General features: G+C 40.4%; 10 protein-coding genes across 16 annotated transcripts; 4 read left to right on the forward strand and 6 right to left on the reverse strand.

Moving 5' to 3' along the window:
- Positions 1 to 27531: 27531 nt before the first annotated feature.
- LOC144705268 (uncharacterized) lies at positions 27532 to 29829 on the reverse strand. Of its 2 annotated transcripts, XM_078577859.1 has the most exons (3): positions 29002 to 29829; positions 27879 to 28040; positions 27532 to 27823 (listed from the first exon to the last, which is right to left on the reverse strand). In XM_078577859.1, the coding sequence occupies exons 1-2, from the start codon at positions 29719 to 29721 to the stop codon at positions 27912 to 27914; spliced, it is 849 nt and encodes a 282-aa protein (XP_078433985.1). In that variant the 5' UTR covers positions 29722 to 29829; the 3' UTR covers positions 27532 to 27823; positions 27879 to 27911. The 2 variants fall into 2 exon arrangements, with proteins under 2 accessions (XP_078433985.1, XP_078433984.1); XM_078577858.1 differs by having other exon boundaries at positions 27532 to 28040; positions 29002 to 29828.
- A 1792-nt stretch (positions 29830 to 31621) lies between these two features.
- Positions 31622 to 33548, forward strand: LOC144705377 (uncharacterized). Its single transcript, XM_078578006.1, has 7 exons — positions 31622 to 32121; positions 32464 to 32516; positions 32608 to 32700; positions 32786 to 33009; positions 33079 to 33145; positions 33222 to 33332; positions 33398 to 33548. The coding sequence occupies exons 1-7, from the start codon at positions 31701 to 31703 to the stop codon at positions 33419 to 33421; spliced, it is 993 nt and encodes a 330-aa protein (XP_078434132.1). The 5' UTR covers positions 31622 to 31700; the 3' UTR covers positions 33422 to 33548.
- A 13-nt stretch (positions 33549 to 33561) lies between these two features.
- PFI (tubulin folding cofactor E / Pfifferling (PFI)) lies at positions 33562 to 37596 on the reverse strand. Its single transcript, XM_078578005.1, has 14 exons — positions 37199 to 37596; positions 36909 to 37079; positions 36551 to 36597; positions 36215 to 36361; positions 35930 to 36105; positions 35717 to 35820; positions 35580 to 35641; positions 34611 to 34718; positions 34502 to 34536; positions 34366 to 34434; positions 34203 to 34294; positions 34046 to 34122; positions 33878 to 33955; positions 33562 to 33794 (listed from the first exon to the last, which is right to left on the reverse strand). Exons 1-14 carry the CDS (start codon positions 37530 to 37532, stop codon positions 33693 to 33695), a joined length of 1602 nt encoding a protein of 533 aa, XP_078434131.1. The 5' UTR covers positions 37533 to 37596; the 3' UTR covers positions 33562 to 33692.
- An 8048-nt stretch (positions 37597 to 45644) lies between these two features.
- On the reverse strand, positions 45645 to 55651 carry LOC144705480 (Beta-glucosidase, GBA2 type family protein). Of its 3 annotated transcripts, XM_078578177.1 has the most exons (19): positions 55522 to 55651; positions 54969 to 55164; positions 53342 to 53422; positions 52577 to 52681; positions 51660 to 51716; positions 51503 to 51573; positions 51082 to 51181; positions 50744 to 50814; positions 50510 to 50604; positions 50334 to 50437; positions 50191 to 50244; positions 49419 to 49474; positions 49118 to 49304; positions 48503 to 48752; positions 48343 to 48415; positions 48209 to 48270; positions 46817 to 47702; positions 46204 to 46494; positions 45645 to 46116 (listed from the first exon to the last, which is right to left on the reverse strand). In XM_078578177.1, the coding sequence occupies exons 2-19, from the start codon at positions 55068 to 55070 to the stop codon at positions 45852 to 45854; spliced, it is 2910 nt and encodes a 969-aa protein (XP_078434303.1). In that variant the 5' UTR covers positions 55071 to 55164; positions 55522 to 55651; the 3' UTR covers positions 45645 to 45851. The 3 variants fall into 3 exon arrangements, with proteins under 3 accessions (XP_078434303.1, XP_078434304.1, XP_078434306.1); XM_078578178.1 differs by lacking the exons at positions 54969 to 55164; positions 55522 to 55651 and adding an exon at positions 54654 to 54760; XM_078578180.1 differs by lacking the exons at positions 50334 to 50437; positions 50510 to 50604; positions 50744 to 50814; ... (5 more) ...; positions 54969 to 55164; positions 55522 to 55651 and having other exon boundaries at positions 49118 to 49299; positions 49396 to 49474; positions 50191 to 50234.
- Positions 55489 to 60241, reverse strand: LOC144705483 (uncharacterized). 2 transcript variants are annotated; one of them, XM_078578183.1, is made up of 9 exons: positions 60094 to 60241; positions 58527 to 58641; positions 57725 to 58324; positions 56887 to 57285; positions 56660 to 56745; positions 56304 to 56370; positions 56131 to 56211; positions 55990 to 56059; positions 55489 to 55907 (listed from the first exon to the last, which is right to left on the reverse strand). In XM_078578183.1, exons 2-8 carry the CDS (start codon positions 58596 to 58598, stop codon positions 56009 to 56011), a joined length of 1356 nt encoding a protein of 451 aa, XP_078434309.1. In that variant the 5' UTR covers positions 58599 to 58641; positions 60094 to 60241; the 3' UTR covers positions 55489 to 55907; positions 55990 to 56008. The 2 variants fall into 2 exon arrangements, with proteins under 2 accessions (XP_078434309.1, XP_078434310.1); XM_078578184.1 differs by having other exon boundaries at positions 58527 to 58638; positions 60094 to 60230.
- Positions 60242 to 60313: 72 nt separating this feature from the next.
- On the reverse strand, positions 60314 to 62512 carry LOC144705481 (Pentatricopeptide repeat (PPR-like) superfamily protein). The gene has a single exon (XM_078578181.1). It carries the CDS (start codon positions 62459 to 62461, stop codon positions 60401 to 60403), a length of 2061 nt encoding a protein of 686 aa, XP_078434307.1. The 5' UTR covers positions 62462 to 62512; the 3' UTR covers positions 60314 to 60400.
- Positions 62513 to 62829: 317 nt separating this feature from the next.
- On the forward strand, positions 62830 to 66714 carry LOC144705484 (alpha/beta-Hydrolases superfamily protein). Of its 3 annotated transcripts, none has more exons than XM_078578185.1 (13): positions 62830 to 63154; positions 63823 to 63978; positions 64098 to 64124; positions 64325 to 64415; positions 64691 to 64734; positions 64899 to 64997; positions 65131 to 65188; positions 65265 to 65317; positions 65388 to 65489; positions 65565 to 65630; positions 65708 to 65826; positions 66222 to 66393; positions 66497 to 66714. In XM_078578185.1, the coding sequence occupies exons 1-13, from the start codon at positions 63026 to 63028 to the stop codon at positions 66566 to 66568; spliced, it is 1188 nt and encodes a 395-aa protein (XP_078434311.1). In that variant the 5' UTR covers positions 62830 to 63025; the 3' UTR covers positions 66569 to 66714. The 3 variants fall into 3 exon arrangements, with proteins under 3 accessions (XP_078434311.1, XP_078434312.1, XP_078434313.1); XM_078578186.1 differs by having other exon boundaries at positions 63826 to 63978; XM_078578187.1 differs by having other exon boundaries at positions 62831 to 63154; positions 63835 to 63978.
- Positions 66715 to 68636: 1922 nt separating this feature from the next.
- LOC144705485 (Rieske (2Fe-2S) domain-containing protein) lies at positions 68637 to 70523 on the forward strand. The gene is made up of 3 exons (XM_078578189.1): positions 68637 to 69128; positions 69825 to 70082; positions 70234 to 70523. The coding sequence occupies exons 1-3, from the start codon at positions 68760 to 68762 to the stop codon at positions 70414 to 70416; spliced, it is 810 nt and encodes a 269-aa protein (XP_078434315.1). The 5' UTR covers positions 68637 to 68759; the 3' UTR covers positions 70417 to 70523.
- A 960-nt stretch (positions 70524 to 71483) lies between these two features.
- On the forward strand, positions 71484 to 73172 carry LOC144705482 (uncharacterized). The gene has a single exon (XM_078578182.1). The coding sequence runs from the start codon at positions 71484 to 71486 to the stop codon at positions 73170 to 73172; it is 1689 nt and encodes a 562-aa protein (XP_078434308.1).
- A 23559-nt stretch (positions 73173 to 96731) lies between these two features.
- HSD5 (hydroxysteroid dehydrogenase 5) lies at positions 96732 to 99352 on the reverse strand. The gene is made up of 6 exons (XM_078578438.1): positions 98697 to 99352; positions 98387 to 98579; positions 98218 to 98303; positions 98021 to 98152; positions 97777 to 97941; positions 96732 to 97057 (listed from the first exon to the last, which is right to left on the reverse strand). Exons 1-6 carry the CDS (start codon positions 98877 to 98879, stop codon positions 96791 to 96793), a joined length of 1026 nt encoding a protein of 341 aa, XP_078434564.1. The 5' UTR covers positions 98880 to 99352; the 3' UTR covers positions 96732 to 96790.
- Between the last annotated feature and the right edge of the window lie 43901 nt (positions 99353 to 143253).

Genomic DNA, 143253 nt, shown 5'->3' on the forward strand with positions numbered 1-143253 from the left:
AACATAAAGCTTCATGGGCAATTAAAAAGCTAAATCTTTCTTTAGATGAAGCAGGAAAATGCAGGTTGCTCCAGCTCCAAGAACTTGAAGAAATTAGGAATGAGGCTTATGAAAACTCCAAGATATACAAAGCCAAGATGAAGGCCTTCCACGACAAAAACATCAGAAGAAGGACCTTTGTCAAAGATCAAAAGGTATGGCTTTACAATTCAAGATTAAAACTCTTTCCTGGTAAGCTAAAAAGTAGATGGAATGGACCTTATTTGGTAGTAGAATCATATGAAAATGGGGCCATTTTAATTTCGGATCCTAGAACCCATAAACAATTCACAGTGAATGGGCAAAGGCTGAAGCCTTACTTACATGATGATGCTCCTCATCAACCCCTTAGTATGATATTGGAAAAACCTGCAGGTTAGTAACATCCATAGAGCTGCATTAAAGCTTTTATTTCTATTTTTTACCTTTATTATTTTCTTTTGTTTCTTTGTTTTTGTTTTCTTTTCTTTTCTTTTCTTTGGTTTCAGAAAATGCCTACCACCAATACATGAAATGGACGTGAAGGAACCTACATGAAAGCGCTCAACCCACTGTTTGCGTCCTCTAAACTCCTTTTTATATTTTCCAATGCATTGAGGACTATGCAACTACTATGTGGGGGGAGATTCAATCCGCCTTAAAAGTTTTATATTTTCTATGATGTCTCAATGTTTTTTTTAAAATAAGATGGGGGGTATAAAAGATTCTTGAATTCAACATCATGCCATAACCAAACTTTGGACAGCCCCTTTTATCTTTTTACCCTAGAAGAAAATGTGGGGAAGCTAGGCTCACTGAGCGCATCATGATCATATTATAGGGGCATCAATGTTGATTTCTAGGTAGTACATGATCTTATCCCCAAATGGCGAGAGTACATGGTAGGGTGAAGGACAGATCTGAAAATCAAAAGGTGTATACCCCATAGATAAGGATTTGAGTGTTGAGTGAAAGTGTGACATCCCCACTACACCCATATTTTGATTTAACCGAACCTATCTATGTGAATGACTACCTATCAGCCTAATCATATGCTGGATAGTGAGATGCACTTCTTCAAGTCTTGAGCACATTACCCCTCCATTTCATACCTCTTATAAAATCTTCATCCCACAATTCTTCATTTGCCATCTTCATCCATCTATGCTTACTGACCCTTTACCACCTTTACCTCACCGTACCTATATACGACCCCACCTCCTTGCTTATGAAATGCCTTACTCCCAAGTCGTTCTATCTCTCTTATCTTTAAAAACAATATCATATTGATATTTGTCATCTGATTTTAAATCTTTTCCATTGATATTCACTCTACATCTTCTCAATCTATTTCCTCTTTCTGATCCTCAAAGTTAAAAAAAAAAAAAATCCTCTTCGAGGGTAGAGTGATTGCATGAAATCTGTGATTGACATTCATTCAAGAAAAATTATTTGATTACGGTAGTTCATACATCCTTTCTTATTCTCTTCTTCTATTTGCCGCCCCAAAAAAAAAAAAAAAAACAGGAAATACAGAAAAATTACTATGAAGAATACATTTTACAATATTATGAAAAAAGAAAGGAAAAATTACTATGGGGCTTGTTTCTTCTTCTTCTTCTTATTTGTTTCCTATGAACTGCCTATCATTCCATAATGAATGCATTCTCTACCTAGAAGAATAACTTATGAGGATCATCTTTACCTTCTTCTACCTTCCACATTTCTTCTTGAATCTTGGGAGTAGGCTATATAAGTAATCTTACTTTGACTTTCTTAACTCAGACTTTGCCCATTCTCCTTAAACCTTTCTTCTCATCTCTCTTGAAGCTTAGAGTAGATAGGAAGCCATTTCTTAACACGCCTTGTTACCTTGTGCTCATAATAAGAGGCGAAGAGTGCATACTCTCTATTTCAGGTCTGATGAAGCTTTTAGGGACATCACCACTTAGGTAGCCCTTTCTCTTGTGAGCGAGTGAACCAAGAGGGGTGAGGCCCAGTTCAATGTGTGAAGTGAGGAAATCTTTTTTTTATGGTGTTGAGCCTAGAGAAAAGTAAGCTGCCCTATTATGACCACCAGTTCTGTTCAGACCATGAGAAAAAAGTTCATGTATTCCTACAAAGGTTTTGACCTAGATTGTTGAAGGAAAATGCTCATCTAGATATGTGATTGATAAACTTAACGCTTCATGCAGATACCTTCTTAGTGTAAAGGCGAGAAGGGAAGTCCAAAGAAAATCAAAGGGCATTGCTAAGGGACTAGCAATGATCTAAGTTGGGGGGTATTTGATAAATCCAAAATGATAGTAATATATATGTGCAATTTCAGCTAATTTATGTACTTCTTTATCTTTATCTGGATATATTATCAACATTTATGTTAAGTTGTGAAACATCATGAAACAAAATCACATTTTTCTAATTTGGAGTTAATTATTATCATTTGTGGGACTAACCCCACTTAACTCAATGAGTTGTGGAATGAATCTCACTCTCTTCTTAGTTTATGTGGAAGATGCAGGAATTAGGTGAAACTTTCATGAATAAAGGGGATAATTAAATGAAGAGGAAGCTATTTGGACTAGAGGAGCAGGCTCAGCCACAACCCTGGGCCAAGAAAGAAGGCCCAAAGCAAGACAAATGGCTCTAGTCTAAAGGCCCACTAAGGAAGCTCCACTAAGCCCACTATGAGAGGCATGTTGGGCCAAAGAAAGGAGGGCAAGGGGAAGGTCCAGTCATGATTATTTATGAATATTTCAGGGGTTTAAATGATGATTGGAGGAAAACCTTAGACGTGGATCCAAGCCAGAGAAGAAGATCCAGCCATTCAATCCACAAAACATCCAAGGGTGGAGACTTAAAGATAGCACCTTTAATGCTAATTAAGGAAAGAAGCCTTGAACGTCCAGGGGGTATTTCAAAGGTATCAATGCTGATTGGAGGACCATAATGGGCATGGATCATGACCCTGAAAAGAAGATCTGGCCATCCATTGTATTAAAAATCCAATGGCTCTCCTTTGCTCTCTCTCCCTATATAAACCCCTTCATCCTATTGCAAAATTCATCTTGTGATTCAATCCAAAGTAATGTTTGGTGACCTAAGTGCAATTGAGTCATAGATCCATTCACCTCAGTGAGTGCCAGGCTGAGCAGGAAGCATCCAGGGCTGAAGAAGCTGGTGGAAAGGAGAAGAAGAAGTCCCTTGGACCTTAGCGGGTGTGACAAAGAGGTTACCTTCTTATTTCTCCTTTTTCATTCTTTTTTGTTCGTCTTTTGTCTTTTGGTTAGTCTTGGATCAGCTAGCCAATATCCAGACGGTTCCAGTGCATCCAACCACGCTCTAAAATTCGTTCTAGAACTCATTCTAGAGTGATTTTAGTACAGTCCAATTTTTTTCTCTCTCCTCCACCAAGGCACCTTCCCCATTTGGCATCCGGACTTAGCCAAATTTTTACTAAGTCCAGAGCGCCAAACTGTTTCATTTTCTATTTTGTTTTAGCTTTCAAATACTCCTAAAAAATACAAAAAAATTATTTTCTGCCTATTAATATTATTATAATATTATAATAATATTTTATTTTTCTTTGTTATATATTTTTATTTCATTAGTTATTTATCTTCATATGTAGTAAACCTACCTCTAAAATTATTAAAAAATACATAACTAAAGCACAAATTCCTAAGAAAAAAACCCTTGCTCCTTGTGGATCGACCCTTACTCTCCCTACGCTAGTAAGGTTATTATAAATTTTTGTTGTTTTAATTCGGATAAACCAACGACACTAATTAATGAAGTTAACTCATCACTAATTACCCCAAAATCTGAATTATCAGGTCCCTCTAAGACTCTCTTGACATTTTACCCCCATTTAATGTCAAACCTGAATTCCTGATGCATTCAACCCAAACTCTTGGTATTCTCATGTTTTAAATTATAGTGAGTCGGAAAATTTGCTCTTAGTCGAGAAGGAGAAGATCCAATGTGCCGAAGAGCACATGAATACTTCTAGAGGTTGCACACATGCGCAACTCCACACGACTCGTTCGAGGATCAACGGAATCACAGATATGATTCGTGCACAGGTTCTTCATTTAATGATTTTGTCAATGTTGTTAGGATTTTGTTATGTGTTTTTCACTGCGCAGAATCATCCTCTTCATCTAGATCTAGGCCTCTAGAACCCAACCCCATTATCCATCATCATTCGTCACAATATTACAACTAGCGATTGCAACAAAATTACAGAGAAGAATAAATAAAAGTAACTAACATTTAAATAAATATACATATTAATAAATCAAGTGAATATACTTTGACTTAGTAAACTAAGTTCTATATGAATTTGATGTCACAAAGTTCTTTTAAAATAAAAAATGGAGAAATTTTAGAATATCCTTATAAATAAATAAATCATTTTTTATACATGGTAATATGTATAGATGACATTATACTGACCATAAACATAGTTAACATGTTAGTCCTTTAGTAATGTTTGTTGATAATGCACCATTTTTATAAGTTTAAATGATTTTGAAATTCTTTAAAATATGAATATTAACTCTTCCCATGTTGGTAGACAGGTGTGTGGTATTTGGTGTTTGCATTGGGGGATCCATAGGGTTGGGGATCTCCACGGTCACATGAACTAGTTAGATGGCCCCAGTGCAGCAGCCAGTGGACAGTCAATGGCAGAGAAGCAGCAAAGTAATTTTTTTTAGTGAAAAAGGAACTATTTTTATTTTAGAGAGTGTGAGTTGATACTGAACCTAAGGATTAAAGAGAGAAACAACTTATATAGAGAGAAAGTGAGAGAAATAGGTGGAGAGGTATAATTGATAAAAAATGTAGATGATTGTAGGGATGATCACACAAATCTTAACTTGGATTGAGTCCCCATTCCTCATTCTAAATTTGGATACTTTATATTTCTCTAAAAATTTTATAAACTCAATATTTAGATCCTCAAAATCATACGCAATGGGAGGAATTATGGGCACATTGTCATGTTATTACATGTTATCAGGCTTTTATTAAAATTTAACTCTCATTATGACTTTTCACTCAAATGCTCATTTTGCACTAATTTCCTGGGTAATTTGGTGTGTCATTTATGTTTTAACATCTTCAAGGCCAACCAGTTTCGCATTAGCCATTTTTCTTGAGTTTTAATATCTAATTTTTAAATTAATTGTGTGATAAAAAAGCAAGAGAAGAAGATAACAAACTTTTTCAACTTTAAAATTAACCAAGGGATTTAGAAGACATACATGCACATTATTCCCTTATTGTGTTTGAATATCAGGTTTCATGATAAAATAATATATAATCATGATCAAAATGTCTATTATTTATACAAAAAAATATATTGATTTATATCAAATTTTAAGGTATATGGAAAGTTTATGATTATTACAAGTATTATGTTAAATACCCAAAGTAGGTGTCATTCATGCAACGAGGTCTACGTGCTAATTGTCGAGGATACACTTGTATACTTGGACTCATTATTGGAGACTGAATTCGTAGCATGGTTACCGCACACATCACAGGTGGTGACAACCAACCCTGATCTTTAAAGCCAAAGCCCTCTAGGTTCTCATGCACACCTGTGTGCCAGTGTGGCAGATTAGGGTAAGCCACACACACATGCCATGAAGGCTGCGCGCAAAGGCTACCAAGGACACATCGAAGTGGGTGCTACATGTCACGCACGCAGGCCGTGCAGGTTGTTCAGGCCATAGGTGCTAGAGTGGAGATATTAGGCCAAGAGTCTAAGGCATGGCGCAAAGAGTGCTAAGACATATGTGGGGTAGCACTACGACATCTAGGTGCCAATGCTTGGGGTGTAGAGCACGGCGGCAGCAAGGCAGACCAAAGTAATGGAGGTATCTGTGTGGGTGCTGGTCTTGGGTGGAGAATCAAGGCTAGGACCAGGCACAAGGGTGCGGCAGTTGGAGATTATGGTGTATGCTATGACCAACTAACAAAGATGCTGAGGGCCATGATCTACAAGCATGCAGTGCCCAGCTCGGGGACGTGCTTGTAGCAGTAGTGCCTACAGTCACGCATGGGGGCTGCAAACCTCAAGGCGCAAGAGCATTGCTACCCAATGGTGTGTTGTACACGCGATCTCATTACTTTGGCATCATCCCTATTGTTCTCCCATGTAATTTCTACAACCTCTGATGTAATCATGTTCTTTATAATACAATGTCCCTTTGATGTTAAGGGCCTAGATCTACCCTCCCAATGTAACCTCCAAGCGATCTAAAATTGTTCAAAGAGATTTCTATTGCACAAGCAAAGGCTGCTCAACGTTACTGCCCAAGCATTGAGGCCGGCAAGCATTCGATCTGAGCATTATTCTTAGCACTGGATTTGATTGCAAGACACATCCTCCTAACTTGAAAATTTTATTTCATTAGACAATTGGTCTGCAATGGATCTTCTTGCACACACATTATCATTTCTTGAACACCTAGTAGCATAGTGCACCAAGTAGCGTACAACGTACAAATTAACATCTTATCGAATCCATAGAGTGAAAAGTGCACAGTGCATGTTATTTCAAATTGGTACTCACAATGCACATCAGCATTTTTTGAAATCCCAAGTTTGCCCAGTACATTAGGATGCACGTAGATGCACAATCTCAATGAAGGGAGGTAGGCACGTACCTATTGGATATGGGTGTGAATGAAAAAATGCATATGTTCGTGTCTCACTCCTTTCTTAAGAATGAAAAATTGGAAGAAAACAAAGAAATCATGACCAACACTTGTCAAAACAGTCTCTTTCTATTTTTGATACTTATCCTTCATGTAATTCTTTTTTTTTTATTTGAGAAAGCAATCAAATGGACATCAATAAAGCTGATGTGGGACAACCGACTAGATTCATGCAAATATTAATTAACATTTATTAAATATTAATTAACATTTATTAAATATTAATTAACATTTATAATATTAATAAAATGTTCTTTGAGGGTGATCCAAATGGATGTTATTCTGTAGAATGGGCTTGAATCCGAGAGTTAGGGACTTAGCAACAATAAATAGAGGAATGACTCTGATGCCCCTAAATTAATGGATGTATATGGTTCAATAATTCCCAATAAAATTTTACAACAGAAGGACACAGGAGATCATTCAACTACTAAGAGAAAATCAAGAAGTAATTCACAAAAAAATCTCAAAACTATGGCATCGCAAGGTAACTTGGAGAAGGGAGCCAATAGCTTTACTTTTCTGATATTTAATGGCGTAGGTTGACATTGATCTGTTGTTCCATTGACGGATATGAGGGAAAAGGGGATGGCATGGGAAAACAGATATGATAGGAGTGAAGGAATCGGGTTCCAAGCATTGACTCAGACCAACCCATTGACTTTAGATGAAATGAGGGTCAAATAACATGAAACATGAGGGTCAATGTGGTTATATAATTTTATGAAAGAGTTCAAATAACATGCCTGAAGTTACAACAAGAAATTTGCGGTGAAGTAGAGAAAAATTCGCAAAATTTTAATCAAAAAATATATTTTAATGATCTAATTGAAATTCTTTTTCATTATAAATCAAAATTAACCAATATTACATCTTTCCGACACAAAATCCCCAAAACTTGGGCCTTAAATCAAGTTCAAAGTTCATTGGTTACCTCATTTTTTTGTTTTTGGAGTACTCTGATGTGTTGATGATGATTTTCCCTCTTCTTTTGATGGCCTGATGAGGTTTTTGTACTAGGACAAGCGTCAACAAGTCACTAATGCAAGTCACTGTATCCTTCACCCAAGAAGCATGACTGCACGCTCAATCGATAAAGGATTTCACGGGTATCTTTCTTGTGATGAGACAAAAAACTTAAATAAACCCATATGAATGTGAGATATCAGCCATCCATTGTTGTGAATAAACTTGGATGTCTGAGATGATACCACATGGCATCATGGGAGAGGCCATGTCCTGCATGTCTTGGGGTACATTAGTGGGGTCCAAGTCTTGATCACTAATACATGCTTCCACATGTACCTGCATAGTGCATCAAAATAGTAATCTCATATGGAAATTTTTACATTCCTTGAAGGGTACAAAAGGTTTTTTCTTTCAAAATAGTATGATATAAATCTTCTTCAGCTATTATGGATCACATTGCCCCACATAGGCAGTTCATTGGGCGCATGTAGGTGTTCTAGCTGGGTGGAATGCCTCAGCATTGGTGCAGCCACATCAGCTCATGATGTATTCTGGCATGTTGGCGACGATTCTCCCATGCCCTTGATTATTTTTAATTTTTAGGCCTTAAAATTTATTAAATCCAAAAATAAATAATATCAATCATAAATTCAATTCTTTTAATGTATAAGGACTCTTAACTGATTTTTTTCCATTGGTTTCTTATTTTTATATTATTTAAATACATAATAAATGAAATAAATAATATGACATAAAAGGATTGATTTACAAAAATAATAGTTTGACTTGAAATTTCAAATTATGACTACTTTGATGCGTCTAATATTTGCCTTTGTCTTTTGCTTCCTTGTTCATCCGCTTGAGTCCTGAAAGAACTAAACTAAGAAATGTGTTTAATTTTAAATAGTTTGACCTTGAGAAAGGCGAAACATGTATAAAAATAGAATTAACCTTCAACTAGCGTAAAATTTTGGACTTAGTGAAATGGCATGGTAGTTGTGAAAATGTCATAAAATAGAGATAATATGAATCATAATCATGATAAATAGCCATTAAATTTGGTGAAATATGATATAAATGAATGCACAAAATGCATGTTATCAGTCACCCATTTGGAGAGTCACCATTTTTCTAAAATTATAGATTTTACCCATATAAAATACGTTCCGATCAAGTGTAAGAGACTAAAATGGACTTATAAGAGGGTAAATGGACTTACAAAAGAGGGTTGAAATATGAACTCTGGTTCTTTCATCCATTCTATAATATCCAATTAACTTAAAAGTTAAATACCTTAACTTTTACTTGCGTCATGCCCTCATTCTTATTTTTGTAGCATCTTTATAATGATCAAATATTTTTTTAAAATTAAGTTTCTAAAAAGAAGAAAAAAAAAGCAGAAATAAAAACGTAAAAACAGAAGGATGGAAGATACTTACGGGAACCATTAGGTGTTCTTCTCATTGTATTTATTAGAATATTCTCGATGGATGATAGATGTGGCCAAAGAGGCCAAAGGAAGAGACTTTGCCTCCAAATATGGCTTGAGTCTCTGACCGTCCACTTTCAATATTTATATTTTCTTTATGTTAGTAATGAGCACATCCCCACATTTGAAAAATAAAGAAATGATTAAAATTCTATTGGACTTTACTTTTTCATAAAGTACATTAAGTCTTGAACTAAAAATCTGAAGTTTTTTTCTCCTCATCAGGCCTCTGAATTTAAGACCATTTTGGTTTTGTATATCCAAGAATTTTCATAAACTTCATCTTGAATTTCATTTGATGGAACAAAAGATTTTTAGAGCATCTAATGAAAATTTTGAATTCTCTTTTGCCCAATTTAATTTATATGGGAACATGACATGATTTCAAAAAATAATTATGAAATGGGACATACCTAAGTGAGTCTTTACGCATTTTTGAAACATAAATCTTCTTGATAAACATTTTCCATCAGGTCTGACAATTTTAATGAGGGTCTTTGATTTCCCAATTACATAGCTCAACCCGCACATTGGCTTGTGGATGTTAGGGCATGGTGGCTCTATGCTGCACGGAATCTCTTTAAAAATTCTTAATATCAAGATAATAACATGAGAGCCATCATCACTAATGATAGCCTTAAAAAAAAAATTATGGTTCAAAATGGTAACTACTTTATGATCCGTAAAAATGGTAACTACTTTATGATCATTCGTTGTAGAGGGGTTATGCCTTATACCCATCTATAATCATAGACAACAGCCGTAAGGATGTATTATGTACCATCAGAATCAGGGAAAGGATCCGTGAAGTTAATTCCCCATATCAAAATTTCCAGCCTCTATGATTCATTTAAAGGGCATATTTACTTCTGTTTAACCATTTTGGAGATGGTAGGTAATTCAGATAAAAATAATTTGAAGGCTAGTGAAATCCAATTTCAAGTAACTTACGAGCTGTGACCTTTGGCAATAAACGACCTCCACTTAGACATGAAGGATGATAACCTGCAACATTAATAGGTTAATATGATGATATTTTCATATTTATTTGTATTTAAATTGGTTATGTATGAATGTTATCCAGCCTAAAATGATTAACCCCATTTGAAGAATGATGTTTAGACTTTCATGCATTTTTTACATATTTTAAGAGATATTTTTGACAATAAAATAATTTTTTGAGTCAAAATCTTAATTTTCCTGAATATTTTAACACTTTATTCATAATTTTATAATTTTACTAAGTCAAAATGTGTATTTATTTATTTGGGCTTTATATTTAATTTTATGAATATTAATACATTTTTGGGTTTCTATGTCTACCATGACACGTGTTGCCATTCGGTTCGTTGAACAAAAACCAACCTAGCGGTTATGGTTAATGATTGGTAGTTATGCCACATGATTAGAGGTTATGCCATGTGACTTTTACCCATCCATATGGTTGGATCTATAAATTGAGCTCCCAATCTTTGTACAAAAATATCTTTTAGGTCTATCAAGAGTAATCATAGTGCCTTGAGTACTTGAAGAGGATAATAAAGAGGTGGGGAGCCTGATCTTCATTAGGAAGGTGCCTTGATCCTGGTGGAACACAGGGATCTAAGATTATTCTCTTGCCTAACATTGGTCATTCTTCTACAGATTCCTTTAGGTAGATCATCCATCATCCATATCCATTATTAATATCCATCAATCATACCCATCAACATTCACCCTCCATCCCTATCTATCGGCATCTACCATTTACCTCACGTGTCACCTACGCTGTCACAATCTTGCAACGTGCCTCCCTCTCCCTTTGTCTAAGGAAACTTCAACACTATCTTCCTCCATTTCTCTCATCACTGTACTCAACTACCTTCATCGTTGTGTCTCATACCACCATCTTTATCATGTCTCACATTCATACCCTCCTATCTTTTATTACACCCTCAATTAAGAAAACTTAAATTATCCTCCTATCTTAATACCCTCCCATCTTTTATTAAAACCTAAGTTGGATACTTCTTATCATTATTTCTCACCTCATATTAGTGCAACTCTTCACATCTTCCTTCATCCTACTCTCCTATTTCCACTCGCTCATATCACGACCACCACTTGTGTAATACTCATCTCATTCTTCTTAAATAGGAGTTATAATTATATCTGATCACTACCTTCATCCTACTGTTACCTCTTACACTAAATGTGTCACTTCTCGTCATCTCAAATTCATCCTATAGAAAGAGGTATTTCCTTAAAACTCATTCCCCGTGGAGACAACCCATGCTCATCACTATCCAGTCAAATTATTCATGAGTAAAGACTATGAGTAAAGATTAGGATTCACAATGACGTAAATTTACCCTTAATGGTGAGCTATCAAAGGATCAATAACCTTATTTTGTTCTTCTTTACGAATCATTTCCTGGAATCTGGACGACTCAAAGGTTAAAAAATTGTGGTTCCTTCTCATGGATGTCTAATCTTTGGGCATTTTTCCCATTACAAAAAGTTGACATTACGAATATGCCAAGGAAAATTCTTCCTTCGGATGGTTTGTAAATGTGCATCAATACATTCTTCAGTGATAGGAATAAATTACCATGTAGCCTAAGTACAGCCTATTTCTTTTATCATATATTGTTTGCTTGCCTCTGTACTTTCACGTCCTTCGTTATCTCTTATTTATGATTCCTGAAACTGTAAACTCCACCCTAGGTATAGCCTATTTATTTTTGGCCGCAACTTGAAAACATCTTTATCAGAAAAAATGTCTCAATAACAACTAAATAATATATAAACTTATTTAAAGCAAAATACTAATAATAATTCAGTTTAAGCTGTAGAATAATTTACTAAGCATGCTTGAAGGTATTACAAGCATATTGGATGGCCATAAGCTTATTATATGCATCTTCCCCAAGACTGCCCTCCCTGCAAAAAAATTATGCATACACATTAATTTAAAAAGCAAGCTCCAAAATGTACCTTGGGTAATGGCCATATGTATATGCGAATGTTTGATAATACTGGAAGCAACTTTGGAATTTTCAATGATAAAATCTTACCCCTTAGACAAGAGATTATTTGATGGTTTAGAAATATTAGCTAAGTCTTGGATTACCTCATGTAGAAGCTTGTATGGCCATGGAACCCTCCAAGTTTTATTTATACTAGTTATAACTGATAGGTTCTTGAACACTTCTATCTTTCTTTCCTCCCTAAAACCCATGTATTCAACCTTGATGTCTCAACACTCCTATCTTGTATACCAGTAATAATGAACTACTACCAAATTTAACATAGAGGGAAAGTTTTAACTTCAACATTTTTCTAAGCATGTAAATGAAAGAGGTAAATTCACATGGATGAAATTTCTTTTTAGGATTTTTCTAGAATATATATGTGAGCAGAAAGGTAATAAAGTGATTAAAAATAGATAGTGTAATTTATCCTAAATTTATTTAATATTGCAATGGAGATTATTATTGTTTTCTATTTTTTGAATTTAATCCAAAGCTAAAAATAGATATAAATAAATTGTATATTTGTATAATTTATTCTAAGGCTAAAATGAATAGAAATGATAATATGGATTTTTTGTGTTTTTCTATTTAATTCTAAATGCAGAGAAATACTAAATTACCTTTGGGGCAGTCGGGATGGCAGTTAGTGGTGGCGAGTGTAGACCTGAAATCAAGGGTCTAGGGTCAAGGGGATTCATACAGGTTCATCACAGCAGAGAAACCTTGACCTGGTCAAAAATTGGTTGTCTGGAAAATGCAATGCGACAGCCTATAACAAAAAATGGAAAAAAAAATGTAAACTGGATTTCAATGGGATTTGAATCGAGGAGAAATGATATGTTAATCTGGAAGAGTATATAGATATTGAATAAATAATTTTATTTTTAGAAAATAGATAGAAAATGTGAGGTTTAAAGAGAGAAAATGTTTGGATTCTAGGGAGAGAAATTGGGGGTAAATGGGAACATAGAGGGATGAATGATGCAAACTAAATGAAAAGTAATGCAAGTGGAGGGGCATGATGTTCAAACTTTAGATCTAGATCCTAAAAAGTTGATGATTGTTTCATGAGCCCCCAATTCTTCTCTCTAAGTATGGATCCTTATTTTTTTGTGGATCAGGAAGTTTTCTCTATAAGAAAGGATGAGTACATCAAAATACTTAATTCAATCAGGTTCAACAACCAAGATCCTGGAGTGCCTTGTTCTAGAGCACATCCAGTATGAGTTAAAGAGATATAGGAATATAATATTTATACATATGGTATAATGAAAAATGTATTTTATTCTATTTTCTCGTATGGCCATTCGCTCTTTTCTCATTTGTTAAATTTGAATTCTCAACCTTATTCATTTTAATTTCATGCTCTTACCTAAATGGATAGTTAGAAAGACGTTTGGAGGCATCCACGACACAATCCACACCCCTCTAACAGCTTCTTTTTAGCCCAAAGCTAAAACTGTTTTAAGTTATCTCAATACCCCAAATACATAGCTCTATAGTCACACAGAATGCTCCAGCCCATTAACAATTTAATTTAATTCCTCCAAATTTTTGTACACATTGGACTTGAAACTATTTCTCAAAATTAAAATCACTTGAAGTACTAGTCGAGAAGGGTTATTGAAAAATGCGCGAAACGTTCATAAAGTGTTGTTTATATGAAATGTAGAAATTTTCAAATAATATAGTTAATATAATTATAAAATTAAAATTAAATTTATATAAATTTATGGAATTATAGGCACATTTATTATGTCATCAAAGGTTAAGGTTTCAATTGTTTGTGCAGTTAGAAAAGGCTTTTGGATGTTTTTTTATCAATTTCTTACTTAATAAGTTAGGTTTCCTCATTTTCATCATACTGTCCAACTACATTGCACACTTAAAAGCTTTTTATGATTCACACAACGATACTTCATGAGCGTGATAGTGTTTATCTTGACCTTTTCATCTCTTACATTTAATTTCAATATTCATTTTTTTTCAAATTTTTCCTGTCTTTAGTTGCATCAAGGAAAGGTTAACCAAGAACTATCATACAATTCAAAAAAAATTGGTTTCTTCTGTATATACCACAATAAATTCCAATAGAAATATATAACCTCCCCTAAATAATATCTTATAATTTTACATATAGAATAAAACTTAGTTACTTGAAGATAGAATATATGAGATTAAAATTTAGGAATTTGAAGATTTTTTGTGGATTCTACTTGTCTAATTCTACCTATCATATTTTAGGGATTTTGAGTGCACTCTTGGAAGATTATGATGCTCTTACTAAATTCCTCCCATAGAGCATGTATACTTCATCCATGTTTGGCATTTGGAAACAAACAAGAAGGACTTAATAAGGCAAGGAGAAACTCACGCGTTCAATCCAATAAATGCAATAAAGTTTGAGTTCAAAAGCTTGATGTTTCCTTCCACACCAACAGAGTTGGATAAATTTCCAAATCGTTTTTCCATTTTCCCATCGTCTCTATTGAATTTAAGGAGTGAGATAATACAGAATTACCCACTAAATTCTATGGTCGGTCCCACTGTCCAACCTTGAGATATCTCATCTCAAAATGTGACCTTCGATCGTCTTTTTCTTCTCCATGCCACTGACAGATGGTTAGGGTTTTGTTGATAAGATTTTCATAAAATCTTGCCACATGATTGGCATAAAATATCCGGTTTTATTTTTTATATTTTTTGTGTGAATACCCTTTGTACACTTGTCCCTCTAAAATCAAGCCATTATTAAATATTTTTTAGATAATAAACTCAATGTGCCTTCACCTCCAACCAAATCGTGACATATGTTCCTCTATTTAGAGCATATAGTAGCATGTTCAATTCAATTAAATAAAGCCACATCATCAAAAATCGTCATGCGTGTATTGGAAAGTATATGCACCATTGTTTTTTAGTGGACATCATCATAATTGATTTGTGTGCATTCATTGCAAAAGAAATGGCATATTGTTTCAATTGGGCCAATCTAGAAGGTTGGAAATAATATTTAAAATTATTTAAATTACATGAGTTCTCCCTACATGCCTAAATTTCCCGCATAACTAGCTCAATATATGTTCTCCTCTAATCATTATATGTCATTTTTCCTGTGTTTGCGCCATGTCCTACCACATTCAATGAAATTATCTGTCCCATTTTAATAGGACCGCATCATCACAAATGTTTTTACATGTATTGAAAAAATATGACCATTTTCATCCAGAAACTCACATCATCATTGAGACACATGCATTTAATGTAAAAGAAATGGCAAGATGTGATATTGGACCAATATAGAAAGTTGGTCATTGGAACTAGAGTGATTTTAATTGCTTCCGTTCTCCCTACATGCCTAAAGCACCATAATTAGTCCTTGATTGGTCCTTTTGACTTTGTAAGTTTTGAGGTCAAAATCATGTCTTCAAATCTCTGTAAAACATGTCATTGGCTGATTGTACATTTAATTTCAAATCTTGGTGGAGCAAGAATAAATCAAGTAATAAGCCTAATAAAAATTTCCAAAAACCACTAGAATAATTGAATAGAAATATATCTCAACATGCATCCAATGTCAAAAAATTCTATAAAAATAATATAATACTAAAAAATTACATAATCTTGCTCGTGGATAATCTAATTAATTTTCACTATCATAACATGCAAAATTAGCCCATTATATGCTCAAATTTAGGTAAATTTCATGATTTAGTTAGGATAAATTTCATCTTATTCATTCTCTATTAGCATGATGATGCTTAAAACAAACAGAACATGGTAAAATTCACACTTGAGAAACACTAGATCTAGTCCATAAATTATGTATGAACTCCGTAATTTTTACATATTTTTTCGGTTTACTATTGCTTCTCCTCATTACCTCTACTGTAATAAATGGCTTCATACCTTTCAAGTTCAGAATAATTCTTATGTTATTCTCACAAGCCTCTTTGTTAAATTATTTAAAAGTTACTGTATTTTTTCTTGTTCAAGAATATCCCTCTTCTTTGACTCCATTCTGAAGAATAACTAACACCAATTCAGTCATATTTCATATTCCAATTAAACACTTTCCATTTGTTATCATGATCTAGGGAGGATATTAGTAACTAAATATGTGTAGAACAAATCAGGATATTATAGAACGAAAAGGAGGTCTTTCTCAATCAAGACCTTTTTCCCCCACCTCAATCTTCAAGAAATAAAAATTCAGAATACAAAGTCTTTTGTGGCCTGAATTTTGGCCATTTGATTCAACCCATAATGCCATGTTTTTTCATCCAGCTTCTAGATTATAGTAATCAGATCATCATCATAACAGTCCAAAAATGTACCTCCACAAGATAGGTTAGAATATCCATGATTAGGTTATTTCCTAGTGAGTCTAAATTTCTACATGCTTCATTAACTTGTACATCTCCTTAGTGAAACCTCACACAAAATTGTTTTATCTATTTTTCTATTTCATCCCATGACTCTCTTCTGATGCAAAATTTTCTAAACAATTATTTTTCTCCATCCAATAGTGTGGGAGGAAATACCTTTATTATCATGTTCCCAATTAATACTCCCACTGCATGTTTCAAATAACATGTTTCTATTGCTCCTTCCAAGTTATAATTCATATACCATGAAAAATAGGTTAGAGCTCAAGAAAAATATTATATGTCTTAAGGTTTATCCTTTTTCTTAATGGAGCGTGGATGATAACAATAGCCTTAAAACCTACGGGATCATATTGCTCTCTCATTTTCAATATTATGTTTAAAATATTTAGAGGTAATTCTATACTATCATGATTCCCCATTGCAGAAAATTTTCTTCACACATAATGATTTTGTTTTTTTAAATCAGGATAAGGTTTCTTTCATATAGTTCTGATCATAAAAAAGTCAGAGATAATCTTGGGAATGATCATCAGATGATTCAGTGAATAATGATACCTATGAATTCTTTTATTAGTGTTAGGCGGTAAAAGTTATGTTTGAATGAATAATAACAAAATATCAACTAACCCAACGTTACGCCCTCTAGAAACACCTCTTATTGATAAAACTGCATTAAAAATGGTGTTGAAGGTTTTTATTCATGCAATTAAATTTATAAATTTCATTATGAGTACAAAATACAGTTTGAGGTCGACTTATAATCATTTCCTTAGAGTAGACACAAAAATGCATTTAAGCCTTCTCACCAACTCTCTTCTGACACCTGGACCTAAAACAGAATATAGTGAATGTATTTTAAATATCCAAATATAGCATAAAATAAAACTTTATATTATAAGTAAAATTTCAATTTAATTTAATGCCCAAATTCAGTAAGAATATCAAATTTACATTATTTATATTATGGTTCTTTCAAAAACTATTTTGAAGCCTTGATACATGTACGTGACACAAAATTTTAAAATATGTGATAATAGCATGATAAATAGCATGCTATTTGTGACTATCTTTAGCTATAAAGGCAGTTCTCTAGGATCCTAGTTGATTGCTTGGTCGATGAGAGTATTTTGAAGTTTTCATCATTTTCTCATCAAATCCTCAAAAAATGTAAACATATAGCCATACTAAAGCATTAGGGGCTCAAGATTGAATCATCAGCATTTTTGGAACCTAGATTCACATTTCATCCTCATCCCAATGTCTTCCCTCCATGTTTGCTCTTACTTTCCTCCATTCTCTCTTTCTATATCCTCTCTTTCTTTCATTTAATCTCTCCATAATCTGCCATTTTCTCTATAGAGCAATATTCTAGCTCTAGTTTCTCTCTCCAAATTTTCACTAAGAAACTATTAGTTTGCCCCTCAAAATCTTATTTCCCTATCATCTATGGTTTCCACATAGCAGTGGTGACCAAGAAAGGTTCACTAGTGCTCACATTTGTGGGCCTTCATGTGTTAGCTGAAATTCCATGTATTTTGGCTAGGTTTGGAAATGTTCAAGGGAGATCCACAAGCCTCATGATTTCCCTGATTTAAGTGCCACCAACCACGTTCCTAGGCATGCCCCCGTGATTAGTGGTGTATAAGTAGTTATTTCAAATATTAAAAATATTTTGTAAATTATTAATTGTATAAGTCCTATAAATTTATCCAAATCATGAATCTAACTCATACAAATCAAAACATTGACATATTATTTCCTTGAATTTAAATTTTTTCATAACATTATGAAAAATAATCTAGTTATATGTATTCATAATTTTTCCATTTTAGTTCCAATATAAAGCCTTTATGGTGGCGACGACGTCAACACATCGACACCAGACGCGTCACCGCCATCATCTGAAGTTAACACGACCACTGAAGACATGCCGCCATCGTCACCGGATCAAGTCAACAAGCAGCGTCAGGCACGTCTCCACCCACGTACACCCCTTCACGCGTCCTAACACGTCGCCAAAGGCAGATCCAGAACTGCCCTTTGACATGACACGAAACCACGTCGCTCGTCTTTATTTTTATTTCTTTTGACTGTATTTTCTCTTTCCTCCAAGGCCTATATGTACAGGCCATTGTTTCATGAAACAGTTAGGCAAGTCATAATTCAGGAATTGAGTTTTTGTTAACTCTTCTTGGAGGACTTGCCCTAGTCTCCCCTTCTCCTCAGATCGCCGCCGCCGTCACTGCCCTCGTCGCCACTACCGGTTATCACCCACCTTCCTTTTCCTGTCCTTTCCCTCTCTCTTTCTTTCCTTCTCCTTCACCCGCCTATGGCTGCCCACACCAAGCACCAGCGCTGGCCGCCCGCCCAAGACAGCCCGCGCCAGCGCTCAGCGCAGGCGGCTCGCCCAAAGCTGCCCACACCAAGCGCCAGCGCCAGCCACCCGCCCAAGACAGCCCCCGCTGGCGCTCAGCGCAGGCCGTCCGCCCAAAGCCGCCAGCACCAAGCGCCAGCGCAGGCCGCCCGCCCAGGGCCGCCCGTGCCAGCGCCTAGCGCAGGCCTCCCCGGCCAGGGCCGCCCACGCGCACCAGCCCCGCTGGCGCCCGTGTGTGCCAGCCCCGTCGGCACCCGCGTGCACCAATCTCGCCAGCGCTGGCACGCACTAGGCCCACCGGCGCCCGCGCATGCCGCGCGCCGCCGCTGCGCCTGAACGCCTCGGTTACTTGTCGCGCGCATACCGCGAGGGTTTCGGGCGCCTCGAACCCCTGCAAGGCGACTCCCCCCTTGACCCCCCGCCAACTAACCGCGCAGTTGGATCCGCGACATCCTGTCGAATAGCACATCAATCATCCTGCCAATGACGCCCACGCCCAAGCACTCCAGCCATTGAGCAACCAGGCTTAGTTCGGTCGTCTCTTTGCCAGGTCCGCTCAACGCCCGGAACATCCAGATCTTCTCATCTAGTGGGCCATACAATGCCCGGATCGCCCAGTCTCGTCACGACCAGAATTCCCCACAGCCTCTTCACGCACTCTGGTGCCGAGGTACGCCTGAATTCTTTGGTGTCGACGTTTCTTCGTCCAGTGTTCCGCGAGAGTTCATCCACTGCCGACAGATTTGATTTGATTTTGGAACTTCCACAAAAATTCGTTCTTTCATGAGATTTCCCCATGGACGTGAATACGAGTATTGGATTTGGTGCTTAGGCATCGTCGCGGTGGTTGAAGACAGTACTCCTGCCCTCGACGAGGAACGGGGCTGCACCACTACCATTTCATCGGTTTTAGGTTTTCAAATTCGATCGTGTGAACTTTGCGGCCTGTTTATTTCCTCTACCCGTTTAGCATCCTCCACCGTCATTGTCATACCCCTTCCCCTAGTCATCTCACCCCTCGTCGTTCTACGTCTTCCACCCCTCATCGTCATTCCCGTCTCCCTTAGTTGTCCTACATCACTTTAAAATTATATAAACATTTATAAAGTCAACTAAAATTTCTAAAATTATACTTCTCACTTTCAAACTCAATAATCTCACTTTCAAACTCAATAATCTCACTTCCAAACTAATATTTGTAAAATTATATAAACATTTATAAAATCCAGGAAATTTTCTAAAATTATACTTCTCACTTTCAAACTCAATAATATCATTTCCACACTCAATAAAGGTCCAAAATTAGATGTCTACCATTCTTATTTATCAGCTGCCTACATTCCCTATTTCATATATAATACATGTGGAAATTTTATTTGACTATTGTCACTGCATATATTATTTGACTCACACATGCACAATAGTAAATATTATTTTTACTAATAAATATTGATCATGTGTAAACGTGTGCTTGGGTTGGACGACACACACAAAACTGAAGTACAAAACTAATGAAACATTAATCAAGAACTGTTTATTTCTTATTCATGGCATTTTCTCTTAGAACAGTAAGTTTTAAACCCCATGAAAACATTATTATCTATTTCCAATGAAGACACAAAACCAAATAAAAATTCTTCAAGAAATAATGAATGATGCTTATTTGTACGAATTTAATAAGAATGTTATTGCGGCATTCCCATACATCTTGTTGCCAGAGAAACTAACATGAACCAGGAAGAAAAAATTCTAGAAGCACACAATTATAGCTATAGATGATCCATTTGGATGATCCTTCATGTTTGGTCCTTTCTTAGGTCCTCAAAACATATGGTCTCATTCACTAGGAGCATGAAAGGGTTTTACTATGGATGTAATTATCCTATACAAGTAAATATTTCAGGTTGCCAGCCTACTGTTATGTTCTAAGTAATGCATCATAATAAGGAGGTTATTCTGAGTTCAAGAGCATGCCTAACAAAAAACTAAATAAACCAATTACAAAGTAATATAATAATTTAATTAATTGGAGCCAAACATATGACATGCCTACTTCCTTCTGAGTAGGTATATCTAGGACTGCTTTGGTTCCAACTTATAAAACATCCCGGATTGGTGTGGTGTCGTGAAGGACTCTAGACCATAAGCCTTTTTGCATAGTAGATATAATTAGATATATATTATTAACTAATGTGATAATTTCTCAGTACGAGAGAAAGTATCCGGTTATTAGGCACCTACCAACAGAGCAACTAGGGCTTGATGGTCCCCATCCAGTCTCAGATTTTGATAAGGAATTAAACCTTAACAAAAGTTTGGTCCAGTTTTGGTAAAATTTTGGTCATTCTCGGTCTAGATCTGATATGGTCCCAGTTCAGCCATGTTGGTCAGTTATTTTCAATAAAAATAAGAAAACTAAAAAAATAATGGCATGGAAAAATTGGAGAAACAGAGCAAAAGAAGAAGAAAAAAGAGGCAGAGAAGAAGAGGAAGAACAAGAACAAGAGAACAAGAAGAAAAGTAAAAGGAGAATAAAAAAGAAGAAAGGAGGAAGATCAAAATAAAAAGAACAAAACAAAAAAATAAGTGTCACTCAAGAAGAAGATAGGAATATAAAAATAACAAAGGAACAAACATGAAGAATAATAAGACACTAGAAACTCATAAGTCATAGTCCTAGTATAGTTGTCCATCCATAAGATGTCTTTGGTGTCTTTGGAATCAAGGCCGCTTGCACAACTTTGTCATGAGTCAACATGGTTCATAGTTTTTATAATATTATTCAGAGATTCAAACATATCAATTTCCCGAACCCTCCATATTAGTCATATGATTGGGACTAGACATCACTATTTTTTTAAGATATTTTGAAATTTGTCATGAGTAACTTTGAATAGAAATATTTAGAATACATGTTTAAAGACTAGTGTTCATCATATTGTGATATCAGCATAATATGAGAAAGCTTCTGGACGAGGGGGGTCTAGGGATCAGATGCCTTCTGGACGTCCAAGACATGCTTCAAAGGAAGTTTGTATGGCGTATGCGTACCTTGCACTCCCCATTGGAGAGATTCATCTCATTGAAGTATGGCGAGCGGGCTCGTAGAGAGATGGATATTCGGGGTCATCTCAAATGGCAGACTTGGCAGAGACATTGGCTTGAGATAGCCACGGCCAAACGTTGCCATGTCGGCCAAGGCGAGATTAGCGTCTGGTATGATACATGTCTCACTGATGCACCCCTATCCTATCATGCTCACTTCGAGCCCCATCGCCTTAGATTGACTGTGGCGTAGCTACTCCTAGGCGACATGCGCCACCTTTGGGAGCAACATGGCCTTCCCATCAACATGTTACCCTAGGCCCTGAGTACTCCCATTGTGCCCTCTCAAGATCGTCCTATTTGGACGCTTACCCTTGATGGGGCATTCTCTTGCTGCTCTTCTTGGGAGCATTTCCTTGAGAAATCCCCAACCCACCATTAGGGTAGCTGAATCTAGCATCAGGCAGTCATTACTCGTGTCTCCTTCTTCCTCTGGAGACTCTTGCATCGTGGCCTCCCGACTGATGATTGAGTGACCCGTATCGGTCAATATCTCAGTTCACGTTGCCATTGTTGCCCCACATCTCCCCAGGTTGAGACTATGGAGCACCTTTTCTTCCATAGTGAGACAGCTCTAGATTGTTGGCATTAAATCACACACCATTGGCGTCAACTCCTGGTACCTCCTTTACTTTGACATTGTTAGAGTGTTTTGGCAAGATACTCCAAACAAAGCCCCCTCCTACACGTCACCATAGCTTACCATGGGAGATTTGGAAAGTGTAAAATTCTTCTAGTTTTGTAGGAACTCCTATGCGCACCTTGGATATCTTGGGACAAGTCAAGCAATGGATACAGCGTGATGCAGGACGGACGCGGTCAACGTCCTGCGGTGGAAGCGTGCGGTCCGTTCGTCCCTCTCGGGGACGTTCATCTTGGGCGGCACGTCCGCCTTGTCGGTGGGTGTCCCGGAAAGGTCCTGCGCGGGGCCTCAATTCGTAGAAGCCGAGGGTCACCGTTCTCCACCTGGTCAACGCCCACGGGGTCGTCGTAGAGGCATTAGTGGGCCTGAAGACCGGTGGGCGGATAGGTTCAGCCGGCTGGATAGCGAATACGGCAGCGAACGATACAACGGCTTATGGCAGCCGAGAGCTGTCTCGCGCGGCGGGCGGCTCCCCGTGCAGCGGGGCTGCCCCTTGCGGCGGGCTGCCCTTGCGAGGGCGGCTGCACCTTGCAAGGGCGGCTGCGCCTTGCGAGTGCGGCCGGTTTTGCAGGGCGGCGCCTCAGGGCGGCTGCGCCGGCGCGGCGAGCGCGCCGTGCGTGGCGCGGTGGCTCGCGAGGTGGGGCGGCCCTGGCGGGCGACAGGTCTGAGACCCAGATTCTCGGCGCGACGCTGCCGCGCAGCGGCGACCAGCCGCGCAGCTGGCGCGCGCGGCGCTGCGACAGCGGCAGCGGCAGCAGCGGCGGTAGCGGCGGCGGCGGCTGTGGCCGCCTAGGGTTTCGTCAGAAGAGGCCGACGGAACAGGGGGGGGTGGAACGGGACGGGCGGCCAGATCGGCCCCGTTCCGTTCCGCCCAACTGTCTCTCACCCTCTTTCTCTTTTCTCTCAAAACGGAACGGGACGGGACCTTTTTTTCCAAAAATTCAACTAGACTTAGAGTAGAACGGGGGCCTCTCTGTCCCTTATGTAGGGAAGGTAATGGGCCCTAAGGAGGGATCATAAGAGGGGGAACCCATTAGGAAAGGGTCCCCTCTTAAGCCCACTAGTACATAGTTTATTTTAACATGAAAATTTAGCTAAACCTAGGAATTAAACTAGATATTAGAGGAAAGAAAATACCTAGATAACTGAGGGCTACGCCATCACAGCGTACACACCACCTCTTACCACCTTGCGCCCACCGCTTGGCCCCAGACTGCGATCTCCTTCGATCTTGGAGTATTCCAGCGACCCTCGCCCCCATCCGCATGCGGCTATAGATTTTTCATTGGCACCCACCGCGAATCGTCATCCAAAAGCTAAATGTAGATGGTGCAGCCAAAGGGAATTCGGGGCCAGCAGAGGGAGGCGGTATCCTACAGAATCATACAAGGAGTATTATCTTTGATTTCTCCTCTTTTTACAGCATACAAACTATTACAGTAGCCAAGGCTATAGCAATACGTGATGGTTTACTCCTCTATGAGGAACGAAACCTTCACCACATCATCGTAGAATCAGACTCACAGGTGTTAGTTGATATACTTCGTGCATACAAATGCTCCCAGTGGCGACTACAACACGTATGGCAGGACATCATGCGGTGCCGTCAATGCACAACTATTGTTCGTCACCAGCTGCGCGAGGAAAATCAGACAGCAGATGCCCTTGCTAACCACGCAGTACACATACGAACCCCTTCCTCCTTTTTCCTTTCTTGTCAGGCACTCCCTCCGAAAGCTTGTAGATGCTATCGCATTGAATGCCTCGGCTTGCCAGCCCTTTGTACGTGTCACACAATGTCGAAGGAAGGCCCCTAGGAGTGCGGATAGCCTGGAGTGCTGGAGGCAGGAGAGCTCACCCTCTCGCTTGATAGTCCGTCAAGTCGCGCACTTCCATGATGACATCTGTGAACGGCGGGGTGGACTACACACTCCACACGTGCTACGAGGGCTCCCCCAACTCCTGCTAGCATGAGTGACCATCTCCAGGCCTTCACTAAGTAACACCTATGTACCTTTTTCTTTCCTGCAACGTGGGCATGGACGAGTAGGGTCTGTGTGGAATTGGGACATGTACCCTCGCTCCACCCCTAAAAATGATGAAAAGCACAAAAGTATATAAATAAACACCCCGCAGGAGGCATCCAGGGCACTGATGGATCGGTCTACAAGCACAACCGCAGGGTTGGACGTACCCAGCACCGTGATTTTGAAAAAAAAAATTCAAAAAATATTATGATATCAACATAAATAGCTCAGTCATTGCCTACATTTATGGACTTCGATTACAGGAATCGGATGAGCACTATAATGAATATTATTTATTAATGAGCATTGAATGATTTATGGCATGTGATATTGGCTTTCATCCCTCATATATTTCTGATGCTTAAGATCAATCGCCCACTTGAAACTCTTAGGACAACTTTCGGGTATGGTAAACTACGAATCCTCATTGGTCATCCCACTTGGTATTGATGCATTAGAAAATCATCTGAGAACACTTTTCGTGATATATCCACTAATTAGCCAAGGACTTCACTGAATCCTCTTTCTTCAGTTTTCTCATCTTATATTTTTTAGAATAAGATCCCATTTTGACCACATAATTACTTTCGTGGATTTGTTTTTTTCTTTCAATATATGATGTTTTATAATCCCCTAGGAAAGTGTGAGTATAAATTAAAAATGCAACCTTCCATCCACAAAATGTCCTTAGTGTTAAATTTAAGCGCCACCTACACAACCATAACATGAGTCAATTTAATTGATACTTAATTATAATTCCATCAAGGGGATTCATACAGATCAATTAAGTGGATTATTTCTGAAAAGAGCACCTACTAATGGCTAATGATAAGTGAATCCCTTATGCCTCTACACTTATGGTTACAGGATCGACCATACTCGATAATGGGATTGTATCTAATTATTTTTTTTCCTTCTCAAATTTTAAAATACATGTTTAATTATTGAACATATCCTTGGACTTCATTATAACCATTACAAACACATTATATGAAAAACTCTGTCTTTGACTATTGAACAAGACATGAAATGTATGATTGGATTGCATTCCACTTATAATTCTGTGACGTACTAGGTATAATCAGGAGATGACACTCATACATATTTTCACACTTCAATATTTCTCACCTTATTTACTCAACTCATCTCAGGCTTTGGTTTAAGAAATTATAAATGGAAATATTTTTGAAACTCTTATGCTGTACTACTGGTGACAGAGTGAACTACCTTGAGCACACTTACCCTCTATCAAAAATCATTTTTGAAACTCAATAGATGTTTGATTTTCCTTGTGTCTATTATAAGAATTCTTAAGCTTGAATAATCCTGACATGGAACTGTAGAAAATGCCAAGATTAGTGATATATATTCAAAGGAGAAAGGGATAAATGCTCACATATAATAGATCAGAATTTTTGGATATTATTCTGATTTTCTTGGATGCATTGATATCAAAGGGTCCACTTTGAGCTACACTAATATGTTGAAAGGATAAGTTATGTCTTGGAGGAGTTATAAACAAGCACTATAGTGCTTTGCATCATAGTATCATTTTGTAAAACATGATAAAATGAATCAGATGATGGAATTTGGTTGAAGATATGATGGAATCAAATGGCCTACACTCCGAGTTACTCTGATAGCGTAGCAGGGATCAAATGATAGAATTTTCCTGAAACGTATTGAAGAAACTATGACTTAGCTGAATGTATTTATGAAAATTAACCAATCTCTTCATTTTTTTATATCTCTCTCCTTTCCTATCCGTCTCCATCTCTCTCTGTCTCTTTCTCTCTCCCTCTTTGCATCTCTAACTTCATTCACCAATGCCATTTTTCTCCCTCTTTATATCTCCCCCTGTGCATCTTTCTCACTCCATGCATATCTCTTCGTCTCTGTATTGCCATCTAAGGTCTTCCATGAATGCACTAATTAAATAGGTTTATTACATGATGATTTTTCATTAAAGTGGGAGTTTACATATGTTATGTTTATTTAATACTAAAACACTTTTCGTGAATACTTATGCATAAAAAAATCTCTAGTTTTTTTTTCCAGTTTGAGTAAACTTTATTTAATGTCCATTCATTCTTCAGATGACTAATCGGAAAGGCAGATGGATGAATTACCTTGTATGTAGTTTCCACTCCAGACATTCATATTTGACCTAATATAATTCATTGTAATTATGTATGTGATCATTGTTGGTTTAGTTACACTTTATTTGAAGAATCCCCTTTGGCTCTGTACTAGTTTAATGATCAACAAGATAAGTAAAAATATCTTGAAAAGTGATAAAAAAAAATTTTGACCTTGCAAAATAATAATATGCAGTCTAGCTAAAATATATAGTCCCAGTGGGAGATAGTTGATTTATTTTCCAGTGAATGTATATATTAATCTTGCCTCAAAGTTATCAGTTGGAATCCCAATTGAAGGGATTCAATCAAACTGATCATGAAGTTGAGACATATAAGTGGGCATGTGTAGAGACCGAGTTTATTATATTTATATAATGATCATACTTAAAATTTTACCCAAGAGGCTTTATATTTCATCATGCCAATAAGTGGGGATAAAGCCCTTGGAACTGGCACATTGAAGTGAGTCCCAGAAGGCTTATATCTAAAGTTGCTTTCAAGGTCTGTCTTCTGGTTAAAGGAACTTGCAACGGACTTTGGTAATATTTGGTTTATCCAAAGATGTTGACCTTTGAGATATCAGCGAAACCACCCAGCTATATTTCAGAAATAAACATTCTCAAGACCACTTCACAGAAAAGAGACGACGAGTAAAGCTTTTAACAAGAGGCTAAAAATATTCCATGAAATGTAGCAATATTTGGGGGGAGGGGGTTGTATTATCCTGGCTTCTCCTTGAGATATTTCTCTTGTTAGAATAAGGGACTATAATGTGTTCTTCATCAAGGTGAAACAACCATTCCCGAGGCCACTCCTTGGAAAAGGATGAGCAAAGCTTTGAGGCAACAAGCTACACACTGTATGAAATATATAAATCTGGGGAAGGGAAATATTTTCCACACTTCAAGCTGCAAAAGATGTCTGCAGGTAGAATTAGGCATCAACCTCTGTTCCTCCTCATAGTTAAACAACATACCTGCGACCCCTTCAAAGATAAGAGATGAGGTGCTCATCTTAAGGCGACTACTGGCCATGGAGTCGCCCCCGCCGTCGGCAACGAGGCTCGGATGTCAGGCATCCGCTTCACTGCTGAAACTACTCCACTCAGCCTTGACACAGGCACCGTAAATGGAGCAACCTGTCAATGCCCACCATAAACCAGTGATTTCCAAATATGGCATCAGATCATGATTGTCATCATCATCATCATCATCATCATCTTCATCATCATCATCATCTTCGTCATCATCATCATCTTCATCATCGTCTTAGTCATCATCATCATCATCATCATCTTAGTCATCATCATCATCATCATCTTAGTCATCATCATCATCATCTTTGTCGTCATCATCATCATCATCATCTTTGTCGTCATCATCATCTTAGTAGTCGTCATCATCTTAGTCGTCATCATCATCTTAGTCGTCATTATCATCTTAGTCGTCATCATCATCTTAGTCATCATCTTCTTCTTCTTCTTCATGCTTTTGTATGTTTAAACAAGATGAAATAAAAGCGCCAATCCCATGTGACCAATCGGCGTGTTCTCTTCCAACTTTCTTTTCGGAGAGAGAGAATCAGAAGATAGACGGTACAAGTCGGCTGGCTATTATAAATCAAGTTCATGAGAAGAAAATAAAACTAGTCCAATGTTTTAAAAAATAATGACCAGATGGATAAGAGAACCATATCCAACCGATTGCACGAAGAAAACAAGGATGAACTAATCTCTTCTTTCTTTTCTTTTTTGAAGGTACCATTTCTGAGTATGTGAGATTACGGTTGCAAAGAAATGAAACGGAAGATTCTGGCTTGATTATAAACGCATTAAAACAAAAAAAGGAGAATTTTTAATGCATGATCTAAAAACATCTCTGTGGCACCCTGCACTGAATACTCGATGACTTCTTTTTACCTTTTTTAAATCTAGCTCGAGCAATTGATACAAAGGATTCTATAGCACTAATTTATATCTTCGCAGAAGAAAAATCAAAATCAATAGCAGAGAGAATTACCTCGTCGAAGAGGACAGAAACGATATGTTTAGATCAAAAACTTTGAATCCGAAGGCAAACGAGCAAGCATAGAACAATCACCTCATTATTGGCGGCGATTTTGAGAGGAATGCGCCTGATCTTGGGCTTCTTCCTATACAGTTTCTTGCCCAGCACGACAGCTCCCATCAGAGCAGCGGCAATTGTGACCGACCAAGCTGGCCTAATCCTTGAGGCGAAGAACTTCAGCAACTCCAACGGTAATTTCCACCACACAAACCATGAATTTTCACCTCTGCTAATTGGCAATCTCCTGGAAGCAGCAAAGGGTACACTCATACTACCCTCACCGGTCATGGGTTCCTCTGCAGGAACTTCAAGAACAGATTCTAATTGCGAATTCACAATTGGGGATTCGTCCAAAGCGCAGAGATCACCGCCGTGTTCTTCCTTCAAATCAAGGCCGCGACTAGGCATCAAGTCCTGGATTAAAGCTGAATGGCCCTCTTCCGGAGGACTACTCTGCAGAATTTCGCTGCCGCGGCCACATGGCCCTGTGGCAATTGGGGGTTCTTCCGGGGCGCAGAGATCACCGCCATGTTCTTCCTGCAAATGAAGACCCCGATTTGGCTTCCTTTCCTGGATCAAAGCTGAATTACCCTCATCCGAATGATTCTGTCGCAAAATTTTCGCCTCAATGGCAAAGTAATCGTGCTTGATCGATCCTTCTCCTCCATCCTGCGATTTCACAGGGCCGAGATCGTCTTCGCCATCGCCGACTGCGAGGAACTCCCACTCCTGCAATCCTGTATCTTCCTCCATCGATCGATCGGGAGATCAAAATCGAGATGGAGATCGAGATGGAGATTGAGATCGACAGAGATAGATAGATGGGTGGAGCTCAAAGAAGAACGAAGATCGAGGGAGCTGAACGTAGAGCACGTTAATTAAAGAGTGACAGCGGGACAGGGGAACCGCTCGAAAGTGGCTATTTTCAGGATAAGGCGGTGCTACACCAAAGCGTCTGTCTTTCCACGTGTCACACTTGGGTCCACGTGGCCTGACACACAAGAAGATCCGGCGAGAAGATATTTTCGTCGAAATTGTCTGAATTGTTTAATTTGTATTTATTTTTAATGATTGGTTGTAATTCTAAAATATCTTCCATATAAATTCAGTCGAAAGGATCTGCGGCGCAGATTGGTCGTGTCTTGGTGGGTCCCACACCTTGCTGAAGCTTCAGATGTGACATCGAAATAATTCTTTTAAATAATGATAGCAAATTTAATAACTTTTTTATTATTTATTGCCACAGGGCCATGTGTCTAGTATGCTCCTAAAATTATCTTTTATGAGTTATGGCAAGTCAAAATTTTATGCTTACTAACTAGATGATGTTTCAAACTCTTGAATTCATTATTTCAGACGTTGAGTTTGTCTTCGCATGCAATAATGAATATGATTATAAAAGATACATTATGCCTATACTCAATACTACAAGAACCTTAACAATATTCTTATCAATCAAAAAATATAAGCAATCGAAAAAAAACTACCCTATATGTAGACTTCGTACTGGTATGTCTGTTGATTCAAAGGAAAATATCTTTTTTCAAAGAGCAATAGATTTCTCACGAACTGATGGTTAAAAGCCATGTTACTTATCACAAAGAAACCGAGTGCTTAGAAATGCAAAGTCATAAACTAGCTCTATTTAATTACTAAGATAATCAATACGCATACATATACATTTCAAGTAGAGAACTAGTATAGAAGAAACCATAGCTTACAAATACATTTGGAGAACCATATACATAAATAATTCCTTACTGAGTAAAGTAGAAACTTGGGAATGGCCGTCCGATATCCGGTATCTGATATACGATACCCAGAAAAAATCAGGACAGTGTCTGATACGGACATCGACAAACATGTGTAAAATGGATATCGGGACGGATATCGAATAGGTATAGACGAGGCAGATATCAGACACTGGATATCAGCTTTAGATATCCGGATATTGGAACCGGTATCCGGATTTCGATATCCGATAGCAAGAGAAATAATCAATGATGAACATGACTTTAGATGTTAACATCAACGACACCCAATTTTTTGTTTTCTTCCATATGGGATAATAGGATTCACAGTTTAAACTCCTAGTCCTATTATCCCATATGGAAGAAAACAAAAATTCTGAGACGTCTATGTTAAACGAGGTAATAATTAACTTAAAAATTCTCTTATTGACTCTGAATCCTATTCTCCCATATGGAAGAAAACTGTATATATTTTTACGAGCTATATTTAAAAAATTCTCTCCAAATCATTGCACGATGACAACTTCAACAAATAAATGTATTTTTACAACCACTCCATGTTGGACATCGAAATCCTTTATCCAACTCATCCTTCTCGAGATACGGAGGCGTATGATGACATCGAAGACGGATAACGATATCGGATATCGATACTGTAGCAACCAATATCCGGATATCGAATATCGTATTACATACATCGAAACTAATATAGTAGAAAGCCATGCGTATTACATAAGTCGATTTCTTACCGAGTGAAGAGATGGTCTTCACGGATGGAAAAGATGATCTGGGCCGTCGATTGTGAGCCTTAGGAAGATGATAGAACTGATCGAGAAGACGCCACGTGGAAGAACGTGGCTCTTTCAAGTCAGAAAGACAAGTCTCCTCCTCCGCGGCTAAGTCCTCTGGAGAAGCGAGCTCCGCTATAATGGCAATTCCACCGAGTCTCATCGCCAGATTCCAAGCTCGAGCAGGGCAGAGATGCTCCAATGGCGGCCCTGCCTGGCCTGCTCCTCTTCCTCTTCCTCTTCTTCTTCTTCTTCAGCGATCCACGCCATCTCTTCGGCCTTCTTTCCTTCTTCTTCCTCGCCCTTTCGCCTCAGAGCGAGACGCTTCAATTCCTTCAAACCCTTGTCTTCTCTCCGGGAGAGGAAGAAGCAGACGCTCCAGAAGACTCCCGATGCCTCTCCTAGCCCCAAATTCGCGAGCTCGAGCAAGAGGAATGGCGATGACGGGGTGACGAAGGAGGATGACGCGGGTTTGGGCGGAGATGGCGCTGTCAAGGGCACGATCTTGGCTGGGTTGCTGCTTGTTGGAGTCGTCGGCGGTTGCGGCGCCGTTGGATTCGTGTATAAGGATCAGATCAACGCTTTCCTCACCCAGTTCTCCAGTTTCATCGAAGGTCTGTCCAAGTAAGAGATTTCAAGATCTTCGTTCAGTCTAGGAACCCTAGATTTGGAATTCGAATCCGTTGAATTGCGCGAGATACTTCTGTTTCAGAAGCAATCTGGGAGAACACAAAAAAGTGAGAAATCATAGAAATTTGCCGTTATTACCTTGATTGGAACCGGTAATCGAATCAATATTGGAATTCTATTTGTACCAATAAGATAGCAGTTAATGGAATCAGGGAAAACCCCAAATTCTTGGATAGGGCATCGACATCGATTAGAAATTTTCATTTATTGATGAAATCAGAGATTTCATCGTAATTATCTTAACATCTCTTCCTTGTCGAGTATAGGTTATGGTCCGGCAGGCTATGCTCTTTTTGTTGCCGTCTATGCGGGTCTGGAGGCAAGTAAAATCCAATTTTCGTGCCATCTTTCCACCTCCAAATTCTATCATTCTTTCTTATTTCTTTCTTGTTCTTGTGTTCTTTCTTCAGATTCTTGCTATCCCGGCAATTCCTTTGACAATGTCTGCCGGTCTCCTCTTCGGGAGCTTCGTGGGCACAATCATAGTTTCAATCAGCGGAACAGTAAGATCATCAAGATCATATTTTTTTCACATTTCTTTCAAAATACTAATTTTTTTTTCTGCAAAATGTAAAATTACTTGTATAGGTGGCAGCCGCCGGAGCGTTTCTAATAGCCAGATATTTTGCTCGTGATAGAATTCTGAAACTGGTGGAGGGCAACAAGAAATTCATGGCGATCGACAAAGCAATTGGAGAAAACGGGTTCAGAGTTGTTACCCTTCTGCGGTTAAGTCCTTTGCTTCCGTTCTCCCTTGGCAATTATCTCTACGGACTGACCTCGGTCAAATTTGTGCCTTATGTTTTGGGAAGGTGAGCAAATCCACCATTGATCTAAGTTTTTCATCTAAGTTTGTCTAATTATTTCATTTCATGATGTAGCTGGCTAGGGATGCTACCTGGGACATGGGCTTATGTTAGCGCTGGCGCATTCGGCAGGGCCATTATAGTGAGTTCATGCCTTATAATCACTTTATAATGCAAGATTTGAGATCTAATCTAATTTTAAACATCTATTTATTTAGCAAGAAGAAGTCGAGGCGGGTTTAGCCGGCGGCAGTAGCCAGCTTCTGACTCTGGGGCTCGGCCTCGTCGCCACCGCCCTCGCGGCCGCTTACGTGGCGCGTCTGGCCAAGGTACGAAAATTCAACTGGTTGACCTTTTCTGCATGTTTCTGACCCGGAATTTGACTTTCTTGCAGGATGCAGTTAAAGACATCGAGTAGGCTCTCAGTCAAAGGAGAGAGAATACATGTAAAGTGTACTGGGCAAGATGGGTTGACCGTTACCAGAAGTCAACGGTACCCCCTCCGTGACATTATAAATATAAGCGTTGACCGGCATTGTTTCAAACATTCACGACACATTCTTAATGAAGCTTCAGAGATTACCCAAAATTCATACATGTCAGTTTTTGTTTTTGCCCTTCAACAGTAAAATTGGGCAACAGGGTCAAAGCTGTGATGTCGTTGACTTTGACCTTGACCCAATGCCCAGCTAGGGCATCTCTTCATCAACGAGGATTGTAGTGCCAGTCCCAATCCCAAAGTCCACCAGAGTGGCGGAGTCGTCGTCCAGAAGAAGAGGAAATGGAGAACCCTAAGAGGAATCTCCTGAGTTCTTATAGTTTTGGCTAATAATTATTAATTGAGAATATTTGGAGGTTTCGTAGGATTTAGTACCTCTTCCTGGAGGAATAAAAGGAGCTTGATAGATTTTAGCTTGAAGAAGCTCTCACAAAGAACTTTAAGTTTCCCAACCTGAAATTATTTGGCAAGAATGTGTCATTTAATAAAGTACCGTAGTGCATTTAATACAAGAATGTGTCATTTAATACAAGGCAGCAGTACCGTAGTGGAAGGAGGCAATTTCCTAATTGAAGGGGGTTTTTCTCCCATGGAGGGTCCTACACACTTGAGGGTGAGAGCTGAAAAAATAAAGAGAAAATTGTTTCAAAGAGAAAGTTTATTTCATGTATTCGAATATAAAGTTGAGGAAATTCCCCACATATCAGCTCTGAAGCCATCTTTTTTGCGCCTGCACTTTGCGTTTGTGGTTTTTCATCATCGATTCCGTGCTGAATTTTCAATGCTGAGAGTCTAGAAGAACTTACGTTTAATATGCATTTATCTCCAGGCAATGCAATTTTATTAAAAAAAATCATAATTACCTCGGATGAGCCCTCTCCATCTCTTCTGGATCATTAAACTGTTCCTTTGTCATCACTAGACGAACGTACCTGTAAAATAAATTATTAAAAAGGAGATTATTTTTCAGGAAAAACAAAAGATTATCGTCAGACGTACCGAATTTCGGCCTCCTTTCTTTCACGGTATGTTACCTACAATAATACCGATAGTTAATCAGAAAAGAAAGATAAAATACACAAGTTTTGAGAAATTTCTCAGGAGTTACCTCACTGCCGTTTAGCATTATAATGTTTGATAAACGTGCTATTATCGTAAAGCGCGGTATGCCGCCTCTGGCCGGGTCAGCTACAGGATTCCCAGAAAGCCTCACATCCTTCACAGAAACAACTGGAAAATGAGGAGATATAATAAAAGATCATTGACACATAATGAATAATTAACCCAATCTTATGATGAACAACATTAACTCTGGCAATACTTGCATTACTCATTTTTCGGATAATTACTCTGTACTTTATGTTTCTTATGATTCTACTCATCCTCTTAAGTATCTACCTCACACATGGGAGCAGCATTGAAGAACGCTGGGAGGATCCAAGCAGCGTTCTTTCGAAACCTTTCTTAATTATTTGTGCACGTGGGGGATCTCACATAATAATCCATAAGCCATAATCACACGAAGATTAGACCAGAATGAAGGACCATCATATTTAACTCCATGAATTGAGTCCGCGTTAAATGTCATCCTTTTATTCGGATTTTATTCCATGTTTTGTCAAGTTTTTAGAGCCCTCTTAAAATGATTTCGTCTCATAAACGATTATTAAGGCACCGGATGAATGTAAAGCCTCAAGGTGTCACAGTATTCAATATAACAGTATTAAATCCAGCCTCGGTTCAAGTGAAAGATATTAATCGTGCCATATGGGGAAAATAACTTATAACCCATGAGCCTGAAGTTTTTGCTTGATTTTCTTTTCAGAAGAGACCGACCAAAGTAGATAAGAATAAAAGGTAAGATCCTCAGATTAGATGGGTCAGAAAATATCTCCACAAAAAAATTCATTAAATGATTAATTATTAATTCTAATAGAAGACGAGCCAGCAAATAAACGTTTTAGTTATGTCATACACACAATATTCAGGAATACTTTATTTATTGAAAAATCCACATCACTCAAGGAGAGCGAAGCTATCATAGTTCCGCCACCCCAAAGAAGAAAAAACACGCTACCTTTAATTTTGGGAAAAGACTCAACGCGTCAATAGAAGCCAGATCTTCTATCTCATTCCATCCTGGACAATGTTTCGCGAAAAAAGATATAAGAACAGCTTTTGGGACAAAATTGTGAAAACAGAGAGGAAACTGACCGAGTAGAAGGCACTCCAAATTCTCAAAGGGAACCGTTACTTCTTGAGAACGAGGATAAAATATGCGTTTCAATTTGTTCCTGTTTAAGTGCAGCTGTTCCAACCTGAACCAATAAACCGAATAAGTCTAGCATAAAATCACCATCAAAATTTCAGTGAAAAAACATAAGACTTGACAAGATATATCAAGATGGAATCTGATTCTTGATCTACCGTCTTAAATGAGATAGCTTCAAGATTTCATCCCATGAGCTTATGCAATTATCTTCCATGTTCAAGATTCTCAACCGATCAAATCCTGGAGTACAAGTCAGTGTGGACGCCTTTAATCTGTTTTTCATGAGGTGAAGCTCCTCAATTTTCGAAAGCGACTGTTTGAGTGATTCCACCTACTTGACACAATCAAGAAGCGCCAATAAGCAGTGAATTTACCACGATGAAATAATCAATAAATTTGGAAAACAAAGAAACTGGGTACACATTAGCGACTGTCAATACCAGTTCCCATGTAATTCCACAATTATTCAGAACCAAGGTGTGAAGGCTTTCTGATGGGGTGAAAATGATCGGATCATCTTCCATAAGGTTGCTAGAGAGATGAAGAATTTGAAGACCTGGAATGGCTTCACAAATAATAGAAATTTCCTGCGAAAGATGGCAGTAACAGAGAATAGGAAACGATTGTTAATGAAAAGGTAAATTTTGGATGAACAATATTACTTTCACTCTCTATAATATTAGCCCTTTGTGTTCAACCGGTCGTCGCTTTAAAAATAGTAAACACTTAAAAATGAATAAGAATAAAAATAAAAGATCCGAAAAAAGATGTTGTACCTTCCAGCTTGAAAGCAGGTTTCCTGTCAGATCAAGCACCTTCAAATCTGCAGCAATGAGATCCATTACGATAGTCGACGGCATTTACTAGAATCATAGATAGTCATTACACATTTTACTCAGCTGTGCTTCTTTTATTCTTCTCCGAGTTTTATCCGTCTTTTTATCTTTAAATATTATCATCTCTACGAAGGATCACGCAACAGATTCCCATAATTTTGACAAAAAAATACATGATATGCATATAAAGACCGTAAAAGAACCAATAAGAGCGTCGACTTGAATTCGAAAAATCTAAACTATTATGACATTATCGGTCGAGAGAACATAAAAAACATATAACTCAAGAGAAATCTACTTGGAACTGAAGAGGAGATTTCGATTGATTGTCCAACAAAGCTGATCCCCATGTGGCATAGCGACGCAACCTGCAACTCCTCGAGTCTGCTCAATTTTTTCCAGACCATCTCCTTCCCCGGAAATTGAACAGATACCCGATGATTACTCGACGACAAGACGTACATTTCTTCTACAAAAACGACGAAAAAGGAATCAAATAATCATCAGAACAGCAAAATTACGAGCAAATCTATCTTACTGAAACTTCGCTAGTCGATTTCAATCAAATACAGGTAAAAAAAAAATTACCTTCCTCTTCACGGGTCGATTCTCCTCGGTATCGAAGACGAAGGGCTTCCATGAACGCAATCCCAGAACTGAGATTCCTGGGCCGGATCAGAGAGGCGGTAGTCGATCCTTTGGCCGAGAAGTAACGAACGCCATTGACGGCACCGTCGTGCTTGCCTTGCCCGTCATCCCAATCGACGCCGACCCAGCAGCCATCATAACCTTCGACGGAGCCCACGTAGCGAACTGTTCCAGTTCTCTGTGGATCTCCCACAGCATGAATTCTCTGAGAAACTCTGAATCCCATCTTTGAATCTGCGATTTCCTCGGGATCTCTCTGCGTCTTTCTGTCCATTTCCGGTTGATCCTTCCAAGAATGCGGGAAAATGGAGTAGATTTGGAAGCTGTTCTAACGAATATACTACGTTTTTTCAAGGAAAGTTCATTCAAGAAGAATAATCCATATTATCCCCAGATTTTGAAATTAAAATAATAGCAAAGATTAAGACAATAGTAAGACTTCCCTCTGTTTAAAGAAAACCAAAACCATAATCTATTCCAGTTGAAAGAAAAACCCAAAACCCAGATTCTGATTTTTAGAAAATAGCGAGATAAAAACCACAGTGAGACTTTATTCTGATGAAAGAAAATCAAAAGCATAATCTATTCCAGTTGAAAGAAAACCCAAAATCCATATTCTGACATTTAGATAATAGCAAGATAAAAACCACAATGAGACTTCATTCTGATGAAAGAAAACAAAAGGCATAATCTATTCCAGATGAAAGAAAACCCAAAATCCATATTCTGATATTAAGATAATAGCAAGATAAAAACCATAGTGAGACTTCATTCTGATGAAAGAAAACCAAAAGCATAATCTATTCCAGATGAAAGAAAACCCAAAATCCATATTCTGATATTAAGATAATAGCAAGATAAAAACCACGGTGAGACTTCATTCTGTTGAAAGAAAACCAAAAGCAGATTGAATTCTGGAAGTTTTTTAAGGGATCTCACTCTGTTATCTTGTAATACTTTCAAGCCATGTGCTATACAAACATAATTCACGCACTATGGTGAAAAAATCTAACATAATTTAGGTTTTTATATATTTTTAAATAGATGTCTAAATTTTCAGAAATCCAAAAGCATTATATTGAGGTTTTTTGCACTAAACATAACAAATTTGAGCTTCGTTTAATACATTATATTTTCTGCTTACACCTGTTAAAATAATAATGTGAGAATATGTACAATAAATAATCATATAAATTAAAGGAATTAATTAAATGCACGAAAGAATGATAGCCTTCATATATATGTATATACTATGGATGCATGTTATCACTTGCTTAATGGGATCGAGTACATTAAAGTACGATAAATGCTAATTGGATGCTGATGGATTTATTAAGGATAAGTATCATTATTCTAAGATCAAGTCCCTCGACTAATTCAATAATCTCAGATTAATTTATAAAATATTGAATTTCCATCCCAGTGAATTCGAGTTCAATTGCCAGAAGGTTGGTGACAATTCAATCATATTATCACATTTCTAGATGAAAGACGCAGAAAAGTGTTAGAGATAGAAATCAGACTGAAATGGACGATCGAAATTTTTTCGGTTGCCTTCCAGTCAAAATGATAAAGGTGTAAATTTATGAAATAGATTTGCTAACTTAATATTATTATTATCAAATGTATATATAAATATTAATTACAAATTAAAATTAAAAAGTTGTCTTCATGGAAAAAAACATTGGTTCAAGCTCTGGTTCTTCCCCCAAATCTTGATTTATTCAGATGCAATTGTGTTTAGATGAGAGGAAACAAACATGTGATATATCTCAAATTTTTATAGACCACAAACACATGCATTAAGGTATCGCACAGTTTTCACACGGTCTTAAACGAACAGAGTCTATCATTGCACATCAAGGAGAGAAACATAAAGATACAATCATTTTTTGCTGTAAAAACCTTACTGTATGATTTTGATCCCATAGCTTGGATTTGTCATGTAATTAAAACTTATTGCTGATGTGTTCTGCACACTTACACATATTCTTCTTTGAATCCAGGTTAACTAAGCTATAACAAATTTCTCTCAGCTCATTCTTGATCACAATAACCTTAAGTTGCTTCAACTGTCTATTAGAATTATCTGTTTGCAGGCTAGACAGCTGCGAAACCTATTTTCACATCCTCCTCTTCTAATAATCACTAGCCCCTTCTACAATAAGCCTTTAATTCTTGAATTGAGTAAAAATGTTCCCTTCTAATTATATACTCATCGTCAAAACCATTTATTAATAAAATATGCTCTATAAGAATTTGGAAACTTCCTAAAACGCTAAAAAATAAATTTGACTCAAGAAAAATCCGGAATAACTTTGGGATTACATCACGTATATTATTTTTAAATTATTACATAAAATTGATGTACATAAAAAGAGAAATATATCAATGCGTGAATAATGTTAATGCAAGGACTTTATTTCTATCATTACCATGCATAAAATGATTATTAATGATATGCACATGTATTATATGGATGATTTTTTATCAAATATTAAAGCATTTTCAGTCCAACAACAGATACCAATTGTGTATGAAGTCAAATTAATAATTAACTTTGAATAAACGAGAAAATTAGGCATAAAATCATAAAGTTAATAACTTATTAAATTTCAATGTTGATGTTATTTAAAGTATGTTAAATATTTGATTTTATACTAATTAAAATGATTTTTCATCACTATTGGTCATAGATCATCCCATTTATAGAGTTTTTTGATGATGTAATGAAGTCACGGAAGGTTCAGTTTCAAAAGGAAGAAAACATCGATTTCTAAGAAATTTAATGTCATGATCTAATTAGTGAGGGTAATATAATGCATGCCCATGAATCATGACCATTCATAGAGATTTTTTTGTAAATTTAGAAGCACTGCTGCCTTAGATAAGTGACGTACATGATCTGCCTCTTCGTATCTGATTAGGCCTTTCAGATGATTTATCATGGTTAGGAGAGGAGAAGGAAAACCCCAGCACGTGCGAGCCACTTTGCACATGGAGATTCAAATAAATAAGAATGATAAATGCTAGAGCTATAAACAAAGATGGTGACGCCATAGATAGGGATTGGATTATGAAGATGACCTAGTGCATGAAAATGAGGAATCTATCATTAGTAGATTTGAGATTGGCTCAAAGACCTCCTTTTATAGGATCACTCAAACTGTGGCCCATTAGTATGGATGTTGGATTAATGCAAATTTTCTCTAATCCAGCTATAGTGACAACATTAATCATCCCCACTCTAGAAGGGCCTATATTTGATATTATATTGGAAAAGAGCTACCTTAGATAATCACTACGAATATATCTGAATTTATGATTACACGCGCAGAGCCTAAGCATTGAACAAAACTTCATGCAACTACCTTTGTGTCGATTTGATGCCATACTACGGGTGCATTGACATAATTCCTTAGACTGGTGGTAATAAATTTTTTATTTGCTCACTCCAAAAAAACTTGGTGAAGATCACTTCTGATAATTCCAAATTTATGGTTCTTATGTCATTTTATTACTTCCGAATTTAGACAAAATATATTGTTTTCCTCAGACAAAATATCTGTTTTCCTCCAAGACGATCTCCTAATGTCTTGTTTCAACTAGGTGCTTACCCTCAAAGCACAATCCTAATAGATCTATGATATGGAATTAATGGCAGTGTATGAGCGACCAACCACGTTTATGGATAATCATTGGTGACTGCCAATTATTAACCTAAACAGTTATGGCATCGCGATTAGTGATACCATAGTGACATTTAAAGTTAAACAGTTTTACTTTTACTTTTTCTAAAGTAGGATGACATGGCCCAATAAGAAAAGGAGGTTTTTTTCTCCAATAAAAATGTCGTGCGGGATCGAGGCTCAAAGACTTAAAATAATGACTTTAGCTGCTTTTTTAATGGTCAACAATTGAGGAGGCGTCCACGTGCCACGAGACACACGACGCGTAAGTGTACACATGGTGTGCATGTGCCAGCCTATTAACAATATTAAATGGAAAAGCATTGATGTGGCATGTGCTGACGTGACACCATGTCAGATGCAACATAGTATAAAATAGTACATTTAATAATACATCATTATTCCCTCTATTTTGTGCAGGGCAACACGAGACGCAATAAGAGCCATCCTACGAGATAATGAGGAAGAATCTAAACCAATTATCACATTAAATGCCAGGAAGAAACAAAAACCCTAACTGAACAACATGACGACACTGACGAGGATGAGGAGAGAGAAATCTTTTGATTTAATGAACGACAAGGAATCATCCAACTACCAGGCTTGATATATGACGATCAAGACCACTGATTGAGCTGAAATTTTAAGGGTAGCTTTGTCTTTATGTCCTCAATCCATCTTCATGGTTCAATATACAAATTGAGCTCCTAATATTTTTAAAAAACATCTTTAAGCTCAGTTCCTTCTAGAGAGGTAGATTAAAAGAGAATGAAGTTTTAAAGTTCTATCAAGGGTGTCTTGGTGTCTCTAGTGCTTGGAGAGGGTCAACAGAGAAGTGGGGAGGTTGATCTGCATCAGGAACACACCTTGATCATGTTGGAACATAGGGATCTAAGGTTAACCTCTTGCCTTACATTGTTTTCTCTTCAACACATTTAGGTAGTTCATCTATACTCAACGTCCACAACTTCCATCTATCATCCACATTCATTATCATCCTAAGTCATCATCTCCTATCATCTATTTCGCGTGTCACCCACACCATCACCATCCCATAACGTGTCTTCTCCCTACTTATTCAAGACAATCTAATTCACTATCCCCCAACTTCATGCTTCGTTGGGCCTCATTATCACTTCCCCTTTCAATATGTCTTACAGCATTGTCTTCTCCCTTCTCTTCTCTCCATACTCCTATATTCTATTAAATCCTAAGCTAGTTACTTCTTATCATTAACTCTAATTTCCTTTTACGTCACTATTTCATGCCTTCTTACCCTCTAGCTCCAACTCTTATGATAACGATCCGTTACTAGTACTATACTCATCCCATCTTCTTAAATTACTACTACCTCTATCATGATCGCTATCTTCGCCATTCACTACCTCGTACGATATATATATAATCCTTCTCACTCGCTTGAATTCACTTGATGGGAAGAGCTCTTTCCCTAACGTCCGTTCCCCGTGGAGATGACTCTTACTCATCACCAAATAATCAAATTACTTTACCAGTAAATATTATCAATATTACTCATTAAACTCAATTTCACAACTACATAATTTTTGCCCTAATTTTGAGTTTATCAGCAGTTCATTAGTGGAAACGCTATTTGATCTTTAAAAATTTTACCAATAATGATCTGTTTTCCTTAATGTTTCTTAATGTCGATAAAAGGATACCTCAGTAGTAATATTAATGGATATCCAAGTTAGTTATCACCAGAACTTCTGCATTAGTAGACCTCATTTTGAAGAAATTGTACGACACTTATATTGAAGGACAAGGCGGATTTTTAAATACCTTTAAAATGATATGTCAACAGTTTTACTCGCAGGGTATAACACACTCAATCAAATCACAAATAATTATTTGCCACATTTTTCAGATACATGAGGCACCTGATGGAAATATATGTGGCCGACAAGCCAATCACACATTCCACATCTCGTTCCATGTTCATTAATAGAACATAAGAATACATGATCAAACTTAGTGAATTATGATGAGATCGTAATACGGAGATCAATAGTCTTTAAGCATGTGTTCTAAACATTCCTATTCGAAGGATACATGAGAAGGACATCGAAGTATCCGGATAGAATAGCACTATCTAGTCTCACTCATATGATGAGTATGGACGTTCTTGTAGCCATTAGTGTCGAGACACTAAGGATAGATAGTGGGTGCTCGTTAGTGGAAAGAGTTCACTGAATTGATCCGTACAAATCCATGAATGGTATTATACTGAACTGTCAATCAGGTTGATTCAAATCATGGTTGTGTAAGTGGTCCTTAGACCTGAGACACCAAGGACGTCTTGTGGATGGACGGTTGTACTTTGGCCAACGAGTCTTAATCATGGGATTCTAAACGGTCTTAGTTTGGGTACATTAAGAAGTTCACGAAGACGATTTAGTGGTCAAGATTGGATCGTCCACCCTCGGTATAAGAGGTGACATCTCAAGGAAAATGATGCGATGAAGTCCTTGGCCAAGGCAGTGAAATATCGGAGAAGAGTTCTCCGATGATTTCCGAATGCATCAGTACTAACTCGGATGACCGATTAGGGTTTGACAGTTGACCATACCCTAAGTCGTCCATGGAGCGTCAAGTGGATGAGGGATTATACATGCACGATAACTGATGACGAGCATGTTCCATGAGTGAGTCGATACACACTCCTTTGTATCTTCTAGGACACGAGGTGTAGCTTGGCACCCCACGTGTCAGAGACTCGACCTATCGATTGGGTTAAATTGATCCGACGTTAATTAATCTATATGATGATATAGTTAATTAATTTGGAAGGCCAATAAATGTTATTGGGTCGTTGGAGTCATTAACTAGACTGATACATGGGACTAGAGGGTCACACACAAATGGTCTTTTGGATGTCGAAAGATATACTTAAGTTTTGGGAGTTTTTATGAAAAATACCCACTTAGTATAAATAGGGGAAGGCCCTGAACGAAATTCACCTAGGCCAGAATTATTCAGGGGCCTTCCCCTTCTCCACTCTCCCCACACCCCCTCTCCATGCCCGATGCGATCGGAACGGCGTAACGACGACGACGGAGGTAGAACGGGGTTCGTTAAGGAGAAAGAGGAGATTCGATGTGCCGAGGATCGCGTGGATACGTCTAGAGGCTGCACACATGAGCAGCTCGACTCGTCTCACTCTGGGATCCAAGAAATCACAGATGCGATTCGTGGAAAGGTACTCGTTTCAATGATTTTATTGATGCCATTCGATTTGCAAAAGTTTTCTGCTGCGAATCGTTTGATTTTGTTCATCCATGTCAAGGCCTATAGAACCCAACAACACCTACCTTAAATCCAGCATGGCTTCTTTTACACCTACTAAATCCTGAAAATTGGGAATACACATGATTTTATTGAAGTATTACCATAAAATGGTTATGATGGAAACCTAATAGCAAGTGATAAGTTGATAAATTATGCTCATTTCATGGCTACAAAACATTATTTTTCAGTACAATCTATTGCTTAACTATATTTTTTTTGAAAAATAGATATAACTTAACTATTGATCAAGGAAATCATACTTTTACATGGTATTCCATGATCAATTATCTCAGATAAAGGGATTGTATTCATCAGTTCATTCTGGAATAAATTTCATGAATTACAAGGGATTTCACTACAACTCAGTTCTTCATATCATCCCAAAATCAACCGGCCAATCAAAATTATAATCATGAATTTAAAATGTTATTTAAAATGCTTCTCATCTGAATGTCCCAAGCAGTTGACTGAGAGGCTTTCTTGGGTAGCGTATAGTTCTAAACGTTCATTTCACTTAGAAATAAAAAAGACACTGTCTAAAGAAGTATATGTAAGAAATCCTCCTCTGTTACTACATTATGGAAATCCACTTACGCCTCTGGATTTATTGGAAACCCTCTTAAAGTAGAGAGATAATATACTCACAATACTGAAATCTCATCTGGCCAAAGGGTAGCTATATATGAAGACCCAAGCTCATAAGCATAGGTGTGACGTGCAATTTAATATGGGGAATAAAGTGGATTTGAAGATTTGTCCATATCACACGATGTCCATATCAGAGAAACTCTGCACAAAATATTTTGGGCCGTACAAAATATTACAGGGAATAGGGACCTGCAGCATATAAACTTGAATTACTTGCTTCCGCCAAAATTTATCCATTTTTCCATATTTCTACATTTAAAAGGACTATTTGTGAAAACTAAGTTGCTTTAGAAATTTATAATAATCTTTCCTATGGTTTGGAATGGAAGTTGTTCCCAGACTGGATTCTCTCTTACGGGATCAACCAAGATGGATTGCAGGTCTTGTTCATGAGGAAAAATATCAAGGATTATAAGGGAACATGGAAAACATTTGATGTTATCAAAAAACAGGTTCCCAAGTAGCGTTTGGGCAGGCTATTAATTATAAGGCCCTTCCGATGACTTCTCATGACAAGAAAAGGAGAAGAAACACCCCGCCACGTCGTATGTGGAAGCTCAAACGAATAAGGGAGGAAACACTAGAGTCCAAATTTCAAATTTAGAAATTTAGGACCAAGAAAAAGAACTAAGATTAGGAACATGCGAAATCGTGCATACCATTTGTTAAAGATACTAAAAAAATATGCATTGATGCAAAATTGTACAAAATATTGTTTAAAGAGCTACTGCCACTTAGGCTTATGTGATATCACAATCAACACACATGTTAAAAAGAAAGATACATAAAATTATTATCAGATTCGACTTAAAAAGCAAAGGCAATCACAATTGGGAAATTCCAAAATGCATCTGCGAAGAATTCTCTTTCCAAAGATGATTAAAACGCCGGACATGAGCTTCATCAGCTCAACAATCAGACATATCAGGTTCCAGGGAGCTCACCCTTCACAACCAGGATCTGCGACAAGATAGTTCGAGGACAATTTGAAGAATGCTGGTCGAGGGCCGGGTCGGCAGCCGGAGAAGGTCGCAGACTCTCTGAAACGCATAGCTGTGATGAGGCTCCACCTCCCCAGCGATCTCCGGTAGCGGCGGCGGGGGCGGGGGCGAGAGCGCCCACTGCATGGCCCAGATGGACAGCGGCCTCATGTAGTTCATCGACCTGAACCCGTCCTCCGTCGTCCATGCCTCCGGAGTCTGGAAAGCGTACCTGGCCCCCCAAAAGAAGAAAAAAAATAAAAAGTCAACAGTTAGAAAAAAGTCAACGACGAAGTCCGAAGAAGTCAACGGCACAGACCCGAGCCCTTGCTCGGACCAGGCGGTCCGGTAGACGCCCTCGGCGGTCCTGAAGCCGGCCTCGAGCATGCCCTCCTGGATCATGGCGGCTGCAACGGCGAATGTCACGCCAGGCCAGACCTCTCTGGACTGCATGGCGGACCGGTCAACGCTCCCGTCGGGGCGCATCCCGTTGACCGCCCCCCGGGTCCCCTCCTTGACCTTCATGACGTTGAACTGGTAGACCTTCTCCAGCGCGCTCCTGGCCTCCTCTTCCTCGAGCAGCCCCTCCAACCCGCACGCCCGTGCATACCTTTATTTCATGATTATAAACCACCTGCCAAGTATAGTTCTGGATCGTCCCAGACGTGGACGAGGGACGCGATGAATTTCATCTCGTCCAACATCCGGATTCAGTCCGCGAAGGAAGGACATGATACATTTTTCGTCCAACGGTACGAAAATCGTCCCCTCCAGTCCGGGGGGGACGAAAATTCGGTGCCGTCCTTCGTCCCTGCACTGAATCCGGATGTCGAATGGGACGAAATTTTAGTCCCGTCCCGTCCATCGTCCAGGTACGTCCGGGACGATCCGGGACTAATAGTATTTTAGAAAGGAGGAGAGAAGAAGAATACCAGTGGCCGGCGAGCTGGTCGGCCTGGATGGAGGCGCTGCCGGAGGAGCCGCTGGCGTCGTAGTTCAAGTAGGCGCCGTTCCAGAGGCGGGCGCGGAGGGCGGAGCGGGCGCGGAGGGACTTGGCGCGGAAGAGGGCGGCGGAGGCGGGGTCGCCGGCGAGGGCGGCGAGGGCGGAGGCGGCCTGCAGGGCGGCGACCCAGAGGCCGCCGCAGTAGGCGCTGACGCCGGACGACGCCCACACGTCGTAGGTCTGGTCCGGCTCGCCGTCGTTCTCCACGACGCCGTCGCCGTCGCGGTCGAACTGGTGGGCGAAGGCCAGCGCGGCGTAGACGGCGGGCCAGACGGCGCGGGCGAAGGCGGCGTCGCCCGTGGCCACCACGTCGCGGTAGACTTGGAGGACGAACTTGGGGTTGAGGTCCTTCCAGCGGGCCGTGTCGTGCAAGGAGTAGGCGTTGAGCTCGAACCACGGGTCGTTGAGGCCCAGGTCGTGGGGCACGGCGCCCAGCACCTTGCGCGCCGCGCGGCCCCCCTCGAACAGCGTCGTCACCTTCTCCGGGTCGTGGAGGAGCACCGCCGCCGCCACGTCGCGCTGCACGCTCAGCTCTAGCGCCGGGAAGAGCATCGCCAGCGCGAACGACGCGTAGAAGTGCACGTCGTAGGTGTTGTACATGAGGTACTCCATGCCTTCCAGGTACAGAAACTGCCCCACCTTCTCCTCGTCCTCCCCCAACAGGCCCGCCCCCCATGCCCGCGGGGATGACGCCGCCGACGTCATCCTCTCCAGCGCAGACGTCATCCTCTCCAGCACGTCCCCCGAGGTTTCCCCCTCCAGCGAGAACTTGCTCTCCTCCATCGCCGCCAGGCTCTGCACCGGCTCGTCCCCGTCTGCATCCCACGCGTCGTCGTCAACGTCCTCGCTAAAACCACCTCATGGTAAGGGAACGGCACGTCCGAGTCGTGACGCCCCGGACATGACGGGACGGATGACGATAGGTGACGTGACGAACAATTAGTCGCATCACCTTCTTGTCTCACATCAGAGGATTTTGGGAAAAATACCCGTCACGCATCCCTCCATCGTCGTCCCATCACGTCACTGGTGACGCAAATAGTTACTAAATTCTAAGTTTCTAACTTCTTCGCTCGACGAGGGCTTGCATTAGAAGCCCCACTTCTGTTTTAATTGCCAGTCCCTACTGCGGAGATTCCAAATCGAGGGGAAGGTTAACTCCCCGTGCCCTGTCACGGATTTCGTCATGTCACACATCCAGGGCACCCCCGTCACCGTCACTACCCCTGAATTCCATCACTGTCACCGTCACGTCATTCATCATGTTCTCGTCAGTGACATGTGACGTGACGGATGACGGTTGACAAGATTAGCGGATTACCAGTCCAAATGCTTCCGCCGGCGTTGAGGTAGTAGAGCTGGTTGAAGAGAGTCACCGGGTACCTGAAAAGAGAATTACCCTAGAAGAATTTAATTTAATTAAATTTAATTTCATTTTTTTGTAATATTACCTACCATTCAGGCAGCCTCTTGTCCAGAAGAATGGGGGTTTGCCAGTCTTCGATCTGCGATTCCCACCGGCTGTGATCTGCATGGCAAGCCACGTAAATCAGAGACGACGATGATAAACCATGATGATGATGATGACGATGACGATGACGATGATGATGATTACCGATGATGGCATCGTGGGCAAGTTGGGCGGCGGCGTCTGGCAGGGTGCCGTAGAATTTGGTGTAGCGTCTGAGATAAGTCTTTCCGCCGGGGAAGGTGACTTGGGGAGAACACCAGGCGAGAGAGAAGGTGACGGTCCGGACTTGTTTGGGAGGAACGGTCACGGTGGCAGAGACAGCTGCACCAATGGACTCTCCTGGCTCGGTCGGGGTCGCCTCCATCGTGGGTTTTACATGGGCCAACGATTGTTTCTACCATGATAATAATGATTTTGGCCCATTAAATTACCATTTAACAAAATAATTAAATAAATTAGAACTAGACGTGGTTGTTCTGTTCTGTTCATTTTAAACGAACAAAAAATTTGCACAAAAGAACCGCACAGGGCCCTGTTCTTTGTTATGTTCTTTTTTCTTCAAAAACGAACAACATTCGCACATTCGCACAAATTGTTCGCACAAAACTACAACAAAATTCGCACAAAGCGAACAAAAGCATCGCACAGGGGTCTGTGCAATGTTCTGTTTGAAATTGTTTTTGTGCTATTTGAAAAACTGAACAGAACGAACAATTCGCATAAATTCACACAAAACGACCATGTCAAATTAGAACGGACCTTTTTAAGCTCATTCCACAGGTCGGCGGCGCTTGGCCCGTTATTTGAACTTGGGCCCATAGAGAATCGGGGGCAGTTGGAGAGGCTAACTTGGTCCGTCTCTTGTGCTGCAATGGCGAAAGTTACCGGGGGCTTCCCGTTGGCAGTCTTATGGTGGAGGAGAACTCCGCGGACGCCGTCATCTGCCCTAGTTTAACATCATCATCATCATTATTATTAAATTTAAATGAAAACAATTTTTCAAAGAAGCGTGAAAATGTCGGAATTGGGTATTTCACCACGTAATACTTCCATTTCTTACTTCATTTCCGAATTAAAGTGACCTCCTGTGAACTCAGATTTTCCTCCCACAGAGTTCTGCAAGGAGAAATTATCACATCAATGAGAAGAAGAATCCGGAGTTCTGTAATACGCTTGTTATTTTAAAACTTGCCCTTATAAAATATGCGTTTTGCTTATCCACGAGTAAACGAGGTGTTCTCAATCGGTGAAGCCTCTAAAGCCTGAGGTGATCTCAATCGGCGATGCCTCTAGGTGTTCTCAATCGGCGAAGCCTCTTAGGTGTTCTCAATCGGCAAAGCCTCCATTGCCTTTTGGCTGAGGTGTTCTCAATCAGTGAAGCCTCTTTGGACTGAGCTGAAGAGTTCTCAATCGTCGAAGCCTAAAACTCCAAGGTGTTCTCAATCGTAGATGCCTCTAAAGCCTAAATAGATCTCAATCGGCGATGCCTCTAGTAGTTATCATTCGGCTATATATCAAAGTTGTTCTCAATCGGCTAATCCTCCTAGCCTTTTAAGAGTATATCTCTATCGGCGATGCCTAGAATCCAGCTTTTCGATTTTGTACACAATAATACTACGTCGTCTTTTTATTAATGGTTTAAGGGCCTTTTCCAAACACATAGGGGTGTCCATCTCGATCAATAGCTCGATCAACCCTTCTTACAACTTTTCTTTGGCCTTATAACTCTGTACAAGTGTATTTTTCGATTAATAAGTGACAATAAATCTCGTTGAAAATTAGAGATTCAATGAAAAAATTAGTATGGAGATGATTTCGGGGCAGAGACTTACAGCCCATGTGAAAAGCAGAGTGATGTCAGCGGGGCTGTCCGAAGAATTATGTAGCTACAAATATGAAAAACAAGTACGATCAGAGAGAGAGAGAGAGATAAGTTAACGAATGAATATACTTCGAAGGCTGGGAGGCTCCGTACCGTGAATGTAAAAGCTGAAACAGGGTAGCTGCTCTCCTTGTAATTGTGAGGAATGAAGGGAGAAATTTGACGGCAAATAATTTTAAGCTCTGGATCCGGTTCTCCTGAAATGTTCATCGAATTTTAGTTATAAAAATGTCAAGATTATATAAATGGCGAATAATTTGAGTCATTACCATCAAATATGGTCCATGACCTTGGATATAATGCATGATATGAACAATTCTTGTCATTTAGATTCCAATCCCAGGATGCCGCGCCTGAAAGATTGCTGCATCGAAAAGAATAGTATCATATACTCAGTAGTCTGGGTCATTCGTCGGATCCAGGATTTTTGTTAATCTACTATTAATTTTTTCTCAAAAAAAAATTTTCTACAGCAGAGAGCCCGTTTGTCAGGAGTTGCTCACGTATTGGGATCTTCAGGCCTCGGGGATAAAACAGTTGCGTATCGTTTACCGTTTGGCCGCGAGATAAAGACCTGTGACGGGGCATCATCATATGAACACCAAGCCAAGATTAAAAATATTCATTTTATCAAAGAACGCCACAAAAAATCATAAGGTGGTTAAATAAACTACATAAAATGTCTGTATCTATTTAAAACTTTGGCAGTAAGATTATTTTTACCCCTGTTGAGGTCTATCCAGAAAAATGAATAGTCGATTTATATGGAGAAAAGGAGGAAAATCACGATTTTCTCCCCGACTTACGATGCAGGTACGACTACGAGAAAGACAACACTTACCGAGAACTGGTCTGCTAGAACTGGCTCTTCTTCGCGCACGCAGGGGAACAATTGCCATCGCTGAAAATAACCCTTGTAGCTTCTTCCAATGCTTCCACCTCTTCAATAAACAGTAAATTTCATATTAATCTACATAGGCTCAAGGGTAATCGAAGTAACGCGTTTATTATCTGACGAAACTTAAATGCCATATAGACTATGGAATTCTAAAGGTCTCGGTCACCGTGCATACTTAGTCAATATCAACTAGGAAACAGTAATTTATTCATCGATAGTTTTCAAGATAATCGTGTAAGATAATTTGATAGAAAGAAAACGTGATTTTTCTGCCAGAAGTAAATGAAATAATGATTAAAAATTTTACTTGAAAACAGAATTTACGTGAAACTATGAAAAGTATCCGAGAATTGGATGCACTTACCCAATACCACCGAGGGGAACACCATGAGAAGAAGTGTAGCGGGTAGAGGAGAAAGGATCTATAAATGCATTCTTTGAAATTGAAAACGTCCAGCCCCATGTCAGGCATATACTTTCCGGTGAAGCTGAGAGATTGGACTTGTATTGCGAAACCTTACCCGTCCCTTGGAAATTTCTTCGATCACTTGAAAGTATAATCTGATACCTAAAGGAGACTGGGGCCAAACCGAGAAAGAGCTTTAGGAGCGGTCGGACTGGATGATATTAGACTAAAGGAAATGCATAAATTGAGGAAGCAAAATAGTTGTCTCGAAATGATTTATCTCGATCAAGATGATAATATAACACAAATGATAATGTCGTTTGTTTGACCAAAGTTTGAAGGATTGATAAACACCCAGCGAACGATGTTGTCCCAAAATGTCAGACTGGTAGAAGGACAATAAAAACTCCGAGTTTTAATAAATATTAAAAGACGAAAAGAAAAAAGGAATATCTTCTTCTCCAGACTCTTTTACCAGAGAGGGTGAAAAAACAGGACTTTTGGATTAGGGGAAAGTATCCTATAGAGACGAAAAGAAACAGGAATATCTTCTTCTCCAGACTCTTTAACCACAGAGGGTGAAAAAACAGGACTTTTGGACTAGGGGCAAGTATACTAGTAAAGAAGGGGCAACATGTGTATGCTAACATGTTGGGTAGAGAACGAGGAGAAGAATAAGTTCGTCTTTAACTTTTCATCTTGAACTCGTAAATCTTGTTTGAGCAAAAGAAAGAAAAATTGAGATATCAAGAGGCATACGAAAATTTTGCAGTCTGCGATTTCAGGAGAAAAAAGGAATGATAACTTTTTGGGTAATCAGCTGAGACGCAAATAAAACGAAAGGACGCGTCTGATGCTATACAAGATTTTCTTCATTTTCCAGACACACAGGAAAACATAAAGAGATGACTCCAGCATGCAAAAATTTTTAACAAAATTCTTGATAAATATCTAACTTTTCTCACAGGACTAGTGGAGTATTCAGAATAAAATTCGAATATTTTCTCTGATTGAGTAGGGCCGGACGGGTACCAATTTAACTTTTTCAATCGTCGTCAATGCAAATGCCGGCAAAACCTTATCAGGAATATTAAACTTCCGATGCCACGTCAATGGCGGGATTCTTCCTTTTTCCTCCTGAACAGAAATAAAAAAGGAATAGCATTAAATGACATCTGCTGGCAAAACAGTTCATCCGGGAATCTATTACCATCCTGGATCATAACAGGAGAAAAAAAGAAAGACAGATGCAAGATGCACTTTCCAGTGTGTCTATTACTAATCCCTGTGCATCTCTCACACAGCTCTCCTCTTCCTTGCACTCTGGATCATAACAGGAGATAAAAAGAAAGACAGATGCAAGATACACTTTCCAGTGTGTCTATTACTAATCCCTGTGCATCTCTCACACAGCTCTCCTCTTCCTTGCACCCTTGATCTTGAAGAAGACCACAATTTTTGGCAATTCTTAAAGATCTTGACTAGATCCTCCCTCTTCGATCTCTCTCTCTCTCCCTCTCTCGGAGTGTATCAGCATCATCATGCTTTTGGAATACAAAAGAGACAATCAACGAATACAGTTAACCTCGATGACGTGATCCATAGCCTCCCACATGTAATTTGTGTGTTTTTCTTCAAAAACTTATTTTTAAAATAATTCTGAATAAACCAAAATAAGCTGCACATCTAATAAGCAAATGCTCCACCAAAAAAGGTTCATTCAACTCCCAAAATAGAGACGTATTTCAGAGATTTTAGAAGCAGAACAGACAGGGGGGCTAGAAGATCGGAGCCTACCTTTTCATGTTCAACCAATGAAGGCGAATCCTGGAGAACAGATTCCTCTGGGGAACAGTACCCGTTTCCCAACATCACGACCTTCAGAATCCCAAAAAAAGGTAAAAGGAAGAAATGTCAGGTGAAGTGAATAATTAGGATTAAAAAAAATGGCGAATTACAAAATAAGACTGATCCTCCCAATGTATTTACTCTCGCATGCAACCGGCTAGCGGAAAAGCCACATATTACAGACTGGAAAGAGATATGGTAACAAAAAAAACCAAAAAGCTACAGGGAAGACAAATCTCAGCAAGAGAACAAAATATAAGGCCAAAGAAAATCTGATATCTACGTCGCCTCATGTACGAAAATATGCCTTTTCTATGGGAGAATATGTCTTGCAAGGTTCTCAGTGGGGGTGTAATTGTACATTAATTATGAACGATAACTGGAAGCAAAACATAGTGATAAAAGGAACATGGGTCGCAAGATTTCAGAGGAACTCTTCACTTAATAATACAAATTTAGGATAGCCATATTTTACAAGTCAGAAACAAATGCGACCACTGCAGACGCAATTAGGCTTTCACTTTTTTGATAAAATAGTTTATCCACATGGCATCGCAGATGTTATCTCAGATTCTGGCACACTGAGACTTCAGTAATCTTTCCCTCCGTTTGCACTAAATTAATGCGGCAGATAACATCTAAAATACTAGCGCTCAAGCTTCCAGCAAATCTGGAGATCCGGTTAGGAAATATACTAACAACTAACTACACTAGCAACTAACTGCCATAAAAAGCAGAGATCGAGAAACATAAATGGAGTACTTCCAACAAGTCTATACATCCGGTAAGGAAAGCAAGCTAATTATACTAATAATTAACCGTCACAACAAGCAGAAATCGACAAACATCAACATACTATTAAAAAATCGAAAAACTAGCGCTCAAGGTTCCAACAAGTCTGGAGATCCGGCAGGTAAAGCAAACTAATTACACTGATAATTAACCGCCACAACAAGAAGAGATCAAGAAACATTTATGCAGTCTTAAAAACATCGAAAAACTAGCGCTCAAGGTTCCTATAAATCTGGAGATCCAGGGGGGAAAGCAAACAAATTATACAAATAATCAACAGCTGCAGTCAAGAATAACAAACCTAGGACAAAAGAACATCGAAATAAAAATGCACAATAACTCCAACAAATCATGAGATCCGGTAATCAGAGCAAACAAAATTATCCAAATAATCAACAGCGGCAACAAAGCGAACAGACAGCAATCGAGAATCCTCAACGAAGAACAGATTGAAGAAGGATGACTGAACCAGAGACGAGACGTCGAAGACGATTCAAACGGCGAGAGCGAGACGACGACCGACAGTCGTACTCGCTCCGTTTTATACCGTCCTCCAGCAACAACAACCGAACGGCCGAATCTCGACGCGGTCAACGGTTGACTGCTAACGCAAAAATAGAAGAAGACCGAAATTTGACGGGCCCATTTAAAAGACAAAAAAAAACATTTCACGTGGTCATAAAAGGTGGGACCCACGGAACGGCCCGCTGTCCACCGCGCGAGTTTTGACGGATAAGTATAATATTTGTCCTTTTATTGTAATTAATCTAGAAAGATACTTGACCTGACTGGGAGTATACGGATGACAGAAGCCGAACGAAATATCTCGTGCTGGGCCGGTCAAAAGGTGCCACGTGGCAGAGCCCAATAAAGCCACCGAGCCCATAATGGGGGCCCATCATTAATGACGATAGTCGACGTGAGAGGGACGGATGAACGGAAAATCTAGGCCGCCGAGAATCGAGATCTTGAGGCAAGCACTGCAAAAATAATAGAAAACCCGAGCATTAACTGGTCAAATTAATTATAATTTTATCGCATTTGAATTTTGTCCAATCAAAAATAAATCATAATTTAAGGTCTAGTGATTTTTCTAGCTTTCTTTTAATTTATACCGAGTATTCCGAGATAGATGAAAACTGTTCAATTTATGAAAAAAATGGGGGCTTTCTAGAGCAGAATTGAAACCGGCTAGTAAAACAGCTAAATTGAGGCTGGGAAAGAAAAGCCATGAGAAAATTTGAAATCGATTGATTCAGAGAAATCCATATAAACAGTGTGGGGGAGGGGATGGGAAAAAAAACGACGCAGAAGATAGTTAATTAAACGTCACTTACAACAACAATTTTTTCCGAAAAAAAAAGAAACTTCCACCATTTTCAGCAGAAGACAGAACACAACAACGAACCGAGAGAGCTTTACAAAGAGATTCTCCAGCCAACGCGCGCCCCCTTCTCCGCGAGACGAAGAACAAGACTGAGGAAATGAAGAAGAGAAAACCCTCAAATAAGCAGAAGACGCGTCCACGTGGCAGATTCTGATTGCTAGAGACTCGCCCACGTGGCAGAAGACGAGGGCCCAGACGGCGACCGAGTCGGCCCCCCCCCGGTTCACCGCCGCCCGAGCCGCGGTCCGCCCGTGGACCGCCGCCCGGGCCGGCCAGTAAGAAGCGAGCCGCCCGGCCCGGTGCCGGTTCAAGTACGCCAGGCGGCCCAAGCCGCGCCTACATTATAATTAGCGAGTCGTTACCGCCTAATCCACGAGTTAAAACGAGATTAAACGCGGTTAGACTTGCGAGAACCTACCTTACGCGGGGAGAGTCGGTCAACGCCATGGCTTTGATTCTCGCCTGTTACGCTGCCCTTCCACTGATATCTGCCGTAGTTAAAATAGTTTTAATTATTATCCGAGTTAAAATAGTGGTTAAATCTTGGATGAAATCAGACCTTTCGGGGCTGGAACTTTGGACCCGGCGACGTCGTCGTGAGATTAACGGGCTTCTTTTGATTTTTTTGAAGTGGTTTTGCCTGCGCGGAAAACCCCATTTAGAAGAAATAAACGAAAGAGATTTTTTTTTTTGAAAATTATTAAACGAAGGAGATGAGCTCGATCAACCAACCGTTGATCTCTCCGGATGAATCCCATCCTTGGTTTGAGACATGGCTTGAAAGACTTCGCCGCGATGGCTGCAAGAGAAGAATAAACGATCGATCTAGTTTACTGGAGAAGAATAAAATAGTTCCGGATCGTGCCGTCCGACGTCCAGAGTAAGTTCAGGGACTGAGGATGGGACGGCTTTCGTCCAACGATAAAAAACCGTCCCGTCCAATCACACCGGGACGGTTTTTCAGTCCTCCCAGGACGAATTTTCGTCCCGAAATTCGTCCCGGACGAAAAAAACCCATTTTATATTTTTAAGTTATTAAAAATATATTCAGAAGATGAACACATCTCGAATAAACAAAGATGATTTACCCTTGTCTGGGCCGGGAAATCGTCATTTTCTTCTCTAAAACGGTTGATTTTGCTCCATTCGCAGTAGCCGTGTTTGATAAACTCGTCTGAAAAATATATCCAAACCGAAAAGGCGGATTCATAAAACATGCATTAAATTTGAGTCAAATCTCAATGCAACTGATGAACTTATCCTGGTTTAAAAAACTTGCCACAAGAAGCAAGAACAGATCAGGTTAAACGCCAACCTTCAGAGAAGACGGTAATAAACGACTGTTTTGTAATCTTTTGGAGCTGTGCGAACCGCCACCTCCAACTTTACTAACTTTGTTTCCATCAATCTTCGATTTCTCAGATTGCCTTTCAGATAAAACCTTTCCCGGTTTTTTATCTGTTGGAAATCTATTGCGTGGTTCTTTTTTCAACAATAACGCATCATTCTTGTTCTTTCCCGAGGCGGTGCTTGGCCGCACGCTTTGAGATGAATGCAGTGAATTAGAAGAAAATTTGTTCTTCCTCTTTATAGCGCAAGATGGGTCTTTTCGAAGAACAGATTCCTCGTGTGATGCTGCTCCTGGCTGATTTGAATCGATACACTCTTTCCTGATCTCCGCATTCCGCGTCTGATCAATCAACGAGGCAGAATCCTGAAGAGGTGCAACGGCACAATAAATTTATGGTGGACGATTAATGTGAGATTCTGACATGAAATAAAATGAGAATAGAAAAGCACATTGTAGTAAACGAGACTTGTAAATGATTGTGATTTAATTCCTGCCAAATACTTGTCCCAAGATATCAATCACGTCAAGAACTAGCAAGTGAATCAACCATCGAATGTTTATGTTTTCGATAGCATAAAGCTTAGCACAAGTTTTGAAAAGGTGAAGGACGCTAATTTTAGATTATACTCCGAGGGTCATTATAACATAATTACAGAAGCAGTTAAAGCCAAAGAGATCTGGAGCAAATCAAACCGAGACCACAGATCGATTTTTTTCCCTCGTTGCAAATTTTTATGCATTTATCTGGTCCAAAATCTAAGCATATGGAACTAAGGAAAGGGTAAAGGTAGAATTTGAATACCATTATCTCTGATGATGACGGATTTACTGTTCTCTCCTCGGCCGAAATGATGCATTCATCAACTGAGTGAACCTTAGCAATACAAGAATTCAACTCGCCATCAGTATGCCAGTCCTGAAGTAACTCAACAGAATACCCATTCGTAATAATCTCTTCTTCTTTCTCCTCAGACGAAGACATAATATTTTGTGCCTCATCAAGATTCGAAAGATTTCTCAGATGGCCCCTACTTTCCGTTTCAATGCCTTCGATCGAAGATGATTCTGGCATCATCGCATCCTTTGCAGGAGATTCAGTATGATTGAGGGATTTATCTTCACAGGATACACCGATTGTTGCAGGATTATCGTCTAGTCCGCAGTCCAACGAAGACCCGGCCTCATCGCTGACTTGCAAAGATTTCATGGCTCGGAGTCTTTTGTAATATTCCTCGAAGAACGCCTTCTTTTTTGAGACCAGACCAGGAGCTTTCAATTTCTCCAGCTCTTCCATGCGTCTGTCATAAGTGAAAGCAGACCTTCTTTCCCAAGACAAGGATTCAAAATCATATTTTCCAAATGAGACAGAGCCATGATCGAGCATGTGAGGAAGCACAGGATCCTGTTCATGAGAACAAAAACATTCAAGGTAAAAAACATGAAAGAAAAAGGAAATGTAAATAACTCCATCTCCCATCGGGGGAGAAATAAGGTCGATAAAATCTAAAGAACGAAAAATGTTTGAGCAACGACAAACGGAAAAATGACTTGCGAATGAACTATCGGAGAACGATGAAAGATAACATCATGGATGATATGAGTACCTCTGAATCTTCTTGACCCATCATATCCTCATGCTGCCAACCGCGAAAACGCTCATCCAAATCCGTTGCCATCTCCTCGGATTTAGATTAAACTCAATAAAGCATGCTAACCCTGCTGTAGAAGTAATGTGACAGGAATCAGCAGTTCCCAGAGCAATTTATATGAAATTCAAATATAAAGAAGTTAGTGGAATGCTTAATAAAGTGAACTCTTGATGCTGGATACAACAAAGCTTTCGCAGATGGATACAAAATTTGGCAAACAAAAACTTTTTTAAAATGAATGTAAACTAGTTTTACGGCAAAAAAATAAACCAGATCATGCTGTAATCAAAACACGCCCCTTGAACGCCGATAAACTTATGAAGCGGCAGTCACCAGAAACAAATTGGATATATTCTCAGGAAGAGAACTTAGACTACCTATAACTAAAAACCATGTTTCTTTTGGCCAAAAGAGAGCGGAAGAAGCCAAATTATCCTCCTCGTTGACCCCTGGATTTCCCCCCGACATGAAATGACTCATAGAACAAACAACTGGATTCGAAAAACCTTCGCCACTACAAGAATCACGGAAATTAAAACCCCCGTCTTATTCCTCTGCGTCACTATCCGTTTTAATTTCTACCGGAGTTTTTTAAAAAACCCACTTCGATTTACTAGGCAAGGAACAAACAGAAGTTCAGGGAAGAGAGACGTGGTCGTCAGTAGACCGACCGCATTATGTGGGCCTGCTCGAAGGTTCTTCCAATAACTCCCCATGGTAAATCTAGCGACAGCAAAAAAATAAATAAGTAAATAAAATTCACCGACAGTAAAAACTACCCACGAGTTACTTCATCTTGAAATTTCTCGTGTGCTGTCTTTCTCGCCCTTAATGCAAAGACAAACGCTTACGCTCCATCTAGATCGCGGCTTCGCCTGGCTCAGATCTTCATCAATACGACAAACATGGAAGGAATCGAAGACATCGATGATGGATTCCTTTTCGTGCGTCACGGCCAAATTTGTGCAGCTCATCGGGAAAGAAGCAAACAAAATCAAACCGCTGTATTAGGTAAAGCCTATTGAAGTTCTCGTCTCCGTCGGCGCGTGGGAGTTGGCGAGAAACTGCTGTTTTAACAACTGTCGAGGGACGGTTTCACGGGGAAATCGTCGGAAGAGTAGCGTAATTACGGCTAATTACACCCGCGCACGAACCTTAGTTGAGGAGATGTTGGCCGAAGAGGAGGTTTCTTCGCTAAATAATCCCAAAAGGACTGTTAAAAATAGGTTTCTTATTGTTAATTCCTCATCCTCCGGTCTTGAATGTGAAGAAGTCCGCCACGGAAAGAACATCAAAACGCCGCCGGATATCCATCGAATTCGACCGACTAATGTTCGACCGACTCCTCTCACCGCAGACAAGAGCAAATTCATAATCCTTGCTCCTAGAACTTATCAAGAACCTCAAAAAGAACTCTCGCTGCGTTGAATTCGGCAGAAATTTGACAACATATTGTACCAGAGGCAAAAAAAAGAACGCAAAATCTACCGATGATCAAACGCCGAAATTCGAAATCCATTACCTCTCATCAACCTTGAATTCCGCCGAATTCATTAATCTTCGATTTCGCCGGGCAAACCAGTAAAAAAACGAAGATCGGAAGGACGAATTGGCTGCGATCCTTATCCCTTTGATGATTCCCCCTCAAGAACCCCGCCCGCTTCCCACACGACTAATGAAAGCGGTTTAAAGAAGAAGCCTTCGCCGATCGCATCGTGGGTCCCACGACCCTATCTATTGACTTGGTCTTCACTACCACTCTCTTGAAACAATGTCTAATTACAAAAAACAATTTTAAAAATTGGATCCGGGTTGCCTTATGACGCCCATCAACTGACCAGGAGTTGACTTTGACCGGGCCGGCCGGTTGGGACGGACCGGAGGCGGCTGAACCGCCTCGCCTCGTCGACCCGGCCGGCGCGCTTAAGAATGCCGACGAGGCGGTCAAACTGCTCGTCCGAGGCCATCAGTTTGAACCTCGAGGTCAACAGGTCAAACGCTTCCACGGCCTCGTTGACCAAGCCGGGCCCCTCGCAAACGGACAATACTTCGTCGATGGTGAAGCGGCTCGGCTTAAACCCGGCGGCCACCATCTCGCCGAACAAGGCCAGAGCCTCCCGGGCGAGCCCGTTGACCGCGTGGGCCCCGATGACCGCGGTCCAGGTCAACGACCCGCGAGAGTCAACCCGGTCAAAAACCGCCTTGGCCTGGTCAACCATCCCGCAGCGGCCATACATGGCCACGAGCTCGGCGGCGACCAGGGCGGCGCCGCAGAGCCCCAGCCGCAGCACCCGGGCATGGACCTCCTTCCCCAGCCTCGCCGCCACGAGCTCGCCGCAGAGCCGGAGGATCCGGCTGGCGGAGACGTAGTCGAGGCGGTGGAGGCCGGCGGAGACCATGGAGCGGAAGCAGGCGATGGCGGCGGCTGGGTCCCCGTTCTTGCCCAACGAGTCGATCATGGCCGTCCATGAGATGATGTTCTTCCGCTCTATCAGGGAGAAGACCCTGGCAGAGTAATTCAATTTCCCCAAGCCGGCGTACATGGTCATGAGGGAGGTGGAGATGGAGACGTTGGGGAGGAAGCCCTGCCGGAGAGAGTAGCCATGGATTTGCTTGCCGAGCTTCAGCGCGCCGAGCTCAGCGCAGACGGGGAGAACGGCGGCGACGGCGACGACGTCGGCCTTGAGCCCGTCCCGTTGCATCCAGACGATCGCTCTGAGGGCCTGGTCGGGCCGACCGTTGGACACGTACCCCGCCATCAACGCCGTCCATGACACCGCCGTCCGCTGATCGCAGCCGTTGAACACCCGCCGGGCCGAGCCCAGATCGCCGGACTTGCAGTACATGTCGATCAGAGCCGAGTGGATGAACGGCCATCTCTGAAACTCCGCCAAGTACTTGACGGCGTAGCCGTGGAGCTCCCGTCCGAGCTTCCCGTCGCCGAGCTCGCCGGCCGCCGGCAGAACGGTGGCGAGAATTACGGAGTTTGGGGCGATTCCGTCGTCGGCGGCCATGAATCTCAGGTAGTCCAACGCCTCTCTGTTGAGCCCGTGGTGGGCGAACCCGGCGATGACCGCTCCCCAGAGGACGATATCTCTGTGGGGAGTTTCGTCGAACACCTTCATGGCCATTCTGATCTTGCGGGATTTGAAGTACATGTCGATCAAGCTGGTGGCGAGGAGAGTAGAGGAAGGGAGGTGGCCGGATTTGATTAAGAGGGCGTGGGCGTTCATCCCCATGAGAGGGGAGGGAGACCCGGCGAGGCTTTTAACTAAGCAGGAGAAGCTGTACTCATTGGGGACGACCCCGGCCCGGCGCATCTCCGAGAAGGCGGAGAGGGTGGCGTGGCTCCATCTCCGCCCTCCAACGACTGTACCCCTGAGGAGGGCGTTCCAGGGGAGGAGATGGTCGGGGGAGAGCTCGGAGAAGAGGCCCCCGGCTTCGTCCGTGGCCCCGCAGGAGGCGTACATCTGCACGAGCTTGGTGAGGAGGAAGGAGTTGCGATCGTGGCCGTTGATTCGGAGATGGACGTGGATCTGGCGGCCCTCGGAGAGGGCCTTGAGGCGGGCGCAGGCGGAGAGGAGGTGGGAGAAGGTGGTGGCATTGACGGGGACGCCCCGCTGCTCGAAGTAATCCAGAAGGGTGAGCGCTTCCTTGAGTTTTCCCTGCCTCGCGAGCCGCTGGATGTCTCTGCAAATCGCGTGAGGGTTCTTGTCGTGGATCGGGAGAGAGGAGGGGAAGGAGCGGGTCGATTCGAGGGAAGATCGGATTAGGGATTTGGATCGACAATGAAGAAGAAGGGATTTGGGGAAGAAGATGGGAAGATAAGCCGGTTCTTGCGATTTGAAGGGGAGACGAGAGGAAGTCGAAGGAATCGCCGTCGTCTCCATACTTTCTTCGCTGAGCAATCCTTCTACAATCGCTCAACTCCGCTCGCGCTTTTATTTGTTGACGATGAGAGAATAAATGTAATATAAACGGATCAAGGGGGGCTTTTTAAATAAAATTCGTCATCGACATCAATCGTTGACGGGACTGCACTGGACGGATGACGGAAATGGGTAAAGGATTGGATCCCGTCCCGTTCGTTTTAGCGTTATTTAATAGGCTAATTTGAATAATTATTTTAAAAATATTTAAGTCAGAAACCGAATCCTGAAGGTGATATGGGATACGTGCTGCGATGCACGGGAGACGAACACGGCCAATCTGAGCCGCACGTTTCGCGCGAGGTGGTCAGAAAAGAAGGCCGGGAGGAACTAGTTTTGGATGTGGGTGGCAGTTGGATGAAGACCGCGAGCTTTTCTTCGTTGGATTCTCCGCTGATTGCGTTGTTAATTGGGGATGCCCGGCACGGTGAGTTCGAGGAGAGCCACAATTTCAGCGAGAGTTCGAGTTGATTTGGGAAGTTCGTCGCCGGTTTAGAGACAATTTCTTAGGAGTTGGTTCTTCGAATGGCGGGGATTTCGTACGTTACTCCGTGCGAATGCGAGCGGAAATGGATCCGTGCCGTGGAGATCGGATCTGGTCTCCGGATATCGCGGTTGGCTGATCGACAATACAGACGATTTGATTTCTCCGAAGTAAGTGAAAATTCAGTCGTCATCTTTGTCTCGAATCTTAATTTTCTTGTGATTTTTTTTCTCGACTTGTTTTGGAGTAATTCTCACTGTAAGCTTGTTTAATTTGCTTGTTTTGTCAATTGGATGCATTGTGGCACAATTGAATGCATTCTGAGTGATGTTAAATGGAAGCTTACATCAACCTGTGAACGTTTTCTTCGGTTCCAGTCAGATGCTTCGGAATTTTTGGAATGTGTTCTGGTGTGTGAGAGATTGTCGCTGGGTGTTTTTAATGTGAAGCTTCGTGGAATTGCAGTGTTTTAATGTGCGCAAGTACTTAATTCAGACATCATTCCAGTGAAATTTTCACAGAGAATACCTCAATATTATTTCATGGTTGATCTCTGGTGCCATTGAGAATCAGTAGTTCCGCCATGCTTGATCTGAAGCGCATGTCGTTTTTCTATCAGGTTTCGTGTAAAGTTTAATTCCTGCCGAATTGACGTCAAATATGGCATCATTATTTTAGTTTTTTTATTAATGAACGAATAAAATACGCCGTGTTTATTGGTCTTCTGAGGGCATTTCTGTTATTCTGAGGTATTTTCTTGTATTTATACCCGGTCGGCTCATGTGAAATAACTTCAGCTTCTATTTCTTTTTTCTCTTACCTCCCACATTTTTAAAAGAAGTTGTTTCAGGTTTCTGCTTTCTCGAGTGGCCGATTATCATTCGGTTTTAGGGACAAGCCTCTTGCATCAAAATTCAGACGTTTTGTAAATATGGCCCTGGTGGATGAAAGGCCCTCCTATGGTCTGCAAGTGCCCACAAACTCAAGAGTCCTGGTAAGGCACATTAATCATCGAAATTATTTTATTTGATGAAAACATCAAATGCTCAATTTATTTGCATGTAAGTGGTTTTTTTTATGAACATGCTCAATTTTATATATTTTATTTTGTAGGCCTATGATCTTGTTCAAGGAGCCCTTGTGAGTGCCGACTGCACCCTTTGACTGATAGGATCTCAAACGTTTCCGCTTTTGGTCTTTTGAGATTGTTTCTTCTGCTGGAAATCTACTGCCATATTTCTTAATAGTCAGATTTTCTTTTCTTCAGAGCTGGAAAATCTTTGAGTTGAAGATTTTTCGCCCTCTTCAATGAATAACAGCTTTTGAGAAACGTTTTTCAGGTTAGATGGAGTTCTTTGAAGGGAAAGTCAGCCCCAGATCCACCGACAGCTGTTCTTCTTCATGGTATCCTTGGATGCAGGAAAAACTGGGGTCGGTGATTCTTCATAAATCATAAATTACCTGCCTCTTTTGTTAAATCTTCTGCATTTATTAAAAAGTTAATTCATGTCACTCTTATGTTGACAGGTAGTATTTTTTTCTATTTCTAATCCTACTTTGCGGTCATGGCTAAAATGTAGTTGTCTATCTGAAAGAAATTTCTCATTATCCTAAGAACACTTTGCGACTAGAATCTCCATTGACATTTGCTTTGTTTTCAGTTTATTATTATTATTGTGTTAATGATATTAATGTTCGACGATCAGGATCTTTTTCTAGGAGATTAGCTCAGGAGTTCCCCATGTGGCAGGTATTTTGAATCTTATTACGTCTTTTTTTTCTGTGGACAAAATCTAGGCCCATTTAGATCTCTTTGATTGTATATGTGGAGGCAGTCTTTTTCATTGCCTTTATTTCGAAACTATGTCTTAGTTTAAACATTTTTGACTGTAACATAAAATATTTCCCGAACAGTTCCTTCTGGTTGATTTGCGTTGTCATGGTGAATCCGCATCGTTGAATAAAGATGGTCCCCATACAGTTGCATCGGCAGCTCTTGATGTTCTTAAGCTGGTAATATATTCTCCTGTTCTTATAAAAATCCATTTTAATTTCGCCATCTCTTCAGTATTTCATTGCTTATGGTCACCTTCCAGAACCGTTTATTTTATTTTTTGTGAATGATTTCTTCTGGATAATCTGTCAGGTGAGACAACTCCGAATAACACCTCGAGTTTTGATTGGTCATAGCTTTGGAGGAAAAGGTATTGCCATGTGATTTCAATTATTCTTAGGGGCCCCTCAATTTTTTTCTCTTCTCAATAATTATTTTCTGCGCAGTGGCATTGAGCATGGTGGATCAAGCCGCTAAGCCTTTTGCACGGCCAGTCAGGGTAAATAATTGAAATAAACAGATCCTTGACAAAAAAGGAGTGTTCAGATATCCTGATTATAAATCTATAGGTCTGGGTCTTGGATGCAACTCCTGGAAAAGTTCGAGCCGGCGGCCATGGCGAAGATCGTCCCTCCGAGCTCATAGAATTTCTCAGCCGAATGCCCAGACAGGTATATAAATCCTTCGTCCTCTTTCCAATTTTTTAATTGGCAGTAATTAATAACCGGTAAATTCTCAAATTGCAGATTTCATCGAAACGAGACATCATTGCATCGCTTGTTCATGAAGGTTTCTCGCCGGATGTTTCGCAGGTAACCCAGTAAAACTTATCATCTCTCTCTCTCTCACTCTGCACCTTTCATCCATTGAATCATCTGCTATTGCGCAGTGGGTAGCGACTAATCTTCAGCGAAGCAAGACCTCAGAATCATCCTCCAGCTTCTCATGGATCTTTGATCTCGATGGAATTTCAGATATGTACCGATCTTACGAAGAAACAAGCCTATGGTATTCCCCACTTCTTTTCAAAATCGTCATCATCTCTTTGTAAACTTCCCATTGGATGATAGTCAGTGACAAAGTCATTCAATTTCTTAGAAATTATGTTCTGGTGCCACAAAACTTTTAAGTAATATGTAAACCTACACATTCCCATCACATAGTATGTAACTGATCTTGTTTCTTTCTAAACATTTGCATCCATATCCCTATGAACAATGCCGAATCCCCAACTTTACAGCATCACTTTTACTGGAAGATTATTCCTATGATGACCTTGAATGCACAATGAATAATGTGTTAGCCCAGTCGATGAGATTCAAAGCTTTGACATTCAGACAGAATCAGCTCATCATCTGATTTCTTCTTCCATCTTTGATTTTAAACTCTCCTTGCTCGTGCAGGAAAGTAGTGGAGGACGTGCCCCGAGGAGTTCACGTGGACTTCCTGAAAGCGGAGAGAAGCCTTCATCGATGGGCGCTGGAAGATATCCAGAGAATCCACGCCGCGGAAGAGCTTGCGGCTGAGGAGGGCGCCGGAGTTCAGATGCATGTTCTTGAAGATGCAGGCCATTGGGTGAGCGATCCTCCATAGACTGTATCCATCCGATCGTGTTCTTCATGCGTTGATTTCCAGAGATCTGTTCTGTTGATCCTGCTCCGATTTCATCAATCTTCAGGTTCATGCCGACAATCCAGATGGACTCTTCGGAATTCTCTCCTCGACCTTCCATGGATTTCAGAAGAAGTGAAGATCCGAGCACTCGCCGGAGAACTGATTTTTGGCGGGAACTGATTTTTTTGAAAATGTAATTGGTTAGTATGCACATTGCACAAGAGCTATTTAAACCAAAATTTTCCTTAACTTGACGTCATCAACCTTCGTTGACGGTTTACATGGAGAATTTCCATCAGTAGTAGACATGGTTGTTCTGTTCTGTTCGTTTGAAACGAACAAAAAATTCGTACAAAAGAACCGCACAGAGCCTTGTTCTTTGTTATGTTCTCTTTTTTTTCCAAAAATGAACAAAAATCACACATTCGCACAAATTCACACATTCACACAAAACTAAAACAAAAAATGGCACAAAGCGAACAAAAGAACCACACATGGGTTTGTGCGATGTTCTGTTCGAATTTTTTTTTGTTCTGTTCAGAAAACCGAACAGAACGAACAATTTGCACAAATTCGCACCAAAAGAACAGAACGACCACGTCTAATATTCAGTAGGCATCTGCAGTCGTTGTCCGTCCCTCATTACTCTACCTGATGGAACGATGACAATGGCCACTACGAGACGATGACGGTCAGTGCCATGTATGACGATGATGGACAGCGTAGATGGCTCCCTCGATGATGATGAATGAGGGTCATGGCTGGGGGACAATGAGACGACGACGGTCAATGCCACGAATGATGAAGACCGATGGCGTAGACAGCTTCCTCGACAACGATCAATTAGGATGATGGGCAGACGAAGACGAGTTCTCCTGCAAGCGGCGACTGCTGACATTCTATGGTGAGTTCTCTGGCAAGTGGCTGATAGTCGAGGGTTGAGATTTCTGTTTCTAATTTTACCATGATGGGAAACTGAAAGGTCTCAAATTAAGAACTTTCCTTCTTCTACAATAACGTCAATATATGAAGGATGATGAAGTTTAGGGACTCTGCAGACGGACGACGTCAATAATTCCCATAGACGAGATGACCCAAACTGACTGAGACAGTCGTCAACCATTGTCATCACGTTGACGTCTTTTTGGCGGCAGACGATGATGTTGCGAGCAGTCAACAGATCTTCAACCAGATTTCCATGTCATCGGGACGTACCAAACCGTCCCGTCAGTTGTCCACGGCTCCAGAATCGGATGAGAAACCGTCCCATCCACATCCTGAGGAAATGAGGAGAGAGAATTAGTGGGCTCCACCCAACAACGACTACCAATAGTGCAGGGACGTGGACGGGACGTTTTTTTCGTCCCAGGACGAAAAAACCGTCCCGCCCAGGGGAATGTATGAAAATCAGGACGAAGATTCATCCGGGGCGTCTCGGACGATGGACGTACAGATTGAAAAACCTCAGAGTCACATCTGACGGATGAGATCTATGTGGCCTCGTTGTGACATTTTTCATTAATTCCCTGTATTTTTACTCTGTGCAAACTGACGCTGCTCAAAAGTAATTGTACATATGCCCCTCCGCATTCTCTCTCCTTTGTATCTCCCTAAAAAACTTAGAAAAATTCATATTAACGGGTTTTAAACATACATTTAATACATTAAAAATATAGAACAGGTATTTTTTCGTCTGGGACGCGCGATGGGACGGTTTTTACTCCGGATGGGACGGAAATTCATCCCGGGACGAATGGACGGGACAGTATTCGTATTGCCGGACTGATTTCGGATGTCCAACAGGACGATCTTCGTCCCGTCCCATCCATGGTCCACGTCCTGGGACAATCCGGACATACAATGTTGGGATGCGGACGAGATGGTTTTTTCATCACAGGACGAAAAAATTGTCCTGTTCCCGAGGTTGGACGTAATCTGGGACAAAAATTCGTCCAGGGATGAACGGACGGGACGGTTTTCGTCCACTCGGACGAAAAAATGTCCCGTCCGGAGGTTTCGGACGAGAAAACCGTCCCGTCCGGGTCCCTGCACTGATTCCGGACGTGGGACGGGACGATCTTCGTCTACTGCTCCAGCGAGTAGGACGGGAGGGTCGTGGGACGGGGCGGTCCGTCCATCGTCCATCTGGCCCAGCGACTATATATAAATACAAGCCTGTGGCGCGGCCACGTAGGTAACCGTCATCTCGATCTTGTGGCCATGGAGGGCCCTCGCAGGAAGACCTCTAATCGAGGATTTGCCAGCTTCAACTAGGTCGGAGGAGGAGGGCTTGCTCGAGGGCGATCGATCGATCCACTGCTCCAACCATGGCGTCGGCGAGCAAGATCTCCTCCCTGGCCGGCGGATCGGTGCTCTTCTCAGCTTCCCCTCGACCTCGATCTCGCGCCCTCTTCTCCCTCCCTTCGAAGCCTTCGATCTCGCGATCTGCTCGCAGGATATCTTGCGAGGCCACGGAGACCTCCAAGGTCGCTTCTTCTGGCGCCGCCGGCGATGGCAGGAGCTGGATTCCCGTTGTTCCGCTGGCCGCGCTTCCCAAAGGCGAGAGGCGGGTGATCATTCAGGGCAACGAGACTATTCTGCTTCTCTGGTACAAGGATGAAGTTCTCGCCATCGAGAACAGGTCCCCCGCCGAGGGCGCGTACAGCGAGGGCTTGATCAATGCCAAGCTCACTCAGGTGCCTGCTTTTCTCTTTGCTTGTTTTTTTTAAAATTTTGAATCGCCGTTTATATTCTTCTTTTCCTCCTTTATCTTGCTCGATTTCTGTGGCGCGTAGCCTTAGAGTTTGGATTATAATCCACGATGTGGATGGTCTTTGAACGTTTTTCCTCTAAAATCTGATGTTATATGTTTCTTAAACTTTAATTATTACCATAATGAGAAATAATTCATTTTCTTTCGAACCCTGTTGTTTCAGGGATAGTATGAGACTTTGAAGATACTTATTTCTTTGGCGTGCACCTTTCAAATATCCCCCTGGAGAGTTATAATTTTTTCATTTAACAATATCCCCAAACTCGAAGAATGAAATCATTAGACAGTGGTACCGGTCATTAAGACTCTTGGGTACAGTTCCAATTTCGTTTCCAAATAAATAAGTGCACGAATTCTTGTGCTTATCTTATAAATACCTTCAAAAAACATTTCAGATAATCAGCATACCATTTTACGTTGGTCCTTGCTTGTTCTGGAAAATCCTGAGGTCGTGGATATCAAACATGCTAGCCATTTACTTTATGGAAGACATCGCCAAGAAAGTGCTCTATTCATGAGTCTTATAATTTTTAGTTTCTATTTTGTAGCAGAGTAATATACGTTTATTCATGGTTGGGTGATGAAATATTGTTCTCTGGGATTTATTCAAAGTTTCCAGGATGGATGTATAATCTGTCCAACAACAGATAGTACCTTCGATCTCAGGACGGGGGCGATAAAAACATGGTACCCCAACAACCCGGTGCTCAGGATCCTCACGCCGGCCTTGAGAAACCTCTTCGTCTACCCCGTTAAAATTGACAATGAGAACATCTGCATTAGTGCTGTCAACACCCAGCTTGGGGAGTCTGCAGAGATCCTCTTCAGTGGCAGAGCTCAACCCGGGGTCACAGCCTCCAACGTCAACGTCGATGAGGTAGGTGCTACCTCAGTTCTCCACCCATTTCCATTTTTTCACAAGAATGTGTCTGTTTTAGATTCATTTTCCTGAGAAAAAGAATTTCTGGGAACTTTATTAACTTTTCAGAAATGAATATATTTGATGGGTTTGGCAATGTCTGATGCAGGTGAGAATGGTTGTAGACGAGAACGTGGGTGGCTTTGGTTTTACCAGACAGAATGAGATCCTGAATGGGAAAGCTGCCCTTATTGGGTTCCTTCTTCTCCTTGATTTCGAGCTATTGACTGGCAAGGGCATTCTCAAGGGAACCGGCTTCTTGGACTTCCTCTATGCTTTCAACTCTCTGTAGAGGAAGACTATTCTCGCCTTCAGGTCACTCTCTCTTGCTCTCTCTTGTTTGTATATCTTCTTTGAGATATTTTCACAACAGTAGATATTGGTCATCGGTTATGCTCTTATGCTGTGGGGAAAAGAGAAGTCTGTTCTTTAGGCTGAAAAAATGTCAACAGCTACTCTAAAATGAGCAGGCAGGTGAAGCTTGACTGACTCAATTCACTCAACTGAATAGGGCTGATACTGCCTACTATTATCCACTAATTAGATTAGGGCATTAAGAAGAGAGAAAATGATGGGAAAGAAGCCCGGGGGGAGGCTGAGAAACAGTCTTTCTGTTATGGTTTCTACTGTCCTTTTTTTTCTGAGCATCAGTATAGTTTTTACTCATGTTCAAGAGTTTCTCCCTGAAGACTGGTTAAAAATACTTACAGACCAATTATTAGTGGCATTTATTTTCTATCAAGGCCTCATTGTACTCGGGATTAGTTCTTCTCTACATTGCTGCAATTTAAGCCCTATTATAAAAAATATCATGTTCAAAGTAGTACGAGAGTGGCGAGGAGGGTAAAATGGAGGGGAAATCGGCAAATCTCTGAGCGTTCTTCGTCGGAAGGCTTTACGAATTTGATCCACAAGAGAGATAGGCGGCAATATCCCTCTCGCGAAGCTATGCAGTAATGTAAGTCATCTTGGTCGGCACCGGAGCTTGACGATCTCCGCCGTCGGGCACGATCTCCGCCGTCGGCCCCGACGGTAGCCCACTCGTCGTCGGCACTTGCCTCGTCGCCGACACCGACGGCCCCCCTTCCGCCGTCTGCTGCAAAAACTCTTGCCTCCTCCAGCCTCTCCGTCGGCTCCCGACCCAGCTTCCACATCCAGGGTGATGAAGATTTCTGCCATGGAAGGGAGCTCGAGCGAGAACCGGAAACCCTAGCGCCCGAGGAAGAAGAAAGAAAGGACTGGGGGTGAGGCTGCCGGTCGGTTCAGGGCGGCCGTTTTTTTCCTGAAGCGGGGTTCCACCCCTCTCGCCGACGTGAAGGATCTGCTGAGGGTTTCCTTTGGCGCGATTGTGCAAAATACATGGCACGGATATACGTTGGAAACCTGGACGCCAGTTTTACTAAAAGGAAGCTTGAAGACAAGTTTCGGGCCTACGGTGCTTTGAGAAGTGTATGGGTGGCCCGTAAACCTCCAGGTTATGCTTTTGTTGAATTTGTTGACAGAAGGGGTGCTCTTGATGCTATTCCTGAGCTTGATGGCAAAAATGGATGGAGGGTTGAGATGTCTCATGGGGGAGGTAGCCATACTCGGGAGCGACATGTGGGGTCGGCTATGAAGTGTTATGAGTGTGGCGAGCCGGGGCATCTTGCCAGAGTGTGCCGACTTAGCATCGGCTCCAGAGGGATGGGAAGTGGAAGACGCCCGAGTCCTAGCCCCAGGCGACGAAGAAGCCAAAGCTATGGCCGTAGGGCCTGGCGGGCCCCCCCGTGCCACGGACCGAATGACCGGGCGGGCAAACGGCGAAGTCCAGGCTGTGCGGGGTTGGAGGCCGACGCTGGCAAACGGAGTACTTTTGCAGACATACTCCGAGAAGCTCCGCGTGGGGCTGGCTCTGGTGTGCACCCTTTGACAGCCCGATTTGCCCAGCGAGAAGAGCATTCCACACAACAGAAGCGACGGCTTGAACGAATCAACGAGAACTGTTGCTTCCGTTGCCTGGGACGCGGACATGTCGCAAAAGACTGCAGAGATCCAGTAATCTGCCGCCAATGCCGACGCACAGGTCACCGCCGATCCGAGTGCCCAATGAACCTAAAGCTGGGAGGCCGTGCTGACTCGAGAAGTTTCACGGAGTTCAGAGTCACCTCTCTCATCGGGGAGGTTCAAGGAGGCGCTTCGACATTGGAGGCAGTTCAAGCAGGTTTGGCGGAACACTATGCCCCGCTTTTTCAGGCGGAACTCCAAATGGTGGACGAGAAACAATTCCTACTTAGAAGATTGCCTCGGGCAGCAAGAGAAAACATCTGTGGATGGCACCAGCAGATGCCGGCGCAAGGAACAGTCAAATGGCGGGGAGTCAAAAAGACAGACGGGGGATGCAAGATAAAGAACGGTACGATCTTGGTGGAGGCTCATGGCATTCCGTTCGGATATCGCTCAGTGGAACACGCAGCCCATATGGTGCGAAAATTTGCTCGCCTTCGCCGGATTATATCCACCGGGCTGGAGAGCGGAGACCCTCTAATCACAGTGCTTGAAGTGGAACCCCACAACGTCGGCATGCTCCCTCGATCAGTTTTATGCGAGGCGGCCCCAGGGGCCCCGGTTGTCCAGCTCTTGGTGGTCCCACCGCCTCCTCTTCCTCGATCGGCCAACTTTGTGATGGTCGGGAACCCCCCCACAGGCATCGAAGGGGACGGACGGTCCACCAGGGGAACCTCAGGGCCTCAGGCAGGCCAAACAGAGTGGAGGCAAAAGTCTGCGGCGCTTTCCACGATTGGCTCCGAGAGCGTTTCTTCGCTCATTCAAAATTTGGGGCGCAATGCTCCGAAAACGCGCGATGCAACTCCTGAGCAAGCAGCCAAGAATGACTCATCAGAGGGGAGAGACGAAGGGGCCACCTCCCCAGCTGCCCCTATCGCGGCTGAGCCCAGCTCCCAGGGGACAGCGCCAGAACGAGTTGAACATCCCAAGACGAGAATGATTGCGGAAGCAGCAGGAGCTATGATGGCTTCGACAGTAGAGGGCGCCACGGTAGCCTCCCCATGAATTGCCTCTCATGGAACGTGCGAGGCCTCCGTGACGAGCGAAGGCGAGGAGTAGTGGGAAGATATATCAATGAATGGGGGGCAAAGGTGGTGTGCATCCAAGAGACTATGTTAGAGCAGGATCTACCCCAAGTGTGGGGCGCCCTCGGCCGGGGGGTGATGGAGCACACATAATCGGTGATGCAATTGGCCGATCAGGGGGTATTGCAGTGGCTTGGAGGGCGGAGGACTTTGACAAGCTGGAGGAGTGGAAAGGGCAGCATGTGGTTGCGGCCCGTTTGTCCAACCGTGAGGACGGGCGGACATGGGTGGTGGTCTCGGCCTACGGACCACCGGCCTCGCGAAGAGGGGAACTGTGGGAAGATATTTACGCCTTTGCCCACAAATTCCAGGAGCTCCTGATTCTCATTGGTGGTGATTTCAATGTGACTGTGGCGGCCGAGGACAGGCCGAATGGCTTGGGGGGGATAGACCCAGGTTCGGCGGAGTACAGGAACCTACTGGCCAACTGTGGATTTCAAGAAATGGGGCCCTCGGACCGATGATTCACCTGGCGAAGCGCAGCAGGCCCTCTGGCGCGCTCTCGGCTCGATCGATTCCTATGCTCCATCGCGCTGCTGGAGATGTTTCCGCTCGCAGAGGTCACGTCCCGACCCCGCCCTATTTCTGATCATACTCCTATTTCCTGGCAGGCACAAACAGGAACTGCAAAGCCCCCCTATTTCAAGCTAGATCATTCCTGGTTACGAGAGGAGGGCTTCAAGAGGCGAGTTGCCGAGTGGTGGGGTACCGCTCCTGCTATCGGATCAGCGTCGGCACGGCTGGCTACTAAGCTGACAGGGCTCCGCCGACACCTCATCGACTTCCGTCGGAAGATTCGCGAGGACCGGAACCAAACCAGGGACGCTGCTCTTGCGGAGATACAACGATGGGACACAGAGGAGGATAGCCGGCCTTTATCAGCGGAGGAGTTGGCGACACGTCAAGCCCATCGGGACGTAGTGGCTGAGGAGGATTTAAAGACTGAAATGGACTGGCGATAGCGATCACGGCAGCTTTGGCTGGAGGCAGGGGATGCAAATACCCACTTCTTCCATCAAGCAGCAAGTGGGAGACGAAGAATGAACAAGATCAACCATTTACGGGTGGAGGGGACAGTGGTCAGCGGCCAGACGGAGGTTGGATGTGCCCTAGCTAACCTCTTTTGGGCTTTCTACCGTCGGGGACCGCGTAACAAATGGAAGTGGTCTGGAGCCGACGCACCCAGGATCTCGGAAGAGCAACAAACTAAGCTAATCGAGCCTTTCTCAACTGAAGAGGCTCAGCTGGCCATTCGTGGGTTGAATGCTGAAGGGGCTCCGGGACCGGACGGCATGCCAATTTTCTTCTACAAGGAGTGCTGGGATATGGTGGGTCCGGAGGTCATGGCGACTTTGGAGGAATTCCGGAATGGTACCTGCGAGATGGACCGGCTGAACAAAGCTTATATCGTGCTTATCCCAAAATGTCCGGGAGCTGAACAAGTGGGAGAGTTCAGGCCCATCGCTCTCTCCAATTCGATATACCTGATCATCGCCAAGGTACTTGCCAACAGACTCTGCGAGGTAATCGGCTATTTAGTGAGCCCTCTTCAATCTGCTTTTGTCCCGGGTAGACACATGGTGGAGAGTGTGGTTGTGGCAGAGGAAATTCTTGCGGCCTGGAGGCGAACATTCACCTCCGGATTTATGTGGAAGGTGGACTTCGCCAAGGCATATGATACGCTTGACTGGCGATATCTCTGGAATGTATTGCGCAAGCGTGGTTTCCCGGAGGTTTGGGTGCGATGGATGAAGCTCTGCGTAGCGACCAGCACTTTTGCAGTCCTAGTCAATGGCCGACCTCAAGGGGGCTGGATCCACCCCCAAAGGGGTATCCGGCAAGGATGTCCACTGGCCCCGCTTTTATTTATATTGGCGGCGGATACCTTGACGCGGTGCTCGGAACGGTTGTGTGCAAGGGGGCTGCTCAGAGGATTTCACACCCCTGGCTGGCCTAGCGGGATCCCACTCCTTCAGTATGCAGACGACACTACTTTTTTCATCGAGGGATCGGTGGAGGAGGCTGAGAACCTCTCGATCTTGCTGGACGTCTTCTCTGATTTCTCTGGACTCAAACTGAATAGGGCCAAGTCTACACTCGTCGGTATCGGGCTATCTCCAGAAGATTTGTGTCAGTGCTCCCAACTTCTATATACGCCGATTGGCTCCCTGCCCATTCGGTATTTGGGCCTGCCTCTCACTGATGGCCGAGTTGGAGCACGGGAATGGCAACCGGTGGTGGAGAGGGTTGAACAGTGGCTGGGAGGTTGGCGAGGTCGTCTCTTGTCTCGAGGAGGGCGACTGGTCTTGGTGAAGGCTGTGCTAGCCGCGATTCCTCTACACTTCATGTCAGTCTTCAAGATGCCGGTGAGCGTTCGTAGAAGGCTTGAAAGCTGCATGCGGTAATTTTTTTGGAGCGGGCCCAGTCAAGGGGAATCGAGGGGCGTGGCCCTCGTCAGCTGGGACACTGTATGTCTCCCCACGTCACAGGGAGGCCTCGGTGTCAGGCACATTCAGCACACCAACATGGCTCTGCTGATCAAATGGGTACGTCGACTGATGCAGCCTCCATCAGATCAGGTCACGGCGGTCCTGCACGACAGCTACGAAAGGGGAATGGACTGGGAGCAATGTGCTACACCCCTCCGAGGGGACTCCGCTTTCATCAGGGGGCTGAGGGGGGTCTTCGTCAAGGCTCAGCCTCTCTTTCGGCCGAAGCTAGGGGATGGAACCAGCCTTCGGTTTTGGTCGGACGATTGGACCGGTCTTGGGCCCCTGCGAGACCTATTCCCCAGATTATATGGTCTCTCGCCCGCTCCCAGTGCCCCGGTTCGGGGGATGTGGGACAATGCGTGGTGCCCAACATTACCTGCCCATCTTTCCGAGCAACGAATGGAAGACTTCCTCCAGTTACAGCGATTGATTGCCTCTTTGCAGCCGCAAGAAGGGGCGCGGGACACCTGGGAGTGGCGAGGAGCCAGTTTTTCGGCCAAAACTGCATACCGCATTCTGCGGGGACAGGGGAGTCCAGCAGACCGCTCCCTCATACCCCGAAGTCGAATACTGTGGAGGCGGCGAATCCCACTGAAGGTGAAAATCTTCGGGTGGCTTCTCTTGCGGCGTAGACTGGTGACGCGACAGTTCCGTCAACGCTGGTACCCGGGGAATACTGCCGAATGTGTCCTATGCTCCAGGGCGGTGGAAGACTGTGGCCACCTGTTCTTCCGATGCCCGACGGCCCAGGCTGTGTGGCAGGCGGCCGGGGTGGGTAGCGTTGACCCCGCTACTGAAGAGGACTTTTGGAACTCCATCAGTGGTGGGCTGTTCCGCCGGGAGCCGGAGTGGCAACGGATCTTCGCCCACCTTTGGGCGATATGGCTACACCAAAATGAAGTCATCTTCAAGGGGAGGCCTCCCTCCGTCAATGCTATTCTGCACGACGCTAGGGGATTGGCAAATTTTTGGAAGAGAGGTGGCTGTGGCCCCCTGATTTCGTCCCCCTTGTAATGCATGACTTGATTTTCTATGTCATTATATCAATGGCAACAGGGGGTCCCTATTCTGGGGGACTCTCTCTATTTTCCTCAAAAAAAAAGTAGTACGAGAGATACTTGCGTGAGTTTATTCTTTATCGACATAGAGAGAGATGGCTACCAAGTTTATTGTTGATAACAATAGTGAAAATATGGTTTTTTAAGGTGGAAATCAAGAAACCTTCTCTAGCCAAAGTCTATACGAGGATATATCTATCCACAAGCTGTGTCAGCAGAAGCCAAACAAAGATTTAAATAAGGAACTGACAGTCTTACAAATTCCTCCCAGTGTGTCTTATAATCGCAAGGGGAAGATTAAGATGAAGAAAGGGGAAGTTGATCCTTATTAATGTTTAAACGCAACTATACTAAAATTCTTCCAATATTTCCCACTATGAATAATTACAAAATATCTGAAGTGTCAACTTAAATGGAGGGACACTTCCATCATTACTTCACCTAGCTACTTGTGTGAAAGGCAGGCAACTGGAATGCAGTATCCATTATGTCGTGGAAGGAGGGCGACTGTTAAATAGAAATATAATTTAAACCTTTTGAGGCTTCTTGGCAGTTGGCACCATCCAAGGATAGACATGGCTCAAAACATATGAGTGAGATTTTATCATTTTGGCAATGATTTAGGGATACATTCGACCATCAGGACAATAAAGACATCACAGGGGTGGTCATCAGCTTTGGAATGGATAGTAGTAGTCTGTGCCAATATTGATTATCCTTGAGGAGGATGAGGGTATGGTTTATATCTATCAGGCAGAGGTTTACTTAGAGACTGTCGTTTAAGTTGAGCTCTCGTTGATAAATGGAAGATCATGCTTACCATTGACTTTCCTAAAGGATATAATGTTGATTGAATAATGGTAAGTTTCTATTGATACTCTTCCCGCATAAGCAACTTCTATAGTATCCCTTTTAATGTTCATTCAATAAGAAAAAGAGAGATTACCACCGATTATATAGGGCTATATATAATATTAAGTAGGCCCATTAAGCCCATCTCCAAAAGTGGATCATATATTTCTGCTATCCGTGGCTCAAAGAGTATCGTGGATATCCAAATTTTGAATTCTTGAATTCAGTATCACTTCTTGAAGCACCATATCATGAACACGGATAGTTACCTCGACTTACTTTATTCCTCTGTGAAATATTAATTTGTGGTCATGGAGATGGCTGCATAGTTTTCACAATAGATTGGTATCTACATAGGAGTTTCCACTCCTATAATGTTGTTAGATGTTAGAAAATGACCCAATAAGGGGAGAAGGCCTCCTATCTTCTATATACACTCATTTTATCTCAATTTTTAAGTTGTTCAATTAAGGGTGTTGCCTCATCACGGCGTTGATTAAAAACCTGTCTATACAATCTATGATGTAGTATCATTCATCTCTCAATGCTTGGGTTCTGAACTCGAATAGAGATCACCTTCTATGTCCTCAAACATCTGGGTATCTAGGTTTCCACAAAAAAAAGCTTAATAGAAAATTTCAAAATGTAATCTTCCTTAAGCCAACACAATTGATAAAGTTAAAATTAGGGTTTTAATTTGTCGTTAGTGCTTTTGAGTTCATCAATTAAAATATAGCTCTGTAATCAATTTAATCTATCTATTGACGAGTATGGATCATCTCCACAGGGAACAATGATTAAGGATCAATAACAAGATTGATCTGTTTGGATCTTGGTCCATGATGGCTTTTTTATTGATTTTGACGATCGGATCTCTCTATGAATGGAAATGGCGTGAGTTTACGAGGCCGGTCATAGTTCAGTAAAGATTTTAAGTGGGTTTTCTGTAATATTCTTTAAATAATGATTAATGAGATAATGGGAGATACTTATAAAATACGGGGTCGAGAGACGAGAGAAATGTAAGGAGAGAAGGTGAAAATTATTATAAAGATTACAATGATTATAATAAATATGAGATAGTGTAATGGATGACATTTAAAGAACATGTGAGACAGAAGGGAGTGATGATATTGAGATTAGAAAAGTCAGTAGAACAGTAGATATGTGATGGAAATAATGACTTGTATAAGAGGGAAGATGGTAACATGATGAAGACACAATGACACGAAAGGCATGACAGGTGTTTGATAGGTGTAAAGACACGATGTGACAATAAGGTGTGATGACGAGATGGATCTAAGCTAACATTGACGATGAAAAGAGCCACTATACGGTGATGATGCTTACCATAGAACCTCACATAACGCCAAAATCATGGGAATCTGTACGTGTAAGCTCCGCCTCTCCTTTGTTACCTCTTCTCAAACACCCAAGATACAAAAAATGTGCTTGATGAAACTTGGAAACCTAATCTCTTTCAATCAGCCCACAAGTGTAGGAAGTATGTGTAAGAATGCATTTTACAAAGATCCACACCTCAATTTATTAATCAAAGGGCATGCTGTAAAGAGGGAACAAATATGAGGCTACCCTCAAAATTTCAGCTCTATCGACCTTCTAGATCGTGAGATATTAAGCCCTAAAGTTGGGCAAATCTTGGACGTCTATTTTAAGTTCTGTCAGCTAGCTCCATGACTGGTCGGCTCTTGGCCTAGCCGCCAGTCAGAAGGATAGAAGAAAACAAAAAACATTCATACTTCAGTACCAGAGTTTCTCTGGTTTAATACCCAAAGGCTTACACGTAAATGGGCCAGCCCATATAAATGCACTAGCGGATTAGTGGGCCCACATTTACAGATAAATAGAAAAACAATAAACTAACATAAATGTAGGGACAATAGGGCTTACTCACACCCTCCCTCAAGTTGATGCATAAATGCTATCAATGACCAGCTTGGATGTCGTTCGCTGGAAGTTGCTGCTTGGAAGACCTTTGGTCAGAATGTCGGCTAGTTGGTCCGAAGACGGAACATACTTCATTTGGATAATTCTAGAGTCAATTTTCTCTCTAATAAAGTGTTTGTCCACCTCCACATGTTTTGTTCGATCATGTTGGACTGGATTATGTGCAACATTAATTGCAGATTTACTGTCACAATATAAGATGATTGGAGTGTCTTGAGAGAAACCTAAGTTTTCAAGAACCCCTTTGATCCACAATGCTTCGCATATTCCTTTGGCAACAGACCTGAATTATGCCTCTGCACTAGATCTTGCTACAGCATCTTGCTTTTTACTTCTCTAGGTAATCAAGTTCCTGCCAATAAAGTAGCAATACGCAGATGTTGATCTCCATTCTACAACTAACCTGCATAATTGACATCACTGTAGATCTTTATAGAATAATCACTGTTCCCTCTAAATAGTAAACCGTGTCCAGATGTCCCTTTCAGAGAGGCTAACACTCTATGGGCATGCCAATGTGTTTCCCTTGGGTCATGCATGAATTGACTCAATACTCCAACATCAAAGGCTATATCTGGTCTCATATGGCTCAAGTAGATAAGTCTACCAACTAATCTTTGATACTGTTCCTTGCTGACTCGACTGTCATCCTCACATGCCCCAAGCTTCATGTTTGAATCAACTGGGGTACATGCGGGGTTGGACTCCAGCATCCCAGTATCCTTTAGAAGATATAATATATATTTGTATTGAGAGATGAATATACCCTCTCTTGAGTAAGCCACTTCAATTCCCAAGAAGTATCTCAAGGGACCCAAGGATTTGATGTCAAATAGTTGTGACAACTGTCTACTAAACTCATGAATAGCTTTATCATAACTGCCCGTGATTATGATATCATCTACATAAACCAACAGTGCCACAACCCCCCCTAAATTGGAGTGTTTGACAAATAAAGTGTGACCCCAGTTACTCTGAATGTACCCCATAGTTCTCATGGCTAGAGAGACTTTCCCAAACCATGCATATGGTGATTGTTTCAGTCCATAGAGTGTCTTCTTCAGCCAACAGATTTTCTTACCAAGCTTAGGAGAACAATATCCCGGTGGTGGCTGCATGTATATCTCTTCTTCTAGGTCTCCATGCAAGAAGGCATTCTCGACATCATACTGGTTCAGACCCCATACTGAGTTTTCTGCAAGTGCAATTAGTATCCGGACAGTGTTGGGTTTCGCCACTGGTGCAAAGGTCTTTGTATAGTCAATGCCACATGATTGACTGTGTCCTTTGGCTACAAGCCTAGTCTTATACATTTCCAGTGAGCCGTTTGCATTGTAATTTATGGTGTAAACTCACTTACACCCTACACACTTCCTGCCATGTGGAAATAATACTAGCTCCCAGGTTTGATTTTTACAGAGAGCCTCCATCTCTTCATCCATTGCTGACTTCCACTTAGGATCCTTCACAACTTCTTCCATAGTGCATGGCACATTCACCTCGTCTAATTTGGCAAGGTTTGGTATTCTGGAGAGAGCTTCCTATAACTAACTAAGCTGCACATAGGATATCTCAAACATTGAGTGCAGGGTCTCTTCCCTTTTCTCAACGCAACATGCCAACTCAAGTCTTCCACATCCTGCATGAGTTCTTGTTGCTGTCTTAACTCAGTCTCCTCTCCCCTTGACTCCTGTATCCTCTCAAGAGATTCCTGTTGTTCGTGTTCCTCTAGTTGTGCCTCATCCTGATCTTCACAGTCTCTGGTCGGTTCATGCTCTTCCACTGCCAACTCCCTCTTGGTGGCAGTCTCTTCCCGTAATTGCCATTCAACATTCTCTCTGCATCGTGTTGAGTTATCATTAGCTAGCTCTATTGGCTCGGCATATAACCTCTACCGCTCATTAAAAGTCACATCACCAGAAATCATGATCTTCCTCTGATTAGGGATAAAACATCTATAGCATTTTTGAGTTGAGGAATAGCCAACGAACACACATTTTTTTGCCCTTGGGTTGAGTTTGCTACCTGGACTGCGTACAAGAGCAAATGCCACACATCCAAATATTCTCATTGGCAATTCATTCTTTGTTCTTCTGTCAAGGTAGAAGATTGACATCATCTTCATTGGCCTCTAATAATTGAGTTTCCTGGAGGGAAATCTATTGATTAGATACACAATTGAAAGGAGAGCCTCTGCCCATAAATATTGTGGCGCATGTACATGAATAAGTCCTTGTGGTATCAACCACAAGACTTATTTTTCTCTCTGCTACCCCATTTTGTTGTCGGGTGTTCACACATGACTCTTGGACTATGCCCTAATTGAAAAAGAATTTTGAAAGCTCTTGGTTAAAGAAATCCTTAGCATTATTTGACCAAAATTTCTTTATGACAACTCCATATTGGTTCTTCACCATGTACCAGAACCCCTGAATGATGTTCGGTACTCCTATTTTACTCTTGAACAGGTGTAACCACATACTTCTTGTGCAATCATCGATGAAAACAATAAACCATCTTTTGCCTAAAATGGATGGGGTTATACATGCCCCCCACACATCGGTGTGAATCAAAGTGAAGGGTAGTGAGATTCTCTCACTAGTATTTTTAAATGATGCATGCTTATGCTTCCCCAAATGATATGAGTCACAAACAAGTTTAGATGAATCCAGATGTTCCACAAAAGTTGGGAACCATTTTTGCCAAAATATCAAAAGAAGGGTGCCCAAATCGAGCATGCATCATCTTTAGCTGCTCTAGTCTTCTAGAAATTGGTGCTCCTACCACCATCATCATTTTTCTTGTACCATCATCCAGCTAGAGGAGCCCATTGTTCTCTTTAATCGATCCAATCTTCATATTAGTACCTTATCAAACACATTCCACATCTCGTTCCATATTCATTAATAGAACATATTCATTATAGTGCACGTGTGATGCGTATAATAAAGTCCATGAATACATGATCGGACTTAGTGAATTATGATGAGATCGTAATACGGAGATCACTAGTCTTTAAGCATGTGTTCTAAACATTGCTATTCACGTCACGGTTGGGTAAGTGGTCTTTAGACTTGAGACACCAAAGATGTCTTGTGGACAAACGGTTGTACTTTGGCGAGGGCCAACGAGTCTCTAATCATGGGATTCTAAATGGTCTTAGTTCGGGCACATGAATAAGTTCATGAAGATGATTGAGTGGTCAAGATGGGATCATCCACCCTCGGTATAAGGGGTGATAGCTCAAGGAAGATGATATGATGAAGTCCTTGGCCAAGTGATAAGCCGAAAATAGGGGTGAAAATTACGCAAATTTTTAGCCCTTGTCGTTGTGAATTTTTGGCTTATGCAATAAAATTTATAAAACTCTACTTAATATGTATAGTGATAAGTATGAGTGTCGTCCAAGGGAGGCAAGTAGGAATTTCAATTTGATTTAATTTTTAGTGTTTTAGATCCTAATTAGAGTGAATTTGATCTTCAATGAGGATCAAGTCACCCTAATTAGGTGAGAATTTAGAGAGGGGGGTAGGAGAGATGGGAAGATTAGAAGAATTAAGAGCTCTAAATTTTCTTATTTGATCCTAATTAAAGGATCCAAGAAATCATTTAGAGAGGTTGAAAGAGGGTTCTTAAAATGAGTTGGGTTGATTTTTCAGATTGACAATTCAGAACTAAAATGGGGTAAATTGAGACTTCTAAAAATTAAAACTAAATTTTTTATAATTTTCTTTTGTAATGCAATTGAATGCCCAGGTAAAATTCCTCAATTTCTCCTCTCAATCCTAATCAGGGCTTGTACATGCCGCTCAAGCCAAGCGATTTAGAAGTTCAGACTAGAATGGAGATGAAGAAACAAACAACTTAACCTATTTCATTCAAAATGCACAAAAGTTTGAATACAATGAAAGAAAAAAATACCAAAACTGTTGATCCAGGCTGGGACTCCTCTCTGTCTTGCAGCTGTGATGAAGCACCCTCCAGAATGAGCTCCCCCTCTCGAAATTTAGCTTTTATACTTAGGTTATAGGGTAAAAATCACCATTTTACCCTCGTTTAGTACTTAATATTTATCTATCAATGTAGGCTAGATCTGAATGATCTAACCATACAGATAGAAAGAGGGGATCAAGACGAACAAATCCATAAAAATCATCTCAATCGGACTTCAGGATCAAAAGTTATTAATAAATCAATTTTAAACCAATTTAATCCATTGGATTTAAAATTGATTTATTTATTAGTTTCGTTTTTAAACACGCAATGGCGTGTCGCTCTCTCATTGGCTGGCGCATTTTGAATCCTCCTTTTTGCAGTAAAGTCCTTAAAAAGCCTGGAATTGCTTTTGGGCCGCTTAAAAGTAATTGCGTATATGCCTGGCGCACTCTCTCTCCTCCGATTTCTCCTAAAACATTAAAAATATATATTAAAAATTGCAATAAAACCCTGAATGATTTTAAATAGGATCTTTACGCTTGCCGTGGCGACGAGAGTTGTTCAGGGTCTTTTGCACTAAACGCTGCAAAAAGGCCCCAAAAGTCTAGAAATTGCATAAATACATTTTTTCTCTTATAAATATGCCCTTTTTTCATAGAATAAATGCATTTCTTCTTGAAATAAATCCCAGAAAATTCCTAAAAATTCGTAAAAAATTCTAGAAAATTCTAGAAAATTCTAGAAAATTCTAGAAAATTCCCTGATTAATTCCCATGTTGATAAATGTCGAAATAAACTTTTGAATGTGCCATTTTCATCCAAAAATAATTATTTCGAGCTTCAATAAATCCTTAAAAATTCAGATAATTAACAGAAAATTAGGGAAAAATCAGAAATTACTTGGAAGCATTATTTTTGTGTAAATATATGATAAAAACCCAAATTTAAGCCTTTTAAATGCATAAATCATGCTAATAACATGAAATAAAGACCGAAATTAGGGTGTTATCACCAAGGCAATGAAATATCGAAGAGTTCTTCGATGATTTCAGAATGCATCAATACTAACTCGGATGACCGATTAAGGTTTGATAGTTGACCATACCCTAAGTCGTCCAAGGAGCGTCAAGGGGATGAGGGATTAAACATACAGGATAACAGATGACAAACAGGTTCTATGAGTGAGTCGATACACACTCCTTTGTATCTTCTAGGACATGAGGTGTAGCTTGGCACTCCACGTGTCGAAGACTCGACCTATCGATTGGGTTAAATCGATCCGACATTAATTAATCTATATGATGATATAGTTCATTAATTTGGAAAGCCAATAAAGGTTATTGGGCATCTGGAGTTATTAACTAGACTGATACATGGGCCTAGAGGGTCACATAGTAATGATCTTTTAGACGTTAGAAGATATACTTAAGTTTTGGGGATTTTTATGAAAAATACCCACTTAGTATAAACAGGGGAAGATCCTAAATGAAATTCACCCTTCCCAGAATTGTTTAGGGGCATTTCCCCTTCTTCTCCCATCTCCCCACATCCCCTCTCCATGCCCAATGCGATTGAAACGACGTAACGATGACGAAGGAAAGAGAATGGGGATCGTCAAGGAGAAGGAGAAGATTCGACATGTTGAGGATTGTGTGGATACGTCTAGAGGCTGCACACATAAGTAGCTTGACTCCTCTCACTCTAGGATCCAAGAATTCACGGATGCAATCCATGTAAAGGTACTCATTTGAATGGTTTTTTTGATGCCGTTTGATTCATTCAAGTCTTTCGTTGTGAATCGTTTCGAATTGTTCATCCATATCTAGGCCTCTAGAACCCAACATGAAAAACATGAGAAATATGATAATCGCCCTGGTCATGGAAGCAAACTCAAATAGGGACTTAAGTCTTTCAACTTCTTCCCTAAGGACATATATTTCTTCCCCCTATTCTTGGGCATAATTTTGGCTTCTTTAGAGATGACTAGTTCACAACCTTCCTGGGTGCCACCTTGTATCATTACTGGATTTGCCTGACCCCAACGAGGAGGTTGATTTTATAATTTCCATCATTGTTTGATATTGTGATTGATGGATATTATGTGGCCGTTAAGCCAATCACACTACCATTTTTATTTAAGTTCATTGAATACAATATTTGTGCTCACTATTATTCCGTGTGATGTTTATAATGAAGTCCATAAATACATGCAATGACTTAGTGAATTATGATGAGATCATAATAAAATGATCACTAGTCTTTAAACATGTATTCTAAATATTCTTATTGGAGGTTTAGTCGAGACGGACATCAAATTATCTGGATAGAATAGCACTAGCTAGTACTACTTGTACAACAAGTATATCAGATCATGTGGCTATTAGTGTGGTGACGCTAATGATAGATAGTGGGTGCTCTTTGGAGAAAGAGTTCATTGAATTGATTCATACAAATCCCTGAATGGTATTATACCTAAACATCAATCAGGTTGATTCAAGTCACAGTTGTATAAGTGATCCACTAACCTGAGATACCAAGGACATCTAGTGAGTGGACGACTACGTTTTGACTATGACTTACGAGCCTCTAATCATGGGATTCAAATAAGTTATAGATCGGATGTAGTAAGAAGCTTATGGAGATGATTGAGTGGTCAAAACGGGATTACCTGCCCTCAGTATAAGAGGAGATTGACTCAAGCAAGAGGATGCAAAAAAATCCCTTGCCAAGGTAGTGAGGATATTGGAGATGGTGTTCTCCAATGATCCTTGTTATACATAAGTACTAATCGAATGACAGATTAGGGTTTGACGATAAACCACACCCTAAGTTTTCGAGAGTCTTGTGCGGATGATGGATTATACATATATGGTAATCGATGACAATAAAGGTTCCATGAGAGAGTTCGAGACTACTCGGTATCTTCTAGAGCACGAGGTGTAGCTTGGCACCCCACGGGCTGGAAGTTTAACATATAAACTACGTTAAATCGATCCTTATTTAATTAATTTATATGTAGATATAGTTAATTAATAAGGTTGATCAATAAATGTTATTGGGTCATTAAAGTTATTAAGTAGAACGATACATGGGCCTAGAGGGTCACACACACAAGGTCATAAGGACATTGGTGGATATATTTTATTTTGTAAGGTTTTTGATAAAAACCTTAAGTGAAATATAAAGAAGGAAAGGGGTCTCATTTTAAGCACCCATGCAAACCTGATTTGAGAGCCCTTCCCTTTCTCCATTCAGATTTTTTATTTTTCAAGAAGATTCGAAGAAGAAGACGTGGAGATCCAAGCGCCAAGTGATCGCGTCGATACTTCTAGAGGTCAAACGCATGAATGACTTCAAAATGATCTTGGAGCGGCAAAGTCAAGGGTGGAACAAGTTCCCCATAAGGTACATTCACTGTTTTATCTCGGAGCGGCAAAATCGACATGCTTCCGCATCCATTGAAACATGTTTTTAATGGACGAACCAAGGCAGCAAACCCAACAGTGATTCTACTTCTTGTAGTACTTGCAAAACATGCCCTCCTGTGTTTGAGCTTTTGACTGTATCTAAGTCAGTGGCTTCCAATTCTAACTCCTCTGATCCCCTAGTGCAATCTGAGATCTCTAAGGCCTCTGTGGCGCCACCTTGACCATCAATCCGGTTCCACTTTCTCCCTGAGTAGATTTAGATATCAGATCCAGCCTTCCTTCTTCTCTCGCCAGTATGATAGCTTCCTCTAGGTCAGGTACTATCTCTCGATTCAACAGTTGGCTCCACATACTTTCATACTCAATATTAAGTCCTAGTAGAAATTTTTAGAGCCTATCCTTCTTTGTGTATTGCCATTCATCTGATTCAGGGTCCTTGATGGGCCTATAGTGATCAATCTCTTGCGAGATAGCTTGTAGCTCATTAGCGTATACATTGACCGTCTTGTCCCCTTGAACCAGATTGGCAGCCCTACCAGTTAGACTGTATAATATAAAATCCCTTCCCTTTGAACTGCCTTTGTGTACATGATCCCGGATTGCCTTAGTTGTCTTCAGGAGAAGGAAGTTCTTACATTCATTTCCAAGCATTCTCCCCAAGAACCAAGGTCAGATTAGGGCATCATCCTGCTTCCATCCTTTGTAAACACTACTAGGGTCACTAGTGATGAACAAATGCTCAAAAAGAGCTCTCCCTTCAAGGATGATCTCCACGTACTCATCCCAATGGAGTGTATTCAGCCCATCATACTTGAGGGGTCTAGGAACACGTGGAAAAGTGTGTTGCACCATTCTCTCACAATCTTGGAGTGATACAGAATCACTAGAACTTGCCTTCATCATCTTTGTGGCCATTTTCAAAGCCCAGAGAGTCTAACCTCAAATCTTGAAAAGCCTTCTCGTTTCCTTGAAATAGTAGGTTGCTTCCTTCAGGAACGAGAGGAGAGAGATCAGGTTGAGTCTTCCACCAGTGACGAGCACCCCATGTCCAGCTCTGGTACCATGTCACGTAGCTCCATGGCTGGTCGACTGTTGACCTAGACGCCAGTCAGAACGAGAGAATAAAACAAAAACATTCATACTTCATTACTAGGGTTTCTCTGGTTTAAAACCTAGAGACTTATATGTAAAAGGACTGGATGATGGAGGACCATCCCGTTGAACACGCCATGACTCATCGTCAGCCATGTCGCGGAGCCCAAGCTGATGTGAAGAACCAGAGCTTTCACTACCAGGATTGAAAACCGCATCCGTGTCATGTTGTTCTCTCGTGTTCGCGTTGTTTTTATAGTTTTTAGAGACCCTTCATGGTTTTACGGGGGTCCCCTTTGCGTTGTTTGAATAGACAAACACGGTAACCGATGATGAACAGGTTCCATGAGTGAGTCGATACACACTCCTTTGTATCTTCTAGGACACGAGGTGTAGCTTGCACCCCACGTGTCGGAGTCTCGACCTATCGATTGGGTTAAATCGATCCGACATTAATTAATCTATATGATGATATAGTTAATTCATTTGTAAGGCCAATAAAGGTTATTAGGCCGCTGGAGTCGTTAACTGGACTGATACATGGGCCTAGAGGGTCACACGCAAATGGTCGTTTGGACGTTGGAAGATATACTTAAGTTTTGGGGGTTTTTATGAAAAATACCCACTTAGTATAAATAGGGGAAGGCCCTGAACGAAATTCACCAAGGCCAGAATTGTTCAGGGGCCTTTCCCCTTCTTCTCCCTTCTCCCCACACCCCCTCTCCATCCCTGATGTGATTAGGATGACGTAACGACGCCGACGGAGAAAGAACGGGGCTCGTCAACGAGAAGGAGGAGATCCAACTTGCCAAGGACCGCGTGGATACGTCTAGAGGCTGCACACTTGAGCAGCTCGACTCGTCTCACTCCAGAATCGGAGAAATCACGGATGCGATCCATGAAAAGGTACTTCATTTTAATGTTTTTGTCGATGCCGTTCGATTCGCAAAGAGTCTTCCGCTGCGCATCATTTTTTTGATTGGTTCATCCATCTCAAGGCCTCTAGAACCCAAGAGAAACAAATTTGTAGATTCTTGGTCACAACTTGCTTGTGGATGAAGTGGAAGTCAATTTCCGCATGCTTGATATAAACACTCTCAGAAAAGGTAGAAGAAGAGGAAGAATGGAAATAGAGATAGATGAGAAGGAGAGACAAGAACAGGAGAAGAGATTAAAGATCGTTGATCCTTCTTATTACCTCTTTACAAATGGGTTGGTATTTATAGTCATTTCTATAATGAATAGTTATAGACAGTTACAGATCTCAATCTGTAACTATATATATTAAATAAAACATAACTGTTAGTATATCTAACAGTTTATTTTACCTATCTAGATTTAATATCAATCACTGGATTTAATCCTAAACACTAGATTTAATCCTATATTTAATCCTATGAAACTATTTCTCTTAGCAAGTATAAGTACATATTCATGTTTTTTTAACTAATTACTTCCTAGATCTTATCGGTCGAAGTTGATGCTGTCGTGTCCTTGCACTTGTCTTTACTTGGTCCTGGCATGAAAAATGGGATTAGCAGCGAGATAGGTGACGCTGATATTATCACACCAGAGGATGGGAACTTCGGGTGTTAGTGATGGGCGCCGTAAAGGCGTATAAATCGCGGAGAGTTTGAGTAGGCCGAGTGGATGTGGTAGAGGAGTGAGCAGCGGAGGTCGATGGTGCAAGGTCCGAAGGAGCTGGAGGTGATGTGGAAGAATTGGGAGTGGAGGGTAGAGGTTAATGAGACGGCAAAGTGGTCGGTGAAGGACTTGGATGGGATGGTATTGGTAAAGGCCGGGAAAGGGGTCGAGCGCCAAGAATCCTTTGGCCAAAGGATGGGGCAGAGGAGGATGATTCGATGGATTGTGGAGTAGTGAGGAGATAAGAGGGGAAGATTTTTTCGTCAAAGAAAACATCGCGGGAACAAAAATCTTACCTGTGCGGGTGTGAGACAACGGTAACCTTTGTTGGAAGCTAAGAGGGGGGGTGAATTAGCTTATCTACTTTTTGTTTGCCTAATTAGCTTTTAAGATTCCTTGATTTGACTCTCACCTTCTTTCTCCCAAACACTTGGATTTACTTGGTTCCTCGATCCGCTTAGTGATCGAGTCAATCCAAGGCCCCCCTTCAAGTCCAAATTAGGACTCAGGATAACCTTACTAAGGATCCTCCCTTGTAAGGTACCCTAACCCAACTTACAGAGTTGCTTCTGCAGAGGAGTCTTTCGATGGCACGTCACGTTCTTTGGTGCACGAGCTTCAACCCCGAACCGCCTTCGGGGAGATTGTCATGAACTCTTCCTCGTACGTCCACTTCCCTAGTCACCATCACGTCCTTGGTGCAACCAACGTCACCTTCTCAGATTAGTGAAACAGAAGCTATGCCGCTCCCCGTGATTGATCAAAGGTCAATCACCGCTCTCAATGATGTATGACGGATAATCAACACTAAAATTCAAGATATGATATCAAGATCAATATGTCAGCCTTTTGCTTTCCAAAATTTCTACTCAGATCACAAATTCAATCCCACTAAAAACTTCTTTCAAGGATTCAAGATCAATCCTTCACACTCTTTCAAGAAATCACACAAATTCACCACTAATAACAAGAATGTGAAGGAAACTATCACTGTATTCACTAAATGGGTGAATGATGAAAATGAAAAACTTCCCTTATCAATGGAAAAGCACAACCACGCTGATTTCAGGGGAGAAACTTCACAAGAAGGAACACTTTCTTCTTCAAGAGTAGCACAAGAGAGATGGTTTTCAAAAGGGATACCTCAACCCTTGCTCCGAAGGAATATTTATAGTGCTAGAGGGGTAGGTTGTAATTTTCTGAGAATTTTTTTAAAAATTTGAGCTTAAAAGGAGCTGTAATTAATTTGTTATGATTTTTCAAAGTTTTATAGAAAGTTTCCTTAATTAAAAAATTAATTATAGTAATTAGTGCTAATTAAAGTAGTTAGGTTTAATATAGGAATTCCAAAAGTCGGAAAAAATATGATTTTTAGAAATAACAAATGAATTTTGGAAAGTCAACCGTCGGACCTGACCTTTGGAATAAATCGAACTTCCTAATTCGATTTATTGGGTCCAAAGTAAGTTAAATATAGAAATTTTATTTCTATATTCAAGTACACACGTGGCGCACTGGTCAAGCGCCACGTTGCCAGGGCGGAGGTCGCGGGTTCGAATCCCGCCCGCCCCATTTTTTTTCTTTATTTAAACTTTCTACCGCGGACCCGACCGCGGAGTTAACTGGTTAAGTCCGCCCGTCGGGTCCGCCACTAAGGCTAATGGGCTCTGCCCATTTAGGCCTCATTGGGCCCTTTATAACCCAAAATAAATCCAAAAAAAAGGTGATTAAAAAACCATTTCTCATTCAATAAAAATTATTTTAATTTCTTTATTGTTATTTTTTTGACTTTTTAAAATATAAATCAATGTTTTAAAGACACTTTAAAACATAAACGCCCTTTATATTATTTAAAACATTTTAAAAACGTTTTCAGAATATTTAAAAAGCATTTTTAATTATACAGAAGATTTTAACAATTTTTTTAAAATTATATTAATAGCTCTTAATATTTTAAAACATTTTTTTTAAGCATTCAAAAACCTTTAAAAACCTTTAACTTCAAAGAATTTATTAATTTATAAAGTCATGATTACTATTGTAATTTAATGTACATTAAAACACAAAAACCTCAACAACCTTGATGGAGAGGACTGTAACCAATGAAAATGCATTGCTTGGAGCGAAGACTCAATTTGTTGCAGTGTGGCTCGCAGGTTAGGAAAACAAAGACATCCAAATATTTTAAGGAAGTTGTAATTGGGAGGTTGATGAAAGAGTACCTCAAATGGGGATTTGTTGGACAGAAGTGGAGTTGGCATGCAATTGATGAGATAAGTTGTGGTAGAAGCTGCTTCATCCCAGAATTGAGATGGCAAGTTGGCATGATGAAGCATGGCGAGTGATGTTTCGATGATATGACGATGCTTTCTCTCAAATGTGTCCTTTTGCTGAGGTGTGTGCGGACAGGAGACCCGGTGGGCGATGTCCCTGTCTTGAAGATGTTCGGTCATTGCTTGAAATTCTCCTCCCCAGCCAAATGTAGGGCACAAAGCTTGGTGGATAACTGGCGTTCCACTAGAGCTTGAAAGCAGATAAAGGTTGCTAAGGCATCACTTTTGGCTTTGAGAGGGTAAAGTCAAGTAAACCTGCTAAAGTCATCGTCGAAAATAACATAATAAAGGTGATTTAAGTGAGAGCAGAGAGGAGCAGGTCCCCAGAGATCCAAATGGATGAGCTGGAGAGGTTTAGTGGAGCGATGGGTGGAAGTGGAAAAGGGGAGCTGATGAGCTTTTGATAAATGACATGAAACACACGTAGAATGTTTTGATAAGTGTATTGTCTGAAGACCAAACTGTTTTATGATGCGATGCAAAATGTGAAAAGACGGATGCCCGAGACGACGATGCCATGTATCCAGTGAGCCTGTTCATCTAGATAGGCACATGGAGATCATGGCGAAGGGAGCGTGTACATTCCTGCATCAGTGCTGCCTCGGAGGAGGACCTGCCCCGTAGATAGAACCTTTACAAGGCAATGATCAGAAAAAAATTCTATAGAGACTTTATTATCATTGATAAATTGACGAACAAAAAGAAGATTTCTAGTGATTTTGGGAACATGGAGAATATTATTGAGATGGAGAGGGCAAGAAGAAGAAAGGAGAGTAGCTGAGCCAGAGGAATTGAATTGCAAACCTGTGCCATCGCCAACGTAGAACTTGTCTGGCCCGGAGTAAAGTTTGGGATCGATGACTACATTCGGGTGAGGTGTGACATGATGTGTTGCGCCGCTATATGGGTACTAGTAGGAGGTTGGTGTGCCGGAGGAAGATGCACTAAATGCCTGTGGTGGAGGTCGATGTGCAGAGTTGAATGGTGTGGAAGGCCGGAAGTAGGCTGTGTCGGAGTAGGTTGGTTGTTGAGTGTGCGGATCCTGAGGTATGTGAGTGCGATTGAATCTTTCATAGCACTCAAGAACTCGATGACCATTCCGAGAGCAGATTTGGCATCGTGGAGGGGGTCGACTGGTTTGATTGGTTTGATTCCCATATGCGTGACTATTTCCACGACCTGTTGATGTGCCAAATCCACCGCGCCCTCAATTAGTATTATCTGACTTGCCTCGTTGCTGATGGTTTCTGTTTGCTGATGAGGTTTGAGCTTGGCTAACCGTAGCCGGGAAAGCTGTCGTTGACTCCTTAAGTGCTTGATGACGCGTGAGCATAGCGTCGTGATCACGAAGGTGAGACAACACTGTCTCCAATGTCATCGGATGAGGAGAGGCATGGACCGTCGTGATGACCGGTGCATAATGAGGTCCAAAACCTCAAAGAAGGGCCCTGATGAGGGTTCGTTGGTCGACTCGTTCGCCAGAGGCTGCCAGGGTGCTGTTGATGGTACGAAAGGCAGAGACGTATTCTTCGAGGGACTGAATCCCTTTGCTTTGAGTATGGAGTTTTCCTAGAAGCTCCTGAACTCTTGCTTCAGCGGAAGATGCAAAGTCTTCAGCTAGTATATCCCAGGCTTCTTTGGCGGTGGTTGCTTTGGTTATGCATCCGATAACGGATTCTGTCATGGATGATACCAAAAAAGCTAGAACGTGTTGGTCGAAGTACGACCAGTCAGCTTTTGGATTAAAGGCTTCATCCGATGGGTCATCTGTGATATGAGAGAGTAGTCGATGATATTTCAAAGTTGGTAATACCTGGATTTTCCAGATCACGTAGTTCTCCTTTGTGAGCTTGATCGTTGGGATCAATGCAGATGAAATCCATGTCTTTGGTCTTGATGGCGACGATCTTTTGGTCGCTGCACGAAATGAATCTTGGGAGGATGAGTCGAAGATGCTTCCTTCTTCTAGCAGATCATCGTAGAGATCTTTAGGCTTTTGCTCTGATACCATGTTGAGAATGGTTGAAGAGAAACTGAGAATGAGGAAGGAGGTGAAGAGAAGAACCACCAACTCAATGCTCGATAGATAACTCAAATGCAAGAGTAGATTAAGAAGAAGAAGTGTGTCTTTGTGAGTACATCAGGGTTGAATTTATATATCTTTAGGACGTCCCTTGAACGATGGGTGTATGAGAAATCAACAGTAATAATGGTTTTAGGAGTGATGATGGCTCATGGGAAGATGGCGTGTTGGAAAGAGGCGGCGGTGTGCCGTTGGGTCTGTCACGAACTGGCGTGTCATCACTATGCGGCTTGACACCTTTTAAGTAGCAAAGGAGGTGTTTAAAATTTTCCAATCGTCATAGGTTGGTGAATGCATCTTCAGACGGGCCTTATTGACAGAAAATGCTATATCAGGGTTTGTCAAAGTTAAGTATTGAAAAGAACCAACAATTTAATGATACAAAGCATAATCTACCCGAGAAGAGTGACTCGGAGAACTAGGAGAAGGTTTGGATAAGCTACATGGAGCGAAAGAGGTTTATTGAAGGCCATGTTGGACCGGTGAAGAATCTTGGAAGTGTACTTCGATTGGGACAAAACATATCATGTATCATGTTTAAGAAATTACATACCACTAAAGTAATGAGCAGGGCTAAGATCTTTTGAAGCAAATGCAGACTGTGATTGACATACTGAGTGAGTGATTTCAGATGATTGGGGTGATTTCAATCCATAGAGATCAAGATAAAAATAGGACGGATAGATGCACATTTGAAGAAAAGAGAGGCGTCCATTTTGGACCCAAAAAGGCCAACGACATGAAGGAAAGTAGATACTTTTGTGAACCAGGTGTCAAAGATAATGATGACTCCTCGAGAACAGCCGTACGCCCGCCGAACTGCTCCACCAACGACTTGACAGTGAAGTTTCCAGAAGCATGCACGGATGCCGCCACAAGCCTCGAGCCACACCCTTCTCAGGCCCGAACACTTCGCTCTATGACTGCTCTCGCATTGTCCCAAGGCGCTACACATCTTCCACTACGGTCTGACACGACTGCCAGCTCCAGCCATCATTCCCGACAACATGGCGCTGGGCACTGTGGTTAATGCAGTTATTAAATGCATTGGCGCCCTTGCTCTCCTATAAATAGCTGAACATTTCGTTGATTAATTTCTATGGGATTTTCCTCTTCAATCTCGATCTCTTCTTCTTCTCAATCCCTCTCTTTCGTTACAACTCCTTCTATCACCAGGCATGCAGGGACTGATTAAGGCCATAAATTGACTTTTGCATCTGACACACATGAGTTGGACAGTTCGATTCTTAAAGACCGGTGGTTTTTCCATGTATATAACTTCATTGAGGTCCCTATGAAGGGATTGGACGCATCTAATTGACGGATGTTTCAATTGCAGCAAACATCAATGGACGGAAGGAGGCGAATGGTGACATGCTTTATCACAGGACTGAATATGTGGGTAAAATCAAAACCCTCTTGTTGGTAAAACCTTGGGCAACAACGCGGGCTTTGTACTTATCAATGGCACCAGTGGAAGTGTATTTGATTCTGTAGACCCATTTGCATCCAATCACATGGAGGTTGGGATTCCTGGGAACCAAAACCCAGGTTTTAATTCTCAGTAAGGCATGCATTTCGAGAGTCTTGGCATCCATTTAATGCAGGACTTTTGGAGGCAATAGAGAAAGGTATATAGGTTCCTCCGGGGTAGCTAGCTGTGACTGGCAGTGAAACAGAGTGTGCTTGAAAGGTTCTGGCAGGGGAGAGAGTGCTTGAAAGCTGTGAATGCTAAGCATTTAGCGTGTGAAGGTTCTGAAGTTTTGGAAATCATACTTAGCGGGAGAGAGGGCAAGAGTGCAAAAGGGAGGGACTGAGAGAGAGAGAGAGAGAGAGAGAGAGAGAGTTTGAGAGAGAGAGAGAGAGAGAGCGATTGAGAGAGAGAGAGAGAGAGCGATTGAGAGAGAGAGAGAGAGAGAGAGAGAGAGAGAGAGAGAGAGAGAGAGAGAGAGAGAGAGAGAGAGAGAGAGAGAGAGAGAGAGAGAGAGAGAGAGAGAGAGAGAGAGAGAGAGAGAGAGAGAGAGAGAGAGAGAGAGAGAGAGAGAGAGAGAGAGAGGGAGTGGGAGCGGGAGAGAGTGGAAGAGGGCGACCACGACTGCGAGATGGAGAGGGGGGGAGAGTGCGAGGAATGGACTGCGAGAGGGAGAGAGGGAGGACGTAAGAGAGGGAGAGGGAGAGAGCTCAGCAGAGTGAGAGCAAGAAAGAGGGCGAGAGAGGGAGAAAGAAAGGGTAAGCCTTGGTAAGGCTTACCGAGTTGGGCAGCGAGGATGAAGCCCGTGAATGGTGGCAGCAAACGGTGGTGGCGGCCCTTAAAAGGTTAACCGACGATCCAGTTCGGTCTACATAACTTCGGTCCTTCCCTATACAAGAGTATTGACAGTATGGGAGCTTACGACTTGTCTATATAACCACCGTTATAGTTAATTCTCAATACATATAGTTAGCACGAGATTTTTATACATATAACTCGGTATTATGCCCATTTCATTTTGAGATTAATCCGTTTGATTATTCTCCATCGTAGATGTTTCGCGATATTCAACACATCCGATAGAAGAGTGCTTTATTAGAGCTCTCGCTAACAGTGACCGGTTCTTCGTATTTTATTCTGATAGAAATGAAAGGAAACATTGAAGGGGAAAATATGGTGACTTATTCGATCTTTAGTGGCGGCGGAGAAGAGTGAGTAATGGTGGTAGGCTCTTCGCGCTTTGTGCCTACGCCGATGGCGGAGGTTTTTCTGGTCGGTTGGGCGGCGAAGAGGAGGCGGAAAGTCCAGGAAAGAACGTCGGGGGCGAACACTCTGTAGAGCTGGAAGATATCGTACCAGCTGGGAAATCTCACGTTCGCGTCTCCTCTGCACGCTCCTGCAACTATCGACCTCGCGAATTCCTCCACTTGGCCTCCCGCGAACGACGCCTGAAAGTTATTTTTCTTCGTCGTTGTGAGGAGGTTGCTTACAATGATTTTCAGGATGATGATTTTCATGATGATGATGATAATGATGAGGGAAAAAAAAGGAGGAAGAAGATTAAGAAATGATTTCAACTGGAAGTTGTGTAAGAAGAAAAAAAGACGACGATGATGACGATATTAAAGAAAATAGTATAATGATAATGATATCTGTTGAGAAAAGAAGTCGATGGAGCAGATGAAGAGAAGTTGTGCAGCAATAATTTCTGGCAGAACAAGACCAAGACGAGGAGGAGTTTGAGGAAAGAAACTCCGTCAGATGTTGCGGCAAATGATATAGATTGTGATTATGGCGATTATACTAATGAAAATTATTGTTCTTCAGACGTAACAATGGATCTTCATTTCTTACTCCAGTTCTAGAGGAAGTCTAGAAACAATGGATCTTCATTTCTTACTCCAGTTCTAGAGGAAGTCTAGAAGCAATGGATCTTCATTGCCTCTTTTGAATGAAGCCGACGGTTGTCTCCTTAATAAAAATAATGAATAGGACGATGATATGGCTGTGATGATGATAATGATCATTATGGCGATAATGACGATGGAAAGAAGTTCCTAAAGAACTAGGAAAGAAGATTATGTGGAAGAGAGAATTTGGAGAAGATATGTTACGAGGATGATATGATGATCATGACGATGTGGAAAAGGAGGAGGAGGAGATGGACCTCTCTCTCTTCTTTCCACTGCATCTCGGCGCCCTCCTCCAGCAAGAACCGGCCACCGATCATGTCGCTTCCAACCCAGCCGTGGGTGGCCACGGTTATCCCTATCTCGTCCTTCACCTCGTATCTCAGGGTTTCGTAGAAGTTAACCAGCGCCGCCTTCGCCGCCTGCGAAGGAGCCAAAACCCTAATCACGAGTTCATCTTCACCGATAAACCAAACCAGAAAACGCAGACGATAATCTCACCGCGTATAGGCTCATCCTCGGCAGCGGTAACCAGCTATCCACCGATGCGTTCACTACGATCCGCCCGTGGCTTCTCCGTAGGTGCGGAAGCGCCACGAAGCTCGGGTAGACGTTCCCCCAGAAGTTAATATCCTGTCAAGTTTTCAATTCTCACCTTCCCGACGTCCTCGTTTTAAGAATTTCAGGTGAACTCTTACCATAAGGTGGGGAAAGACGGAGGCGTCGGTGGCTTCCTCGAAGAAGAAGGTGTGGCCGAGGCTCGCGGCGTTCACCAGATGATCGACTGCACCAAACACCATCTCCATCCGTCAATCTGTCTAAAGACGATGAATTGGAGGGTAGAGATGACGAGAGAAGGGATCTCACGGTGGCCGAAGAAGCTGACGGCGTCGCCAACGAACTTCCTGCAGTCGTCGAGTTTGACGACGTCGGCGGCCATGATCAGGACTTGGCGCGCGCCGAGGAGTCTGGCGTTGTCTCTGATTCCCCACAGCCGATTCTCCCTCCTCGCCACTAGAACGAGATTCGCGCGACGCCGCGCGTACTCGTACACGATTTGCTGCGGGACGACGTGCAAAGGCTTAAGAGTTCTCGCTCCGTTTGTCAAGGAAAATCGCCATCCAAAATGTTGAAATTTTGTTCATTTTAGCGAGGTTGAGAAAGGGGGAAGACTTGCCTCTCCGATGGCGGAGGAGGCGCCGGTGATGAGCACGACCTTGCCGTCCATGTCTTCTCTGTATAGAGTGCGGAAGAGCCATTCGCACGCGTGCAGGAAGAAGAGAGTCGGCCATGAGAAGGCCAGCATGATCAGCCCTGCTGGAGGGACGATCAAGTTTAGCAGAGAGTTGAGCCAGTCCATCTTCTCTCTGCGCAGCGAGAGAGAGAGAGAGAGAGAGAGAGAGAGAGAGAGAGAGAGAGAGAGAGAGAGAGAGGATAAGAAGTTAAGGAGAGGCAAGCGCGAAAGACGGGGGGGAGGAAGGATGGAGGATCGGAAGATGTCAGCTAGTGGGACCAAATGTGGTTATGCATGCCCGCCATGGCACACGTTGAGCATGCGTCTCTTCTGGTCGACAGGTGGTGAAACGCTTTCTAGCTCTATGTCTATCTCTCACGCTCTTCCTCTCTCCACCTCTGTCTCTCTCTCTCCCTCCCTCTCTCTCTCTCTCTCTCTCTCTCTCTCTCTCTCCCGCTCTCGCGCACTCTCTCTCTCTACCTTTCTTTCTCCCTGGCTCTTTCTCTTTCTCTCTCTCTCTCTTTGCCTCCTTTTCTATCTCTTTCTCTCTCTCCCTCTCTCTCTCTTTCTCTCTCTCTCCCTTCCTCTTCCTCATTCTCTCCCTCTTCCTCATTCTCTCTCTCTCTCTTTGCCTCCTTTTCTATCTCTTTCTCTCTCCCTCTCTCTCTCTCTCTCTTTTTCTCTCTCTCTCTCCCCCTTCCTCTTCCTCATTCTCTCTCTCTTTGTGTCGCTTTTCTATCTCTTTCTCTCTCCCTCTCTCTCTCTCTCTTTTTCTCTCTCTCTCCCCCTTCCTCTTCCTCATTCTCTCTCTCTTTGTGTCGCTTTTCTCTCTCATTCTTTCGTCCTCTCTCTCTCTCGCTTTTCCCTCTCGCTCCTCCTCTTTCTATCTCTCTCTCCTCCTCTTTCTCTCTCTCGCCTCCTCTTTCTCTCTCTCTCTCTCTTTATTTTTCTCTTTCTCTTCCTTTCTCTCCTTCTTTCTCTTTGTCTATCTCTCTCTCTGCTTTCTCACTCTCACTCTTTTTCTTCCTCTCTCTCTCTCTCTCTCTCTCTCTCTCCCTCTACCTCTTTGTCTATGTATCTCTCTTTTTGCCCGTCTCTGGTTGCAGTATGCCACCAAATGGGAAAACCTTTAACATATAAAAAATGACGAGAAGCCGGAGAATTTAATCTGACCACTTCCTACAAAACTTATTCCAATTCGCTTTGTAAACTATTGTAATATTTACGAATAGTTATCTACAGAAGATGTATAGCCAGCTAGACCTCGATTTCCTCACCAGGAAGGTCACTACATGCAACGAGCAATGAGAACGTGGCAGGATAGGAGGGTGAGGTTGAGGGGGGAGAGAGAGGGTGGGGGGGGGGGCAGAAGGGACAGAGAGAGAAAGAGAAAGAGAAGGAAAAATATGAGCTTACGCTGACATTTTTGCACACCCTACATACAATGACACTTTTGGATCTAATTGGTATAGGACATTGGTAATGTATATCGTACATAAAGAGGAGAGAGAGAGAGAGAGAGAGAGAGAGAGAGAGAGAGAGAGAGAGAGAGAGAGAGAGAGAGAGAGAGAGAGAGAGAGAGAGAGAGGAGAATTGTTTAACCACAAAAGTATAAAAAGTTAAGATATAGTCCTGCCAGATATTTTTTGAGCTCAATGGTATATCAGTTGAGAGAGAACATTGGCAAAAAATGAGACCCAAGGGATTTTGTGGGATATGAAATTATTAGAGGAAGAAATGTATTGGAGGGTTAAGAGAGTTTTGAAGAACAATATAATAATAGCAATGATATAGATATTAATTCACAAAACTCTGGCAGAGGTTCTCATGAGAGGTCACTTCAGATATGAGCTTGCAGACTTGGCCATTAATGCTCAACCCATGATTGAGCTCATCCTTGGCCCAAATGTCCTTGTTTTGTATTACCATTTTGTGAATGATAACATGTGTTTTTACATTATTTGTCATCACCATATGCATCTAAATTAATGAAATAATGCATGCTATCATATATATTACAAAGAATTATATTATTCACACATCAATGTTTGTTCAGATTTTCTTTCATAGGTATGTGATTTATTTAAGTCCAAAGTTATGCTTTGATGGTTTATTTCTGTGCGATTCAGATTGTAAGGGTGTGTCGAATTATCCTATTGGATAGCGATGCAGGTTATTGGGTTGTAGATCAGGGGCCTGTGTGAGCAGATCAAGTCTTAACAGGCCAGAAAAAACAGGCTCAAAAGGAAATTGAGAGCCAATCACAAGCCTTTAGGAGCAGGCAGAACAGGCTAGAAGAATGGGGCCACACAGCACTGGTCACATAATTGTGCCTGTACAGCAGGCAAAACAGCCTAAAGTGTCTTGGCTGACTTAGTCCATCCAAAAATCTTTTTGGTATTTGGATTGTGTGAAAAAACTATGCTATTTGATATACTTAGATCTGGATGCTTAATTCAAGCACAATCTCACATTAATTGATTAAGAAAAAGGGAGAAAATGCTGACGAAATCAGAGGCTCTACTATTTGGATTTCTTTAAATAAATCCACAAATTTGTGTAAATATGATAAATTCAGAAGTAAACCAAGTTTTCCATTCATGTTTAATTCCATTGATATCAAAAATATATTAATCATTTAATCTAAAACACCTTAGATTGGTATATGAAGACAAATATCCTATTTCTTTGTTTTCTTTCAATATTTATTACTAGTGATTCCTGATAGCACGCAAATTTATAACATAAAATGACCCAGTTTACACATATATTTAGCTCAAAATGGATATATTTGCAGTTTTTATTGAACTAAATTGAGTAATTTCGCCTTCATTGTGTTTTTATGATGCCGTGACATTTCCTGATTTTTGTGTAATTTATTTCATATTTTTGTGTAATTTAAAAAATTATCATAAGGAGATGAACTCTTAAAGGCAAAATATAACTTTCTGTTTTTTTTTAAATGATCTAAATGATTACTCATGGCTTTACTTCTGTTGGAGGGCTTATTTATAATTTGTCTAAATTTGTAAGGTCGCAGGGGCATAAGTGCAATTTATGCCATTTGAGTTGAGAAAACCCCTAACCCTTCAAATAGTCCTTTTTTGTTCTTCACCAGGGGTCTTTTGGCATTCCTTTGACTACAGGTCACCAGCAGGAACGGGGGAAGAGCTTAGGCCCAAGCTTTGGCATTGGGAGATGCTCAAGCTTGCTTTGGAGAGGGAGACCAAGTCGAGCTCAACATCGTAGCGGATCGAGCACCACCCGGCCTAGGACTGGCGTAAAAAAATGGGGTTTGTGTGATGATTTTGATGAGAGAATATCTTGTAATCCCCTCCAAGGAGAGTGCATTAGGACTATTTCCTTATTCTTAGGTTTGTTTGATTCTCATTCCAAAGTTTTCTGAAAAACAAAGACATCATCTCCATCATTCATAGTTACACATCCATTCCAGTTCTCTCATTCCCCCTCATCACTCTTTCCTCATCATTCAGCCACCCATTCACCACCATTTCAACCCCACAGGAATCTACCCTCAGTTCTACGTCCATTTCCATCATTTCTTCTCTATTTTATCATCAGATTCGTCCATCCTTCTCCTCGCCCATAAGGTGTTTGATGAAATTCCTCAATGGGAACTTTTCTTTAAAAGGCAACTAAAGGCTGTAAAAAACCTATTCAACTCATATCAGTATTACTAAAAATTAATCTATCTAGTTTTAACCTCTTTAAATCTCTAAAATACCTCTCCATTTCCTTACCTACAAGTATCTCTTCTTCTCTCCCTTCTTCTCTCCTTAGTCATCTACCTCATTACCTAAGCTCCCTGAGGATTCGACCCTTACTTATCTCTATACTAGTGAGGAAAATATAAATTTATTGCATGAATTCAATATACAACAACGACACGAATTTTGAGTTCATCAATTCCCTTGCTAATCCATCAAAAAATCTTTCATCTAAAAAATCACATCAAAAACAAAGTTTGGAAGCAAAAAATCTAGGTGTGGCCGTGGACTCACCACCATAAAAATTTCAAATTTTTTATAAACTAATGATTCTATCTGAACTATAATAGTGCACTAATATATGAACCACTACTCGACAAGGCTAAATCAACAATTTCAGAAGTCCAATATGTTAGAGGATGGATACCAAGGATTCAGAAGTACAGGACACATAGATAATAAGTGGGAGATGTAGGAATTCAAAATTTGAAGTTTGATGAAATGATACATATTTATAGATTAGAAGGTTAATATTAATATACATAAGAATGTTATATTCTCTTTTTTAGATTTCATTGACAGAGATTAAAGTGACATAATTTTTGTCTTACTCACTGCGTTCTCACTCCTTTACTTTTTTTTTTTACTCTGACATATAATTAAGATGATATTAGTTCCATACCCCGTACACAAATAGCCTCCTTGTTTCAAACTGAGAAATGACATAAGGTTCTGAAATCACATAGCTGGCCATCTATTTGACCTAATAAAGAAATTTAGAACCCAATATGTCCTTCAAAATACTATTTATTTTTAGGGGGGCATCTCATTGCTACTATCCAAAAAATAATGAAAGATGTATAATGTTTTGATTGATTTTGAATTTAAAGTATGTTAACATTATTGATATAATGTCCATTTTGTGTTATCGAATATGGTCTCAATTGGATTGGACACTTCTTTCATAGAACATATTTGTAAAGACAGTGAGTTTAGAATACAACAGTGTAGCCGTTGAGTGTTGTTCATGTAATGAATATTCCTTGAAAAGAAGAAAACTTAAACTTCATTTCAGGTGAGAATTCCCATAAATGAGTTGACTTTAACTTCTATTTTGTTACAGCACCGAAGGATGGCATTAGCTGTTAGATTTGTGGCGTTTATGTTATATATTGCTACCAAATTGGATGTGTGTGGAGTTTGAGGTTGATTTCCTGCAATAGATGCAGAAGCCACATCAGTTGAGCTGATTATTATATACTTAATGAATATTCCTTGAAAAAAGAAAACTTTAACTTCATTTCAGGTGAGCATTCCCATAAATGAGTTGACTTTTAACTTCTATTTTTTTTACAACACTTGAAGGATGGCATTAGCTGTTAGATTTGTGGATGTGTGTGGAGTTTTATGTTATATTGCTACCTAATTGGATGTGTGTGGAGTTTTAGGTTGATTTCCTACAAGAGATGCAGAAGCCACATCAGTTTAGCTGCTTACTTAACAATATATTTGTACCAAGCTTATGAGATGGAGAACGGAATGGTATTTTTTTTTATTAAACTGCAATAAATTAGGTTGGAGCTTATCATGAACAGATGGCACTTGTTGGTGGGTGATATTTAGAAGGGCAAGACAGTATGTGTCAATAGAGACAGTTAAAAAAGGATGTCTCATGCAATAGTAGGCCATCTTCTATGGTGCCATTGAAATAAGAAAAATGTGCTTCACAACTGTCAAATGTGCTTCAAAATGGTTGTGTATAAAGTGCCCCTTACAGATGCAATAATGAATAACTGACAAGCCCTTAAACCTTGTGGTCATGTGTAGCATCATATTTTGGATAAAGGTACATATTAATATGAGACTCAGGAAGGAAGAGCGATTGATTTTTAATTATCTATATATATGATATTCAATAGTGAGCTTAGTTATTTATACTGGCAGATAATAATATTATTATTAATGCTAAAAATTACAATCCCCATAATATTTATGCTCAAAAAATATATAATATTAGGACCATGGAATCTAGCAACCGCATTATTTGGCTACTATTAGATTCAGATTCAGATTCATGATTCATGATTAAATGATAATTGTCATAGAACCATCCCTACCCTTAATTTTCATACATGCACAGACATATTTTAAAAATGATATGTCTTGAATATGTTTTGAAAATTTGTGAGGCAAGATAATGAAGGTAATGAGCGGTCTAATTCAATAACTTTTAGGATACCTTTTTAATCGTTAATTTTTTTTTATTTCAAAAAAATGAATGGAAAATTTTGATTTTGAAAACCCATAGATGGATCCATTTAAATTTTGTCACCCAAAATTAATATTAAAAATGTATTAAGATAAGCAAAAACTGAAGCTGTTGCATCATTTAATCATGAAAGAGAGCTGAGTGAGTAAACTGAAGTTGTTGCATCACATATCAGAATTTATCAGTGCTAAATGTCTTCTGAAAAATGACTATAGGACTCTGGTAGTGGTGTTTGGTAAATATTAGGGTTTATAGCTGTCAAAATGGTCATCAACATGATGAGTAAAAAAACTCCATATGAAACAAAAACTGGGAATTTAATAAAAGACCATGGGGATTTTCATGAGTGTGTGATATGTGATGGTACATAAGTGGCCGGGAGTAAAAACTAAAAGTGGCACATGAGTGATCTGAATACTACTAGTGTAGGTTGGAAAAATATATGATGGTACACAAGTTGCAAGAATATAGATGGTTTAGATGAGATAATATAGAACAGAAAGGGAGCCAGTGAAATGAAGATCTGAGGTAGAGGTGATGTCAAGGAGAGGGTTGGAGGGAAATGGATGTGAGACACCAGTATTTAATTTAAGAGGGGAGTTTGAGTAGTGTTAATGAAAGTGATGGAAGGAAAGGAATAGGAAATACCAAAGTTTGGGTACGGATTGGAAGATAATTTGGATAAACAATGGAAGTAATGAGAGTTGTGGGTGATTGGAGTAAAAGATGAATGGCGGGTGTTGGTTTAGAGTGCTCAGCTCTTGGGGAAGTAGGATATTCAACTAGAGAATAAGGCAAAAGTGAAGAAGGAATACCAGGATGAGAGTAAAAAAGGTCAAGTAAATGCCAAGGCTCAGGGTGTGGTCAATTATAGGGGCGACGAAAATTCTGAAAGATGGAAATAATAATCACGGGGAATTTCATAGACTACATAAGGGAACTTTATCTCATAAATAAGACATTTTAATATATTTATACTGATAAAGTGTTAAAAATAGAGATAAAGTGTGTGATTTAAATTGAGAAAATTTAAGATGTTAATATTGGTATTGCCTTCTTATTTTTGAGTTTCTGTAAAAGTCAATATTTTATATCTTTTTTATTGTTTTATAATAATTCTTTTATGATATCACTTATTTCCTTTATTTTTCTTTATATCTCTATGTATAGTTCGCAAATAGTATCTATACCAGAAAATAATTTATTTATTTTATGAATAACCTTAATTAATTTAAGGAACTCAACAATAACTGAAAAATATTTAATATTTATTTTTTTGAGAAATTAGGTGAAATTAAATAGATACCTTGGAAGGTTGAAAACTAATGGGCTTAGAAAGTTTACCTATTTTAGAGTGTATTTTGTCAATGAGGAAGTGCATAAACGGGCGTCATGTTGCCTTTGGTTGATTGTTTCAATCATCATTGTATGCGATGGAAGAAGGCAAATGAATTCAACATCAATCAATAGGACATATGATCACATCACCCTGTGTGGAACTGATTCCACCCTTGAGTTGCTCCCCAAAAGAGTTCATTCAAGTCGTTTATGTGTTAGGCCTCTAGATATATCCTCACTATTGATATGATGATGGATCTCCTTTTTTATTCTTCTCGAACTCTTTTTTAAGATCTATTATAAATCCTTACCACCAAATCCCGCAAGTGGAGCGACTGGATTGAGGAAAAAAATAAGAAAGGATGGGCACCTAAAATGAGTGCCCCCCTTTATTTATACTAATTTTGTAACTTTTCAATAGAAACATTATCACTTTAAGTTTTTCCACTGAAGTCCATAGTTCTTATGTGTGACCCTCTAGAACCATGTATTTTTATAGTTAATAACCCTTATGCCTCATTAATATTTATTAACCAAACTTAGTAACTAATTGTATCAGCATATGGATCATTTGTTCAAGGATCAGTTTAACCCAATTGATAAATTAGGTCTTCCAGCCAGTGGGATGCCAAGTTAAACCTTGTGCTCTTGAATATATAGAGTATTGAATAAACTCTCTGATAGAACCTTTATCATTATTGGTTGCACTATATGTGAAATCCTTTGTCCACACAAGACTCCCAAATGACTTATATAAATCTTGATCGTCAAAACCTAATATGTCAATCCTGTCAGTACTGATGCATTATGGAGATCATTCTTGAAATATTTCTCCAATATCTCCACTATCCTGGAAATGGATTTATTGCATATTATTCTTTGTAACACCTGCTAATATATTGAGGCAGAAGTTCTCATCTTCACCACTCAATCAACTGTGTGTGCTTCTTTCTATATTTGAGTTAGAATCACAAATAACATGCTAATTTTCTGATGTTACATTTATAAACAACATAATTTTATAAGAAAACATTAAATTGAACTTATTTAAACATTTTTAATGAAATATAAAAAATGTTTGTTGTATTTTAAATGCCTAGAATTGCATGACATGTTAGCAATCCACCACACAAATCAGAGTATAGAGAGAATCAGATGGCTCAGATTGCTTCAAATTTAAACAATGATAAATGTCTAGGAGTTTCGAGCTGAGAGTTTAAGGGGAGTTCCACCTTTCCCTCCTCTATCCATCGACCATCATGAATCTATAAGCAAAACCCTTCCATCATTGTAAAAATAATACCCTTGAATTTTGTTCCTAATTACAATTAAAGAAGTGATTAGCCCATTTAAAATCTCATTTGGGTCCATTCTTGTACTTCCCATCAAGACATGTGTGGAAAAAACACCACTCAGTCGGTTGGGCATGTGACCACAGGTTAGTGTGACCTTCATTTTTTTCTAGCTCACTTCTTCATCAATTTCCTAGGTTATTGTTGCCGATATCTTAGGTTTCCACTATTATACGGGACACATCCAACTCCTTGGTTATCATTGCTGACAGCCTAGGTAGATGATATCCTCCCTCTCTATCGCAACAGCAACGGTAAAATCTTTATCACTCACCCCTGCCCTACCGTTTGTCGATGTATATCCGACATCATCTCTGTTCCAACCAGCAAGTTATCTCTTTCATTCACTCCACTCCACTCACGTCATCACTGTCAACCATCAGTCGGCACTCCCAAAGTGTCAGCTAACATATTTTAGTTAGATTTAATTAGCACTTTAAACTATGAATTTCTATATAGCTTCCAACATTATTTTATAAATTTATAATAAATTAGGTTAGTAAGATTAATATTTAATGAATTTTATAGAAATATTTTGAGTTATTTTCCCTAGTTTGATTTATTTACATTAAATGAAATTCCTAAAATAAATATAAAATTTAAAAAATTAGAAATGAAAGATAAAAGTCACTTATTCATTACTTGCTCCCTATGTGCTTGCAAGGAAATTTTTTAAATATTGTAGTGGAAATCAGAAGCCTTAAAGGAAATATTTAACCTTAATTTCTAGTTTATCCAAACATGGATTTAGTGTATATTCTTCCTTAATTACATCTCCTCATTTCTTGAGGACATATTCAGCACTTAATAAACTTTGTATACTTCTTACTCTATCTGTGCTTAGAGTTATTTGAATCCCATGATTGAGGGCTCTTAAGTTCTAGTCAAATATACTTATTCATCCACAATGTCTTTAATGCCTCAGGTCAAAGAACCACTTAGATGACCATTACATGAATCAATATGACTGACATACGGATCGATTTAATGAAATCTTTCCTTAAAGAGAAACCAACCTCAGTCAATGTCTCAACACAAAATGTCCACATAGTCATCCATACTTATTTATCGAATAAGAATAAATAATCATAATTCACTAAGTTATTACACATATTCAGGGACTTCAGTACAAACATCACGTAATAATAATACTAAATTAATATTTAGTGAATGAACTTAAAAGGAAATGGAAGTATGGTTGGCTTGATGGCCACATAATATCTATCACCTTCAGTAAGGGAAGTTAGAGGGTAGTGGGTAGCTCATTCAGTATCAATTACCCTCAACTTCCCTCAAAAGAGGGTGCAAAGAATTTGAATCTTAGAACTTTTTTTGAGTCAGCCAACATGTTTTTCAAACATGTCATTATGGCCACTTGTTATTATCGTCCTTAGAACTTACAAAATCAACCTATAAATCTATAAAAAAATCCAATTTTTTTCTTTCTCAAGTGGCATCAATCTCTCATGTCTCTTTTGTGTTCTGTGTGAATCATGATGGACTTTCCTTTTCCATTATGAATGAAAGTCATCAAGAGAGAGTTATTTTCCATAGTGGCATCATAGAAGAGCACTTGATGGCAATGCACTAGAAGGCCTAGGTGTCGATGCTGATGGAAGAGGATTTTTTTGGCAGGTTCCTTATCAAGAGCAAGGCGGAAGAATAACGTGTGATAAAAGACTCTACATATAATGTATGCTCATCCTCAGTAGTGGCAGCTAGCTCTCCACTTAAGAACTTACGATGAAAGGCCTGCAAATTATCTTTTAGTAAATAGGGAAACAAAGCTTGGATTCTTTCGCTCAAGATAACCTTAATGTTCACTACCTTGTTGTCCATGACTTCTTGGTGGAGGAGGTAGCAGTGCTACTTGCATATATCGAGAAGAGGATGTGAAAGGTTATGGAAGTCAATGAGGGATGCATAATAAAAGTGAGATAAATCATAAAAAGGCTGGGCCTACCTCAATCCAGAGAAAAGTTGTATGAGGCGGAAGCTCCAAGCACGGTTTTTAAGATGAGCCTTTCCAGCAATGGGGCTTAGGGACTGATATGATGATTGGTAAAAATAAAAATTTTCCAATAAATAAGACATTACAAGTGAGAAGCAAAAATAGATAAAACTTCTCAAGGGAAAATGAAATTGGATATCACAATAGTTTGAAGTGCAAGTAATTGCAAGGCATTTATCATGCTTAGAAGTGAGGATAATTTCAGGAAAATAACATGCTTAGATTTTTGGGTAATTCAGTAAACTGAACAGGCTTCTTCAAGTTATAGATGAATAAACTAAGAAAAGCCACAAGTGACATGCGAAGGAACAAAATTCAAATATAGAGTAATGAAAGGTTGAGTTGTATTCACAACCCAAGATAGTACTTACAAATAGATGATATTTAATGATATTTTTCTCCAGATAATTATAGTGCTATGATTGTGATATTTAGTGTCTTAGTCCTTATCTGGATATCGAACACAATATTATTATGGCCAGGTTACACGTCTTAATGTGATCGGGAGTGAGTTCTTTAGTACAAGTGAAATAAGGTTGCATATCATTCTTGACTTAGTTGTTTACAGTATCTGGTCTTAGGTTCAATAACTTATTAAATTTAAATTGATGCTGGACGTTGTTGGGGATGTCGTCCAACGGGTAAATCCCTAAGGATGTGTAACTACGTGATGCGGAAAACCTAGGTAAATGTATGTGCTGGCCCCGACTCGTAGGGTTTGCCAAACTCCAAGTTTCGAGGCGGACGTCCAGTGACAGTGATAGTGACCTCCTAATCCTCGTCGGAGCGAGGATGGAGACTATGGCATCGAACAAAATAATTTTGTTGGCACTCATACGTAATGGGCGGGCTCGACCCGTACCGAAGAACTCGCTCAGATCGTAGTTTTCACGATATAGTCTCTCACATAATCTAACCCGAGCGCGATGGAGTGCAGCCAAAAATATACTTAAAGAAATAATAAAACTGATGAGCAAAGGCAATCGATGTACCTCGTCGGCGTAGTCGCCCATCGTCGATGTATTCGTTAGTCCGATGGCCGGTGTAGGCCGATATGGCAGAAGTGTGCTGGAGACGGCACAACGTCGCTCGACAGGCATCAAGCACGGCGCTAGAGCGTGATGCGGGAGGGAGGCAGTGGAGTTAGGGGCTGAGGAAACACGACATGAGGTAGTGCAACGCAATGCAGACGACGCGACTGGATGCTGATGGTGCGGCTCGTGGAGTTTGGCGAGTGTTCAGATAGAATGTGAGGCGTGCGAGCGAACGACACCGGTGGCCGAGCAGTTCAGGCAGGAAACCGGTTGAAGGTGCGACAGTCACATGGTGACGTGAGGGATGGAGCAGATATGTCGGCGAGCTAGTGGCGCAGTGACTGGCGCACGTGGTCTCAAGGCATCGGCGGGCGTCGGGTGCAATCGGGCGGTATCGCGAACAGCCACGCAGCTCAATCGCGAAGGGACCCTTTGCGTTGTGAGCGCTTGATGGGGTGCTAGCGTTCGACCACAATGCAGGTACAGGTGACCGATGGCAACATCGGCGGCCAGATATCATCACAAGGGCCAGGTATAGCAGCAAGAAGATCAACTGCAAGTCAGCGAACCTCTCGCTACCGGTCGACAGATAGGCGGTTGACCAACACGACGTGCGGGTGACCAGCAAAGGGGCAGTTGCAGCAGGTGTGATGCGCGGAAGTGGCCACCTAGACAGTGGTGGCACTTGCAAGCACTGCGGCTGTGTCAAGGCCAGCGGCAACACACATCGGTGTGTGCAGTCATCATGCCTTTGACGCGTGGGGTATGCGGTACAGCACATGATCATTCGACGGAGTTTCACAGCCACGCGTTGGGCGTGCGCGGCTGGCCCACAGCGAGCGGCGGGACACCAGGGATGCAACCAGGGGGAGGGAGGGAAGGAGTTGCGACCTTCTCCCTTCCCCTTTCTTCCCTTCTCCTCTCTTCCTCTTCCTTTTCTTCTTCTCTTGTGAAGCTAGTTGGTCAATAGAAACTTTTGACTTGAAAAAAACTGGTCTAACTGACCTAGGGCGCCCATCTCTCCTTATATAAAGGTTCAAGATGGGCCCCCTAGGGGGAGTCCAATAAGGTGGTCCATTCTCATAAGGACCCCTTTAAAACAAAAGATAAAACACTGAAAAATAACTCACAAGATGACGCACGACAAGGCGACACAAAATGATACAACACATGACAATATGACCATGACACGATAAACATGGACACAACAAAAATGAACACAGAACACGTTAAAATGATGAATTAAATGAGCATGTGCTGACAAAAATAGAGACGTTCGAATGCACTGACGTGCTTTCACCCGGGGTATTTGAACCCGAGTGTCTTCACCTTCACCTAGGCGTGTCAGTCGGGTTGGACGCGAACCGGCGGGGCTATCAATGACGATGATGGCGGCTCTAAAGGTGTCTCCAATGGAGTGGGCTGTCATACTCCATCATGAATGTAACTCATTCTTTATTAGTTATTGCATTCAGGGAATATAACAGAGTTGTAAACCGCAATGACTTGCACTATCTTAGATTCATTGTAACTTGTGCTGCGGATAAAAATTTTGGACATTGTTTGGGGAGTTGGAAAGTTTTTCTTCCAGCATATCCTTTTGGAATGATTTCCTAGAGCAGAAGGTGATGAAATTGAAATGGAAAACATTAGAGATCACACAAACTTCATAGTAACGTTCCACTTGGACCTGCTGATGTTTTTGTCCAAGAATCAAACTTAAACTCCCTCTTCCAAGCTCTTATAGAAGAAGAATAAATTAAATAAAAGTTGGCACTAGTATTCCTACATCAAGCCATGAAAAGAAATCCAAGACAAGATACAAGGGGAGGGGGAAGGGTTTAAAATGAAATGCCCTAACTCCAGCCTTGATCCATGATATAATTATCCGGATATTGAGGGTTAGGATAACTTATTCACCAGCATAGATCCACCTCTTTATGGTTAAAATACAAAATTATACTTTCCAAATCTGAATTCTGAGTTAGGCTCATAATTAATGCATCTTTAGAATCTGGCTCTTAAAAAGGGCTTAAATGGGCTGGAATAATAAACTTCTTTTATTTTGGGCCTCTTTTATAGTTTGTAGAATGGCTTGGGGATAATTTCAAAGAACATGTTAACTTTATTAGTAATTTCATGTACTTTCTGTGTTTATATTCATTAAACTGATCATTGATGCATTTTATTAAATCTTAAAATGAATTATTACATTTTTATAATGAAGTTAAGAATTTTCTTGATTTTAAGGTTTTCAACATAATTTGTTGACATTAAATTCATAAATAAAAAATTAAATAGCATTAAAATAATTTTTATTTATTTAAATAATTTTAGCATTTTATTATATTTTAATAGGGATCTAAGGTTAGCTTTTCGCCTTACATTGAATCATTTCCAACACGCTGAGTTAGTTTATCCATCTTCACCATATATCACCCTCATCTATTATCATGTGCTCCCTACACCGTGATGATTTTTGTCACACATCTTTCTCCTTCCTTTTTCAACAAACACATATCATTAGGTCTCTAGTTTCTACCAATGTTCTACCTCATTCTCGCTATCTTTAGCATCGTATCCACTCGCGTTTACGCCACCCATCACACCCTTGTTACGATCCCATCTCACTTCCCATTCTTGTCCATCTTTAACCATAATTAAACATTTCCCATTTTATTCTCCACTCTCATCATGTATTCACTACCGTATACATAACTCTTCTCATCTTCGTGCTTCATCCAATTGAGATCGTATTTTCCCTAATATCTGTTCCTTGTGGAGACAACCCTTGCTCATCATTAGCTAGTTAAATTATTTATGAGTATTGGCTTGTACTTTTTATTGATTAAACACAAATTCTCAAACAACGTAATTTTTCCTCAAATTTTGAGTTTATCAATTGGTGGCATTGCCGGGTAACAATTGCCATTAGGGATTTTACTCTGTTACTTGGTGATTTTCTTATGTTTATTTATTTATTTTAGATTAAAAATATCTAAACATGTAGTGATTGAATTTATGTTTTATAGGATAATATCGTGCATTATTTTTTGTTGTGATATTTAGTTTAGAAGTTTCCCTAAATTCTACAACTTAATGAAGTTGAACGGTGGGAAACCTCCAATAATAGAGATATGAGTGATTATGTGGAAGATGATGTTATAAATGAGAATTTTGGACATATCAATAGGAGACAAAGGTTAAATGAATATTCTATTCCTCTAGGATATGAACCTCTAACAACAATTAAGGCTCTGATTGCGGAAGGGTCTAATTTTAAAATATACCATCATAGGAGTCAATATCTTCCTACTTTTCATGGCTTATCCCAAGAGAAACTCTATAAGCATTTAGAATATTCACTCTTATTTGTCAAACCTTCCATTTCCGTAATGTCACTAACAAAGTAATGAAAATGAGATTATTTCCTTTCAGCCTTCATGATAAAGCTTGTGCGGGGTTTACTTCTTTATCCGTTAGTTTTAATGGTTGGATGGAAATGGAGATAGCTTTCTTAAAAATATTATTATGTTGGAAAGACTAACACATATAGGAGAGCCATCAAAGAATTCAGCCCAGGATCCAACGAGTCCTTAGGAGAAGTCCGGGAGAAACTAAAAGAACTAACACAAAAATGTCCACACCATGGCATAGAAGAATGGGAGATTGCCCAAACATTTTATGCAGGGTTACGAGATCAAGATGGGAAGATGATTGACACGGCTAGCGGAGGTACGTTCATGCACAAATACATAGATGAAGCAATGGAAATTTTAGAAACCCTTGCAGAACATGACGCTTATTATGCCACCCTCAACCGGCATGGAAGAAATCAAAATGCTATAAAAGAGGTGGAATGATCGAGGTAAGTACAGTTGAACCTGATTTACATATTTATCAATTAGTTAATGCAGTTTCTGATTTTACTAGTCGACATGAGGCACCTATGGGTCAAAATTGAGGCACATATTTATCAATTAGATAAGATGAGCACACATGAGGCACCTCGACCATCCCCAATAGACATGTCATAATGCCATCATTGCTCTAGCACCAATCATGTGGAGGTAGATTGGCCTTTACATGACCAGGTTATGGCTATCGATAGGCCAAGAATGAATAGACCTATGGGTCAAAATTCTTGGAATCCTAGGGATAATACATACAACCGAGCTACATGTAATGGCCATCCATCTAACCCCTCGCCTTTCCAGCACTAAGAGCAATGGGTCAAAATGATAACATGCATCTTTAGTGCCTTATATGATTATATGTATGCGTATTTATGCATTAAATTACTCATATTTGCATGTTATCAAGCTTAAAATGATTAAATCTATTTTTAGAACAAATTTCTGAAATTTTTCTATATTTTAGGATTTTTCTAATAGTATATTCTAAAAGAATATAATTTTTGAGAAAGAATATGATTTTTATGAAATTTTTGGATATTAAATTTGGAAAGATATGATTTTTCAAATTCAAAAAATATATTTATACGTATTTTTTGGGCTTTTATTTGATTTAATATGAAATTTTAAGTATTTTGGTTTTTTTTATGGCATAGTGTGACGTGGCGTGCGGATGCGCCGCCACATCAGCATTGAGAAAGAGATTTTTTCTTTGTTTTTTGTCCTTTTGACATGTACATGTGGCACGGAATATGAAAAGTCGCGGAATACGAAAAGCCACGGAATACGAAAAGCCATGGAATATGAAAAGCCACGGAATACAAAAAGGCATGGAATATGAAAAGCCACGGAATACAAAAAGCCACAGAATACCAAGTGCTTTGACTTCTTAACAGGCACAAACTGATGACATTGATGAAGAGAGAGAAGAAATTAAAGGCTAGGATTGCTTCAACTTCCAACGGCCATAACTTTTCATCTTCCCCTCCTCTTTCTCTCCATACCCTCTAATCTATAAATAGAGGCCTGGATCATTGTAAAAACCATCTTGAACTTGCTTCCCACTTTTGTGGGCTGATTGAAAGAGAGTGAGTTTTGAGATCCATCAAGAGTGTTCTTGGTGTCTTGGGTGTGTGGAAGAGACAAAAGAGAAGAGGGGGAGCTTACCGGCACTCGCAAATCGCCGTGATCCTGGCGGAACGTAAGGATCTAAGGTAAGTGTCTTCGCCTTACGTTGTTTCTCTCCCAACATCATCGTTATCATAGTTATAGTTTTTTTTTTCATCAACGTTTCATTTATCACTTCACTCACTTACGTCCCCACTCTCTCATCTCTCCATTCATGCCATCGTACCATTCCATATCCAACCACTATCCTCGTTCATACCGTAGTTCATTATCGTGTCCGTCACAATCACTTACTCTTTTATTTAAGTTAAATTAACATATAAATTAAGTACTTCTTAATCGATATCACTCGCTCATATCCTTGAATTGTGTTTTTGTCGATTGCTCATTGATCATCACTAGTTTAAGAAAGTAATTCCTTAATCATCGTTCCCTGTGGAGACGATCCGTACTCATCACTAACTACGTATTTTCAAGTACGGTCAAATATATTTTATTGAATAATCTCAATCACCAACGACAAATTTTAACCCTAAAATTGAGATTATCAGTAGATTGGCCTTTACATGACCAGGTTATGGCTATCGATAGGCCAAGAATGAATAGACCTATGGGTCAAAATTCTTGGAATCCTAGGGATAATACATACAACCGAGCTACATGTAATGGCCATCCATCTAACCCCTCGCCTTTCCAGCACTAAGAGCAATGGAATTTATATCTGCGGGGTCCACAGAACTCTTTTCAGCCCAACACTAGCCCTAACCCTTCTTATGATGAGTTGTATAGAAATGTGCTAGAAAAACAAGATAAAATGGAACAAATACAAGCTCAAATATTGGGGATGATCTAAGAGTTCAAGATGGAGATGCAGCAGATGCGAGATCAAGCGGCGAGGACGGACTATAAACAAATGGTAAATTAGACGATAATGGATCTCACAACCATGAAATTAATCCTAGAAATTTACATTCTATTGGTAGTCATACTTCTATGAGCATCACTGACAAGTGACAAATCAGGCATGTAAATCAACATTCATTAGGAGTTTATGAAGTCATAAAATGAAAGAAACATGCATTTTTATGTTAAATTCCACTTTTATGCAATTTTTCATTCATTATGTAAAACATCACATTTTTAATGGGTTTTTGCGTTGATAAACATAGTATGAAATTTGATAACTAAATAGAAAGAAAATAAACAATAAAAAATAATAAAATAAAAAGAATATTTATAATATAAATATAATGAATAAAAAAGGCCCTTTAGAACCACCAAGGCCACCCGAGGCAAGCGCAGCACAAGTCCAGCCGAGGTCGGCCTCAAAGCAGCCCAAAGGTTTTCTCAGTCGGCGCCCAAAGGTAAGTAGTTATTTCATTTCAGAATAATATTCTCTGTGGAATTTATATATTGTTTCTGTTTTCAAAAATGAGTAATATGGGATTGCAAAAATCCACGTTTTTGAACTGGATCGGGCTGGGCCATCGGTCGTGTTTGAGAAATGATCGCGGACCATTGGGCCGCGATCTTAAATAATCTTCGAACAAAACCCGACTGCGCTTCGAGCCAACCTGGCCCGAAGCCTGCGTCGGTTCGGGCTTTTATTAAGAGGTGCATTATAATCTTGACCGTCGATTTTCCTTCGGAAGATCGAACAGTCAAGATCGCCTTTAAATTTCTTTTCTTTTTCCTCTTTTATTTCAGGTCGACAGCTCAGCGCGGAGCTCCATCCTAGACAAATCGGAAGTGACCACATAGCAACTCAGAGCGACAAGGCGCCGCTGACGCAACAGGGGTCTATCGAAACTAACGGGGTACACGGCTACGATTTAATCATAACACATGATTGGACGGTCGGAAAACTCATCGGCCATCCTCTTCATCCCACCACCGTCTCAGTCGCCGGCGACGGCAATCCGGCAACGAGAAGGCAGATTTATGTCGAACTGTCACCAGAGACGTCACCGTAATAGCCCCATACCGGTCAGGAAGGTCATCCGACCACTCCGGACCTATTAAATTTCCCTAAGTCGTCCGAAATGTTATCTTTCGCCGCCGAACTCAAATGCTTCTTTTGAAATTAAATTTCAGCGGAAGATCCTCCTTTTTCATTTTCTTCCGATTCTCTTGGTTGACGGAAATGACAGTGCTGAGACCTAAAGGGAGAACACGAAGACAGTGATAGAAGAAGAGAGAATTAATAAATTTTACTCTGAGGGAATACTTTGACTGGGAACGGAGTCTGAAGCCAACGATGACTCTGAGATCACAAGGAATTCCCAATCCTCCATCTTCTTCTTGTCTCTCTTGGGTCTCTTGGTCAACGACAGTGACAGGGCCATGACTTGAAGGGAGATTGACGAGGGAGAAGAGCGGAAGAAGGAAACATTCAAGATAAGCTTACCTGAAGGATGATGCGGCTGGAGTAAGGTCAAGAACCGACGGCGACCTCCATCCACCGCTAAATCCGGTAAGTAATTTGATTTTACTTTAGTTTTAATTCATAATTCATTTAGTATAACGAAAAGATTGAGGAATCATCCTCAATCCATTTCTCAAAATCAAAGTAGTTTGATCTCGAGAAAAAGAGCAAAAAAAAACTCTTTTAGGCATTTCATCAAATACCATTCCTCCTTGCATTCAACCTCAAAGTTCTCCCACAAAATGACTTCTAAAAAATCTCCAAAAATTTCCTAAAATCATTAATATTCGTCTACTATAAAAAAAACAAAATTGGAAGTCTAGATAAAATCTTTAGAGAGAGCTTGCTTTACACATCACTATTAAATACTTCATTGTTCTCTCTAAGACATTATAACAAACACCTTGTGGTGTTTGTTGACCTTCCTACTCATTAGTTGAATTCATTTCTAAGTGCTAATCCCTGTGGAGATGACCTTACTCAACACTCTACATATCTGAGCAAGTTTACAAAATAAAAATACTATTTGATCGAAGCGAAAATAACAATAACGACAAAATTAACACCCCATTTTTGCCTTCGTCAATTACATTCAAGATGATTTACTGAAAAGCATCTTGAAACCATGCATGCTATTTCTAAGTTAAAAATGGTAAAATTATTCCTGATATTCCTTAAAAAGTAGAAGAAGTAGAAGAATCTCATGAAGATGTAGAGGATAATAGCAAAGAACTTGACGCTAAAGACTATGTGCCACCCATTCCTTCTCCAGATGTTTTGAAAATCTCTAGGGTTAAACCAAATCCTAATGATGAGCATCTTCTAAAAATTTTCAAGCAAGTTACAGTTAAGATTCCTTTGATGGAAGTATTTCAACAGATTCCCTCGTATGCTAAAATTTTGAAAATTTGTGTAAACATGGTAGAAAGAAAAAATGTATCCAATTGTCTGAAAATGTGAGTTCTATTCCACAAAACCTTCCTGAAAAACATAGGGACCCTGGAACTTTGTTGATCAAGTGTGAGATAGGGGGAATGTTTTTCTCCAAATCTCTACTTGATTCAGGAGCAAGTGTTAACCATTTGCCTGATGCCTTATATGATAAATTTCAGTTTGGAGATTTTGAACCAATTTTTCTAGAACTTCAATTAGCGGATGGGTCTATTAGGCAACCCTATGGATTGTTGGAAGATGCAGTAGTTAAAATAGAGCATTTTCATTTTCCAGTAGATTTTATAGTGGTTGATATGAAGGTCATGAAAGATCTTAAGAATGCTCCTACCACCTTAGGGCAACCTTTCCAGCCACAGCTAGGGCGAACACGGATTGGGAAAAGGGGGTTGAATTCAAAATGGGAAAGGAAAAGGTAGAAATAAACATGTCTAGGCTCATGAAATATCCAGAAAAAGCTAGTGAAGATATTTTATTGATTTCTTCTAACGATGATTTTGATTGTAATGTTAGGTGTTCTTCATCTCATGATTTGCAAGATGGTTTTACATTCGAGCAAAATGTTTGTGTTATTGATTCAAAAATTGATTTGAAACCCTCACATCTACCTTGAAATATGCATTTCTAGGAGAGAACTATGATTTTCATGTTATTATACCATCATCATTATCATCTTATCAAGAAAGTAAACTACTAACCATGCCTAGAAATTATAAATCTGCTATTGGTTGGTGTATTTCTGATATTAAGGGAATTAGTGCACCTACATGTGTTCATAGAATCTTTAAGGAAGATAATTCTAAGCCTACAAGAGAGTGTAAAAGAAAATTAAATCCTATCATGCAAGAGGTGGTTAGAAAAGAAACTTTGAAATGGGTGGAAGCGGGATTTATCTATTCTATTTTGGATCATCCATGGGTTAGTCCGGTGCATATTGTTCCTAAGAAAACAGGGATAACCCTGGACAAGAATGAGCAAGGGAAAGAGATCCAAACTAGATTACCAACTAGCTAGAGGATATGTATCAATTATCGAAAGCTAAATGCAGTGACAAAGAAAGATCACTATCCTTTGCACTTTCTTGATCAAATCCTAGAAAAATTAGCTGGTCAAAACTATTTCCATTTTCTTGATAGATATTCAGGATATAGTAAAATTGAAATCCATCCTGAAAACCAAGAGAAAACCACTTTTACATGCCCCTTTGGAACATTTTCGTTTAGGAGAATGTTGTTTGGATTATGTAATGCCCCAACCACATTTCAATGATGTATGACTGCCTTATTTTTAGATTTTGTAGGTGATTGCGTAGAGCTTTTTATGGATGATTTCTCTATTTTTGGTCAGAATTTTGATGCATGCTTGGCTAATTTGGAAAAGGTGTTGCAGATATGCTTGGAGAAAAAGCTAGAGCTCAGTCGGGAAAAGTCCCATTTCATGGTTCAAGAAGGAATAGTTTTGGGACATCTAGTCAGCAACCGTGGACTCGAAGTAGACAAGACCAAAGTGGAAGTTATCCAGAACCTTCCACTTCTCACCAACACCAAGTAACTTTGATGATTCTTAGACACATGGGCTTCTATGGACAATTCATTAAAGAATTAGTTAAATTGTCTAAACCATTGAGCAATTTATTAGTTAAGGATGTGAATTTTGAAATTAATGAGGCAGGGAAGCAAGCTTCATTCAGATCAAGGAGGCTCTGGGGCAAGCACCAATTCTACAAGCACCAATTCTATGGACAATTCATTAAAGAATTAGTTAAATTGTCTAAACCGTTGAGCAATGTATTAGTTAAGGATGTGAATTTTGAAATTAATGAGGAAGGGAAGCAAGCTTCATTCAGATCAAGGAGGCTCTGGTGCAAGCGCCAATTCTACAAGCACCGGACTGGAGTCTTCCCTTTGAGGTGATGTACGACGATTTCGACTTTGCAGTGTATGCAGTTCTTGGTCAATGCATCGAAAAGAAGCCCGTGGTCATCTATTACGCTAGCAGAACCTTAGTGGATGCCCAGGTAAATTACACATCAACACCGCAACCCCTATTTCTCAAATTTTTCCTGATGAACATATACTTAGAGTTAGCACTAGGAGAATCCCTTGGTTTGCACACATAAACAACTATCTTGTTTGAGGACAAACCCCCGATGAATGGAACGACCAAGAGAAAAAGAAATTCCTTAGGGAAGTTCAATTTTATTTTGTGAGGACCCTGAACTTTTTCACTTAGATGTAGACCAAATATTAAGAAGATGTGTGCCCGAGGAAGAACATAGAAGTATCATAGAATTTTGTCATTCATCATTTTGTGGTGGACATTTCTCTTCCAAGATTATGGCATCTAAGGTTCATCAATGTGGTTTCTTATGGCCAACTTTATTTGGAGATTATTTTGAGTTTGGTAAGAATTGCATGAAATGCCAATCCATGGTGAATCTTACGAAGAATGATGCGATGCCACTCAAACCTATTATTGAAATAGAAATATTTGATTTGTGGGCCATAGATTTCACGGAACCCTTTACACCATCTCATGGGCATGAATATATTCTGATGGTGGTCGATTACATGTCTAAGTGGGTTGAAGCAATTCCCACGAGGACAAGGGGTCATAAAGTTGTACTGAAGTTTTTAACACAGAATATATTCTCACATTTTTGGACGCCCTAGAGCAATCACTGGTGATGGCGGATCACATTTCAATAACTCACATTTCAGATCCCTCCTCAAAAAGTATGGGGTTCATCATAAGATGACAACTCCTTACCATCCCCAAGCCAATGGCTAGGTTGAGGTTAGCAACCCAGAAATCAAAAACATTCTTAAAAAGATCATACACCAAGATGGTAAGGATTGGAGTGAAAGATTACCCGATGCCTTGTGGACTTATTGAACTGCCTATAAGGGACCCATTGGGATGTCCCCTTATAGACTGATATTTGGTATGGCTTTTAATCTTCTAGTGGAAATCGAGCATCGCACTTATTGGGAAATTCAGAAATTAAATCTTGCTTTAGAAGATGCAGGGAAACACAAAATTTTATAGTTTCAGGAGCTGCAGGAGTTGAGGAATGAGTCATACAAGAATGCAATGATTTATAAATCCAAAATGAAGGCTTTTCATGACAGAAAAATAATCGGAGAAATCAAAAGGTTTGGCTTTATAACTCAGGTTTGAAGTTATTTCCAGGAAAGCTTTGGAGCCGGTGGAATGGATCCTTTTTTATATTTAAATTCTTTGATTATGGATATGTTTGGGTTTCAGATCCGAACACCCGTTGACAATTCAAAGTAAATGGTCAAAGATTGAAGCCATACGTGGAACTCAAACCTCAACCAACGGAAGTTACGGTGGACCTACACGAGGAGCCGACAACATGATCTTGCATCAATCAATTTTCTTAGCTATTTGGTTTGTTTTGGAAAAATTAAACTTTTGGGATTTACCTTTGAAATATTTCACTTTTACTTTTATTTTCTTAACCACTAAATGGATAACATAAGCATAACATTGATGACCTTCTAATATCGCTCTCTAGGAAGTTTCATTTTGACAATGCTCTCACAAGGAGAAACACAACTGAACAGATCAAGGATGCACAAGAACACGTACCCAATCATTCCAAGCCACATCATGGAATCACGGTTTGCAAACTATTTTATATTTCCCCTTATTTGCTTGCATTAGGGACAATGCATATTTCAAATGGGGGAGGGAGGGGGGAATTTGGTTCCAAATTTTTTTTTATTCCTTGCATCCTTTCAAGTTGGAGAATCATGCCCATCTAATCATGATTTTTCCTAATGCATGGTTCCAAAATTGTGTTCCAAATTTTTTTTATTCCATATAATCATGCCCATTTTGGAGAATCACTTGCTCAATGTTCTAGCAACATGAGTATAAAAGTTAGGCTCGTGTAGCGAATCAAATACATTTCTTAATGGTATGAACCCTGGTCTAGAGGCATGTGTTTTTTCTTCCAAATGTTAGGATATCTGGTAGGGTGAGGAGCAGACATGAAAATCAAAGGAATGAAGTACTATCGTCTTAGGGGAATGCCGAGTGAGCCACCCATCATCCACCCATAAATGAGTAAATCTTGTCTAGATTTTTTCATCTCCACTAAGTGAATTCCTCTTGGGGTAAAAATGGTCATGTTTTCAATTCCTAAGCACAGAATCACCTTTCCTTGAACCACCTTGAAACACCTTTTGAAACCTATATGTGTATCTTCCTGATCATTTTTCCAAACTTACCCCTTACCATTAACCCAATTTCATTCATTCTTATAGGTGCCCATCTATTACCCGCTAGTCCTACATGATTATGATATGCTTACTCCAAATTTTCTTCTCCTCTTCCCCTTTTTGATATCACCGTCTTACGATATATTTTCCTTTGTATCCCTCTCTTTTTTACGTCTACGTCCTCTCATCTTAGTTCATCTTCCTTGAACTAGCATGGGATGCATATAATTTTGTGTATTTGAGCAACCATTATATATTCTCATCATAAGCTTCCATTTATGTTCACCCCTGATAAAAAATAAATAAATAAAATGAAAATAAAAAAACTAAAAAAAGAGAAAAAAGAATGAAAGAAATTAAAAAAAGAGAAAAGATAAGGAAAAAAAGAAGAATAAGAAAAGAAAAAGAAGAGAATAAAAAGAAGAGAATAAAAAGAAGAGAATAAAAAGAAGAGAAGAAAAATATTTTATGGGGTTTCTTATTATTTTGGAATCATTTAGTTTTGCTCTTTATGACTGTTGATCAATTTATCATCCATCCTTAGTCGGTGTATTCCATCTTCACTTATTTTCTCATACCATTGAGGTGTCATCTACTCTTTTTGTCTATCATGGGAGTAAGCTATCTAAGTACTCAAAGCCCATCATTCATACTTGACATACCTTTCATCCATTCTTTTGATCTATCCATCATTCTTTACACATAGTTAGATAGGAGCCTCGTCACACGTGATTCCTTGATACACAATTGATATTATGTGTTTTTATGAGAAGTGAATAATGACTACCTCTTACTCTCAGGAGGGAGAAAACTTAGTTGGGAGCCATCATATGTGAATAAGTGATAAGAACACACAAGGGAAAGCATTACCTCATACCCAGCGAGAATTAGGCTTCACTCCTCATGACCACCAGCTCTTTCACAAATCACAAGGGAGCCTCTCATATGCATTCTAGCATTACATGAGTATAATCATACTGAGAGGTGTAGTTGATATCATACTTCAAGCTCATGTTGTAAAGACTGTAAGGTGAATGGATCAACGAAGAGATTTTAAAAGCCATTGCTAAGGGACTAGCAATGATTTAAGTTGGGGGATCTGATAACATGCATTTTTATTAGCTTAAAATTTACATGTTTACTTACATTGAATTAATTATATATGCATGTTATCAAGCTTAAAATTTTTAATTTATTATTAAATAATTTTATTTAATTGAATAAAACATAGTACAATGAATCCAAAATAAATAAAAATTGATAAAACCAAAACTTTACTAATTAACTTGATTTTTCAGAATCTATATAATAACTCAATTACTAAATAATTATTTTCTGGTATAAACTAGGAATTTTTAAGGGAATTTATAATACAAATAACTTATTAATTCTAAATAAATAGCTTAGTTGACACTTCGGTTGCATCGGTTGATGATTGATGGAAGTGGCATAAATAGCAAGGGATACATGTCATGGTGATGGCTAGGGATTTTTTGGCTAGATATTTTACCTGAATAAAGTATTGTAGAGATGGTTAGGTACATGATCGCATGAAGCCAAGTGGGTCAAATGATGCAGATTTTACAATCACTGGTTGTAATGGAGATGGAGAAGGATACATTGTGATGAGCAGTGGAGGTGGAGGTGGATTGCGTCGTAGTGCAAATCTGGGCTATCAAATATGATCTTAGAGGAAAAACGATGAAGTCTAGAGTCCAAAAAAGATGAACATCACACTAACCTTGTCATCATGTGCTTATCGAGCTAAGTGGTGCTTTATCTTCACGTGTTGATCTGACCATCCGTCCTTAAATCCCGCAATATTTGACTACAAAAAGGAACCTGCACGAGATTTGAATGAGGAAACAACTATGTTAAGTGTGACTAAGAAAAAACATTCAAGGATGTCTTTTTTACATGTTGGATTGATATACAAGGTAAAGACTGGAATACTGGTAGGCTGAATTTTAATTTAATTAACCAGAATAATTAGTATTATTGTTTATAATCAACTTATACAATAATATTTATAATGAACCCTCTATCTTAAGATGTACATGATGAGTAGAGGGGTCGTCCATAGGTAAGCAGAATTCAAGGATTGAATTCAAGGTATTTATAATGTATTTTAAATAAACTTGACCGTGATTAGATATGATATTCAAGGAACATCAGATCTCCAACATTAAATAAGCATGATCTACATTGATTTTTTTACTAAATAAAAGGGTACATCCTTAGAGATCAAAAGGGAAAATAATTGAGAAGAGGGAGGTAGGAGATATGAGGTAATATGAAGAGAATATAGGTCCTCACTTCATTAAACCTGATCCTCAAAAGAAGATCCAGAATCAGAAGTCTCATGAGATAAGAACAATACTTCATATAGGCTTTTTTTAACGATAATGGTTGGTGAAGAATGTAGGGATTCAGAGGAAGTTAAGGAATTGTTAATCCATCTAATTCTAGGGTATTTTATGTCTGATAATAGAATTTGATCACTAGCTAAATTCCGTCTTGAATCATGGAAAGGGCTAGCACATTTTGCCCTAGCCAAGGCGATTTAGGAGAACACAAATCAAGATTAAAAAATAAAGAAACTGAAAACCAAATAAAATACCAGGATAAAGTTTTATCCAAGTCCAGCTCCCCTCTGAATGCATACTGTGGTGGAGCATTAAAAAATGAAAAAGAGAGAAAATTAGGAATTTATACTAAGGGTAGAGGAGTGAGATAATTTCACTTTTGTCCCTAGGTTTTCCTTAATTTTCTTTATTTTAGGCCTATGCTAGTCAATCCACCTTACAGATAGAAAGAGTATACCATGAAGAACCAGCCCTCAAAATTTGAGCTCAATCTAACGGTTGGATCGTCATATATCAAGGTTTAAATTTGGAGCAATCTAAGTAGTTAGATCCTTTTAACCTTCTCTCCCTCTACAAAATTTGCAGAAAAATCCCTTTTCTTTTGCAAAATTTTATTTTTATGCCAGTCTTAGAAATACTTGGATATATTCCCCTCTCCTTCTGAATCACTTTCATTATCTCTCCTATTTCACCTGAAAAATTACAAAAGCCCTCTTTTCTCCCAAAACAAGTTAAAATACCAAAAGATTTAGTGAAACTAGAGAATTATGCCTGCAAAAACTACCAAAAGCAGTTTTATAGCCCTCTTCTTGATGTTCCCCACTCAATAATTTCAAAAAAAACCAGAAAAATCAGTAAAAATCAGGAAAATTCAAGAGAATATAGTGAAGAAAAATTTATTTAATTTTCTCTATGATAACATGTAATAATAATCATTTTATTGCAAATATAAATACAATATGTACATAGGTAATGTTGTAAATAGCATGTTATCAATTACCCTCCAAATTTCAGCGCTAAACTTCTTATGTATCATTAGATATCTTAATTTGAAGTTGAATCAATTGAAGCCATGTGATTTCTATATCAGTTATCCATGCAGTGGATCACATGAAATTTTAGGAAGATTTTAATAATTAAAAAGAAATCTATAAAATATTAAAATATTTTCAAAATTATATTTAATCACTCAAAAAATTATTTTATTTATGAATTGAATATTATAAATACCATAAAGTTGAAAGAATCAGAATTTAATTCTCAAATAAAGGAAAACCTTATAATATTTTATCATGCACAAAATAATTTGATAACTAAATTAAGTTGATAAATTTCCATCAAATATTAGAAAATCACAACTGCAGTCTGAAAATATAGGAAAAGTTAAAAATGTTTCGATAAATGTCTGAAATTGTTTTGGAAGTTTTAGAAACATTTTATTTATGAAAATAATGCCAGAAATATATGTTAAAGTATTATCAAATGAAGAAAAATCTGAATCCCATTCTAAAATCTAATAACTTGTTTTAAACATCAATATCATATGTTTGTCTGCAGGCATCAACAAACACCACCCTCAACATGTGGGTGAAGGTAAATTTATTTTTATAAATTTAACTCTTGCCCTAAAAATTCTCAAAAAATGCTTTAACTAATGATTAATCCCTTGTGATTTTTAAAAAAATATAATATGTATGTATACTATTTCTAAAATTAGTTTTAGTGTATTTGTTTTGTTTTGATTGACATTATCTGGTATAAAATATTTTAAAATATTAATAATATAAAAAAAATTAAAAAATTGATGCAGGACGGACGTCGTCGACGTCCTGCGGCGGGAGCGTGGTCCGTTCGTCATTCTCTGAGGTCAGTGATCTTGGACGGCACGTCCCGCTCTAGGTGGGTGTCCTGGAAAGGTCCTGCGCGGGGTCCTCAATTCGTTGGGGCCGAAGGATGTTTCTATCTTCACGTGATCAGCGCTCCACAGATAGTCGTCGAGGCGCTGGTGGGCCCGACTATCGATGGGCAGGGCGGTTCAACCGGCCAAATGACGAACGGCGCGAATTGCGAAGCGGCGCGGCGGCGGCGGGCGGCAGCGGCGGCGGCGCGGCGGCGCAGCAAGCAGCGCGGCGCGGGCGGCGGCGGCGGCGCGGCGGCGGCGGCGGCGGCGGCGGCGGCGGGCGGCAGGCGCGGCGAAGCGGCGGCGAAGGCGAGAAGCGGCGAGAAGCGGCGGCGACGGCGGCGGCGGCAGCGGCGGCGTAGCGGCAGCGGCGCGGCAGCGCGGCGGCGCGCGACGAGCAGCAGCGTGGTGAGCGGCGGCAGTGGCGGTGGCGGCGCGGCGGCAGCGGTGGCGGAGGCGGCGGCAGCGGCGCAGCGGGCGGTGGCGGCGTGGCGACGCGGCGGCGCGGGCGGCGATGAGCAACGGTGGCGGTAGCGGCGGCGAGCAGCGGCAGCGGCGGCGAGCAGCGGCGGCGCGAGCAGCGGCAGCGGCGATGAGCAGCGGCAGCGGCGACGAGCAGCGTAGCGGCGATGAGCAGCGGCGGCGGCGATGCAGCAGCGGCAGCGGCGAGCAGCGGCGATGAGCAGCGTAGCGGCGATGCAGCAGCGGTAGCGGCGGCGGGCGAAGCGGCAGGCGCGGCGGCAGCAGCGGCGACGGCGGCGGCGAGAAGCGGCGGCGGCGATCGATGACGGCAGCGGCCGGAGGCGTAGCCGGAGGCGGCGCCGGAGGTGGCGGCGCAGTGGCAGCTTGAGGTGGCGGCGGCCGGTGTCGGCAGCGGCGGCCGGGGTGGGCCGCGGCTGGGCCGAGGCTAGGGTCGCAGCTTGGGCCGCGGTTGGACCGTGGCTTTTGCCACGGCTGGCCGTGGCTTGGGCCGAGGTCCGGGCCACTGGCGGGACCATGGTTTGGGCCGCGGTCTAGGCCGCAGTGATGGGCCACGAGGGCCGATGGGCTGGTGGCGGCCTGATAACGAAGGCCCACAGGGGCTAGGGCTGACGTGGCCGCCTCGGGAAGTGTGCCCAGCGGCTCAGGGTAAAAGGCGCCTCAAGGCGCGGACTTGCGGCGCCTCGGGGCACGGTGTCGACGGTTGGGCCTGATGGGCCCGACCAGCTGGTGCCGGCCCATTAGGCCGAATGGCCCATTGGGCCGGTCGGCTGAACCTGGGCGCACGGTGGCGCGGCCTGACTCAGCGACAGGGCGCGCGAGGCGCGCGCGCGACGCGGGCGGCGCGGCGACGCTGGCGGCGCGCGCGCAGGCAGCGCATGGGCGGCACGGGCAGGAAACCGGTAGGTAGCGGCGGCGGCGGAGCTGCCTTCTTCTAGGTCACTTGGACCTCTTTCCAAAAACTGGTTTCTCTCAAAGGGAAAATCTATCTGTCTATTACATTGGGGTTCCTTATATAGGACCCATGAGGAAAATAAGGGGAAAAACATTTAACCTAAAAGATGAAAATTTATCTAGACCTAGGAAAAAAATGCGCATAGTTGAGGGCTTCGCCATCAAAAATATTTAAAATAGTCTTTTAACTGAAAATTCACTTTTTCAATAAATGCTCTCTGTGGATTCAACTCTTACTCTATGCTTAGTAAGGAAGTTAGAATATTTGTTTGCTTAAATTGAAACTTTAATCAGCATTTTAATAATGTTTTTGGTTCATCAGCCTTAGGAGAGTCCAACTGGGGTTTGTCTAATGGGACCCAATTAGGTGTGCGCCGACATGAGCCTGAAATAATTCATCTTGCCTACCACGTTGATTTTAGCTATTTAGTATATTTTTCCATCTTAAACCCAATGGAGCCAATTTTGAGTTAAAGGCATGTATCAATGAGCAACATAAACGTTTTCTTAGACCCATTAAATTACTACTCAAATTAAATCTGATGGGGGACCATCATGCCAGCCAGGACACAGGACACCAACAAACTCGACATGCAGCTCGAGCTGAATTCTGTGACCCCGTCTTCAAGTACTCGGCATAGCAAACGGTTGTGAGCTATGACTTTTATTTTCTTGTATTTTGGTTTTCCTGAATGATTCGGATGGGCCATTGTGTTTGGGCCTCGTCCGTTGTTATCTTATTTTTTTTGTTTAATGTATGTTTAAAGGGAAACCTCTTCACGAAACGGTTTTTCCCTATTTGGGCCCACTTGGCAATCCTCCCTCCTCTATATAAAGTAGTGTTTATCCAACTGATACCTGTCCGATATCCGGTATTGGACAACCAATATCCGATATTCGGAAAAAAACTGGGACGATGTCTGATATCGGATATCGGACGATATCCATCTATTAGGTGTAGACGGATATCGATGACGGATATTGGAGGGGTGAGAACGATCCAGATATCGGATACCAGATATTGGATTTGGATATTTGGATATCGGAACCGGTATCCGGATATCGATATCTGGTATCGACAGAAAGAAATATTATTATTCATCACCTTCAATGATTTATATACATCCAACACCATATGATTTGTCGCGAATGGAAGAAATTAGAAATTGTCCGCTGTATATATTAATTAAGGTATAGTATTTATTAAATGATATTGTAATGTTATAATATTCAGTATATTTTAAGCCGGTTATATACATAATGGTACAAAGGCGGATGCTCATTAAATTAATACCTCATCCACTAAATACAGTCTAAAATTTCTATTTTCTTTCATATGGTACAAAGGATTGGGAGTTTGATGTTAAACTTGGAATCCTGATGTTATCCCATATGGAAGAAAACAAAAAGTTTGACCTGTATATATTAAACGTGCCACTTAATAATTCCAACTACCCTCTTCCGCAAGTTGATTTGTCTAAATGCTCATTAATAATGATTAAATTATATTTTTATACAATAAGTTGGATATCAGAATCCGATATCCAACACCGATATCTGATATCGTCATCTTCCCCGTGAGACAGAGGCGGATGATGACATCAAGACGATTACCGATATCGGATATCGGATATCCGATATCCGATATCCGGATATCAGAAAAAATGGATACCAAAATTTTGATTTTCGGTATCCAGTACAGCATCCGTCCCCATACTGTAAACCAATACTGGTATCGGGACGGCCGAACACTAATATAAAGAGATGGCATGCCCAAGAAAGCCTTGGAGTTCATTTGAAATTGAAAGAGATTTTCTCATTTGGGCTCCCGCCTCCTCCCGTTGGGAGTTATCTTTACCTCTTTCTAGCGTAGACTTCGAGGAAGCTGCTTGTTGCCGCCCATCTGTTTCACCACGTCAAAGCACATCTCCGTGGAAGAACGACATCGCCGCCACTCTGCTTCTTGATCTCCATACCTACTTCTTGGAGCTTCTTAGAGCCATTTCAAGAACGCTCCTTTGGGATCTTCTTGATCCCCTATTCCTCTCCAAGAAAAACCCTTGGGATTTTCCTTGGCTGTGCCCTCACCTCGGTGCTCGTTGCCTGCAGTGCTCCCCCCACACACATGCACCCCTGCTTGCCCAGCGCCGCATGCCCCGAGTCCCCATGACCGTGGCCCTGTGCGGCCCCGCGCTGGCACAACTGCGCACCTGCGTGGCCGTGCGACAGCACATCCGCGTGTCCCCATGCCCATGCCAGGTGTGCCTTGCATCTGTGCGGCCGCAATCACTAGGCCGCCAGCCTCGACCATCGCCGTCCAATCGTCGGCCGCGAGCTTCTTGACCCGCGCACACTCTGCTTGCTTTGGGCGCGTTTCGCACCCCCCGCGCACTTAGCGCACACTTGAGCGCTTTGCACGCTCCGCGCGTAGGGGACCACGCCCATGCCTACCCTCTGCCTAGGCCTACAGCCCACCAACGACCTCCGCCCATCTTCGGTGAAACAACGCCCTCTCCATTGACCTCGAGATTCGACCCCATCAGGTACCCCGTTCCCCACTCATTTTCCAATATTGTTATTTCTTTCAATGGCGGATTGAATTGCTCATCGCCAAGAGTCCAAGATGCAATAGGATTAGCCACCCTCAACGAGAACTATGAATTTTCTTGGGATAGCACTTAAATCATCTAGCAAAAGAGGATGTGGACGCATGTGGACAAGATGTGTCCCAACCTCGTAGACATCTAGTTGATCCAGTCGGGTCATTGGGAGTCTGGCCCTGACAGTTCACTCCCGAAACTTCATTCGATCATCTTACTAGTCAGCAAATCGCCCAAACATTTTTTCATTCGTTTTCTCAATATGTCGCATCAATCATTCATCACATACATTTACAACCTGTTCTGTGTTACAACATGAGCCGTCCGATCCCAGCGCTCATCGCGTTACAACCTATTCATTATACCTTAAATAACTTTATCATAGATTTTTAATTGGTCGTAGCCCAGACTTTTCTTGAAACATTTAGTTGTGTTAGTTAAACATTAGAGCTAATATGTGTATGTGTGTTTAAGTATTTCAACCCCTCAAGTTAAAATTTGAGAGCAATATGTACTTGATAACACCCTAATTTCTATCTTTATTTCATGTTATTAGCATGATTTTATGCATTTAAAGAGCTTAAAATGGGGTTATTATCATATATTTACATGAAAATAGTGTTTTCTAGTGATTTCTGATTTTTCCCTAATTTTCTGTTAATTCTATGAATTTTAAAGGATTTATTAAAGCTCGAAATAATTATTTTTGAATGAAAATGGCATATTTAATATTTTATTTCGACATTTATCAGCATGGGAATGAATCAGTGAAATTTCTAGAATTTTTTAGAATTTTCTAGAATTTTTTACGAATTTTTAGGATTTTTCTGAGATTTATTTGAAGAGGAAATGTATTTATTTCAAGGAAAAAAAGTATATTTATAATAGAAAAAGAAGTATTTTTATTATTTTCGAACTTTCAAGGGCCTTTTTGCGAACTTTCGTTGCAAAAAGACCCTGAAAACAGCTCTCGGTCGCCACTGCAGGCGTAAAGATCCAATTTAAAATTTTACAGGGTTTTATTGCAATTTTTAATATATATTTTTAATTTTTGAGGAAAAATCGGAGGAGAGAGAGTGTGCCAAGGGCGTATACGCAATTACTTTTGGGCGGCGTCCAAAAGCAATTCCAGGCTTTTTAAGGACTTTTCTGCAAAAAGGAGGATTCAAAATGCGCCAGCCAATGAGAGAGCGACACGTCATTGCGTGTTTAAAAACGAAACTAATAAATAAATCAATTTTAAATCCAATGTGTTAAATTGGTTTAAAATTGATTTATTAATAACTTTTGATCCTGAAGTCCGATTGAGATGATTTTTTTATAGATAAATATTAAGTACTAAACGGGGGTAAAATGGTGATTTTTACCCTATAACCTAAGTATAAAAGCTGAATTTCGAGAGGGGGAGCTCATTCTGGATGGTGCTCTATCACAGCTGCAAGACAGGGAGGAGCTCTAGCTTGGATCAAGTTATCTGGTACTTTTTTTCCTTGATTGTATTTGAACTTTTATGCATTTTGAATGAATTAGGTTAAGTTAATTGTTTCTTCATCTCTATTCTGATCTAAACTTCTAAATCGCTTGGCTTGAGCGGCATGTACAAGCCCTGATTAGGATTGAGAGGAGAATTTGAGGGATTCAACTAAGCATTCAACTGCATTCCAAAGAAAAACTCTAAAAAAATTAGTTTTAATTCTTAGGAGATTAAATTACCCCCATTTCAGTGCTGAATTATCAAAGTTGCAAAAACAAACCAAACTCAAATTAAAAATTCCCTTTTAACCTCTCTAATTGACCTCTTGGATCCTTTTATTAGGATCAAAGAAGCCAATTTAGAGCTCCATATTTCTTCTATTCATCTCAACTCTTCTACCACCCTTTCTAAATTCTCATCTAATTAGGGTGACTTGATCCTCATTGAAGATCAAATTTAGTTTAATCAGAGTGAAACGACCAATACAATCACCAAATCGAATTCCTTACTAGCTTCCCTTGGACGACACTCGTACTTATCACTATACGTCTTAAGTGGAGTTCTTATAAATTTTATTGCATAAGCCAAAATCCACAACGACAAGGGCTAAAAATTGCATAGTTTTTACCCCTATTTTCGGCTTATCAGTACTCACCTACATAGGACTAGTATGTACATGTTAGCATGGATGTGTTGGGCACGTGCATGAAATTTATAGTATCTATATATCCCTTATGAACAATGCTCTATACAATTTTTGTGAGAAAATGATAATATCAAATGAGTTTGATTATTGATGTGTTTATATGTTATATTTCACTATTGTTTTTTAATGGAGAAATACTAGTTGTCTATTATTATATTTCCCAAGTCCTGAATGACCATGTTTTTATTCATTTATTGATGAGTGTTGAGATTAAGTCCATTTGGCTCATTTGATTCAATGGGATAAATTCTTGCATTTTCTTGGAGTTTTATTGAATGTAAAACATAGGAAAATTAACTTTGAATTTCAGATGCCAATTGGAGAAGTTTTAGAGCCAGAGTGATGACCTGGATCAGAATAGGAGGCCCCATATTCAAAGAGGAGTAAATTTCTAGCTTAACCCTCTTTAGAGACTATGTCACAAGGAGGTGTGATCCATACGATTGACTCCATAAATCAAATTTGGAAGCAGTTCTCATATTAAAGATGAATGAAAATGTGGATTAAGGATAGAATTAAAAATATAAACCCCTGATTCCCTAGAATTATGTCCAAGGACTGAGACCATTAGGGGTCATTTTTTAAAACTTCTCTTCCCCCTCTTTTTATCCTATCTTGATAGTTCTGTCACAACCGTAGTTGGCCAATTGAAAAAACAATCTTCTTAAGGTCCATTTGAGTTCCCCAAGAGTGTGTAACAGAAATTTCAGAACATATGGTCAAGGGGTTGGAGAAGATGCACCAAAGTGGTCTTTATTGGAAATGATAATAAGGTTGGTGTGATTTTCCATCCTAGATTATTTTTACTTTCCATTTTTGCCATGTTTTCTTCCTGAGGTATATCTAAAGTCTATATCTTTCCATACTTCAAACCATGCTCAAAGTATCTACATATAGCAAACATTGGGGTGTTAATTTTTCATTGATATTAGAGTTAATAGTTAAATTCATAAAACCAAGATACAAAAATAAAATGTTGATCTAGAGATGAGAATGGATCTCTTCCATATCAAAAAGATATTATCAATTTTACATCTTTTGAAATGGAAATTGGGAAAAGAGAAGCGATATTTATACAATAAGAATTATAGTGAGATGAGACGGCTAATAAGTAACAGTATATACATTTATAATTCAAGAATATGAAAATATTTATAAAAATGTAATTAGGAGGGTATATTGAATTATGAGGTGAAGTAATTTAGACGTGGAGGAATGATGTGCATGAATGAGACAGATATATGTGGATGGGTAGATAAGGATAGGTGAATATGGATGGATATTCAGAGGAAGACCCCCTTAGTGAAATGAGACTCATCACAGAACCTTATATTCTACCCAGACCAAAGCAATTGGTGATAACGGGAGAGCCCCTAAACCTCAGTTTTGCCTTCAAATTTGATCAATGGTGGACACCAAGAAAATTTAATGGATCTCGAAATCGCTTTCTTTTGCTTTGCCTAAAAATGTAATAAAAACTCCAAGATGGTCAGAGGTGTTATTTTTATTATATATTATAATATTTGAATGGATTGAGGAGATAACAACGAAGTTACCATCAAATTTTCAGTCTGAAACAATATATACATTAATTTAGAATTTTCAGTATACACATTAATTCAGAATTTCTAACAATATATGCATTAATTTAGAATTTTGATCGTTGTGAGGCTTTATACTCTTTGTCAATCCAGGTGCCAGATTACTTCCATGACATGGAATCCTCAGATTGTGTGAAGATTTTACTTTGGTGGTGGTGCTTTTCTTCACGAAGGGAGGAACGTCGGCGATAATGTCAGGTGTGAAACAACGCACACTTACAGATTCTAACAACAGTGGCAGATGACCTCCATGGTTCGATAGCCGGTTTGACACATCTCTGAAGAAGAAAATGGGAAAACGACGAAGGAGGATAACGACGACAGTACTTCACCGAGTCAGTATTCAGAGGCCCACAAAGATTCTGGAAGAGAAGGTGGAGGAGCAGACAATTGATGTAAGCAGCCATGGACTTTCTGATGATTGTACGTTTCTCACGGCAAGAGCAAGCGGCGATGATCGTAACTGCTATGTTGGCCACGTTCTTTAATCGTGAACAATCTGGATCTCCCAATAGGAGGGAGAGGGGACCCACCACATAGAAGGAAAATAACACAACTTGTCTTCTCAAAGGCAGTTCGAGTTTCCATGAGGGCATACCTCCTATATATAAGGATGGTTGCCCTAATGGGCCATTAGGGGAATGATCTATAGAGAGACATTCCCCTGATGGACCAAATTAAAAAAAAAATACAAAATAAAAAACACAAACTAGGCCCAAACAGATGGCCCATGAACTGTTCTTAAACACAAAGAAACCCAAATTTTGAGTTTATACTCAAGGGTCTGTAATTGGTGCTTTTGAGTTTAATCAATAAAAATATAAATCTGTACTCACTTAGAGATAGGTCCCTAATGATGATTACGCATTGTCTGTACAGAGAATGATAATGAAGGTTTTAACATTCTTTGCATAGTGATTAATGAGTTGAGTAGAGATATGCATGAAATGCACAGTATAGAGATGATGAAAATATGCGGCAATGAGGTGGTACTTACGAATAAGATTAAGATAATCATAGTAGATAATATAATGATATGAATGATATTATAAGAATGAATAAGAGAGAGAAGGTAATGACAATAAAATATAAAAATATAAGTAGATAAATAGCAATGTGATGAAATAATGATTCAGATTATTGGGATGATGGTGAGATAACGAAGACACAATGATGTAAAAGGCATGAGTGTAAAGACCTGATGTGATGGTTAAATAGGATGTTGGAATGGATCTAAGCTAATTTTGATGGTCAAAATAACCAATGTAGGATGATTTTAATCACTTCTTTTTTATTGGTCCATGTCACCTACATATTTAAAAAATTAACTTATGTTAGACATTCATTGTCTGTTTTATCATCAAGATATATGATGGCACAATGGTGCCTTTTCACAATGAATAGATGCGCTAATCATTGTTGAAAGTTGTGATTGGTTGCGGTTCGATCAACTCAAATGGCACCACATGGCAAGGAGGGAAATAAGACCAAAAATATAAATAATCATCATAAAAGTTAAACTTAAGTCATAACAAATATATATATATATATATATGTGTTCTGACTAAAAACATTAATATGTCCATGAATATAATGTCAGATATTCATAAAAGGTATATTTTGACTCAGAAAATTAATATATATAGGAAAATGATCTCAGAAAAACTATTAAAAATGTCATTAAATCCACACAAATCATAAAATTGTGTTGGGAAATTCCCCCAAAAGCTATTATCCTTTCGCAAGAAAAAATATTCTGTAGTTCCCTCTCTGTAATTTTGAAAGTAACTTTTCCTTTTCCAGAATTTTCCTTGTCACCTCTATGCTGCCACCATTGCTTTTCACCATCCCTACCACTGCCAAAAGAGGCTAACATATCGTATCATCCATATATTCATCTCACACTGCACATGCCATCTAACCACACGTTGATCAGCGCCCTATGTTGTCGATTCGTTGCACCACCTTCTCACAACATCTCATGTGGTGCCATCTCACGCCATCCACAATGTTGCATTGTGCATGTCCTTCTGCACTGAGTGCCACCACACCGCTACACCACCCGCACCATCATGCCATCAAATTGTCCTCTGTTGTGCAGCATTGCTACATCATCTCTGTCACATCCCAGCCACACCGTTTCTATCATATGCAACACCATTGGATCCACTCCTGGTCTGTTCAGGCGCATGTAAGCTCTGACTCTTCATAATGTCGTAGCATGCTATGCCAGCTCCAAAGGTCTACTCTTCCCTCTTTGATGTTTCATACTATTTCATCTAGTGTTTTCCCATGTGTTTTCCTCCATCATCAGACTCAATAGAATATGTTTGTGTCTTCTCATAGTCAACTATTTGGGATTTCGGATCTGGAGCTTTTTTTTATCATGGTGGTGGAAGCACAATACTTCTGCCCTTGATTGAGGAAATGGGTTAATCATAATTTTCTCTGTATTTAAATGTTTGAATTGATCGTGTTGATTTGTGGCCCATTTTATCCATCCTTAGTTGGCATTTAGTCGTCCCCTATAGTGTTAGTTCTCATCATCCTGCATCAAGTAAACTTCAAAAAGAAGCCATAATCTTCTAGATGTTATTTACAATAATGTGTTCAAAGCTTGAAACCTTAATTTAAATGAAAAATATGTTTTGAAATTTTTCAGATGATTTATCCAAGTATATTTATATACCTCAGCTTTGAGAAATTTTACATGTTTATGATCTTTAAAAAGTTAAAGAAGGATATTGATATTCAATGGGCAAGTTTATCAAATAAATTTATTCTGGAGTAGGCAAAACTAATGTTAATACTATGATTAATGGGTAAATGACAGGACCCTCAACACAATTTCTCAAGAAATATCGTAAAGCTCATCAATATATCATGTCAGCAAAGCCCCACATGAATGGGATAGATAAATGGAGAAATATAATGCTTATGGAAACAGTTAGAGCCATGATAAGCCGATTGACCCTATTTTTCTCATTGTGGGGTAGAGCTTAAAAACGAATCATGTAAATACTTAATAAAGTTCCTACCAATTATGGACTGGTAAAAGACCTTCATGATACATGCACATTTGGGTTGCCTTGATGAAATAAAGCTGTATAATCCAAATGAAATAAAAGATAAATTTTACGATTGGCCTTACTGAACATAACTATCTGAATTTCTAGAGCCATTTTTGGCCTTTCTTGAACACAATTGAGGTTTCTGGACCTTGATATCATGATTTCATAATCATCTTGTTTTAAGAAATATCTCTGTTTGTAGATCCCTAATTTTTTAATTTTCATAACCTATTGCTTACTAGGTTATCTGGGACGCATGGATTTGTCGACCAAGGCAAAGGTGGATATTGTGAAGCTTAGCATGCCTAATTTCTAAGCAGAACTGATAAAAACAGTGTCGGATGTGTTGAAGACAATGATTCATCAGGTATGGTTTCTAAAAGAAATAATGGTTTCACGACTCAGGGCCTATCCGACTCAAACAAAGGCTTTGCGACTCAGAGCCTATCTGAGTCAACTTAGATAAATCAATCCAACCAATTGAAATAAGAAATAATAATAAGAATAGAAGTGATCAATCAGTATGCACTTGAGAATAGAAATAAGAGACAGCCACATACCCCATTTAGTATAAGAATAGAACGTTATAGAAAGTGACCAATCAGGATGCACTTAATAATGAATGAATAAGAGACAGCCACGTACCCCACTTAATATAAGAATAAGAAATGAAATAAATATTTGAATAGAGAAAGAACCGTTGTGAACGAAGCACTGTTCACAACGGTTACAGATTGACAACTTCTCATGTTCTATTCATTCCTTGTTTTACCCTGTGTTACAGCACTATAAATACCCTACGAATGTATCTGTTTGGGTTATGCAATAAGGGAGTCTCTTTCTCTATTCTATCTTCTTTTCTCCTCATCCTTCTACCTCTTACCTCCCTCTTGTTCATTTCTTTTTTCTTGGTATCAGAGCCATCAGCTTGACAGCATCAAATTGTCAGCAAGATGACAGATCCAAGACCCAATGTTGGAAGATCCCCAGAAGCTCCACAAAATGCTGCCACCTCACGCATAACTACTTCGGCAGTACTTCCTACTGGTATGTCAATTCCTCTCAAATTGACACGTGATAATTTTCTACTATGGAAGATGCATTTTATTCCATTGATTTAAAGTTGTGGACTTGCAAAAATCATAGAGCAAGATCCTCCTCCAATTTTTCTTCTGAATGAAAATGGGAATATACAAAGGGATCCGCATGACCCAAACAGAGATGTGGCTACGAAGGGATCCGCATGTTTTCATGTTGATCTCCACATCTCTATCAGAATCATTTTTACCTTACATTGTAAGGTGCAATACTACAAAAGAAGCATGGGAAGCAATTTGCTAAAATGTAGCAATCAGAAATTAGTCCAAAATTATGAATTTGTATAGCAAGCTCCAAAGCATTACAAAAGGCAAAATGACAACAGAGGACTACCTTCAACAAATCAGGTCCATAAATGATGAGTTATTTGCAGCAGGACAAATAGTAGATGAGTTTGTTGTCATTTTTAATTTGTTAAGAGGACTCAGACGCGAATACAATGCCTGTGTATCTGAGTTAAATGCTCACATAGATGGTATGACACTTGAAGATGTCATCTCCAAAATCAGAGAAGAAAATGAGCTAATGTTGCAAAGGAAAAGGTCCGCAGAAAGAAATTTTCCACCCATGGCAAATCAAATTCATTACATTGATCGAGGGCATGGCAGAGGAAGATTCAATAGAGGAAGAGGGCATCAGAATAAATTTTCTCCAAGATGTCAATTGTGTGGACAGTTTGGACATTGAGTGCATGATTGCAGAGAAAGATTCAACAGAAACTATCAAGGATGGCATGCTCAAAATCAGCAGCAAACAGGTCAAGGGTTTTTCAATGCTGCAAATTTTCAATCTCAAAGCAATCAAAGACACTCTCAACCTCCTCAAGCCTACACAACAAATACTGGTCCTCAAATCTACATGACTAACTCTTCGGCACATTCAGAAATTGGCTCCTCAGTTTCATGGTATCCAGACAGCGGCGCTACTCATCATGTCTCTCCAAATTCATCACATATACAACATGTTGCACCATACCAAGGCACTGAAAAACTTCACATAGTTAATGGATCAGGTTTGAATATCCTATCCCATGGTTCTTCAGAAATTCTTCCTACACAATATCCTATCAAATTGAAAAATATTTTACATGTCCCAGACATAACTAAAAATTTACTTTCTGTTCAAAAACTAACATCAGATAACAATTTAATTTTTGAATTTCACTCTTTGTATTGTTTGGTGAAGGACAAAGTGACAGGCCACCTACTTCTCAAGGGGGACCTTAAAGATGGCTTGTATCATCTAATGACTTCATCATTCAATCCAACTGCTCTAATAGGAGAAAAGCCACCTCCTGAAACTTGGCACAATAGACTTGGGCATCCTTATTTCAGAATTTTGCAAAACGTAATAAATAGATATGGACTCCCTGCGGAGAGGAAACTTTGAAATTATATTTGTTATTCATGTTGTATTGCTAAGAGTCAGCAATTACCTTTTAAATTATCTGATCAACATGCTAGCCAACCATTAGAATTGATTCATTCAGACTTGTGGGGACCATCACCTGTTTTATCACATTTTGGATTCTTATATTATGTTATATGTGTTGATGATTTAGTAAATATACATGGCTCTATCCGCTTAAAAGGAAGAGTGATGTATTACAAGTTTTTATTGACTTTCATTCAAGAATGGAATGGCAATTATCAACAAAACTAGTAGCATTTCAATCTGATTGGGGTGGGGAGCTTCAAGCTCTCACAAGTCACCTAAAAGCTCATGGTGTTCTTCATAGAGTTTCCGGCCCACATACACCCCAACAAAATGGAACTGCTGAAAGAAAACACCGTCATATTGTTGAAACTGGGTTATCACTATTACATCATGCATCTCTACCTCAAAAAAGTTTGGATGAAGCTTTCTCTACAGCAACCTATCTTATTAATCGAATCCAGTACTTCAAAATAAATCTCCTTATGAAAATTGTTTTCTCTAACACCTGATTATGGATTTCTTAAATCATTTGGATGTTTACGCTATCCTAACCTTCGATCTTGTATTCCTAACAAAATGTCATATAGATCTGAAAGGTGTATATTTTTGGGATACAGTGGATCCCATGTGGGATATAGATGTTTGTCACTTCAATCAGGTAAGATTTTCATTTTCAGAGATGTTATATTCAATGAGAATATTTTTCCTTATTCTGAAAGTTGTTTATCAAATTCACAATCTCCAAACAATGATCCTGGTATTCTAGGATCATACAAAGAGATTGTACCACATAACATGATCACAGGTTCACAAGAACTGGTGAATGATACTCCAGAAACTCCATCGGAACCTGAAATTTCTTCAAATGTAATCTCAGAAAATCACTCTAAGGATTCAACTACATCTTCACCTTCCAATCCCAAGACAAGGGATTTAAAAGATATTTATGCTGATCTTGGATGTGATCTCCATACTCTCCAAGAACAAAATACTCAAAGCTATCTTCGAAAACAAAAAAAGATCAAAATTACTTCAAGTCATCCCTTATGTTTAACATTTACTCTTGATTCTGAAACAGAACCTAAAACCTACAATAATGCTTCAGAAAATTCACTTTGGATTGAAGCAATGAACTCAGAGTTCATGGCTTTAATCCAATTTAACACCTGGGATCTAGTTCCCAGACTGTCTACAATGAATGTTATTTGTTGTAAATGGATATACAAACTCAAGTATAAAGCTAATGGACAGATTGAACGATATAAAGTTAGGTTAGTGGAGAAAGGTTTTAATCAAGAAGAGGGTTTTGACTACTTTGAAACCTTCAGCCCTGAGATCAAACATACAACTATAAGACTTCTGCTAGCTGTAGCTATCACCAAAAATTGGGCAATACATCAATTAGATGTATCAAATTCTACATGGATCACTCAATGAAACCATATACATGGAACAACCTCAAGGATTTGTTCACCTACGATTTCCTAATCACGTTTGTCAGCTAAAAAAGGCTCTCTATGGCCTAAAACAGGCTCCTCGTGAATGGTTTAGGAGATTATCAGTACATCTATCTACTATTGGCTTTGTTGGATCCAAAAAAGACACCCCATTATTTTTTGAAATTCACTCTAGTCATCCTATTTTTATACTTGTTTATGTTGATGACATGTTAATTATAAGTCCAGATACTAAAGCTCTTCAATATGTTATCAAGTCTTTATCAGCTCCATTTGCTATCAGGGATCTCGGACGAGCAAATTACTTTCTTGGCATAGAACTTACCTCCGAGTCATAAGGATGCACATTGTCGCAAGAAAAATACTTAGCTTCTATTCTAAAAAGGGCTAACATGGAATTGTGTAAACCAACATCAACTCCATGTAGTCAATATTCCACTTGTCACTCAAATGGCACTTCTGTAGATCCAAAACTTTACAGAAGTATTGTAGGGGCTCTACAATATGCCATGTTGACAAGACCTGACATCTCTTATGCACTAAATAGAGCTTGGCAAGCAATGCATAATCCTACTCTCATCGACTGGTCTCAGGTAAAACATTTACTACGATACATCAAGGGAAGTATTCACTTCGGTCTTAAGTTCTTTAAAAACTCTAACCTTTGTTTAAATGCCTATAGTGATGTAGACTGGGCAGGATCTCAAACTGATTGAAGATCAACCAGCGGCTATCTCATTTATCTAGGAAACAATCTCATCTCCTGGAGCTCAAAGAAGCAACCTATTGTTGCAAGCTCCAGCACAGAGGCTGAATACAAAGCCTTAGCTAATGATATGGCAGAAATTATCTAGTTAAAATCTCTTGTGCAGGAACTCAAGCTGCAACTAGATCCAACACCAATTATATACTGTGAAAATATTAGAGCAACATACCTGGCAGCTAATCCTGTCTTC

The sequence above is a fragment of the Wolffia australiana genome, chromosome 7, assembly GCF_029677425.1.
Source record: "Wolffia australiana isolate 7733 chromosome 7, ASM2967742v1".
In the NCBI taxonomy this organism is placed as follows: Eukaryota; Viridiplantae; Streptophyta; class Magnoliopsida; order Alismatales; family Araceae; genus Wolffia; species Wolffia australiana.

Excerpts from the sequence above, each read along its gene's own strand:
- LOC144705268 (XM_078577859.1), bottom strand. The coding sequence starts at position 29,721 with ATGGAGGAAGATACAGGATTGCAGGAGTGGGAGTTCCTCGCAGTCGGC. Across the intron at positions 28,041-29,001 it reads AAATCGCCGCCAATAATGAG|GTTGCTCCATTTACGGTGCC; the intron begins GTGATTGTTCTA and ends GGGCATTGACAG.
- LOC144705377 (XM_078578006.1), top strand. The coding sequence starts at position 31,701 with ATGCTCCAATGGCGGCCCTGCCTGGCCTGCTCCTCTTCCTCTTCCTCT. Across the intron at positions 32,701-32,785 it reads TAGTTTCAATCAGCGGAACA|GTGGCAGCCGCCGGAGCGTT; the intron begins GTAAGATCATCA and ends TTACTTGTATAG. Across the intron at positions 33,333-33,397 it reads ACGTGGCGCGTCTGGCCAAG|GATGCAGTTAAAGACATCGA; the intron begins GTACGAAAATTC and ends ACTTTCTTGCAG.
- PFI (XM_078578005.1), bottom strand. The coding sequence starts at position 37,532 with ATGGACAGAAAGACGCAGAGAGATCCCGAGGAAATCGCAGATTCAAAG. Across the intron at positions 37,080-37,198 it reads ATCGACCCGTGAAGAGGAAG|AAGAAATGTACGTCTTGTCG; the intron begins GTAATTTTTTTT and ends TCGTTTTTGTAG. Across the intron at positions 33,795-33,877 it reads TTTTATTCCTCCAGGAAGAG|GGTTCTCCATTTCCTCTTCT; the intron begins GTACTAAATCCT and ends GATTCCTCTTAG.
- LOC144705480 (XM_078578177.1), bottom strand. The coding sequence starts at position 55,070 with ATGGGCTCGGTGGCTTTATTGGGCTCTGCCACGTGGCACCTTTTGACC. Across the intron at positions 50,605-50,743 it reads AGGCCTGAAGATCCCAATAC|CAATCTTTCAGGCGCGGCAT; the intron begins GTGAGCAACTCC and ends TTTTCGATGCAG. Across the intron at positions 46,495-46,816 it reads GACCAGCTCGCCGGCCACTG|GTATGCACGGGCGTGCGGGT; the intron begins GTATTCTTCTTC and ends CATGAAATAAAG.
- LOC144705483 (XM_078578183.1), bottom strand. The coding sequence starts at position 58,598 with ATGGCAACGGATTTGGATGAGCGTTTTCGCGGTTGGCAGCATGAGGAT. Across the intron at positions 56,212-56,303 it reads TTCATCCGGAGAGATCAACG|GCAAAACCACTTCAAAAAAA; the intron begins GTTGGTTGATCG and ends TTTTCCGCGCAG. Across the intron at positions 56,060-56,130 it reads CAAAGTTCCAGCCCCGAAAG|ATATCAGTGGAAGGGCAGCG; the intron begins GTCTGATTTCAT and ends TAACTACGGCAG.
- LOC144705481 (XM_078578181.1), bottom strand. The coding sequence starts at position 62,461 with ATGGAGACGACGGCGATTCCTTCGACTTCCTCTCGTCTCCCCTTCAAA.
- LOC144705484 (XM_078578185.1), top strand. The coding sequence starts at position 63,026 with ATGGCGGGGATTTCGTACGTTACTCCGTGCGAATGCGAGCGGAAATGG. Across the intron at positions 63,155-63,822 it reads GACGATTTGATTTCTCCGAA|AAGTTGTTTCAGGTTTCTGC; the intron begins GTAAGTGAAAAT and ends CATTTTTAAAAG. Across the intron at positions 65,189-65,264 it reads TCATAGCTTTGGAGGAAAAG|TGGCATTGAGCATGGTGGAT; the intron begins GTATTGCCATGT and ends TTTTCTGCGCAG.
- LOC144705485 (XM_078578189.1), top strand. The coding sequence starts at position 68,760 with ATGGCGTCGGCGAGCAAGATCTCCTCCCTGGCCGGCGGATCGGTGCTC. Across the intron at positions 69,129-69,824 it reads TCAATGCCAAGCTCACTCAG|GATGGATGTATAATCTGTCC; the intron begins GTGCCTGCTTTT and ends CAAAGTTTCCAG. Across the intron at positions 70,083-70,233 it reads CCAACGTCAACGTCGATGAG|GTGAGAATGGTTGTAGACGA; the intron begins GTAGGTGCTACC and ends TGTCTGATGCAG.
- LOC144705482 (XM_078578182.1), top strand. The coding sequence starts at position 71,484 with ATGGCACGGATATACGTTGGAAACCTGGACGCCAGTTTTACTAAAAGG.
- HSD5 (XM_078578438.1), bottom strand. The coding sequence starts at position 98,879 with ATGGACTGGCTCAACTCTCTGCTAAACTTGATCGTCCCTCCAGCAGGG. Across the intron at positions 97,942-98,020 it reads CGAGGATGAGCCTATACGCG|GCGGCGAAGGCGGCGCTGGT; the intron begins GTGAGATTATCG and ends GCTCCTTCGCAG. Across the intron at positions 97,058-97,776 it reads AGTGGAAAGAAGAGAGAGAG|GCGTCGTTCGCGGGAGGCCA; the intron begins GTCCATCTCCTC and ends AATAACTTTCAG.